This window comes from Lethenteron reissneri, chromosome 18 (assembly GCF_015708825.2).
Source record: "Lethenteron reissneri isolate LAM-NWPU_2019-01 chromosome 18, ASM1570882v1, whole genome shotgun sequence".
Classification (NCBI taxonomy): Eukaryota; Metazoa; Chordata; class Hyperoartia; order Petromyzontiformes; family Petromyzontidae; genus Lethenteron; species Lethenteron reissneri.
The window spans coordinates 14,013,131-14,157,309 of NC_083796.1; the positions used below are offsets into that span (position 1 = coordinate 14,013,131).

At 46.2% G+C, this 144,179-nt stretch overlaps 1 long non-coding RNA gene across 1 annotated transcript; it reads left to right on the top strand.

The window, feature by feature from the left end:
- The first annotated feature begins 18,561 nt into the window (after positions 1-18,561).
- Positions 18,562-118,664, top strand: LOC133343601 (uncharacterized). Its single transcript, XR_009755272.1, has 3 exons — positions 18,562-18,668; positions 50,167-50,270; positions 118,578-118,664. It is a non-coding gene; the product is annotated as an uncharacterized LOC133343601 (long non-coding RNA).
- The last annotated feature ends 25,515 nt before the right edge of the window (positions 118,665-144,179 follow it).

Here is a 144,179-nt window from a genome sequence, read left to right on the forward strand (position 1 = left end):
TACCCTACTGTATGTTGAACTTCTTTTGCACCGTACGTAGACAACCGTGCTAATCGGAGGTTCGGGAGGGGGGGGGGACAACAAACTGTGCAGTGTTGGTATGCAGGAGAGTACGTGACTGTACGCAAATACAGACACGGCTGGGCGTGCTGTGGAGTGGGTCACCCTGGGGTGAGCGTCCATGACTCATTGTTGGAAGGGTTGAGATTTCACGTCCCAGGGAGTAGGCGGGCGGGCGGGTCAGCTCGACCTACGATCCCTGCGGGGGTGAATACAACGAGTAAGACCTTGTGCGCAGAGAGTGAGCGACGGTCATCGTAAGGAGAGACCGGCCACTGTCACCGAGATGCCGCCGTTTCACCACCGATTCCGCACCACGAGAGGAGGCGGCCGAGTGCTCTGGCGCTGTTCGTCTGAGCAGTGAAACGCGGGGGGGCTGATTTAGGCAGAGTTGTCTCTTCTTTTCTTCCTCCGTTGTTCCGTCTTGTTTCCGTGCAAAGTCGGGTTCCGTTCCGGGATTTGCAACTCACGCGTTGGGGCCTCGGCGGACTGCGTTCCGCCAATGATTTCCGCCTCTGAGGTACAAAAAAAAATAAGTAATGGAATAAGAATATCTCACAATAATTGAAAAGGTGAGAACTACACACAAATGCATCGTCTTGAGCGGCGTATTATCACACAAATGATCAAAACCGGGACTATGAATGTCCAGGGAAGACTTACAGATTTCCCAGGATAGCAGCTGCCTCAACGGGAACAAGCAGGACAGGTGGCAACCCGAGTTCTACCTCTCAGGCGAGCTCAGCTGTGGGGTGGCTCAAAGTGAGCAGGGTTTAGCGTGGATTTAACGCGGAGTCAAATAATTGCGGAAACCTTCAGCCTTCTGTGGAACACTTCTGCCAATGGCAGAATCACAGCAATCGATGTTTGACCAGCGTGGTGGAGAACGGTGAAGCAACCCCCACTGTGACAACACAGTGTGTCGAGGTCTTCATTCAGCAGTGGATTAACAAAGGGCTGTATATGAATTAACTTAGAATCATAATTGCTATTTTAATTCTCATGGACACCCACACATATTAACCAATTGTGGCATCTCACAGCGGCTTGCGTATTTGTAAATTGTCCTTCTTTGACAGCGACTGCATTGTGTTTAATGTCATTGTCCACAGGCGACTCTGCTGGACGTTGCATGCAACAGCCACCACATATCAATGAACTACCTTTCCTGTAGACTTTGCACTCACGATAACGGGGGGGGGGAGGGGGACGGCACTGGAATTATCATGCTGGAATCTCAGCACACTGATGGCCACGTTAGTATTTCCCATGCACACTCACCTCGACTACCGGCAACCCCACCTACCCCTCTCCACTAAAGACACAGAACTGAGAAGGCTTAAGAGACTAATAGGCCTGGGGCTGTCATGCAGATAGATGGACGTGAACGGCAAAGGCGTGGCCCTGCAGTTGCTTGCTAACACCGTTGCTGGCGAAAGGGCTTCCACCAGACTGGGCGTCGGCAACGAGAATACCAAGAAGGGCCGCAATGCACCGACTGCGTGGTGAGCACGAGACGGTGGTGCTGAATACATAACACCACGAGGCAGTTCCTTAAAGAGCCACGCGCGCGGCCCCGGACCCGCAGGTTGACAACCCCTGCTTGGTGACGGAGGTCTAGAGATGCCCTCCAAAGGATATTTGGCCTACTCTTCCATCCTGGCCAGACTCCTTCGAAGAGATGCCCACGCTTTACCCCACTCCACGTGACCTGGCCCTCGGGGTATTTAAGGAATCCTCCGCATTGTCCCAGCTGCCATCCGGTGGCGCGTCATTACATTTCTGGTCAACGGACGTTGACAATTTTGGCCACGCGTTGAGATGGCCGTGGGGCTCAGATGACCGATTCCGTGGCGGTGCGGGAACTGCCGGGACGTCGGGCTGTGAGTCCCAGGCTCCCGCCGGAGACATCATTGCTGCTACGCGTGGGGGAGCTTGATCGGATTGATCGACCAAAGTCTGAGGGGCTTATTTCAGCAGACAGGCTCGAAGTGTTCATCCTCTCGCTCGCCCTGCACAGCTGGAAGAGGCGATGGCCCAGCGCTTGTGGAATTTTGGCACTCGTAAGATATGAGGTGAAGGGCAGCGATGGTGCTCTCGGGGTGTTTTATAAAGTAGCGGGGGGGGGGGGGGGGGGGCTTTGGAACTGTTGTTGGGGGTTCTGGATCGAATACAAAAAATACTTCACTCTGTGTGCCGATGCCAATAGCATGATCGGAACGAGGGCATTTCCACAATTTTGGTGGACGTACGCTCTGGGCACCTTAAAGAAGTGGGTAATTGTGAGCAGGATCATGAAGTGTTTTTTTTTTACTCGGGTCATCGCACGGCAACCAATTAGTCCTGCAGTTCAGACAGAAATATAAATTGTTCGCCCTCCTTGATGAGAGAGAAATGTTCATGAAATAGCGCGGTGCCGGACGTACTCACACAAACTCACGTCTTCTTCTTCTACTCTTGTATGGTGGTGGGTGAATTCAGTTTTGTGCGTGTGACCCACTCCATAAATAAACAATATTTTCAAACCTACAGATAATTACTTTCCAAATTATACCCCCCTTACATATTAATGCACCAAACGGGACAGGACCCTCCTGAAAACAAGTACCAAGACTCGGGGAGCCCCTCCTGACCAAACCAAATAAGCACGTATGCGTAAAAAAATACGTACAAACACAATAAATACGTTAAAAATAAGAATAGGTTTTACCCTTTCTGACAATAAAACAGGTGTCATACTCTAATACTGGCAAAAAGGTGAGAGAGCTGCTCACTCCGAGCTACAAAACACATTGTCCTGCGGAGGTAGCTGGTAGGAACGTTGGGTTGCTCGGTCAATGGCCAGGGTCAACGGCGGCGTGGTGTATTCCGCAAATATGTCCAACTGTGAGGGCGGGCACAAGCCGGCGTGAGTAGGTTAAACGTTGCGTTTTATAAGGGCACCACGGGGTGACCAGCCCCTCCCCACCCAGCCCCACCCCTCCCACCCTTTACCCAGCCCCACCCTCCCCACCCAGCCCCTCCCCACCCAGCCCCTCCCCACCCTCCCCACCCAGCCCCTCCCCACCCTCCACTCTCCACCCAGCCCCACCCCTCCCATTTTTGGATGCACGACGGACGGACGGACAGACACAATAATCCCCTGTGGGCTGGTGTAACCAGGAGGTTCCTACCAGTATCAGAGCATGTTTGATTGCATGTTCACCACAAGTACTGTGAGTGGGCAGACCTGATTCCTTGTAAAAGGCGTTTGAACATCTTAACACCTGTTTTATTGCCAGAAAGGGTAAAATCTATTCTTATTTTTCATACTTTGATACTGGCAAAAATGTTCCACAATGAATGCACATCTAACAAACACACACGTTTTGAACTTTTCACCGCAAGGTTGACCAAAGCCGGAACAAAGACGGAGGCGGGGAAAGTGTCTCGCTGTAAACGCGTCCATAAACACGGGAGCGTTAAAGCACCTGCATTACCAGCGCGCGAGACCCGTGATTAAACGATAGTCCGAGCGCATGCATCTGCTTAAAATGGGGACTTAATGAATAACTTTGCACACTGCCGCGGAGGATCGCCGCTGCAGCGCCTTTTAATGTCAGCGGCGAACGAGCGTTATTTATTGCGGACGATTAATCAGGGAGCACGCGACCGCGCTGAGTGAAGTGCGCTCCGCATCTCTTCCGGACCGTTCCCGGGAATTGCGGACAGACGAACGGCCGTGCGCTTTAGCCTACGTGGATACAAAAATAAATAAATACAGGCAGCGTGCGAAACACGGTTACGACGTCGCATATCCGAACATCACGTATCCCTCCTCCCCCAACTCGACCAATGAATCGCCCACACGCACTGCTGTCGACGTGCATGTTGGCGTCACTGTCAGTTGATCCACGGATGTTCACGAAGCCGTCCTTTTCACGCATTTGCCTCGACCCGAGGAAGTCAAACACGCGACGTCGGTACTGCACAAACGTCGTATTTTGCTGCATTTCTTTTCATCACTTAGATCCATTTTTATTCCTTAGAAATCCGTGCGCAAGAGATAAAGTGCTGCCCCTCTGGCAGTAGTCACGTGTCTCGTGGTGGAAATGCCCTTCAAGTGATTTCAAAGTGCGCTGCACCCCCGCCGTCCTTCAACGTCCCCGTCCTGCACAAGCAGCCGATTTGCGCTCCGTGCAGCGACGCCGATTTATCTGCCGAATGAGACCCCGAAGTCGGCATGGGACGATTCAAGCACCGGGCACCCGGTGTTTAATTACGAGAACTCGTTTGCGGCCAAGGGATGGGGGGGGGGGGTCGTCTCGTGAGTGGGACACCGAGATTTGGATTGCTTGACCCCCTGTGCCTCTACTGGACATGTGTGGGGAAAAATCGCTTCGTAGCTCATCGGATTCCTCCTCCTGCAGTCGAAATAAAGATTCTGATGACTGCGATTTTGGGTGCGACCGAGGCATGAGCCCCCGTGAGCCGCACAGCCACCAACCTCCATTTCTGGAAAATGGAAATTGATGACACATCAGTGAACCGTTTCATGCTGTTTAAAATTAGATTCAATTTTGTACGCGCACACACAAAGACAAAGATCCCCCATGTGAGCCTTTGCGAGCACCTATGAAGGATGGCACTGCGCACGAGGGGGTGGGGTGGCCAGTGCCACGCCCGGCCGCCTTTGTCTCCCCTGTGGCGATGTTTACACACCGCACCAGGCACTCATTTGAGGCACAGTCGACCTAGGGAAAGAGGCCCAGGACCGGTTCAGATCATCATCACTGGTGTTGGCCGTGAGTGGGAATTGAACTCGGGTCACCGGGTTCGAAGTGCAGTGCGCTAACAGCTACACTACCGCTCTCCACAGTACACACAGAAAAAGATCCCCCATATAGCTTTAACAGACTGTCGGGGCAAGTGCTGTTTGCGAGTGCGCAGAGACACACACAGACACACACAGACACACACAGACACAGACACACAGACACACAGACACACAGACACACAGACACAAGACAACCTGCGGGTTGTCTCACAGGTCACGAGGGCAGCTGCTGTTGGCAAGCTCCCTCCAAGCCCAGAACGGCGCAACGCGCGAGGCGACGATGTTGCCAGAACAGGGCCGGTCACTCGCCACTGACGTTAGCCGCGGCCGGGAGTCGAACTCGGGGCGTCGGGTTCGTGGCGCGGCGCACGAACCACTGCGCTACGCTCCACCCCCCAACAACACAGAAATGCATTTTAATGTTTGAATATGAACACAACGCACGGAGCTCATCACACGTGCTTTGTGCAACTCGCACACAGCGTACAACTACTGTCCCGCATTAACACCTTCTAAAACAATTACAGTCACGATCGCCGCCGGTCAGTGATTCAATCTGTGAAATGTGAAATGAAACTCGATCTAAATGGTGGTAGATGACACACGAAGCACACACACACAATATCGTTCCGTGGAGCAAAAGCGTGCTACTTAAAAGCTTTTTAACCGCATTTTGTCTTTGCTTTTGGGACGGGCGCAAAAAGAAATGTTTATCCGCATCTCAAGTGGCACGTGTTACCAAACAGACAAATCCTCCGTGAACCCCACATCCGAAGAGTCAATTATTAACGCAATGTGAACATTAATAGATAATTACACCACAGTGTATATTTTCTTCACGTAAGGCAACTGAAACGCATTCAAATGTCCTAGATTTTAAAGTGAAGGTAAAGGCGCAGCCCTGAAACTGCACGGTGACGCCACCACCTGCAGAGAAGTCTCTCTTGGTGGTGTTGGGGTTGGTGGTGGTGGTGGGGTTGTTGGTGGTGGGGTTGGTGGTGGTGGGGTTGGTGGTGGTGGTGGGGTTGGTGGTGGGGTTGGTGGTGGTGTTGGTGGTGTTGGTGGTGGTGGCCCACAGGGGGCCCTGTGCTGAAATTATATTCGGTGTCTTCCCCACCCTCTCACCCCCCTCCTTCGATGTAAAAACCGCAAATGTGATGACAGAAGAGATACAGGCAATAGAGACGGAGGTGGAGTGAGACGAGAGATGTGCAGACGAGAGGAGTGAGGTGAGGCAAGAGATGAGGCAGAGATGTAGTGCAGCGAGAGACGACGTAGACACGTATGGGAGTTCGATGAGAGCAGAGCAATACAGAGAAGATAGGGATGGGAGGTTAATTCACGTTTCATGTTATTTTGTTTTGAATCCTGATGAAGATTTGAATTCAAGCTAGGATTTGCTTCACTCGTATATTTTTTTAGTCAATCGGGGCCCCTTTAGCCCATTGGGGCCCCCATGCCTTTGCCTTTGGGCCAAGCGCCTGCCGCCAGTCACCGCTCACTGTGCTCGGAGCGGAGCGGCGGCGACGCCGGGGGAAAGAAAAAAAAATCAGCAGTTAGCAACTTCAAAAGGCTCGAGCGAAATAATGACACTGTAAACGTGTCCGGAGAGTGGCTGATGAACGAGGTCTGCCCCCTAACAACTCTCCGCCGAGTATCCGAGCGCACGGTGAGCGCGTGAGCGGTGAGGCGGCCTCGTGGGTGAGCGCGCTCGCCAGTGAGCTGGCGTGCACAGGGTGCTACGGTGAACATTTGCAGATATTTCTTGAAGTGTCGCTGTCGTTTGTAAATTTGATGCGGAAGAGATGATGAATTTGAGGCTGTGTTGGATAAAAACTCCGCTCGCTGTCATCGGCCAAATATATGTTGTAGTCGTTTGTATCGTAATTGTCAGCGATTTTTTCAAGCCACTGCTGGATGCAGGCCTCCTCACGTCACGGTCACGGGGGTTTGACCATACTTCACCATGCTGGTCAGGGTAGGTTGGTAAAGGTGAGGTCCAGGGCCGGTTCAGACATCGCTTGCCCCTGATGTTAATCGTGGACAGGAATTGAACTCAGGTCCATAGCTCAGCACGAGTAACACTGTCCCTCTATTCCTCATGGCCTGAATACATTAGGTGAATTTCACATCCGTGCATACTTCCACCCAACCAACCATCCACTCACTCACCTACCCACCCATCCACGTACCCACCTACTCATCCACCCACCTACCTCCCAGCCAATCCTTAGTCCAGTTGTGGATTGACACAAGGCTGTGAATTATTATTATCAAGTAAAACCGCGACCTTGTAGAGGATGAAAGTTCCAGTGAAGCAAGACAAGGCTGTGCAATCTTTTCCAGCGAGCATTTACGAGGTTGAAGTGCGGAGACATCACTCTTCATTTCGGGTGCCAGCACCAACGAGTTCAGCGCCAACGAGTTCAGCCCCAACGCAGCTCTCGGTCGAATTGCGACCAAAGCGTGGGGGCACAGTCCCGCTGGCATCGTGCGGTGGCCCCCACGTGCCCAACCGCCACTGAGGACAGACAGCCGGAGTGGAGGTCCACTGCCTGGCAGCTACCCGCAGCTCCGATTAGCACGATCGGCTACGTACAGCGCAAAAGAAGTTCAACATAGGCCATACATTAGTAATAAGCCTTCAGTTCCCCATCAACCTGCCATCGTTGTAATCGCCCGACGTGATCACTCCACCGATGGACGAAGGAATCCCCCAAGGCGTTGCGACATCTCTCTGTCCATTTACCGGATCGGGCGCCACTCCACGTTTATTCTCGCCCACCGGCGATCCGTCCGTTCGAGCGAGGCGTCCTGCCCGGCCCGCTGGCTGTCCACGACGATCAACGTAATACCCCTTTGATTTGCGCGCCTTCTTGGATCAGCACGCTCCCCTTTCTCATTCCCCCGGTGTCACGTTCCCAGTCACGATGACCGGAAACAGAACGGAACGGGCATTGATAACGACCGGCACGCTGTGCACCGTTTTCATTCGTCACCAGGCCGCGATGAACCCACTGCTGGTACAAAGGCCCCCCGAAGCCCCACCTGCGAGCTGATCAACTCCGTCGTACAAATATTGGCCAGGTGGATTATTATATCGCGGGATCGATAGCGATGGCGACGAATTTCATAATTTTCATTTGTTCGGGAGGAAGGAAGACCCCGAGAGGCATGATGTCATTTAATTAAGCGGCATCCGTGGCCTATTTGTAATGCTGAAAGTGGCCCCGATCAAGGTTTTTTTTTAGAAAGCAAACTGCCAATAACAATAGTCATGGGCAGATGCATGCGCAACTCCCCGTGTGCAGCTTAGCGGCAAGTCAGGAGGATGACGGATGATGATAAATTCTGATTGTGATGAATCACCGCAGCGGAGCGTAATGATAGAACTTACTTTGAAACCCGAAACGAGCCGCTCACCACGGGCTTAGTCATAGCCTGGCTGAGCAGGGCCCGCGAGTCAAAGGTAGCCAGGTGGCTCATGAAACCGCAGGCAGGTGAGAAGGCACAACTATTGTGTCATTGCTACGAGTCGCAGCAGAAGTAGTGCGAGTAGTGTACTGTTAAGAGCGCGTACATGAATGATGACGTTGTCGACGGATAAGTGGAGCGCGTTCGAGGGAACGTCCGCCGAGGAGATGGAGTGATGAAATCAACTCGAGCATTATTGCATCACAAAATTGTTGCGGCTTGGGAGGCATTCATTCAGCAGTGGATAGATCAGTGGCCGATGATGATCACGCTGAACAGCATACGTTCCTTCTGGGCGCCATGTATGTCAACATAAATACAATTTACTTGATAATCCACAGGCAGTAATTGGAAGCAACCTCTGATATTGCACAAAGTGCAGCGCAGTGGACTTCTATCTCAGGATGCAAAATGCATTAATTTAATGTAATATACAAGTCATTGCTTGCAATCATGTTACATCTACACAGTTGTAGCTGACTTGATGTGTTGTGTAGAGCACTGTATTTACATTTTGTTACAGCCCTTTGCCAATCCACTGCTGTATGAATGCCTCCCCACGTCGTGCGGGGCATGAGGGCTGTTTGACCATACTTCACCACGCTGGTCAATGAGGGTTGGTGAAGGGGAGAGGCGCCCTAGGACGCAATGCGCGAACCACTGCGCCACTGCTCCACCCCCCAGTGTTTACTCTATAATTACCCACTTATAAATGTACTCGTATTTCACGAATTTTTATTTGGGAAAAAATAATATTTATTAAAAATTACCTGCAACAAACCCACGTGGCAAGATCTGACCGTGTCCGTCCGGTGCTAGCCGAGCTGCAATGACTTCCGGTTGCTGAACGAGTTACACACACAGCGCGCTAGCCACAGACCAACCACAGATGAACCACAATACCTCGCTGGTCTCGTCAAGGAGCATACACCATCACACGAACTCCGGTCATCCGCGCAGCAGCTTTTGGCTGGCCATCGTGCAAAGACGACGGTCACCGCATCGCACCCTTCACAGATGCGCTTCTGCAGCCATCCTGGAATGCTCTTCAGATACAAGCAAGCCACTGCAGCTATGCATTGTTAAATCATCTGGACTGAAAATTAATTTAGATTAGAACTGCTTTAAGTGTTTAGTTTGTTGTCCTTCCCGCGCAACTCCGATTAGCATTGTTGGCTACGTACGGTGCGAAAGAAGTTCAATATACATGATAGCACAACGAGCAGACTGAATGCAAGGTTGGGTTGGGTCATGGTACAGACCATGATTCCATTTATTCCGTCAAGAATATGTTTTTAGTAACGGACACAGGATGTGCATGTTATTTAAATCAATTTGTATATGCGTACACATTATTAGCGATGCTGTTTTATATCAAAATGTGTTGTGTTATTGCCAATAATCCATTACGCCAATAGTCGATGCAGCTGTCGTCTTCAAATGTATCGGACAAGTCCTGTCCAGGGACAGCAGTTGTTTGTGATGGTTAACATTCAATTGCAACCAATTGATGTTTGTGGTACCACATTGGTAGTGGTGGGGAGCGGTAGTGTAGCGGTTAGCGCGCTGCGCTACGGATCCGGCGACCCAAGATCGATACCCGCTCACGGCCAGCACCGGTGACGATTACCCAAACCGGTCCTGGGCCACTCCGAGATCGACTCAGCCTCAAATGAGTGCTCGGTGCGGTGTGTAAACATCGCCACTGGGGAGACAAAGGCGGTGTGCTGCTGCCCACCCCACCCCCTCGTGTGCCGTGACGGCGTTCACAGGTGCTCGCTAACAGCACTTGCCCCGAGAGTCTGTTCAGGCTATAGGGGGGATCTTTGCCTTTGCAGTGGTGCAAAAGTACAAATAACAACACACTGCCCTGAAAACACACAATAGTTCAAACATTGCCGCCGGGAGAAAATTCTTCCACGTGTTTTTTTTGCAGCATTGGAGATAAACTCCATTGCAAATAATGGTGGTGATGGGTGGGGGTAGAGGGGTTGAGGTGTGGAGACCTTGTATGCAGCCAGGAACGGGGCGTACACACGTTGACGGTGCTTGTATCAGTCATCCCTATGCATGTTTATTGTCCTTCTCTGTCAGCCGATTAACTGCATGATTAATGGCATTATCAGCCTCACGTGTCATGTATATCCACACATTGCGTTTGCCTTTCATGCTCCAGCCAGGTGTTCTCAGCGGCAGAGGCTCTCAATGTGGAAGGTTTGCGAGTTTGAATCCTGGTTGGAGGTTGACACAGCCCATCATCCCTAACCGGGATGATAAAATAGGTACTACTTTGTGAGGAAGTCGAGTGGTTCGTCCTATAGATTGCCTCGCCCCCGTCAAAGAAATGTAGAATTGCCACCCTTGGCCCAGGGTTGTAAATTTCAGCTGGTTGTGGTTTAAGCCCGTGTAGGCTGCGATGTTTTGAATCCAAGTGTTTAAGTTCACACTGGGATTTAGTTTTTGAGATGATGAAGATGATAATCATAACGGTGCCGGTTACATTAGTTACCGGGAGTTTCTCGTTCAGTTTCAAGGAACCCTATTCGGAGTGTCTCGCATTGGGATATTGGGCCCCGCAATATACGAGATGGGGTGCATTCAGGATGATAGTGTGAACTTGTCCCTACTCACTTACTTAATTCTCCCTTGCAAAAGATATACAGATTATTAAAAGTCGTAGCCGAACCAGAATGTGTATTCACGCTGGAGGAATCCAATGAGCTATACATCTCTTTTTCGCAGATGTCCAGGAGTAGAATGAAGTCACGAGTGTTTGGCTTCAAATGGGAATAAGCCAGCGTCGTCATAGAAAATCCACCGTGCTTTTCAGTGGATAGTGCTCAGCGCACCATACGGATTGATTCAACTCTTTCCTGTGGCTCAGGCTTAAAAAAATGAAATGTTCAATGAATTACAAAAAATGCGCTGGTCCATCATCTCTGTTGACAGGCCAATGTCTGTGGTGAAAATTCCACGTTACCATAGCGGAGCCCAGTCTTTCCAATAGGGGGCTGACCACTCTTGACTTCTCACAAAGTGGTAGTCATGTATCTTCAAATGGCACGTACTCTCAAGCACACGATGCATTATGAATGTGCATTAAGTAATGCTTTCACATCAGCTATGGGGTCATTTTTTATGAAATGTCTCTTCAAGCGGTCTTAAAATACAGTTGCGTTTCAAACAAACGCAGGTTACACCGATCAATACCTTTTTTACTTCCCAATTAAGGGTACAGTAAAAAAAACAGGTACACACCAGTAATTACATTTGCAACATTCGCGATTGGCGTGCAAATGCAACCGGTACACAGAAATTGGGAGGAGAGGCAAAAAAAACCCACATAAAATACTCGTGCGGCAGATCATACGGAAAACCAAACTGGAGTCCATATATCAGGTCCCGCTGCCGGGTGTGGCGGATGATGATTGGAGCGCAGTCGGGCCCCCCCCCCCTCGCTCCAGCTAGGAGCGCCGTAACGATCGACAATAAAGGCCAACGCTGCAAAAGTGTCAACCGGGCGAGACGTTTCGAAGCGGCCGTTAAGGGTTGCCGCGGCATTGTGTGGCAGCAGCAGAGGAGCGGCACAAGCCACGGGAGAAATCTGATTATCCGAAACGAGGAGTCGGCGGCGGCGGCGTCGTCGGCGTCGTCTCGGACTCGGCTCTCTCGGTTCGGCGTCCGTTCAGGCGGGGGGAGGGGGGGTGGGAGCCGTCGCTGCAGGGCGCGACGGCTCACGGGCGAAACGGCACGCGGCGGGGTCAGCTGCGTGACCTTCGCCTCGTGGCCTCCGTCGTCCGAAAAAAAATTACGTTCGGTGCCGGCCGCATTGAAACCCCCCCCCCCCCCCCCCCCGGGCTGCGGGCTCGGGGTGCGCAGTTCATTTCCGACTCGATGCCCCGGCTGTCAAGCGCGCCACTCATTTTTCACGCTCTCAAACGGGAGGCGATTGCTCCCCGCGCCTTTGTTTGCCCAACGCATTAACTTCCAATTTGCTTGAAAAGAAAAACACGTCTGAAAATGCCCTAATGGATCCCGTTCTCCATCTCTATCGGCCACCTATTTTTTTATGCCGCAACCCCCACCGAAATACAATGGAGAATACATAAATAAATAAATGAGGGTGTAGCCGGTGTTTACGAACACGAGTGGATTTGTTCGATGTTTATTCTCAGATTGAATTCACTGTGATGGCGATCGTCATTGTGAACATTTTCACCACGACATCTGCAACACGCTTTTCACGAGCACACACACGCGGGACGGCTAGAACCCCCCCCCCCCCCAAAAAAAAAAAAAACACTGCAGTGAAAATTCATGATAGGCAAAACAAGTGCTTGCGAATTATAAGATATTGACAGTCGGGTCTGCCTGGTTGTGGAACAGTGCTCAACTCGAAACTGGAAGATCGCAGCAAGTTCACGTCTACATCGAGAATTGACTCGGCTCATCATCATCATCATCATCCCTCTGTGATTAAGGTTGTCTTCTGTGCTCGGTGACGCCTGCCATGAGAATGTGGAATTATTATCACCGGCGCTTGACACTCATTTGAGCAGATCATTTAACCCGCTCTGGCGCTCAGCACCAATAAATTCGCCACTCAAACACAACGGACGACAGATAAAGGCATTCCCATCTGAGTAAATTTCAATCTGTGTTTTAAAGTCTGCGACGCAACTCGGGACAGCTTGGCAGTGCGTGGATTGAGATTCACGAGCGAACGTCCCGACACGGTGGCGGAGGCTTCTGCGTGGCGCGCACGACGGATCCGTTTCACTGTCGTGCTGCTTCGCGCCTGAGCAAGGCTGCCGCCCCCCCCACCCCGCCCCCCCCCCTTGTGCGGCCTGCAACTCAAAGATCCGTCGCCTCATTCCACACTATCCCAGCAGAGGTGTCGTTTGCGAGCACGTATGAAGGCCGACGCGGCAACATCTGTCGAACATTTATCTGATATTCTCCCCCAGCACGTTTTTTTTTTACTTACTACGTCAGGTGCTCATTTAAAGTCTTAGTCGATCTAGAGAAGTCCCAGAACAAGTTCAACTACAGGCAGCATTGGAGGTGGTGGTGTATGGCCACAATTAAAACTGTCGTTTTCGTGACCATAGCAAAAGTGGACTAGCCCCGACAACGATCCCCTAAGCAGCCTTTAGCAGACGGTTTGCATTGAGCAGTGTGGTGAAGTATGATCAAACAACTGACATGACCGAAACGGTACGGGGAGCCCTCGATTCATCAGTGGGCTGATAAAGGGCTGGGATTATTGTGTTACTTTACATTTACACATCGTATCAACTGTATAGGGAAATAATGATAATGCCACTTTTAGTGTTTCAACTGATGACAAAATGGAATCCGCTGATGGATTTCGGTGCTTGGATGATACTGGCGGTAGCTCGCAAAGTACCACATCCACTGTCGCGTGCTCACCTCGATCACTGGACATCTGTGAAGAAGAGCTTTATAGCTCATCGGATTCCTCCAGTAAAAATGCATTTTCTGATTTTGACATCTGTCCAGTCGAAACGTTTCCTACCAAAAACGACTAATGGGATGGCCCTTCTCTATCGGCCGTCCTGACCCATTTGTGCGAATTCCACATTGCCATGGTGTGTGGAGCCAGTTTCACCATAATACGACTCTCACAAAACGGTACTTATTTTATTCACCCTGGTTGGTTGAGCAAAGTGAATGCCACCGAATGGGATTCGAGCTCACATCCTCCAGATGGTCACTCGAGCACTGGGCAACAGCACCATCCGGGTAGGATGCAAACCAAAATTGCAAATCAAAACCCAAAATTAAATCAAGAATTTGCCACATTTGGATTAAAACTAGTGGAATCATTTGCATACGAGTGTGGATTCCGTAGCGATTGGATTTGCCCTATTCCGAAACTCATGCCCCATGAGAGTTTGGAGTGGCCTAATTTGGTTTTAAAGCACGGGGCTATAATCAAGACCGTCCACCTGGGCTACGCGAGAACAACAGCTGGGATTGTAGTAACCGAGCCCAGGGCACAGGGGGGGATAAACCAACAATAGTGCCCGGGGCAAGCCCGCAGCCAGTGGCGTGATTGTGATTGGCATGGTCAGTGCAACGGTATGGAATTGGCTCAGAGAGCCTAAGCCTCGGACTCCATGTGGCCTTTGAGTAATTGCCCCAATCACAGCTGCTGTTCGGGTAAAGCACGGCTGAAGTTTCACGACTTGTGTCCGTGGCCACAGTTTTATTAATTTTAACAGAAACGTCCGGCGGAGACGGAGCGGCGTTTTCCTTCTCCCCACCCTACCGCCGGTCGAAATAACAGAACGGAGTGAGCCGTTGATTGATTGATTGGTTGCTCTTTTAGTGAATCAAATAAATGGCGGGGCGCAAGTGAAAAGAAGGAAAGTTTGTTCCCTGAAGCAATGCCAATAACAAACCTTGTTTTGATAGGCAGGCCTTCAAGGTCTATATTTGATATTGACAATGGTAGATCGCAGTTGACTCACACCGGAGCCGTGCTCTCCGAACGAGGCTTCTGCACCTCCACTCCCCCGCGACCCACCTTGGCATGCCTTCCCAGCGGAGTGAGCGATGGCCCAGTGATAAAACACTGCACACTGGACTGGTGAGTTGATATCTGTGCAGGTCATGGGGTACTCTCTCCTTCACCACCGACCCACAATGCCCAGCGTGGTGAAGTACAGTAAAACAATCCCCATCATCAACACAGCATGGGGAGCCCTTGATCTCGCACCGGATTTATAGAGATCAGATTTTTTAAATTGACTATTATAATTGATATATATTGCTTTACTTATATATTTTTTTTCATAAAAGTATTTTTGGGAAAGGTTCTACTCTAACAGATATGAGCAAATATTGACAAATGACGTTTTACTGGAACAACAATCACCAGCGGAAAGTTACAGGAACTTACGAAGGGGTGGTGTAGCGAGGCCCGCAGCCCTGAATCGTACGCACTGCAGCAGGTTTCTCAATTCTTGACAAATGCGTTGAGGTTAACCTTTGGGGCTCATTTTCATCCGAGAGTGGGGGGGGGGGGGGGCTAAGGACGGGTTCCGATCACTCACGACCGACGTTAGCCACCGTGGCTGGGAGTTAAACTCGGGCCCGCCGTGACGTGCACACGCACGCACGCGCGCACAGCAAGCGACAGCGTCACGGCGGGCAGGAGCTCGTGGTGGCGTTGGCATCCGCGACCGTGAAGGAGAATGAAGCCCGAAGAGGGGGGGGGGGGGGGAGACGTGGTGCAAATTAGGCAACATCTCAAGCCGCTGGGCATTTATCAGGACCAGGGCTTTACGAGAACATGTCGGATAAAATGATAGCTTCATTAAACAAAAACTGCAGCCGTACATTCTAACAGGGAGCACGAAAGTTAGTTTGATGCCTCCGGGTGAGATGTGCAAACACTCGAACTATGTCAGCGTGAGGTTCAAACGGGCAATTATGTAGGAATACTTGGTGCCATGAGCACACTTGCATTCACACGTCAAGCACACTGTTGTGTGGGAGTGTGTGTGCGGGGAGCGGCAGTGTCGCGGGGAGCGCTCTGTGCTACGAACCCGGCAACCTGAGTTTGATTCCCGCTCACAGCCAACAACAGTGACGAATATTTGAATTCAGCCTCAAATGAGTACCTGGTTAGATGTGTAAACATCACTATTTAGGAGGCAAAGGCGGCCAGGCGTGGTGCAAGCCACCCACCCCCTCGTGTGCTGTGCCGGACTTCAAAGGTGCTACTCGCTAACAGCACTTGCCCCAACAGTCCTGCTGAGGCTATGCGGGTGGACCTTTGCATTTTCGTGTAAAGCACACGCTGCCATCACAACACGTGATGCGACGACGGTGCAATGCAAGCGAGTGAGTCGTGAGGACCGCTCGGCGGGATGAGTGTCGTCCAATTAAGCAAAGGGGTCTTTAGTTCAAACCTCAGCACGTGTCTCAGCTCTCCCTCGCAGGAGAGGCACGTGGCCCAATGTTGTCACCGTGAATGGCGGGTTTTTTTATGTTTTGCGTGATTTTATTTGAAAGAGTGCATCCAATTTAGCGCTTTTTTTTGGTTCCAGAATTACCAGAGCAGAGAAAACCCACGTTGCCATGACGGGTACCAAGGCCATTTGGTTTCAGGGGTTTTGCCCCATGTGCCCAACTGACTGCCCTCTACTCTATTAAGTGCTTCTATGCCATCAGGAAATGAGAGGCGGGTATATATAGTCATCATCAGCAGCCATTGTCTATCCACTGCTGGATGAGGGCCTCCCCGTGCCGTCGCCACCCCACGTGGTCCAGTGTAGTTGCCGCGGTTGAGGCGAGCCATCCATATATGAAAAACAAAGATCCCCCGTGTAGCCTTAACAGACGTGGGGACAAGTGCTGTTAGCGAGCGCATATGCAGGCCGGCACAGCACATGAGGGGGTGGGTGGCCAACACCACGCCCGGCCACCTTTGTCTCCCCAGTGGTGATACTTACACATCGCACAATGTACTCGTTTGAGGCTGAGTTGACCTGCGAGAGGCCCAGGACCGGTTCACATAATCATCACTGGTGTTGTTGGCCATGAGCAGGAATCGAACCCTGGTTTTCCTGGTTTATAGCTCAGCGTGCTAACGTCCGCACGAGCTCTCCCCACATCCTTGTAACGCACACGCACATGCACACGCGCGCGCGCTATGTAGCTCAAAATTCGGGCTGCTTTGCATGAGTCGATGCTCCAGCGGAGCTTTGCACTTTTGTAGGGATGTCACGTATATAATAAATATAAAATAATTTAACAAGACTACATTAGCTTTTCATATGTAGCACATAAATCATGCTGCTGCTGCGTGTTTATTGCACTCTGGTGGGGCTTGCAGTGAAGTGTGGATTCCTCCCATGATGCCATGCAACCTAAATATTTCACCTCGTCATGCATTATTTGACGAGCTGTGTCTTCACTCGAAATGAGATATACATTTCCCAACGTTGTCATAAGGTCAGGCGATAAAAAATTAATTCCGCACAACCTTAGGCGAAATGATTGCTGGGGAGAATGGGGGGGGGGGGGGGGTCTTCATGGCTCTCGTCGGAGCGGACACGAACACCGACCGCCGCGAGAGGGAAACCAGCCAGGGGATTTGGGACTTTGGCCCCCGAAACCGAGAGATGTTGCTGCTGCTTCCCAAAATTTGTCCTCAATGAGTTGCTCATTTCACTTGTTTTCATTTTGTCACTTCCCTCCCCTTTCCCGGCCTTAATGAGCTCCAAACCACCTCCTATTGATTGACGGAAGGGCGGGTTAAATATATACAACAACTCCAGCCAATGTGTTTGCCCTGAAGTGATCATCGCTTAATCCTTGCTCCAGTGTCGCGTACAGGGGCGGCTCCCTCCCTCCGCCAACGCCGCCACCAAAGTGCAGTCTTGTTCGGCTCCGAGCAAAAATTCCGACAAACGCCGGTGCCTTCACTGACCACGCACGCACGCGTGTGAGCTTAGAGCTGGAAACCACATTGATTATGAATTATGGAAGATAAGTAAACTAACTCTGTGCAGGAATAGGTGAACGAAAGCAGGCGCACCCCTTCGCCCCCGATGTGCAGTGAGCTCTTCGCCAACATAGAGACGACGAGCGAGTGATGTCAGCGACGAAAACGCTGAAATTCATTGAAAAGGTTGTTTTGGGTTTTGTTCATCATCAGTGCACTGAATCGCTTACATGTCACTATTACTACGGTGATCACCATAATAAGAGAGCGCCCCTCCCCAATAAAAGAGACCCGAACGCCGGTGTCACGGGAGCAGCGGTGTCACCGGTGTCACGGGAGCACCGGCGAGCGCCAGCGCTGCGGCTGGCGCCACGTGGGTAGTAACGAGACGCTGACGAGAAGAGGGCCGAGGCGACTCGTGCCGCTCCGGCTCGGTGCCTCTCGTTCCGCGCAGCGCGGCAGAGGTCCCAACCCCTGCAAGGACCGAGCGCGGCTGCTGCGCCTGGCCGGCCATTACAAACCGCTGCCCCGCATCGATCGCTATTACCCCGCCTCTCCCCCCCCCAGAGTGCGAGCACGTATGTGCGTGCACGCGCACGTCCGCCTGCGCGTGCACGCGCTGGCGCGGGCGCACGCGCGCGGAGTCGTGCGCCAGCGTGTGGAGTCGCGCGGCTATGGGGATGCACCAATTCTGCGGCGCTGTCATAAAAAAAAAATCCCGAGTGCAAGAGGAGGACAAGGAAGCGGCCATTCTTCAGCTGGGCCGGGGACATAAATTTGCCCGGTGCTGACAGCTGCTGACCACTCTGCTGACGGGCGGGCAGATGGGCCGTAAACGTGAGTGATGGGGCCGGGTTTGCCTGGCCACCACGCCGTGACCTGTCAGCTCAAGGGGCAAACGACTCCCCCCCCACCTTTCACTCCGACCCAAACCCTCCCAGCCCTGCCGTGTCCTTCGCTGTCCACTGATACTTCTCTTCTCTCCGTCTCTCTCTCTCTCCTTCTGTCTCTCTGCCTCCTCCCCTTTTTTCTCTCCGGATTTTTCTTGAATTCCATTGTGAATTAGTATTGTTGTTGTTGTTATTCGCATGCCCATATTCGCGATATCTCTAATGCATAAGAGGTATTTTTAGTAAACGTTAGCCTGCGAAATATTTTGTCTGCTATGGGGTAGTGTTAATTACAATGGTGGTGAGCTGTAATGGATTTATAAGTCATTTTCAGTCTACCTACGGTAGGCCTTGTCACGACTGCTGGACAAGATTTCCACGGAATACTTTACACTTACGGAGCGAGAGGGCATTTCAGTGGGAGTCAAGCCATTAATTTCATTTATATATTTATATTAAATTACACGAACCCTCCCCCGCTGCCAACCAGAATATTAATCCTCACAGTACTACAACACCCACCGCAGAGCTGCATTATGCATTACACTGCTTAATATTGTAATGATTTCAGAGAAATTGGTTTACGGTCTTCAGAGAAACATGTTTGAGGGGTTATTAATGCATGCCAACATTCGGGGAGAAGTGCTTTTTCTCTGAAAAACTAAAAATTATACGAGGAAACCCACCCCCCCCCCCACGTTAAATGAGATGCCAGTCTGTTGGCTCCCCTTTGCTTTAACAACAGAAGGCACCATAAGGGTTTTGTTTCTCTGCTTGGCAACTAGGGACCGTCAACTCCCCAGCCGCGTGACCCCCATCGCTGACCAGGCAATCTCTCACCTTTAACCCCTGCCCATGTGACCCGCGGTGACAAAGGGGAGGAGGCGTGGGCTTCGGGGGAGGGGGTCACGTGACGGCCGCCCTCCTGCCACCGAGCCCCGTCGAGGTCCTTGAGGACCGCACCGGGCCGTTTGTTTTGTGACCTCGCCGCCGATTGGCCGAGCGCCCCGGTCATCGCTCAGTAACGCTGCGCTTCATTGGCGAACTAGGGCCGCCGTGTCACGCTCTTCTTCTTCACTGATGGATGAAGGTCAGCGGTATCTGGGGTTGAGTGGCCCTGTCGGGGTACCTTTTTTCCGTGACCTCTCAAGGCTTTTTTTGCTGAGCAAAAAGCTCGCGCCGCGCGCAAAGGTCAACATCTCCGTGCCTTGTGCCCAGAGGCTCTGAGATAAGTTCCCCCGTTGAGCAGGTGCTCTGGGTCATGGCAAATGTTTGGGGCCACGGGGAGACCCATTTGGTCAGCGCGTGTTCCCGTGTGTGTGTGTATTTGACGCGCGCGCAGCGCCCCGTGTTTTTCGCGCGCGTGCACATATCTCGGAAATAACAGGGGGTCCAACTTCAAAGTCAAGAGGGCCTGGCACTCCAGGGAGGCTTTCTGAGAGATTCCGCTGTTGCACACAAGACAGCTCCCAGCATGCACTTGTGCCGAGCAATTGATTTGGCTCAGCCACTGCGGTTTGAGTCGCGCATCGCGCAGCTGTGAGAGCACCAATACGCCCCCCCGATTCTCGGCGTGAAGCTTCCGCAATCGCGCGGCACTGCCCCAATTATTGCAGACAACCGCACGCTGATAATTCCACAACTGCACGTTGATAACCCGCCCCCGAGTTACGCGCACGCCCACAAAGTCCACCACGCGTCCCGACTAATGGCACCGCAGCCCAGCGCGGCAGAAACGGGAGGGCGGCGTTGATGAATGCTTGCAGGATCTCGCCGATGCACGTTCAGACACGGCGTCTTCTCTCAGTCTTATGGAAAAGTGAGGGCAGCAGTAAGGAGGAGAAGGGGCAGGGTGAGGTGGGGCAGAGAAGAGAGGAGGGTGTGCGCGTGTGGGAGGGCGGGGGGGGGGGCACTTTCCGTTTTTTAAAAAGCGAACTGACATCACGGCCACGCGGCACAATGCGGACAGGCTTAAACGATAAAGAGAGAAAAGGGGTCGCGACCTTCCTTTCAGCCGAGACGGCTGTGTTAGGACGGGCTGGAGCCTATCTGCACACACAGGCACGTCCAGCTATACATCAGAACCTTGGCCAAAGCACTTAGTAGGAAGGCCACCTCTAAACGCTGCACATCCCCTCTCTCTTACCCCCCCCCCCGCGTCCAAAAAATCCGCGCGTCACGTAGCGTTATTTTCCGGGCGATTTTTTTCTCCATCTGACGCGACGCATTTCCCGTGTGTGTGTGTGGGGGGGGGGAAATTTTATTTTGGCGCCCTAATTTTGTTTCCCCACCCACCCCACCACCTTAGCGTCGTAAACAAAACGCCGTGAGATTAAATGCGCAAAATTTGGTTACGGGCTGGGTGAACAGGCACGCACGTGTGGGGGGGGGGGGGGGGGTGAGGGGCTGCCTAACCACCCAGCCTCGGATTGATCGACTTTTACGTTTTCGGTGAATATCCCCCCCCCCCACACGCCGGCCGTGTTCGCCCACTCGAGAGACGACGGCAACGAAGCGGTCGCCTTTGAAGTCGGCCTCCTCCGGGTGCAGCCACCCTCAAGCAGCACGGCACTGCGCGGCTGTTGTGGTTTGCAGCCCGGCGGCAGCGGAGACAACGCGAGACGCTTCTCTTCGCACCACCGGTGGTTATGCATCGCTGTGGACGCGCGCGATAGTTAGATTTTTCTCGATGCCACTGAGCGTGCTCAGCGTCCCACCGCTACCGGACGACGCGCCGGGTTTTGATGGCTACCGAGCGGAAATCTCACAGCGTCCACGAGGGAAGAAACGCCCCTACGAGATGTTGAAATCTGTTCCTCTTTGCATTGTTGATATTAGCGAGAAGCCCAATACGAGCATGGGACAGGTTCGATCACGATGCAAACTTCATCGTAAAAGAAAAGTGCATTTGAATATGCCGTCTGGTGCAAAAGGCATCGTGTAATATTTAAAGCTGGGGTCCATCCATACATCAATGGGCCGTCAATGATGTCGCTTGTACAACGAGGCCCTGTGACATTACGAGGTTATAACATAGGCTCTCCGTGCGCAGGGGCTGATCGGAAAGGTCACTGTGTACGCACAAATGGTCTTCACGCACGGGCCCACAGAGGCCGTCTGCAGGTACACAGAGACTTCTCTCTGCGTTCAGGGTCCGCCATCTGTGTACACGTGGCCATATTCAGCTTCAGAGGGTCCTCTCCAGACGTTCTCATCACAATGAGGTTTCTCTAGGTCCATCAACCACCCCAAGATACAAATACACACTCTCTCTATCCAGAGAGTCTTTGTATAGTGGCATGATATAACGTAAGGCGCAGAGACGTTGTCGTCAACAACAAGAAAAAACGTAACAAAAACATTGAACAAAAACTGAAAAGTGTAACAGAAGTGTGGAGAGATGCATTGGCATTGCGCTGAGGGACAGATAAGAAGAAGCCGCTCATGAGAGAACCTACACTGGCACGCAGTGAACTTGCGTCCACGAAATATCGTGCACGTTACAAGTTGCATCATGATTATGAAATTGGCAACCGTTGAAAGCGTTAAGAAAATCAAACGGGCGTGGTCAGGGCACGCCGCGTGTACGGACGATGGCCGACGATCAATGATAGTGACAGATTGACAGCCGAGGGATGGCACGCGTCGGGCGGAATGTCCTGCGGAGAGACGGAGCAATGAAATCAGCTCGTGCGCAGGTGCTGGGTGGATTGTTAACATGCTAGGATCGTGAGAGATGGCGACGGCTAGGGGAGCCATTCATCTCGCATGGCTGACGATGTGTATACACTCGGTGAAGAGACTCAATTCAGGTGCAGAGAACTTCCCAGCTATGGATGCATTCCCTGATTGTAGAGAGCAGCTCCTGGCACGAATACAAGTCTTTGCACAGAAGCTCTTCTTACCACTTAGAGAAGTCATCTCGAGTTTTAGAGCCTAAGACTCAAAGTGTGTCTCTGACTCGAAGCCAGAAAGAGTTCAAGTCCCTGCCACGGGCTGACTTTGCCCATCTTCTCACCGGGGCTCCATCCGGGTGTCTCAGTGGTACAGCGAGCGGCTCGCAATCGGAAGGTTGCGAGTTCAAATTTTAGTACGGGGTCGACTCAGCCAATCATCCCCTTAGGGTCGATAAAAATGAGTACCGCTTTCTAGGGGAATTCAACAATGTTTATCCTCTTGAAAGACTTGCCCTCCGCCATAGGAATGGGGAATTTCCACCTCTGGCTCAGGGCTCCGAGCAGGATATGACTACTGCCAGAGTGCTCGAGTTGAGTAGGAAACCCCTTTTTGACTTTTGGCTCTTTATTGCGAGCAGCTGCTGCTGCAAACGGGCCCAGCGGTGAGCGCACCGAGCGCGAGGCGTTGCTGCTCCCTCCCCACGTCGCTGAGTGGGGGGGGGGGGGGGTCAGGGTGGCACCCGGCACGGATTGCCCCCCGGTATGCGTCAGCACCGGGGCGAGAGCAGCGGCACAGCGCCGGCCGCCCGGATACCGAATCGTCGCCGTGGACGCGGGAGGGAATTCCCTGACTGAGTGGCAACAGCAGAATCTCAGGGACTTAATTGTTCGTTTGCCGGCGACGTTGTCGCGACACCGGCAACGTGGGTGCAATGGGCGCGCCGCCGTTACCCAGCTGGGCGAGCGGGGCTGGGACGAAAACAATTCTCCCTCTCAGGGAGGAAGGAGTCACCGTTAGGCTCTTGCAAATACGTCGATTATATCGCGTGCGGAGGCAGCCTGCATTGCCGCCCGCGCTGTAAATTTAAGTGACAGGCCTCTCTCGCCTCGGTATAAATGCGAGGTAACGATATAATTTGCACGTATACATATACATGAGTCGATCTCCCGAGTCAATCTTCATCTGCCAAGATTGATCAGACTTGCTGCACCGCCCTGACCCTCTATTGAAATGGCATTAGCCACGGTTTAATCAGGGGCACCGTGAAGAAAAATAAAAAAAAAACTGTTGCGCAATGTTTGTATTTTCTTTTAGGAAAGCCTGGTATTGGTTTACGCGATCAGCTCGCTGGTTTGTAAACAGCCGCCATAGCGGGCAGCTGACGAGGAGAAGACTGCCCTTCTCCCATTGACTCATTTACTGTCACCCCAAAGATTTACGGAATTCAGATGAGGAGCTCGTTTACATAAGCGCCCTGTCACCAAATATTGACAGTGAACATCAACCGCTTCGTTCAAGTGGCTTGCACAGCAGCTCGGCCTGCAGAGCAGAGGGCTCGTGACTACCAAAGTGAGAGAGTTTGGATCCCGCCAGGATCGAGATAGAATGGGCGCCGTATGGTTGAGGGTACGCTACAGTGTCCTCGCACGAACACACCTGTCCCTGCCATAGGAACGTGCCATTTCCATCGCTGGCTCAGGACCATCAAAGAAGGAGGATAGGTGCGGCCTCATGCTCACTTGGACGTTTCTCTGACGCTAAACGTTCATAAATTTCAGGCCCAAAAATGTGTGCTTCAGACGCTCTGAACAAAAAAAGACACAAAGCGAAGATGTACGGCTGCAGCTCCGCGTACAAAATGTTAGTACAATATTAAAGCAATAGCAGAAAAAAAACATATCAGTGGAATCATTAATTAATGTCAGAACAGGCAAGGGTTCTTTTCTCCGTGAAACTGCTGAGCGGCTGAATTTTGGATTTTCTGGCAGATTGTAGACCCAGCAGGCATTGTCGCTCGCTGGCTGAGCTCCCTATCTCCATGCACACGTGCGTACGTACAACCGTACACGTGCACACGTACACACGTACACTCGTACAACCATACACGTGTACACATTTGCATGTACACACGGGCGTACGTGCAACCCGTACACATGTACACATTCACACATACTGTATACAGCGATCCCCCATATATCCTGTTGGGGTAAGTGCTGTTGGCGAGAACTTATGAAGGCCGGTACGGTACACGGAGGAATGGGTGGCCAGCACCACGCCCGATCGCCTTTGTCTCTCCAGTGGCGATGTTTACATACCGCACCAGGTGCTCATTTGAGATTGAATCGACCTAGGGGAGGAGGCCCAGGACCGGTTCACATAATCGTCACTGGTGTTGGCCGTGAGCGGGAATCGAACTGGGGTGGCCGGGTTCGTAGAGCGGCGCGCTAACCATTGCGCCACCACTCCCCACGTGTACACAAAGACACAGATCCTCCTTTGCAGCCTTAACAGACTTTTGGGGCAAGTTGCTGTCGGCGAGCACATGTCCACACAGACTCGCACACACAGTTTATGAGCTTGTGGACGTTATCGGGAGAGCCAAGAGTTCTGCAGTCACAAGCAGAGCCACTGGAACAGCACAAAAGAGCTGATCCAATGGGAAGTCCTTTATCAACGAACCCATTACTAATTACTGACAAGGTCAGCAGATGACCTCTGCTCACGTGAGCATCATTGTGTGAGTTGGTAAGTCTCAGTGTGTGCATTGTACTTGTGCTTGTTGGGTCATTATAAGGAGTGGTTGTGCTGTGAACCTGGCAACTTGAGTTTCATCCCTGGTTCTGGCTGAGACCAGTGGAGGGTGATAACTGAACAAGTTCTGGGCCTCCCCTAGGTCGACTCAGACTTAAATTAGTACCGTGACCTCGTGTGGTGTGTGTAAGGTAGAGGTCAGAGTGCGAGGGGTGGAGGGGGGTATATAGAAAAAATACCATTTCACAACATGTCACGTAGTGAGCGGGTAGGTTAGACGAGCGAAATTATATAACTTAGCAATTATTTCACGCCACGCATTGTAAACACTTTGTCGTTTGCGCACTTAATCTGTACGAAGTCCAACTCTGAGAATTAATTGTACGGTGTCAGTTTGATGAACACGCGTCTCACAGCAGAGTGAGGAAGCGGGCGCCCGGCTGTGTGCTGTGGAACATCTCCACCGCAGCCGCCCTCGGGACAAGCACCGACCGCTTACGCGAGATCTCCAAACGGGTTCTCTCTTGTGTGGCATGATGCCCGACGGCGCAAATCGAAATAAAATTACAATTTCGGGGGGCAACCTCTCCATAAGATAACCGGCGCTGAACTCCTGACAAAATGTGACTTATTGTATTGTTCTCAGGCGAATCATGCCCAAGAGCTGAACTTGGCATTCTTTGGATTCCGAGCTGAGTGTTTGGCCCCAGTGCCACCTGGCTGGCTTCTGTAATTCATCTGTAGGCGATGATCAACATCACGCTTGAACGTTTCTGTGTGACAGCCCAACTTTCGTGAATGACATCACGATGCATTTAACATCAATGCGTTACTGAAGACAGAAATGCTTTGGCCATTACCTGATAAAACAACAGAAAACTTGCAGAGGTCTATAATAAAGTTTTTTTTTTAGTTAGATCGCGTAAATATAAATGAGCCGTTAACACGCCACCACCCGACACAGCCAACTAGTAAGGTTTGTCAAGTAAACAAAATGTGACAGTTACTACTTCAGCACACCGGCGTGTTTGAGGGTAAACCCACAACATTTACAATTTGAGTTAGGTGTTTCGCTGGTGATTACAACCAGCTTCATCAGGAGATTTTCCACAATGTTCAGAATTAATTGCCACGTTTTGTTCACGTGACAAACCTTACTAATTGGCTGTGTCGGGTGGTGGCTGGTTTAACGACACATTCACATTAATGCGATCCAACCCAAATAAAACTGTAACTATGCATAACATGGGTTGCGAAAGCTTGCACGTTAAACGTCCAGAGGTCTGCAGTAATTTAAGCAATACTGCCATGAAAAGCGGCTCAGTGGTGAACTTTCCAGACTGCCAGCCGCCAACCAATCTATCCATCTACCGGGGAGGCCAAATGCCTCACGCGAGGCTCTGAAGCCGTCACTTTGTAAAGTTACTGTCCAATACCGTTTGCGCTCATCAGCACTCTCCGCATTCGGCATTACATCACTTGCACAAGAGGCACGGTGCGGTCATTGGCTGTGCATAACGGACTGAGCTCATCCCTGAAATTAAGAGTGCGGTTGTTCCTGCCAAGGCTTGATTACACTTTGCGTGTAAGGAAATACCCAGATAATACGAGTGACGCTCAGGGGTCTGGCTGCCCTGCGTTGGCTCTCATCAACTGGCTCACCGGTTCACTCACTGACGAGGTCTCCCATTCGCTGGTCGAATGGCTGGTTGACTGCCCCGACCCCCCCCCCCCCCCCCCATTTGACGAGGTTGATTAACCGAGCGGTTGCCTGCACGATGAATTGTGTTATTTTGTTGCCTGGCCGGGTTTTTTGGCTGCCTCGATGAAGGCTTCTGACTGTATTTGGCAACGTAGTGCATTGTGACGGGCGGGGGGGATGGAGGGGGGAAGAGCTTAATGGATGGTATTGGATGGCAGTATAATGTAGTGGCCAGCATGTTTAATAACAAGCCATATTACAGGGGGGGTCAACTATTTAATTCCCATTGCCACTCGGCAATTTGTATGGAAGTGTTATCAAAGCTCACCCTCTGATGTGGAGTGGATGTCGAACCCCTTGTAACGTCGATCGCGCGAGAAGGTCACTTGGTGATTGACGCTGGTCCCGTGTAACAAATTCAAACTGGGCCCTGCAGGCAGGATGATCGTGGAGGGCAGGTTAACAAGACAGTGGCACCCAGAGGAAATATGGACACTCAAGAGCGGACGATGGAGGTCCGACTTCTACTCCTCAACAGCTGCGGGATCTGGCAGAAGGAAGGAAGTGATGGTAAGATGTGGTGGTGGTGGTGCCAACAGTTTTGGCTGTGAAGACATCTCAACTTGGACGGTTTTTTTAAGTACTTGCTGAATACGTTTTCACAAAAAAACTATGGTTATCCAAGTCTTTCTTGCAAAAGACACAGCAGATTTTAAGGTGCGATAAACCGGTGAAATAAATTAGTCCCTCCTGACGCCTGTAACCAGATCACCCGCAATGCTGGCCGATCTCCTCAGATCTCAGAAGCTAAGCAGGCTTTGGGCCTAGAACGTGCTTGGAATGGCAACCACCGTCCATGGCAGGTGTTATGTCTGCTGCAGAGGACAATGCCAAATAATATATTATCGTACCGCACTTCTCTACTCCCATGACTAAGCCCTCTGCCTTCCCCAACCAACAATGACCAGTGCAGTCAAATAACCCCCAAGACCCCTCAGCCAGCAGTGGAGCGACTGACAAGGGGCTGCACACATACATGTGGTCACGCCCGAGTGGCCGGCAAGCCGAGTTATTAGAAACAAGCCCACAGGTTCATAGTCACCACCCGTCTATCCGGCCTGCTGCTGCTGCATCAGCGCTCAGACTGCCTGGCTCGTTAGTGCTGGCAGATCTCATTTCAGCACTGCAGGGTTTTTTTCCCCCAACAGGTTCCGGAACTCATTAGCTCGGCATTACTCGAGCCGTGAGCCACCCACAGCACACGCCCTCTCATCATCATCATTTACTCAGACGATGGCGCTTACTCTGCTGAGTGGACTTGGAGGTGAGTTAAAGAAAAAAAAGCAACTATCCGGTGTTCAATTAGAGAGCATAGCTCATCCTTATGAATCACATACTTCACTATCAAACGCACAAATAATTATAATTATTGAATAAATAACTTTTTTTTACCAATAAATGACACAATATATCCACCACAATACTGTCCTTGTCATCGTTACCATCAATCGTGCTCAATCCACTGCTGGATAAAGGCATCTCATGATCCTGCAATGTAACAATCCACCGAGCATCTGCACGCCATCTGATTTCATTGCTCCATCCTCTGAAGCGTTCCATTCCTTGGCTGCCGTTCCTTCACAATTCTTCTTCTGGTAACAAACACCTATTGAACTTTGCTCGCACCGTACGTAGCCAACCGTGATAATCGGAGGTGCGGGAAATCATACCTTGTGGGAATGTCCAAACATTTATAATTTTATGGTTCAAGGATATAACGAATGTGATCTATTATTTAAAGAGACAGGAGTTGAGTTAAAATAATTATTAATTTTAGATGTTTCTTTGGCTGATCCTCTCTTTGGCAAAAAAAGTGGTTCTCAACTATCGCCAGTTGGGACTGTGCTCTGGTAAACCACTACATATCTGTTGGTTCAATGTATGTGTCCCTTTTTTTACAAATGTATTCTAATTGTGCAATCTCGGTCACGTTATGAGATGGTGAATTCATTCGGAAATTTCACTGAGAGACACGCCCTGGGCATCAGGGAACAGCCACCTCCACAGGTCCTCTCCTGAACATGTTTCCAAGTGGACCTCTAAATCCCGTACACCGTCCTTGTCACACTCTCCAATAATACACTTCTACTCCGAGACTGTTTATCCCATGAGATCTCAAACCAATATTTTTTGAGTCTCAGGGCTGGAATTTAGTCAAACTTAAGTGCAAAACTCAATTTCAAACGACAGCTTTTTTTGTACAGTTATTGGTGACCAGGCTTAGACCATCAACTCACTATCTTATCTTATATCGATTTATATAGCGTCTTAGTCCAAGGCGCTTTACAATAATTACAAATTTGTACATTGGATGGTAGTGGTTAAAATAAAAGAGTGGCGTTATTGAAAAGTGGTGATGCAGCTATAATTTGAGGAGCCAGTTTAATTGTGGCTGGCTGAAATTCAGATGTGATCCGAGGGTCGCAGTGACACAGGCTCAGCACTCTGACCCATCTGAGCCGTTTAGCCACATCATGTTGGTTTTATTTTTGCAAACCAGAGGAAAACCATTTTTGCTGTTTCTCTCAATCCCCGTCGTGTGACACGTTTAACAGTGAAGCGGTCAGGAACTTACTGGAAATCTGTGAAAAAAGAGCTTTGTAGTTCATCGGATTCCTCCAGTATAAATAAACATTTTCTTATTCTGATAGGACCAACGAAGACCTCACCACATGAGCAGCAGCCCTCGGACCTCATCCGAACCAGGATGTAGTTCTGGGCGAGGAATTGCGGCCTACTCGAGCCATGGGTAAAAATCAAGGCCTTCGTGTCTCTCGGTTATCGACTGACAACACTGTAAAATAAAACCCAATTTTTGTTTTAATAACCAAGCACTGATGTTTATGTAACTCCAGCAGGAATGTATACTTCTGTTTATTGAATACTTCTCTGTGGAGTGAAAGTAAAATGCTTTTGGTAAGAACCATTAAATGCAGTTATGCTAATGCACAATAAGCACAAATGCCATTAATTATTTACGCGCGCATATAGAATCGTGCGGCTATGCAGATTCTGCGCTGCTGTGCATGTGAGCCTGCACGCTGCCTGCATTCTACAGTGGATAGCTTTAAAGTTATACATTTAGGACGGCACATGTTGACCGTTTTCCAATTGAAACTGTTTTTAATACAGTGATAGATTCGGAGCCAAACTAGTGCGTAAATGCATCCCATCGCTAACGGGGCAAAAATAAATATCGAACCGAGCCACGCATACCAACACCGCTGTTGGAAATCGACAAAAATAGACAATGAATTATACATTTGTTACAAATTTAATTAAGAGTCCCAGACTGAAATGCATTGCTTTTGCAATATCGGCGGGGAATCATGCATCTCAAGATGAGGGTTATCAATATGAAATTATTAACTATTTATGCCAACGATTCGTGGCACATTTGCATGTAAGAAAGCGCGGCGGTTAATTAACAGCCGCGGAGCGACATTAACGGTGAAACCGCGGCTCGCAAAAAGGGCCTTTGGTCCATTATTAACCTTTTAGAAAAAAAATACAAAGTGTTACATCCTGGCTTTGAAGTCCAAAGCTTCCCGTGAAACTACATTGATGTTTTTTTTTTAAGTAAACCCTTCAAAAGGTAAATAAGTGCATTGTTCCCAACAGGCAAACGATCACTAATTTTCTTTCAATGTTTTAGTTTTTTTTAAAGCCGCGTATTTCTCGGCTATAACGCAGCCTCCTCCTCCTCCTTGTCTTCTTCACACTGCCAAGACGGTGGGGGGACGCGCACAAACTCGCACACACCGTGCACTCGCACGCACACACGGACCGCTCTCTCCACAGTTTTAGCGAGTTGCAGCCACGGCACACTTGGGGTGATGAACAAAGAAGGAGCCTGGCCACTCTTGAATGTGACATTACGATCCCCAGCTCCCTGGCTCACTCGCCTCCCTTCCTCCCTCCGTCCCTCCACACGTTCACAAGCACAGGGGGGGCCTTGCGCTCTCGTGAAGGTCACTTCCGTTATGAGAGTCAGGTTCGAGGGGGCCAGCGCTCGGACGCGGCAACTACCTCAATTACCTCCCGACTGGCGCAGACAGGATGTCCTGGCCACTGTCTGCTCGTAATTGAGTTGTCTGCAAGAAGGCGCAGGATAAGGAGCAGGGGGGAGGGAGAGGTGGTGTGGAGGGTGGGGGGAGGAGAGGAAGAGGTGGAGGGGTAGGGCAGGGAGTGTGTGTGTGTGTGGTAGTGGGGGGGGGATCCTTTATTGGTTCTGAGTCAAGGACGCGCGTCTGTGCTCAGGACAGGAATCTCATCGTGTGCGAGTGCCGCTCTGCCGCCGCTGCCGCCGGGGCAAACGCAGGGAGAGGAGGAGGAGGAGGAAGGTGGGAGGGCAGAGAAGTGGTGGGGGGGGGGGGTGTAGTTGGAGGGGGCGAAGAGGTGCGGGGCTGGTGGGGGACAGTGGCAGGAGAGGGGTCAGCCAGATGGGACTAAATGCACAACGGGGTCAGCGGGACAGGTTCCAGGATTAGCTAATGGGAAAAAATGGGTTGTTTAAATGGCCTATCAAAAAAAGTGGAGAGCAGGTTTCTTAAAAGCCTTGCCATGTGGCTTCTTTTTTTTCCCCCCAGCCGAGATTAGCCAAGAAGATGGCCACTTGGCAATCTCGTGTCAGTGGCTGCCGGCAGCAGCAAGACGATGAGACGGAGAAGGTCGGGGAGGGGTTGGAGCCTTCAACGATGGAACAAATCACTGCGTGCTGAGTTCTTGGCGGAAGTAAGAGATGCAACAATCAGATTGCCCGTTCATTTTTTTTTTAAGTGCAGTATTAACGCGCGCACAAAACTGTCTTGACGGCTTCCTTGTATTGTGCAGTGCGTGCGTGACGGGGGAGAGTGATGGCACCGAGCTTAGTGCATTGCGCTTCCATTTGACGAGACGTGGATTCAATACTTGGTCATTCACACCGCTGCATATTGGTGTACAGCCGAAAACAATCAGCCTCAAGTGATACCTGTTGCAGTGTGTCCAGATCAGCACGTGTAGTGCTGGTCACACCGTGTGTGTGTGTGCGTGTGGTGTCACGTCGCGGGGAGTGGTGGCACGGTGGTTAGCGCAAGTTCGGTTCCCACTCACGGCCAAAATCAGCGATGAATATCTGAACCAATCCTGGGCCTCCCCTAGCTCGACTCAGAATTATATGGTGTGGTGGGTAAACATCGTCATTGGAGAGACAAAGGCGGCCGGGCACGGAGCAAGCTACGCCACCCCTCTCATGTGCCATGCCGGCCTTCGTAGGTGCTCGCTAAAAGCACTTTTGCCAACAGTCTGTGAAGGCTAAACGGGGGATCTTTGTTCTGCCGTTATTGTCTGTGAGACTCAGTGGGGATCTTTTTGTGTGTGGAGAGCCACGGTAGTTTATATACTGTGCTTTGATCCGAGTGACCTGGGTTCAATACCCAGTCATGGATAACATCAGTGGAATATGATATTTCAACCTGCTCAAAGCCTCTTCTCAGTTGACTGTGTTTAGGAGCGGTGGTGCAGTGGTTTGCGCCCTGTGCTACGAACCCGGAGACCTGAGTTCAATTCCCGCTCACGGCCAACACCAGTGACGATTATCTAAATCGGTTCTGGGCCTTCCCGAGGTCGACTCGGCCTCAAATGAGTACCTGGTGCAGTGTGTAAACATCGTCGCAAGAGAAACAAAGGCGGCCGGGCGTAGTACTGGCCACCCCACCCCCTCGTGTGCCACGCCGGCCTTCATAGGTGCTGCTCGCTAACAGCACTTGCCCCAACCGTCTGTTAAGGCTATAGGGTGGATCTTTGTCTTTTTATCATAAAATACACACTCTTCATTAATCATCTATATTACTTGCAGCAATTTGGAAAAGGGGAACCTTCCTCACCCAGAACAGGGACTAATTAACCCGCTGAGGCACCATTATTGACATTTTGTAATTTAATTCCGAGACTGTGGGTGATTTTCACATTTGCTTAGGTCTGACCATGACACCAGTACCGTACACACCGCGGCTGTACTCGTCAGAATGACACGACAGGGGTCTTTAAACGTCCACTCGAGAGCGGCCAGGCCCCTTCGGCGGCGTTCGCAAGCTCAAAAACGATTAATAATTGATTTAACTAAATAATGATTGTGGTATTGTATTTGCCCAGAAAATATTCAGTGAGGCTGTGACACTTATTTTCAACAAGTGTCCATCTTGGGAAGCTTGGCCAGTATGTGCTTGCGTGGCCTTTTTTCTTCTTCTGTATGTGGGGAATACAATGAAAACGATCTCCACGGACAGGTCAACAACCTGCTTGCTGTACTGCCTACGACTGCCCACGTAGTCTCATGTGAGCCCACACCCACCACCATCGCTACAGTTCTGCGCGGCCATGCCAAGCACACCCGCAACACGCGGTGCAGAAACGGATATTACGTCGTCACAAACAATATGTATACAAGAGCTTTGTTAACAATGATCATCGCAGTTACATTGTCTGGGACGATATTCTTAAAAAAAAATGCGTAAAATTTGTAAAAAGTTATTTTCCGCACTGCTGTTGTTGACTAAAATAACTTTCCATATAACCGCAAACAGCACTACTGTGATCATCAATCAGGTGATGTCCTTGTATTTAACCAGGTGACCACCAACTGCTATTCAAGTTATTTGATTTACAAGAGCATGATAGGTAGGAATACTAGCTCGGAGAGGTTTGTCATCCCTGACCAGAACCCGTAAATTCACACAAACCAGGGTAGTGATAAATGTATTTTGGGTTTGAGCACGTAAATATAAATGTGTCGTTAACCCACCACCACCACCGACACAGCAAATTGGTAAGGTTTGTCACGTAAACAAAACGTGTCAATTAGTTACGACTTCAGCAGACCGGTGTGTTGCAAAGTAAATCCACACCATTTACCATATGAGTACGACGTTTTGCCGGTGATTACAACCAGCTTCATCGGGCGAATCTTCCAGAATTGTGAATAAGTCTTTATTTCAATCTTGATTTGAAACTTCAGTTTTTCTTGCTGTGGTTGTCCCACCTGATCACGATTGCTTGTGTTGCGATTGAAACGTCGTGATCTATTATTTTTCTACCTACGTGACTTTACCGAAAGAACCAAAGAGTAAATCTTCCTTTCGTGAAAGCCTACGTGTTAAACAAACCTGAGCAGAGTGACGATGTTCGACACTCACGCCCAGGGACGCTCACGAAATGCAAGATTAATGACCAAGTTACCCAAGGACTTGGGAATGGGGGGGCAGAGCCATTCAAGTGGCATGTGAATGCCGCAACAATGGGGGTTGTCAATCAACGGCTCATGCTTACAACCTGCCAGCATTGTTTCTTCACATGCTGAGGCAGGTAAGACTCACGGTGAGGTAACTCTAGACTCTAAAGTTGAATTTCGATTTAAAGCTTTCGTGACTGCAGGGATTCAACTTCTTGGTTCTTTCGGTAAAGTCACGTAAAATAATATAATAATATTAGTACGTTTTATTTTTATTATTTTATTACTTCCCTTCTACGTGACTTTACCGAAAGAACCAAGAAGACTCTAAAGTTGGTCAAAGTAATAGAGACGTATCAAGACAGAGACAAAAGTCCCCAGGATAACATTGTAAGCCCATGAGCGAAGTTATGATAATCTTACACTTCTTCTCACTTAAACCCAATCTATGTCTCTTCTCTCCCCGCGATGAACTTCTCAACATTTGACACCATGCCGAGAGGTGCAGTTGCCTGTAGAGACGAAACACTCTGTACTACGAATTGAAAATTACTTTAGATTTACATTGTCCATCGAAGAGAGAGTTAGAGTGATCTTGTTTAACTAATCGCCTGTCTTGTCATCATGCTCGACAAGCTTATTGCTGTAGATAATATTACTTGTACAGGCTTCGTAATTGATCTGCTCAGCAACACTGCACTTTCCATTCACAAGTAGTGCACAGAAAACCTAAAACATATCTAATCAATTTCTCTTATTGAGAAGGAGGTGTTGAGATATAATGTCCCTGTTGTGACGTGCTTTGGAATTGATATTTTGTATTTTTAATCAAGGTTGCTGAGCAGAGGGCCCAAAGACCCAAAGGCCTGAAACGCCCAAGCGGCCAGCAACACGCATTACGATTGAAGCTGCAATGGATAATAGTCAATGCGTTCATTTCATTGGCAAAGGTTACATGGCCATGGGAAAATAAACAATTCGACGGCATTTTAAAGTATACAAGTGAAGAAGACAGAGGAGTGCTGTGACCTGCAGTGCGGTGGCTAAACTAAACTATTTTATTTTACCAGGTAAGGCCCACTGAGCTATCCAGTTATTTTTCACAAGTGACCTGGCCACAAATTATAGCCCAACGAAGTGGCTTATGTGGAAATGTATAATAGCAGCCAAATACTCGAAAAGCATGTTTCTAAATGTGTAGGGAACAACCGGAGGACCTGGAGAAGAATCCACGCGACCACGGGGAGAACACACAAACTCCAAATATACAGGCGTCAGGGTCAGGATCGAACTCATGCTTTTCTGTATACCAGGCGAGGTAGTTAACATTTGGCCACCGCGGCCCCTCAAACACCGTGTGGGATGACACAAAGCAATCAGTCTGGTAGACCGAGACCTCAATGTGCGTGTCTATTGTTGTTAACATTTCAAATCATTTTCAAAGTTTACTCATGCTTACATAACCATCGGGCACTTACCTGTTGGTGGCCCCCAGCAACTGCCAGAAATAACACATTCCCACGGTGGTGGCTGAGATATCTAAACTTTAGTTTGACCACGAGTTTTTCTTCCCACGAAGTGGTGCTCACTTTAATGATGCCCGGCGGAGACGGTGGGTTTCGTCAACCCCCCAAAAACTAAGATTTTAACTCGGAAGCTCTCAACTGGGAGCCGAGCAATCTGACACGCAGCACAAGACTGGGTGTATATGTATTTATACGCATTATAAAACAAGTCATTTGGTGAGGACGCGTTGGCAGTGGTACACAAGCACGGTTAACAAAATACAAATTAGTCAGTTCACAGCACTGCCATTGCCCTGCAGGCAATGGCCCTGCAAGGCATTGAAGGAGGAAGGGCTATTGCCTGACACAAATGTGGTGATGAAATAAAGTTGGTATTTTTTCAAAAATTTTTATTCAGTGTCAGTGGCCCATATGGGGGTTTACATTACCTGATGGAAACAAGTGCCGGTTAAAGACATCGTAGTGAGTGGTGGGAAAAGTAGGCTCAGGATTGCCGGTGGCTGAGACGAATGATGGAGTGGCAGCCAAAGGAGGGAACAGGCCCGGGAAGACATCCCTCGCGGAGACACAGCGATAATAGCAGCTCGTGGGCAGGTGCTCAATGGATTGTTGCAATGCAAGACGACGAGGGCTGGAGATGGCTTGGGGATGCCTTCATCCAGCAGTGGGTAAAACGTGGCTGACGATTACCACGGCTATGGGCCGCTGCCATCAATGAAGCCATTTAATGACAACTGTGCTGTTAACAATCTAGCACTAAAGCCACTTGTCAGGCAATCACTGCTCTTTGGGCTGCGAGCAGAGCATTAAAAATGCATTTGAAACACACATACAAACCCAGACACAAACACAAGCAAACACAAAGAGCCCCCTGTAGCTATCCAGGCCGTTGGGGCAAGTGCTGTTAGTGAGCGGCTGTTGAGGCCGCCACGGTGCACGAGGGATGGTGTGGCCGGGAACCACGTCGGGTTACCTTTGTCTCCCCAGCACTGACGTTTTAACACACCGCACCAGGTGCTCGTTTAAGGCTGGGTCTACCTAGGGGGAGCACAGGAGAGGGGCAGTTTGACAATCACCCGTGGCTGGGAGTCGAGCTGAGGTCACTGCGCAATGAACGCAGTGACCCTAACCACGAACCAAGCACACCGACACACGCACACACAAAGATCCCCCGTATAGCCTTCACAGACTGTAGGGGCAAGTGCTGTTAGCGAGCACCTATGAAGACCGGAACGGTACACGAGGGGGTGGGTGGCAAGCACCACGCCCGACCGCCTTTGTCTCCCCAGTGGCGATATATACACACTGCACCAGGTACTCATTTGAGGCTGAGTCGACCTAGTGGAGGCCCGGGACCGGTTGAGACAATCGTCACCGGTGTTGGCCGTGAGCGGGAAGCGAACCGGTATCGCCGGGTTCATAGCGCAGCGCGCTAACCGCTACACTACCGCTCCCCACACACACACACTGACTACACATACACACACGCGTACACACTCCTTCACACACATGCTCATGCGCACAAAAGGCACTTATTAATACAATTACATTTCTAATCAAGATAGCAGCAGTAGCACCTGCCAGGCAAGGCTAGCGGCGGAGATAAAAAGGGGCTCCAACGTTCTGACACCGAACCGGTCATCAGATTTTTCTCCGCAGAGTTTAGGTGGCGTCCACCATATGCCACGCGCAGCCACGGGCAGGAGGGGTGAGCTGGCGGCACCTGCCCACTGGCTCCCCACGCCAGATGCAAAGAGGAATTTCCACGTCTGCCAAATCTCGGCGTGTCGGGCGACCGGGGGTGAGAGCGTGCGCGGGGGAGTTCTTGCGGGGCAGGCGCGCGCTCGCTCGCTGCCACTACTCGACCAGGTTTCTTTCCTCCCCGTGCTCCCCCTGGGTAGGACCCAGCCTTAAAGCGGGCACCTGGCACATTGTGTAACGACACCGCTGCGCTGGGGAGACAAAAGCGGCGGGCCGGACATTGGCGTAGACCCCCGCGGTCCGTGGCTGGGTTCGCTCGGCGGTGGGCTTGCTCGGCGGTGGGCTTGCTTGCGTTAGAGCGACCGTTCTGGACCCTGCAGCCACTCGGGTCACTTCTGCGGGGATTTGTTGTAATTTGGGAAAGTTTGCAATCTACCGTGACCTGGGATTAACTTCTCACTCGATATTTCGTGGAACGCTGCCACGCTGGCCCATCGGCGTGCGGCGCTACCATTAGAGTAAAAAGATACACCTATCCATAATCATATCGTATTTATTGTATCCTACTTTCCCTATACTATAAACCTATGAATAGATATATGAAAAATGTAATGCACGGACTCACCGTTGTTGGATGTGATGTGGCCAAAATAATTCCCGGAACAGCGTTCTGGGCTGTTCCGGCTGAAATCAAGCGCTGGCCGCGACATCATCTTGCGAGAGCAGGGCATCGTGTGCCAGTACCATCATCTAAATACCAAACAACAAAACACGTGTTTACCTGCACAGGAGTTGCAATCAGAGCCGTCCCTCGGGTATGGCTGATCGGGGCGACCGCCCCGGGCCCCGCGGTTTTGGGGTTCCCACGCTTCGACGTCATGGAGTTATACTTCCGGTTTAGTTCGAAGGCCTCGGAGGGGCCCACAATCTGATTTTCCCCGTGTCCCTCAATCCCCTATGGACTGCGATAGTTGCAATAACTGAATCCAGCCAAGTAACGCTGTAGTAGAGGGAGCTTGTCTCACCACTATCTCTGCATCGCCGATGGGCACCATCTCGCGCCCATTCAGGCGCGGAGACATTTTTACATTGCCTTTGGCTTCGTCCCATTCTACGGTTACAAGGACCTCCAACGTAAAACCGAACAAAAGTCGTGAGCCTTGCCCATTGACCAAGTCTCTTGGAATACACCCGATGTCGCCCCAAATAATGAAAGCTTAGCAGGCTTGAGCCTGGAAAGTGCTTGGATGGGCGACCATCTAGCATACAACAGGTGTTGTATACGCTGCTCTCGGCAGAGGAAAGCGCACAAAAAGAAATGTCGTACTACGCTCCCAACGCCTTCACCAACCCGCACCGACCGGCGAGAAGTTCGGTCGAATTAAACCCCCTGAAAACCTACACGGCGCGTGGAGAGGCCCTCATCCAGCAGCGAATAGACCAGAGGGTAACAATGTTGCAGCGGTTCTCAGCGGGCATCCTGCCAGGGTTAAAATAAAGGACGGTGTCAAAGCCGTATGAAGGGGGATGTCAAGATGACTGCTGGGGGGCCCACATGAGCACGCAACGCCCGTTCGCCGGGGCCACGCTGTCACAGGCACTGCAGTGGCCCCCCGTGATTCACTCGCACGCAATAAGTGATAAATCCCCGATGCTTAACAAACGGATGCTCTTAGAGTGAGTGCTCTGCCGCTGTGCAATGCACGTCAGCATCGGGGAGGGCGCAGAGTAAATAAAAGCCGGTGCTGCGTACCCCACTCTACCCCCCACACCCATGGCCCTGGTGCCAGCAGGGTTACCACCTGTCCTGGTTTTCACAGGCTCATCCGCTTTTCCAGGTAGCTGTCCTGGATACCTGTAAGTCTTCCCAAGATGTGATCAGTTGTGTGATAATACACCACTGAAAACAATGCACTTACATGTAGAATTGAGGGATGTTCTTCTTCTCATGACATGTCCTGGTTCTATTTGCACACCAGTCCAAGGTGGCATGTGTGTAAGGGATGGCATGGTGTTCCAATGCTAATGGTCCAGTCGGTGTGAAATTGCACTAAATGTCCAGTAGTCAGCAGTTTCACTTCTACAATGGTATACGTGAACTCTTTGATGAACCAATTTATAACAATAAAACACGTCAATTATTTACGGCCAATTGTTAGGGTTAGGCCAAGTAGTAACGACGTTGCCTAACCCAAAAAACAAGAATGGATAATTATTTGCGACCTTTTATCAATACACTGCGAGATGAAGCCCTCAATTGTGGGGGGGGGGGGGGACGTCTGTGTGACCATACTTCACCATGCGGGTCATTGTGGGTGCGTAAAAAGGTCGGGGCCTAGTACTGGTTCAGATATCACTTTTCCGCTGATGTTTGCCTTGTTTGGGAATCAAATACTGGTGCTGTGTTCACAGAACAGCGTGCTATCCACTAAGCCACCACTTACACTTTATTCATAACAATTGCCTTTTACTGTCCTGGAAAGTGTTCCTGAGGCTCAAGACTCTTTTACAGGAGAGTGTTCCATCGCGGGTATGTGGCCAATTAAGTTTGAATTATCTTTTTGTTTCCATGCGGGAGGAAACCAGAAGTACCTGGAGAAAACCCAGAATATGAGGGGATAGCGATTTCATAAAATTCGCAGAGATGGATCATCAACCCAGTTTCTGACCTGGCATCTCCTGGCTATTGACTCCACCCAAACCAATGAACTGCGGGTCGCGTGCTGCCATGCCCAGCACGTGAAGTTGGACAGCTGGGTGTGCCAGGATGACTTCTCATTGAGCCAGTTTGCAATGTCCAAGGTGCACTCAATCCCATATTTAACTGACGTCCGAAAGGAGTTTTTACACAGGCGCACTGCCTGTTGTCGAGTGGACGGCAAGTCTGCCAACTCGGCGGCGAGTTGAAATTCTGGCCGGAAGTCAACATAGCCCATCATTCCTCTGGGGTAAAAAAAGAAATATTGGAACATATATCCTAATTTTAGAACTTTCGTGACTGCAGGAATTATTATTTGGTTCTTTCGGTTAAGTCACGTCTAAAGATAAAATAATAAATTAAATAATAGCTATTATTTTATTTGGTTCTTTCGGTTAAGTCACGTCTAAAGATAAAATAATAAATTAAGTAATAGCTATTATTTTATTTATTATTTTATCTTTAGACGTGACTTAACCGCAAGAACCAAATAATAATTGGAACATATACTTGTGGGTTGACGTCGACAGCAGTGTATTCTTTGGGTAGACTCCGCCCTGCCATAAGAACGTGGGAGTTTCCACCACCGGTTGTGCAGTGTTGCCACCTTTTACGCAGGTCAAACCCAGACGTGTATCTCAGTCAGCCGAGGTCTAACGAGACCGTGCGGTCTACGGTATTAAAGTTTAACGCAGCAATAACAGTACCAGATCTCGGTGCAAATCAATTCCCGCCGCCCAAACAGAGACACCAATTCCCAGACTGTGCGGGTCAAACTGGGCCACGTGGCGACCCTGCACTAAAGCCAGAAGACTCTCTGATTTTGCTTCACTTGCGCTGATGCACCATTGTTCAAAATCTGAGTCCACGTGTGTGCGCAAGGTCCGCTACCATGGCACCAAAAAAAACCACATTTTATGAGTACGCGCAATTACCTATTAATGCCTTTAGAACAATAATATTGGGTTAAGGTGACCTTTTTTGGTATATCCTTAATGTACAGTGTGTGTATGCGTATGTATATAATTAAATATTTCTGCACTAGATTGTGTGCTCTAACCCCGCTGGCAGATTGACTTGCCTTGTCTTCACACACTCCCATGAGAGGATGTAGTTCATATTAAAGCTCCGCTGCTCTCACTGGGCATGCCCTAATGCTTCTGCTAAACAAAATGAACTAATAAATAAACAAGGGCAAATAAATGTGAGTAGTATGCACAGAATTGCTCTGATTTTGGCTTTCATAAATTATGATTATTTATTGCACTTATTTACCAAGGAAAGCCTCGCTGAGTCTCAAGACACCTTTTTCAGGAGGATCCTGTCTTCCACCAATCCAAGACACCACGAATATCGACTTTTTTGCCAGGTTCTCTTGAATGGTAGGAGACACGCAATAAAGGTGTTGAACCTACCTACAACAAGTGGAGATGAGGCATCACAGCGACACACTGCGCTACTCCTGACCCGGTTATCTGGCTTCCCCACCCGAATGTGAAACTGTAGTTGTTTGCTCTGCATTTACATCAGTCATACGAAAGAAGGAGACACGTGGAAATTCTGGAACGAATCTGTAAGACTTCGAACTGGACAGAGGTGAGAGCCTAGAATGACAAAATTAAGCGGGCAGTGGTGAGGTCGTCTTTTAAGGCTGAGTCGACCCCAGGTCCCCAGGTCGACTCAGGTTCTGATACCGGAGTTTGTTTCTGTGGAAACTGGATTCACTGGCTGGGTTCACAGTGCAGCGTGCGAACCACGACACCACTGCTGATACAAAAGATAAAGATACCTCATTTTGTCTTCACAGACTGTTTGGAGGAAATTATCCTTATGGCGGTACCCCGGGTACCAAATAATACAAAATGGCCGAGGCAATTAAATATTTTATTTCTGGGACACTATTTTTTCCAGGGGTGTACTTCACTCCGCGACTGGGGTACCAATCCGAAATCAGTGCTACTCCGCGATGTTGAAACCCAGCGAGGACGATTGCGCTGAAACCCTGAACGCTCGTATGCACCGTAGTGCATCGTGTACAGCTCGTTGAGATGAGTCGATTGCCGCATCGCCGACCGTCAACAGACTAAAAATGACTGCATCACGGACATTGTACGAGAGCCGGGGTACTGTGGTACCCCGGGGTACCGCCATAAGGTTCAAATGCTGTTAAGCAAGCAGCTATGATGGCCGTCCCGGCACACACCTTTGTCTCCCTCGTGGTGATGTTTATGCATGGCATCAGGTACTCAGGATTGGGTTCAGATAACCACCATTGCTGTTGGCAGTGAGCGGGAATCAGACTCGGTTCAAAGTGCAGGGCGCTAACCACTACACTACACGCACACATGCAAGCAATTGCACATTCACGTACACACACACACAAATGACCGTGGGAAATGCATTCATAACAAAACCTGTGACACAAAGTCCCTCTCTTAACTGAAAATTCCAGCAATAAATTTGACGATGAACATTCATCTCAATGTAATATTCAAACAGATAAATTCACCGCACTATTTAAGCTGGCACTTGTTCTTGTGGAAAACACAAAAATGTAGGTAAATCTTGGGACGTTATTGCGACGAATGACAACGATGCACTGCAGGGTAAGTAAAATACAAATGGATGCTATGAGGTTTTCATGTCGGCCGTGTATCCCAGCAGATTCCAAAATATATGCTACAATTACTTTTTTTCTGTTTTTATTATCGCCAAATTGACAGGTGACATATTGAAAGGTGACAAACGATAATGAGTAATATACGAGGTGATGAATTGCATATAACCGCGTGAAATATACATGTCCTGAGACGGAAATATGTATTGTCCAATCGTAGTAGTGCATTGACGTACCATGCTGTTTTATTGAAAAAAAAATAAAAAAGGAAAAATCTCACAAGGAAACAATTTAACTATTGTAACTACACTATTGTACGTAGAAATTAAGCGCGAGCCGAGACATTCCCAACTGAATTGGGCTTGCAATTTGATTGAAAAATTAAATTTTATTTGCATCGTATTTCATTGTTCTGTATTGTACTGCTTCTCACTTTTCTCGTCTCGTCCACACGATTCGCCTACATGTTAACTTTCGCATGTATAACGTATAATTTGTATACGTTGCAAATACATTGATTCTTGCGCAGACGATTCGGTGCACGTAACGCGAGCATAAAATTCAGTCTCAATCGATGTGCTTAACATAAACCAATGGAATGCTGCAAATAAACATCATTCCGTAGACGTAAAAATATATCCATTTAATGCACAGCACAGAGCTACGCGTCAACCACGCCATGCAATGACGAAATATATTGTGCGACAAAATGCACCAAGCGGAGCGATTTTACTCCACGCGTGCATCTGCGCTGATACGGAGCGAGCGATTGAGCCGTCCAGACGCGAATCACCGAGCCCATCTACGCGAAAATCGCCGGCAAAGCCGCGCAACCTTCCGCGGTCACTTCTGCTCGTGTGGATAGGCAAATGTTTTGAGTGTCGCATGCGGACCCAAAACCGTACGTCGAAGGGAATAGGGGAACGGGTTGACGGTGGAGGAGGGAGCGAGGCAGCTGTTGCCATGGATGCAGTGCTAAAGGTCAGGGGTCATGGACGGAGTCTCTCGGCCAGGTCAATAAGCGCCTGCTCAGATAAGGTGCGGCAAACATGGCTGCGTCGTCGTCGTGGCTGTGAGAGACGGAGCATACAGCGGCGCGCTGCAGATATAGAGCGGGGAGCTGAGTATTACAACCCGAGTATTACAACCTGTTACACGGGGAGACCGCCACGGCCTCGTCACGGGCAAATATTTTGAACGGTGAAGTTACATTGCGCAACACACAGCATGGTGTTATGCCCGGCTATGCATCGCACTTTATTTATTTTCTTGGCGCATTTGTGATTTTGTTTTTTGCTGTTTTACATATGTGGCAGGCATGTGGTCACGTAAAATTTTACGTGATTCAATTATCGGTTTATTTGTACATTTCAATATTTTTCTCATCTTTACAAAAGCAAATCAAATGCTTTGCCTGTATACGTCAGTGTGATCATTACAAAAAAAAATTGTAATTGTAAAAGCCTCCATTTAATGTATATTCTGCAACATAAGTACCTCAGTGTTTTTAAAATAAAAAATGCACATCGTACTTGGCATAACACAACATCATTATTTCACACGCTGAAATGTTACGCAAAAATAAGCTATTCATGAAAAAAATTCGATTTTGTATGCATAAGTACAGGTGAGTTTACTCCAAAAATCCCATTGCAGGAATTGAGATTCGGTAAACTTGCGGATATAATTAAATCAATATAATTATTACAGGAAAGGCAGACCTACGCCACGTTCAATATTTTCGCAACCGTTCATCTCTTTTACGGAAAAATATCAGAAAATGCACGAGGGGGTTAAAGGTAGCGAGTGCCATTTGCGGTACTTACTCTGAGACACATTATGTTTCTGTGGGTCACTAAGCCCAGGCCCTCTCTCAGCATGTAATATTCAGGGCCTAATGCTTCCCCTAAGGTCGAACACGGACGGCCGGATACGGCCAAGGACACGGGCGAAAGCCGTCAACGGGAGCGCTCGCTCCGTCCGGCGCTGGAGAGAGTGGCGGCCATCGTGAGCGTTGCATGGGGCACCGCGGCGGCCGTGCCGCTATGCCCACGGAAAAGAGAGAGAAAAAAACCGAGAAATCCTCCCCACCCCCCCCTATCCTGTCCAAAGAGATTCCTGAGCATCAGCTCAGTTGCATTTGGAAATGCCTGTCGATAATCATAAACTTGTCCGACGCGCGCAGCATGTTGGATCACTATTGCTGCATCGATACAGGAAAGCTATGCTGGTCGTGTATTCAAATCAAAGCGTCGATCGCACTGCCGATCAAGTGGCTGCTCCAAGTGAGCCGCATTCAGACAATTTATTTGCGGCTATAAAAGCCTTCAATCAATTTCTATAAATAAAATAAGAGCGCTGCCAAACACCCTTAATTTTAAGAAATCCTAAGCAGATATGGTAATAATAATATGACGGGTATTGGTTTGAAATGCTTAAGTTGCTAATTATTGATCTGTTTTTTTTCGTGTGTCGCGTTATTGGAATGAATGGGATGCACGTGCTGCATGAGGTAATACTGTATACTCTATAGGGAGGAATTTAAAAAGATCATTTTAGATGAAATTAAATCTAATTGAATTATTTTGACTCAACATCAGTGGTTAAAAAATGTAAGTTGTTTGAAAAACAGAGTACCTTCCATTCCTATGCAATAACCATTACGACAAATAGTATACATGGCTTAAAAAAAGTGTCTTGTCGAAGTGAATATAATAAAGAAGGTTCCAATGGTGTAAGTGAATATATATAAGCACAGAACAAATACAAACATAAATACATAGCGTACACATTGAATGACATCGCACATTTTAACTGTAAATATAAATTATAGTATAATAAAAGATATTTTAGAAAATGTATAATACTAGTAATCTTAGCGAAAGATCTTACAAAATTGGGGCAAATATACGTACAGAAAATACACAATCGTTCAGTGTACAGTGTATGTGGTTTGTGAGTGCTGGTATGTGATAGTGGCCAAACATCGACACACACAGAGCTTGTGAATGTGCCAAAGTATAACCCCACCAATAAACTGATTATTAAATGCCAGGGACATTTGTGGGGGCATTTTACTTGCTGTCTACAAGATGTGAGCTGTTAAAATAATTAAAGTGGCTCGGGGAAAAAAAAAATCAACTTTTTACCGCTAAAGTTAATCTGTATAAAAATTGATTAAGCGGTGCACTTGTAATTACACGCCCTAACACTCTATAACTCGTGGTCTCCCCCACTCTTCCTCCACGACCGTAACGGGGGAGGGGGGCGCAATTGGCGGCCTTCGCTCGTCTTGGGCCAACAAAAACGGGCATCGGTTTTTGTTGTTGTTGTTGATTGTTTTTGTTGTTGTTGTTGGAACCGCGGTTCGCTGTGGGCCGCCGGCTCTGGCGGGGGGTGGCGGCGGCGGTGGGTGGCAGCAGCAGCAGCAGCGCCGATCGGCGTGCCGACGGATCCTCGCCGGCCCGGCCCGCGTATCGCACTCCACGGAGGAACGCGAGCGAGTCCCCGGGCCCACCGTGCGCGCGCGTGTGTGTGTGGGGGTCGTTATCTTGGCGGATTTCGCCTGGTGTGGCCTGGGGATAGCTTTACATGTGCACGGTCAATATTTGTCCGGGTCTGGCGACAGGGATAAGGCGAAGCTTGGCTCTCGCTTTGCGTCGTTTAAACATTAACAGCGGTGCCCGGCTCTGCAGTGTCACTGGGAATGCAGAGCGTACACGTATATATTTGACGCTCAGACTCTGTATATGTATATAAAGGAATGCGTTTAGAATATATATGTAAATAATAAAAAAAACGTGATTTAGAACATAATTTTGGTTCGTTGGATGTAAAGAGTGCAAATGTTTAATTGTTAAACATTGCAAATGTGAAAATGAACGTATTGGGCCCACACACTCCTGCTTGAGATCTGTATATATCTTGCTATGGGGCAGGCCACATTGAATTCCAAAACTGCCCTTATACAAATACTTGGTTTAAAAACAGCTAAGTCATACGTTCTTTTAAATAGCTGCAAGTAAAATATTTGTCGTATTTATATCCCATGATCTACATCAAATATCTAAGACTTTAACTTAATTCAATCGACAAAGGACAGTACATTAAGTATGGCAACTGGATAACTCCCATAACAGGTCAGCACAGACTGGCATTTGTTTGCATAAAAAAAGGTTTTGCAATGAACATATTTAAATATCAAATTTTTTTCAGGAACGTATGTAACCCAGTAAAATATGTATCCGCATTTTTTTTATTTTCTACAACAACAAAAAAAATGTAGAATACAGGAAAAATGTATAGTAATACAAATATGCTTGTATATATTTTTGTAATCTCATTTTTACCCATCGAGTGCCTGTCTTTGACACTAAATTGTCATATTTGCTTACACCATAATTACAAACAAAATATTAATCACTGTGCGCGCACGCAAGACATGCACAAACACACTTATACGTACAACAAAGACCTCATATTTTGCCTTTAACAGACTGTTGGGGCAAGTGCTGTTAGCGTGCACTTATGAAGGCCAGCACAGCACACGAAGGGGTAGGTGGCCACAGCACCACGCCCGGCCACAGATGCACACGCACACATAAACACTGCAACATATGCGCGTACACATAAAGACAAAGACCCCCGTATAGCCTGGAGCTTTTGTCTCCCTCGTAGCGATGTTTACACACTGCACCAGTTACTCATTTGAGGCTGAGTCGACCTAGGGGAGGCCCAGGACTGGTTTAGATAATCGTTACTGGTGTTGGTCGTGAGCGGGAACCGAACTCGGGTCTCCAGGTTCGTAGCGCAGCGCGCTAACCACTGCACCACCGCTCCCCAATATTCGCACTTACACACATGAACATGAGCATGCTCACTAGCAAACAAACAAACAGGAACGTGCACACGCATACACCAACAATTCCAGAGACTCACAGTACACAAAACATAAACATGCACACACCTGAACGCACACTGCATTTGCAATGCTACTTTTGGTGCACAATTACAGTTAACCTTCATGTTATTAAAATGTTAATACATTAAAGACGAGTGTAGGAAAATGATGACTTCCCCTAAACGTTGCATATCGTATGGTCTCACTGCCACCGAGAACCAGTCTACACGGTGCCCAGCCCGTCCACGTCTATCTGTAAATCTACACGCACAAGCAATTGCCAAGCAGCTTGCATCTACCGCCGTGGTGTAACGTTTGGCACATTGGACTTGCAATCCAGAGTTTGCCAGTCGCAATCCATCTCTGCACGACAGTTTAACCGAGAGTGCAGGTTTATTGAATCCCAGCCCCCTGCCTCCGCCTCTCTCCAGCCAGCAGGTCGCGTGTGGTGTGTTAAAGTGTGGGCAACGCCAACCTCTCCCGAGCGTGGAAGATCAGGACAACTGCCGTCGTCTCAGAGGGGTTCTCTTAAGCCACCTCGAGTTGAGGCCCTTCCCGCTGGCAGTTGCGTGAGCGAGCGATTGCATGCCTGGCGACTTTTGACTTTCTTTCATGTATCCGCTCGAGCACAGCCCCTCCTACCCACCGCATCCCACTACATGCGTAAATATTTGATTAAAAATTTTTGATGGCTATCTTGTCGGTGTACACTCCACCGCTGGATGAGGGCCTCGCCACGCCGAGCGGGTCACGGGAAGTTACTTGTCCAAACTTGAGGTTGGTCAGCGAGGGCTGGTGAAGGTTCAAACCGTAGGTCACAGAGCATGGTGCAAGGCAACAAATGGATTTTGCTGCACTGCCATCTGCTGGCAACGTGACCACACATCAGCCTACAACACCTGGTTTTACATGTGATGGTCGCGCATGTAGCTAGCATGAGCCAGGCTTTAACCAGCTTAGCTTCCGGGATTTGACGGAATATATTTCATTGCAAACATCAATTCTCAGACAATTGCTCTTTGCTTACATTCAAACGCCTTTAACATACACAACATATGTTAGTGTGCGGTGTCGTCAAACAAAGCAACATTGACTTTTCAAAAAGGAATATAAAGTGAACACATTTTCTGTGCAGATTTGGGGATTCGAGGTCTCTGGATTTAAAACTGATTACTTTCATATAAAATACTCCTGTAAAACATTATCCAATGCGGGTGTGTATAGAAAGAAGTCTACATTACCAATACGATAATAAATATATGAATTATGATCGTCACCAGCCATGTTTAATCCACTGCTGGATGAATGCCTTGCCAAGCTGTCACCATCTGTCGTGGTCTCACGATGTAACGATGAGGCTAGATCCTGCGAAAGGGTTGATTACATCGCTCCATCTCCGTGGCCGACGTCCGCTGGGTCGTGTCATATCCTTTGGCTGCCATTCCGCCATTAGTCTCGACCACTGGCCGCCATTCCTTCTTGTGTGACGTGTCCTGCCAAGGCTGTATTTTATAAACCACGTCTTTCTCACGCTGCCTCTCCGTTTCCTCCCACGTGTGCACCTGTTCATGCTCCTTTGCGCACTTTTTAGCTTTTGCGTTCCAGTACATTAACCACCGTGACTGAAAATAGAGGGAATTACTCGTACAAGTGCTTGCACCATTATGAATTCTGATATTACGTGAACAATTTATACTTAAAAAATTTAATCAAAATAACGATTGCTCAACACTGATAATTAAACGTGTTGTGTTTTAAAACCAGCCGCCAACTGGTTCATATCCACGTACATGCTCAGGGGAGGGGGCTGGCTTGTGCTGCTATATCGCAGCTCTCTGCGGGCTTGACAGGGGTCAGGCTGGAGGGATGGGGCCTGGTCCACGGAGCGAAGCTTAAGGACAATACCCAAAGGCACACTGGACCCTTCCAGGAACAGCCTGGTTTCTCATCGTCTTGGGAATGTAGCATCAGTGCCGAGCGTGCTAACAACCAGGGTCCACCAGCGCTCAGATGTGTACAAATCCCAATTCTGTATCGAGAGGAAGGCACCGCACCTGTAGCATTCCCTCATTATGTGCCAACTTCGTTATCCACATTTTAGACCTTGAGCGAAGGAGCGTTTACCCTTCCGGAAACTGTTAGTTAGGAAACAGAAATATGATCCGATCACGAGCTTGATACGTGATGAGCTGCACTGGATACCTATTAAATAACGGATTGTGTATAAATCATGCCTACTCCTCTTCAAGAGTCTCCATCAATCTGCTCCGTCCTATCTTGCCGATGAGTGCGTACCAACTTCAACGGATCCAAATCGACCCCCGACTACGATCCGCGGCTCGCGGTGACCTGCTGCCGTACCCGGCGCGCGATGCGATACGGCCAGCGCAGTTTCGGGGTCTCTGGCCCAAATAACTGGAACACCGCTATCAGCTCATTCGGGATCCATCCCTGAGTCTGAGCCAGTTCTGCAAGAGACTCAAAGCGGTGCTTCGGAGAGCCCACTTTAACGTGTGATCAATGCGCATTCGAGATGGACTGGACTCATGAGAGTGCGCAATAACAAATGTGCTTACTTACTTCTTACTTACTACATTTACAGACCCATCAACGAGCCAGAAGTGACCGCACACGCCTCGCCCAAAACAATCCCTCAAGGCCCTGTTCTACCACACAACCAACCTGCTCTCTGCTGCTGCTGCGCAGGTGAGTGGTCGTGTGTGCACCTGCCGAGCGAATCAGCCAGGAGATGCCAACATCATTCAGCACTGACTGGGCATAGACCACCAAATTGGGGCGCCACAGTGGCGAGATGTCAATTATCACGCCTGGTATACAGGAGGTCGTGGGTTCGATCCTCAACCCTGACGCCTGCTGCTGTATATTTGGAGTTTGTACGTTCTCCCCCCGTGGTCGCATTAATTTTTCTCTGGGTCCTCCGGTTTTCCCCTTTACATTGAGAACCAACATCATGCGTTCTCGAGTATTTGGCTGCTATACATGTCCATGTGATAAGCCACTTCCGTTGAGCTATAATTTGGAGCCAGGTCACATCTGAAAAAGCTGTATAGCTCAGTGGGCCTATAACATTTTTGTAAATAGTTCAGTTTTAACTTTCTATGTGTGGGAATCAGATTCATCCTGGGTGGTTGATACAAACCTCGCAGCTCATGGCGCTGACTCAGTGCTACCAATTGTGACACGGTAAAGTATCACAAAACCAAATTCTAAGAGATCATAAAGTGATGTAATTGGTTATTTATCGAATATATTCAATCAATGAGCAAAAAAAATACGCAATGAACGCTTTACATTGTGTTGTATATTACAGCACTGTACAAGTATACGCATATACACGCATACACATGGAGATGTGAGTTTAAAGACACGTGCGTTCTGCAGCATCGATAGATTAGCATAATGCACCCGGTAACACATAATGAGCACTGTATCACAATTTCAAAATGCAATTCTACAATACCAAATATTTCCATGTATATATATCGGACTGCCATAGATGGCTATGCTAAGTAGTCTTATGCAGTATCACGTTATCATATGATACACAATACCAGCGGAATTGCATTTGGAATGGCAGTTCAGAGTCATGGCACTTACACACACATACCAACACAGGCCGCTGACGGGCAATATCATCTGACTGATAATTATGGAATGTCTAATTTACTACTCTGGTGAACGAGGCATCAAAGGCGTATTGCACCTATGCGTATAATAACCTCGCACCTCCGATTAGGACGGTTTGCTACGTATGGCGCGAATGAAGTTCAACATACGTGCATACATATACACAGCAATAATTCACAGTTTTAATAGGTTTATAATGTGGGGTGGAGCACTCAGTTCCTACCTCATTGCACTTGATAAAATTCAACATAGAGTGATCAGGTTGATTGATGATTCAGAACTCACTCTTTCATTTCAATCACTCGCTCATTAGCAGGCAGTCGCATCCTTATCACTCTTGTATTGCTACTACCATTGATACATATTTTATATGAAGTTATAAAAACGACTTGACTTCCCGTCTAATATTTGTGTGGATATGTATTTGAAGAGTAAACCGTGGGAAAAAATACATTCGTTATATCGGTGGGTGATTCCAAAACCCCAAGGTCACTGTGAGGTTGTAAACTCACGTGCCAAGGAGGAGGAGACACGTGGCGACTGAGTAATGTTTGCAGAGCATTCGAAAATGTTCCATTAAAAAAGTCAGTGCTGCAAACTGTGACGTCATGGAATGTAATATTAAAATATTTTTTATGTTTCACATAATGAATGAAGTATCAATTTCCATGGAGTCAAATGCCATTTTATAGTCTACACAGTCTAGGCACGGCGGTATTGGGAATCCATTAAGTCTTTTTCAAAGCTCTTACAAAGCAAGGCCTAAATAAAACAATATTTATAAATGATGAAAAACAATTTACAGCCACATTGAGGCTGCATAAAAGATTACATATATAGAAAGGGGAGTCAGGTACGTTGATGTCCTATTGCGAAGTTATTCACAGCGAGAGTTGAAGATTTTTTTCCATAGGCTGGATTGGATAAACCAGGGGAAAATGTAGATTGGGACAACAGTGGCACATCTCAAACTTGGCGGCAATGGAGTCAGCGTGACATCCGACGGGAATGAACGGCGGCAAATGTGAGAAGAACCTAATTGAGAGGGCCGCGAAGTTGGACTGAAGATAAATATAATTTTTTAAAAACGGCAATTACATAAAATAATTTTGATTTAAAGCTTTCGTGACTGCAGGGATTCATATTCTTGGTTCTTTCGGTAAAGTCACGTAGAAGGGAAACAATAAAATAAAAATATAAAACAATTGTTTTACCGAAAGAACCAAGAATACATAAAAGAAGTTTGCTAAACAATCAGATATATCTTTCGCAGACAAATGGAAAAAAATAGCAAAATCTATATCTCTTGGATAAAAGTGTTTTCGATGTCGAGTATAGTTTCTATATTTTTGCGTGTGTTAATATTTTTGATAAATTCAGAAAGTGTAAATTACCGACAAACATATATTTAAAATCTCCTTATTTTATCCAATATTGCTCAAGAGGCAATTTTCTAAAGATATACAACACACCTTTACTACGTGTTCCCAATAGGTAAAAATAGTCACGTAACATTTAGAAATTTTAATATTAAGCTTACAAAAGCTACAACGGAGACTTTGTAAAATCCCGTCGTGCAACATCCTGATTTTACAAGATGTGCAGAGGAGGTGATGTGTAATTAGAGTGAAAATAAACCACGAGAAAATGGAATACTGCCTAATAGATTGTATGAAGATGCAGATTGCATTAAGCAAACCGCATTATTGATGACAAATCCATTTGAGGAAGCGGGTACTCCACAGCATATATATTAGCTGGGCGTATAAAATATTAAAGTGTAAACATCTTTGAGCTCAAAGATATGACGAACAAGATGCTGGATGGAGTGTTCCAGGTATCGTGCCGAGTCCGCTGGCGCGATGCAGACAGCTCGTCGAACTTGCACAAAGCAGAATTATTCCGTGTACATATATATTTTACAAATCGATCTCATGCCTGTAACCAAATTATGTGCATTACCTAGCGACGGGAAGAAACACGCAATACTCTTTCCACGTAAAGAAAATGAAACAGTTTAAGTAGATTAACTCCGCCTCCCCACGTTCTTGTCAGCGTTGGGCGATTGCTAATCTCCACCGGTGGTGCCGAGACAATTCCACATTGCTACGCCAGGAACTAATCTATCCATAAAATAACGACTGTTGACTTTCGATCTAGAGCAGTCGTGCTCAAAAGCCGGTATTCATTTGAATATCTCCAGAGTATTGGTGTGTCGCAGGGTTAAGTCCCAATTACACTCACAATGTCTTGGTCCGTGAGACTATTGGCTTAATCTGGCCGTTCTAATAAGGATATCAACGATGACCAGGTAATGTTACAAACTAAACGAGTGTCGTGTTAGGCATGTAGTTGCGGTAAAAGCAAACTTTTGTTTTCATCTTAAACAGCGGTAATTCTAACGGAATCAGAAGATGTATAATTAACGAATAATATAATGCACAATGGCATTATGGGTTCAACTTGTCAGCGGAACGTTTGTTGATAGGCACAGTGTTTTATGCATTCTTTATACACCTTGCAAACACTGGCTGCATCATTGTTTCTGTAAGATGTAGATACAAGAAATGTAGTTGAAAAATAAATGTATATATAATACAGTTTGTAAAAATACCGTTGTACTGTATATGGAAATTTAAATGCAAGGATCCTTTGATTACGGTACATCGTTTTGACGACAAGCGCTACACAGGCGTACGGCGCATGGTAGACTGTGTGTGCATGCATATGTGTGTGTGCATCTTGATAATACAGTATATATCGTAGGTCTCAAGTCAAAAATTCCATCGTTAAAGACAGCCGGATCCATCGGGCCGCTTTATACAAAAGAATAAAACGTACGTGCGCCGCATTTGCTTGCGCTAAATTGTTCACTAAAGCACAACGTAACAATGCAAACAATGCATTTGTGCGATAATGGCCGAAACCAGCTTAACGATAAATTAATACCAAGCAATTAATTACTTTGTTCACCAACACGCTCCGTTGAGTACAGTGCACATTTTATTAGTTTTTAAGCTAAATTAGTTTTATTTCTTTTTTGTAAATCCACTCGTTATCCTTTCATTCTTTTTGCCTAATCCAGAATATGCATCGCGAGGGGGGTGGGGGTCACGTTTGTTTTGGGTTTATTTTTTATGCACGAACCACGTTCTGATTTCTCTAATTCCATGTCTGAGGAAGGCACAGCTGTAGGAGTGTAAGCCCCGATTTGGGGCCGTCTGATCCAGGAATCCTTGTTTGGCGGCCGCGGTACAATCAGAAATCTGCACCTAATCTTATAAAGCAAAAACTTGTAGACTGGGCTTTACATTCGTGTGGGCAGGATAATCTCAAAGCCCAAATCTGGCTTCTTACCATGCAATCACAACCTGAGGGCTATACTTTGCTTCTGGAGGTTTCATTTTAGAGAAAATTAACGTGCCTTAAAATGTCATCTTATTAAAAAAAAAGAATACAACTTTTGCTCTATGTTTCACACGTGAATTTTAAAACTGTGTTATATAAACATTTCCTGACGTGTATGTACTAAGGTATGCACACTTCTCAATGTTTTAATGGAAGAGTACTAGAATATATTGGCAGCATTATGAATGCGCGGTTTTTTATTTACTAATTCCATGGTCCAACATCTCCGATGACAAACAAATCCAGCAGTTGATTGCAAAAAGAAACTGGAACTTAATAATACCTGCTTACTGATAATAAAAAAAGCGTGGCTGCTGATTGTTCACGTGCATCTTTTTACCGTGGCTTGTAACATTATTATTCTTTCGTACCAATAAAGTTGAAATTTAAACCGCAACATTTATAAACAAACACATGCTCTGAACACAGAATACACGCTGTCATGTAAATTATATACTGTTGAACACAACGAGCAGCAATTGGGGCAAAAATATATACAAAAAATGTAAGTGATGTGCCCCAACAGTAAACGTTTGTCCTTCTAAGGCACAGGTGCATCACACTGGTTTGCTGGTAATAATCACTTGGGCCCCCAGCAATTATATTGATTTCTTTAACAAAGAAAAAAATATCAAAAACACCAGTGCCTAACTTATACATTATTTACAGTTGTTATTATGAACATTATTCTCCTGCTCACAGAGGCATTCTATCACACTTGCTATGATTATTGGACGCGCAGCAATGAGCCTTATTGTAAAATGGCAATGTTTAACGTTCATCAGCAGATGTCTTCCGAACGGTGACCACTGAAAGGGCAATTCAACTCCCGGCGCCCTTTACGCCACTGCCGTTAGAAATTAACATCTCCGAGTGAATCTTCTCGTTCGTTAATGAAAACAAGGGGGGTTTAATTAAGGCGGACGTGAGATGCGAGAGACTCGAAACGCGCGACACCGCGCGAGAGTTATGAGCAAAGGAGAGAGGCTTGCCTGGGATTATGCGCACGCAGCCCCACTGCATCTCGGAGGGAGCAGCAGGAGGAGCGCGGGAGGGAGGTCGTGCATCCTGTGAACCCAGGAGGAGGGAGGGCAGACAGAGGAGGAGGGAGGGAGGGAGGGAAGGAGAGGGAGGCAGGAGAAACGCAGGGGGTCTGGCAGGGTTTTTGGGGCTAACGTGTGGGTAACGTGCTTGGCCGAGCGTACCCTCAGACCCACACGTGCCATCTGTTCACGATCTGCTGCACAATGGGCCAAGTGACTCGGAAAAAGGAGAGGCTTCAAACACCCCCGCAACCGCGGGCATCAATAGCTGTCGTTTCACTGTTATGTTTGAAAGTACACACTCCCATTCTTTTTTTCCACCCTCCACAAAATTGTTAATGCGGTAATTACAAGCAGCTGTGCTTTATTACAGATTTTTAAAAAAATAAAAATGACCTTTAAAAAAATATACCGTACATATAGTATTATTTTACATGGACAATAACCCAACACTTTTGCCGCGTTATTTGATACTCTACGGTAAGCCTATGATCAATCATGGGACCGAAGCTCTATTGAAGTGCTTACTTATATTAGTTTTGGTGAGAGTCGTTTTGGTCATTTCAAGATTTCTAGGATCCTAAATTGGTATCGATGTATTGCATGTTTATTTATTTATTTCCTAAGAAGCAATAGCGAGGGAGTTGGTACACGACAATACGTTTCCCGCACAAAAGTCTTGACGGGAGCCTTAACATTTACGGCACAAACACAAAACTCTCCCGTAGACCTTGAACAGACTGTTGGGGCAAGTGCTGTTCGCGAGAAGCACCGATGAAAGCGAGCATGGCACACGAGGGGATGGGTGGCCAACACCACGCCCGGCCGCCTTTGTCTTCCCAGTGTCGATGCTTACACACCGCACAGGTTTAAATAATAGTCCCCGGTGTTCGGTGGCCGTGAGCGGGAGTCGAACTCGGGTCGACGGGTTCGTAAGCGCAGCGCGCTAACCTCTTAACTACCGCTACCCCCCCCCACAAACACTCACAAAGATCCCCCATGTCGCCTTTAACAGATTGTTGGGGAAAATGCTGTTAGCGAGCACCTATGGGTGACCAGCACCACGCCCGACCACCTTTGTCTCCCTAGTGGAAATGTTTACACACCGCACTAGGTACTCATTTGAGGCTGAGTCGACCTAGGGGAGGCCCAGGACCGGTTCAAATAATCGTTACTGATGTTGGCCGTGAGCGGGAATCGAACCCGAGGTCGCCACTCCCCAAACACACACAGACAGATACATACACACAGAAGACACACATACAGACACACACAGAAGACACACACAGACAGACACACACAGACAGACGCACACAGACGTACACAGACGCGCATGATAGACGAACACAGATAGACACAGACAGACACAGACAGAAGACACACACAGACAGACGCACATAGACGCGCATGATAGACGCACACAGATACACGCAGACAAACACACAGACGCACACAGATAGACACAGACAGGTACACACAGACACAGACAGACACACACATACAGACACACACACAGACGTACACAGACGCACACAGACAAACACACAGACGCACACAGACAGACACACACAGATAGACACACAGACAGACGGACGCGCACCCGACACACAACGGGCGGACTTGCTTCCAGCAAGCCGCGGCTGGACGGCTTCGCTTTGCGGCAGGCGTTGAGACGTTGGGTCAGGGCAGCAGTAGCAGCAGCAGTGGTGGTGGCAGCAGCAGCATCAGTGGTGGTGGCAGCAGCATCAGTGGTGGTGGCAGCAGCAGCATCAGTGGCAGATGCCGCGTCAGCAGAAGCGGCAGCAGCCTCCTGCGAGTCGGTGGCGAGCGTGGGGGGGGGGGGGAATCGATAGGCGCGGTGCAAAACGAAAACGAGGACCCCGTCAACGATTTGGCCAACAGGTCCAGATGAAGGCCTGCTGGCTGAAAAGTTAAACTCGCCTCTTTTTTTTTCCTTCCTTCCCCCAGCATCACACTCCCTGCTCTATTGATTTCTCAATTCGTTTGTTAAACAAAAGGCGAGTTCGCTCTTCCCCCCCCCTCTCTCTACAATTCACTGCGCGCTTTTGAGATTCACGGAAACCGCATGTGCTGCTCTTAAAATAAACAAAGAAGCCAAATGTTAACAATGTCGAATGCACCTTTTTGTCTCTCTCCAGGTAATAATTGCTTTCGTAAATGCACTAACCGTCAAGGCTTTAGAACACGAGTTTGTGCAATATATCGCTGCGCATATAAACTGGGATGTACGTGTGACGCGTGCCTACTAGTTTGTACGGACGTATTCATAAGGCAATGTACAAAAGTAAACACAAACCCATGCAAATATTTATGTAAGTACAGCAAGGCCGTAGCCATGGAGTCAACATTGGGGGGACCAAACCAGAAAAATATCTAAATTTGAAAACTAATTTCCTGCCTAAAATATAAAAAAATTCACTAACACATGGGATGGACTTTTTATTTATTTTTTACAATAATGTCTAATAGTGTATTGTATTGCATTGCTCTGTTTTTACTTTTTTTTACCATTTCTTGTTTCATTGTATGTAATGGCAGAGATTAGGGATTAATAAAGTACAACCATAACCACAATCATAAAAACATCTATGCATTGTTAGATGAAGAGAAGTCCTGATATTGTGGCCAAGGTTTAGCAAATTGTTGTTTTTATTTACATAGCATATCAACATTTTTTATAGCAATATATTCGGGGGGGGGGGGCATTTTGAGCATATTTGAATATTGGGGGCATGTGTCTCCCCCAATATATATTATAATTACAGCCTTGAAGTACAGGATATAATGTCAATTATTTATACAGGTAATACACGTCATTGTATTGCTTTACTTGTTGCAATTACTTGTGTTGGTACTTTTATCGAATACGTGTTAAACATACAAATATTCCGTAAACATTAAATAAATACGAGAAGCAACTGACACCATTGTCAATCAATAAGAAACTTTTTATTTTATTTAGACCTATCCATGTTGATCGTATTGTACCGACGGTAGTATAGTTCAGAATTGGGGTGTTATTACTACTGTGCAAAAGAACAAGGTCATTTTGAGTGTATACATTATCGTAGGATTTTTTTATGTTAAAAGTAACTCACTACATGGTTTTAATTGTTATTGTTGCTGTCTCATACAAACGAGTCAACATATCTGATAAGGAAAATATGGGTAACATCTACCGAATACCGACTTCATCAAACATACTGGATTTAGTAATAAAAACCCAATTATATTACGAACAAAAAACTGGCGGTGTTAATATTAACTATGTAAATATTATAATAAGAACATAGAATGTATGTTATCTGTATCACTACATTCAGCGGTATACAACAAAGTTACATTTGAACTATAAGCACGTACACAGAATGATGTTTTAGAAATATGTCTCTTGGAAACGAATATGTAAATAAAGGTTAAGTTACTGTTGTCTATTCAATGAAATTACTGAAAACTAAAACGTAAAATAACATAATGCAATGTAACATTTTTTTCTAATTCATTTCAGTCAAAACATATCGATTGATATGTCTATGCTTCCCACAATAGGTGAGTACAGGTAAACACATTTTGTAATGTTTTAGTAGTTAGAAGCATGTACCAGCAATACAGTTGTGGGATAATATACTTTGAATTCCTTTCATCATATGTTCGTATCAATAAATACATTTCATGCATATATACATTCTCAAACAGTTAAATCATTGTAGCATACACTTGTAGACTTTACACAGTACACGTATCACGACTGAAGAACTATACCCGTCATGTAATTTTGAACTGTATGACAACGCAACATTAAAAATTATTGATCCCAAAATATCAACTGTGATATTGGGAAAACGTTGATAATAATAGTGCAGCGACAACCTATGCGTTTCATTACGCAGCATAACAAGCCCAGACTCATTGCGATAGCCACCAAAATTCTTCCTTGAAATGAGCACGATAACTCGCCGCGATTTTTACAGTCATTAACCACGCCACTCCATTGATATCAACTTACAAAATCAGTCAAAATATTATAATGCACTTCAGCACTTTAACAGAGCCTATAATCTGTAATTAATTAGAGGCAAAGCATCAATAATTATAACGAGGGTGGTTCGCGCGGCGACGCTGCTCTCAAAACGCTCTCCGTGAGCGTCGGGGCGTTCACATCGAGAGCGAAGAATCCTAAAGGTGCCTTAGTCTGGCTCCCTAAGAATCCCAAGGGTGCCTTAGTCTGGCTCCCTAAGAATCCCAAGGGTGCCTTAGTCTGGCTCCCTAAGAATCCTAAGGGTGCCTGAGTCTGGCTCCCTAAGAATCCCAAGGGTGCCTTAGTCTGGCTCCCTAAGAATTCTAAGGGTGCCTGAGTCTGTCTCTCTAAGAATCCTAAGGGTGCCTGAGTCTGGCTCCCTAAGAATCCCAAGGGTGCCTTAGTCTGTCTCTCTAAGAATCCTAAGGGTGCCTGAGTCTGGCTCCCTAAGAATCCAAAGGGTGCCTGAGTCTGGCTCTCTAAGAATCCTAAGGGTGTCTTAGTCTGGCTCCCTAAGAATTCTAAGGGTGCCTGAGTCTGGCTCCCTAAGAATCCTAAAGGTGTCTTAGTCTGGCTCTCTAAGAATCCTAAGGGTGTCTTAGTCTGGCTCTCTAAGAATCCTAAGGGTGCCTGAGTCTGGCTCTCTAAGAATCCTAAGGGTGCCTGAGTCTGGCTCCCTAAGAATCCTAAGGGTGTCTTAGTCTGGCTCCCTAAAAATCCTAAGGGTGTCTTAGTCTGTCTCCCTAAGAATCCTAAGGGTGCCTGAGTCTGGCTCCCTAAGAATCCTAAGGGTGTCTTAGTCTGGCTCCCTAAGAATCCTAAGGGTGTCTTAGTCTGTCTCCCTAAGAATCCTAAGGGTGTCTTAGTCTGGCTCCCTAAGAATCCTAAAGGTGCCTTAGTCTGGCTCCCTAAGAATCCTAAGGGTGTCTTAGTCTGGCTCCCTAAGAATCCTAAGGGTGCCTGAGTCTGGCTCCCTAAGAATCCAAAGGGTGCCTGAGTCTGGCTCCCTAAGAATCCTAAAGGTGCCTTAGTCTGGCTCCCTAAGAATCCTAAGGGTGCCTGAGTCTGGCTCCCTAAGAATCCTAAGGGTGTCTTAGTCTGGCTCCCTAAGAATCTGAAAGGTGCCTTAGTCTGGCTCTCTAATAATCTAAAAGGTGTCTTAGTCTGGCTCACTAAGAATCTTAAAGGTGCCTTAGTGTGGCTCTCTAAGAATCTAAAAGGTGTCTTAGTCTGGCTCCCTAAGAATTCTAAGGGTGCCTTAGTTTGGCTCCCTAAGATCTCTATATGATCTTAAATCACTGAGTCACTCATTTTAAATACATTGGCCAAACTTCGCAATACATGGCCCTCATGGAAAAGGGGTACTGATGCTCAATGGGGCTCTCCTGGGTACATAAATGGAACGACTATTGCAGTGTTTTCATCACCATGTACAGTATTTTTTGTCAATAATTGTATATTGTCACATCATATATACAGTACATATACTCCTTTATATTCGGAAATATGGGAAATTAAAAAAGTTCCACCATAATATTAACTGTGACATCACAAAATACCACTTTTAATTACTGGTGACAACGAGAATTTGACAATTTAGATAATAATATTTACCATTACAATGGTAACTGTCGCAACCACCATTGTTAATTATCATAAAGGTAACGATTAGACTGCAAAGGAAACACAAGGTTAAAGCACAGACGTGAAATTCACGATACAACATTTAATTTCAGCAACAAATAAAATCCAGTGTTTCCAAAAAAAAAGTATTTGTGTAAAAAGTAACTTAAAATGTGGTGAATCATAACAACACCCCAGAGATTAATAAAAAAACAAATCACTCGGCATATCTGATTGTATTAAATAACCAGGGTTGCGAAGTAGAATTTTTCACAATACGAAATGATATCAAGTGTCACGATTATCACAATATCAGCTTCCTTTAACTTTGCAATTGTATTTCACAATTGTATTATTTAATTTCATTTTTTTGCTGTATTTATAAAATGAATAAAGATCACTTACACATTTTCCAACTGCACCTAGCCTAACATTAGCCTGTCGAAAGTCTTGCGATCATTGCAATTTTACTTTCTACAATGCTTCTAACGTATATGCTGTCAGTTACACAACAAATGTATTGATAATTTAATGAACTGTGAATGTAATAACATCATATTACCACCATGCCGTCAATTACTCACCAAAATATTTAGCAAAGTAATAGTTTCATTAACATTGGCCGTTTATTTAGAACTTCATTGCTTGAGTTTGTAATTTCAGAAAAATATTCCTTCAACAAATGCAATATTTTACAAAATAAAAACGGTAATGATAATCACGTTAGCATTTTGCAAAATGAACGATATGCACATCATGAATCTAATATCGTACGATGTATCGCTGTAATGCACGGACCCTATCAATAACAGCAATTGTCACGTGCAAGGCAAAAAAATCGCTAAAACCAAGTAATGATAATCAATTTAAACACATTTTTTGTATTATGTTTAAACATATTTGAAGTACAGTATCTTATAATTTCATACCTTGTAATGAAATGCTAATTTGAATCGGATTGCAGCAGTAGAGATTTTCAAAGTCAAGACAATTTCATTTCTTTCCTTGTAAATTGCATATTGAATTTAAACATTCTGGACAAATTCATTTAATTACTTTTGTAAACTCGTGACAACAAGGCCATTTGTTGTGACAACAATGACATTTGCTGTCAAATTTTAGGGTGTCATATTTTACGTTACGTTACAAAAAGGCACGTTAAAAATGCACCTAAGAAATGACCAGTGCTACTGATCACACACACTGTGAGAGAAAAATCAGTGCTCATATTATCTAACATGTTATCTTCCGAACGAAATTCACGTTAAAACTTTACCAACGTAAACACAGGCAGAAGACTCTCGTCAGTGCAGTCATGCAAAAGGCATCGAACCCCTGAAATGATGGAGAGGCCCCTTAACGAGGTGGAATATTCTGAAAGAAAAATAAATAATATGTGGCTTTGTGCCACTATGAGAAAATAAGGGATAAGGCCAAGCAAGAGGTAAAGCTGGCAAAATCAAAGACAAATGATGTAATTAGAGGGTTGTGCAATGCAATTAACATGAACAACACGATATAAAACTGAAATTATGTTAACAACCAGATAAGGTGTCAAAGAAGAGGTAAGGGAAAGCGATGCAGCTGCATAGGGAAGTAGAGCGCCGTGGCCTCGTCTCGAGAAGAAGGATATTGCATCTGGACTACGTTTATTATCTCTGCCATCTCAATCAAATGCGGTGTCACAGATTGAATTAGTTATCGCCATTCAATAGAGAACAGAACCTTAATGGTTTTGGAGGTTGATCATTCAGGCAATCACGAAAGGTATGTTACATATAGCAATCATAACAGGTATGTTACATTTAAGAATCTTACATTTAAAACACTCCTTTTTTTGTCGGCTAGCGTTCGCAGTTTATGCCTGCCATTTTTTGACGCTTTTCTGCACTCGTTTTTCTAAATTCGCTGTTTTTATCACGAAACACTTCAGAGGCGTCATCTCCCATGTTCCACACCCTTTGCAGCCAGACCTACATTCCTGCATACATGAGCTTGTACCTGACAAAATAAGGAGCCTTTAACTTACACTTTTGGTAATAAGACGATCATAGTAGTGAGTTAGACCTGTTTAAGCCCTGTCTTGAAAAGTCACCCCTTTAAATTGGCTTCACCCCCCTAGATCTGTCCCTGTACCTTGGGCGAGGCGGCAGCGAGGTGTTACCTCACTCGCCTGGTATGCAGGAGGTCGTGGATTCGGTCCCGACCCTGACGCCTTTATATTTGTAGTTTCTACGTTCTTTGGGCTGCATTAAATTTCCACGTGATAAGCCACTTTATTGAGGTATCATTTGAGGCCAAGTCGCTTCTGAAAAAGAGCTAATAAATAGCTCAGTGGGCTTAGCTGCTAAAATAAAAAATAGTTTAAATGGTTAAAAACGTCCTGCTTTCCATACATGGCACAATGGGATCTACGGATGAAATAACAATTATAATGTACTGTTATAGATTTCCTAATAGCTACTGCAGTATATTAAGTTTAAAAAAGCACAACATGACAACATTCTTTTCTGACATGACCTGGTTCCTCTTAGACTGAGCTGTGATTTTAAAGAGGTCGTTCCAATGTGTGTTTCTTAACATTTGCTCTCCTCAATTGACTAAACAATCCAAATTGTATTGTATTCTACACGGTGATTAAACACGCGCTGTCCATTCACGCAAAGCACGACGGTTGGAGAGAATGTATTCTTCACGCAGTCACTCCCCTCGTAGGCAAACCCGTCATTACAAACGCCTGTGCAACTCTTTCCTGAATCCCATCGATCATTTAAGTCTCACACATATTATTTGTACCAATTATAGCCTCCTTTTTTCTGCATATGTTGTGCTTGCATGCGTGTTAGTAATTTTCCACGTTTCTGATCCGTATGGCACAGCAGGTAATGATCAACAATTAAACGCTTTCATCTGAAGACAATGGCATGCTACTTTTCCACACCGTGCTATATATTACATTAACAAATGAATATTACCGTATGTTATTTCAGGTTTGCTTTGGTATATTTCCATTTTTTGTAGTTTCTCAATTTTTGGTTGCAAAACTATGACAATCCAAGCAGACACCACTGCAGCTACAATAATTCATCTGTTACACTGACGAAGCAGTTTTTTCATAGATTGTAAACTGCACTTACATCCAACGTGGTTGCTGCAGCCTCCCTGCTAAATTCTGCGTGCGGCATCGCTGATGCACGAGGATGAATGTTCTTGGCCGTGCTGAGTCATGAAATATCGCGTAGATTGTCCCAAAAAGAGGCCTTTTAATCGTAGCTGCGTCGTCATCGCAATGTTGATCAGGGGCCCACCGCTAAACACATATCGAGAGCGACCATCACCTGCAAAGACACGGTAAATGTAACGAGCCGGCCCCAAGTAGATCAGCCCCACGGAAGTTCTATAAAATGGGGACGCCCCGCTCACATTTACTAACGACGCGCCTATGTCATCGTGCACTTGTGACGTGGTCGCATTACGGTATTAACATTCGCGTGACCTCGTGCGAGTCTACAGATGTGAACTTCACACACGAGCCAGCTCCCCGTCCCCCCCCCAGAGCACGCAGACGCATGTGCTGTGATGACTCTCAGCTGTCACGTATTAAGCGCTCGTAAAGGTCAATGTCAAATAGTCAAAATGTCTCTCTTCAAACAAGCACTGGGGAGGCGCTAATCACCATCAGTGGCCTTGAACCAGTGGTGGAAATTCCACCTTTCAATGGAAAGGGGCTAGTCTCTCCAAACGATGACTAATGTTGCCCTGGACAAGTGGTGCTCACTTTATAGTCATCACGGGGATAATGGGCCGAGGTTTTTATTTTACTCTTTCTTGAGATGCGGTCGCATGTGCACACTGTAAACTTATAAATAGTTTTTGTTGCTATTGTTAAGATTTGAACACAACGAGGCTCAGTCGTTTGTACTGCACCATCCATGCAGATAATCATACGAGTAACGTTTTAGAATTACTGTTTTGATTCCACATTAATTATGCTGGACGCTTGAGTATACAAATAGAACTGCTGTAGTCATTATTTTAGCTATAAATACACTTTCACTCCTATTAACATCAATGATAACAAATAAACACACAGTTGAGGGGATTTGTCTAATTGTCAAAATTAAATACGAGTCAATCTACAGATCACTGCAAATTAATGTATCCCAGCAAAATAACATTTTCAATCGAATCAAACTCTTGACGGTTTTAGCTTCACTGAGAATCATCAGCAGTAAAAAATTAACCCGTAAAAACAAAGTTTTTCACTATAAATCCTTTATATGCGTGGCGGCTAGAGTCCTCTCGTCCTCTGGCTTGAGATGGCTGCCACCTATGGGTCAGATGATTGCCTGCCACCATTAAGCAATTGGTAATTAAATATAATTAATTTTTTCCTAAAAAGTGTAAAATTTTGGAAAAAAATTTCACGAAAATAAATTGTCACGCACAACGAGTCTGTGTGCAAAATGTCAGCTCGATTGGATCACGGGAAGTGGGTTAAAAAAGACCGAAAGATTTGCACGGTCGTAAGCGCGCAAGCAAGCAAGCAAGTGAACTTAATATAAAGGATTTAAAAATACATACCACAGTACTGGCTAAGGCAAGCCGTCCACAAACGCCATGCGGCCAGTATTATTGTGACGACGTACAGCAAAGCACTCAAAATAATTGGGATTTTTTGTTGTCAAATGCTACAACTCAATTATTTTTAAACAGACATGGATATGATGATCGCCATTGATTGGCGCGCATTAATGTAAATGCCTTGGAAACTTGTGTGGCGAACAATACAAACTGCTTGATGGTCATGCACAACGATAACTGTTACTTTTAAATGGCACAAAAATTGAGAAGACAGCCGAGCACAAATGTTTATCTTCTAATTTTTCCTGTCCAATTAATTAATTATTAAATGATAACATTTATGTTTCATGGAATTCGTCACAGTTAATAATACAATTACGAGTGAATAAATTAACACATTTTAAGCAGTAATCGCTTTGATTTGTAACGAGTTATTGTACAAGGAGTCACAGATTGACGGTGTTATTGTTGTTATATATCCAGCAAGTACAATGTCTTGCTCTTATTTTGTGCAAATATTTTCATCCAGATGCATCATTGCCTCCTCATGTGACCCACACAACATGTTACCAGGGTTCCCTTTATCCCTTTGGCAAATTTCATGGCTTTAAGGAAAATTAATTTGAGTCTAGCTATATAATGAACACAATTTGATGTCTCAGCGGATCAATTAAATTAAGTACAAAAATACTAAAACATATTCGTTGATGGTCACAAGAAGGAATCTATCTCCAGTAATGGTTAACAAGACTCCAAGGTCACGGTTTTCTTGCAGTAAATAAATTTCCCTTCCACCGTTTGTGCTGCATCTATCTATCCATCTTACAATAGTGGGCTGAAATCAAGATCAATAGTTTAAAATTGGTCACTGTACAGCTCAAAGAAGCTGCTCTGGTTTCATGTCCTTAACACTCATCAGTAAGTCATTGCCATTCGACTGCATAGCCATGTGATACGAAGCAAAAACCCAAATATAGAGCTTTAGAACTGCAATAGTTGGCAAAAAAAATTGGAAGTGGAATATATAATGCAAATATATATTTTTAATGAATAACGATAACTTCACGTTTATGCAAACGTCACATGGGATAAAAGCATTCGTCTGGCTAACTCCACACACACCGACAAGATGAGCCGAATTCTGAGACCTCGGGGAAGTTTCACCGTGGCCTGATGCACACTGCCCACAAATGTAAACCTTGTTTCCTGCTAAAACACGCCAACACCAGCACACCGACTGCAACTGACACATCCCTTTATTCAACGCGAAACAAATACAAATTATACTCGCGCATCAATGCCAACTGCAGCTGTGCCGGTATTGTCCGAGCGGTGACTTAAGGAACACAGTCTGCTCGGACACTGACTACATCATTCTATTGGGCTTAAAACAATACAATTTTGTGACGTGCAGTGCAATGTTCTTTAACTACATTCGGAAAAAAAAATAACATTGTTCGCTCAGCGTTGTTTCACAAACATTTGTGAATCTCATGATGATACAATAATGTATTTACCAATGATCATTGCTCCTTCACATCAATATGCTCGTTAGCCTCTTAACTTTGGCTACAAACTCCTTTCCCTTATTCTCTCATCTCTCACTTGCTGACAGCTGACGGCTTAATCAGCTGAACAGGCTCAGTAACTCATGGCAACCCATTGCCATGGCAACCGCTGCCTGCAAGTCAACCGCTTAAGACAAAAAAAAGCCACACCGAACCAATCAACCAAGTAAACTATGTTATAGCACTCGGCCATCAAAAAGAAGAAGGCACGTGGGTGAATAATAATGTACGACATATGCAAACTACATTTGCACACGCGCTAATAAGCGAGTGTCTAACGCAAGGAGTGAGCAGACAGGAGGATTGACAAGCTCTTCCTACACTGGCTTATATATATATGCAGCAACGCACGCGGAATACCCTTGCTAAGGCAGTTTGTTGCATCTACGCAGATATGCAAAAAAACTTGCCATTGCGTCAAGCCCACGGCCCGCAGGGAAGGGAGTGGCGGTCCAAAGTCGTTAGCGTGTACAGCGGATTAATAAAACATGCATCGCACAATCGAGGCAGAGTCAGGGTCGCCGTCTCCGCACAAAGCTATGAATAAGAAAAATTACTGAACCCGATTGGAGGCCTCCGTTTGTGTTTCCCTCGCCTTGACCCCGGCTTTATGCTGGGAGGGTTAATCGTTCACCACTTTTAACGGCACGCGCCTTGCTTATGCATGCAAGAATCAGGGGGGGCCGGGCGCCTAAAAACACGCTCGCCTCCGCTGACCCCGCTTCAGAGCTGGGGTTAAGCTGTGTATAATTTGTCCTTTCAGCGCCAGCAGCCCCAAGTTTTTGTTTGTGGGGTCGTGGGCGGCTCGCGAGCACGGGAAGCGGTGGGTGGCTGCGTGAGACGGAGGCGTTTTGGAGGGGGCCCATCTCATCTTGGTCGCAGCCGCACAAAGCGTGGCTCGGGCTTGGCGTCTTTGGGTCTGGGCGGCACCGCACACTCTGATGGGACGCCTCGACCACACCACCACCTCCCCGTCTCATTATGGAGTCATCAGCTGCAGGGACGGCCCACTTCCTGGCCTGCGCCACTGCTCGATCGATTTCTTCCTTTTATGATTAGACGAGCACGGGGCCCGAATTACCACCGCGAGGACCCGCGCCGCGCCATAAATTAGGGGCTGTGCTTCTCCGCCCTGTAGCCCGATGGGCTACGGCGAAAACCGCTCTCCGCCTCTCTCTCCCTTAACTGTGGGCAATGAAAAAAACACGTGGCCGTGTGATTTCCAAAGATCATGAATCATAGCAATTCGAGGCACGGTCAAGCTGCGTGAAGGTTTCTTTTTCCTATTTTTTCACTATTTGTATTCTAATTAAAAAAAAAAATTGGTTCAAAGCATGAGAATCGCAATCGAAAAGGTTGCAAGTTCAAATCCTGTCAGGAGTTAGCTCAGCCTATCATCCTACAATGGTTGATAAAATTAGTACTGATTTCTTGGGAGCCAAAGTGATATAACATTCGTGACGCTGCATGACAATGTTGTACGACAACCAATGATCTAAGATGCTGCGTATTACTCTATGCAACATGATTTTTGGCATCATGGCCCGTACTTATAATTACATCAATAGGTACCTGTTTAATAGCATCTTAAGGGTGAAAAGTTCATGGGACGACAATATTGGTGTGAATTAAAATACAAGTGCATTGCGTACACAACCGTGTGACATTTGTTTACTAAAAACTGAAAACAATGCCCGCTTGAGCTAACCGCAGAGCTACAATATTACACTTGTAAGCGATTAAGTCGTATAGAAAAAATACGTATTTAATTGCTGCTCATACCCCAACCAGTTGATTAAGATAGTGCGATATATCACAATACAAAAATAAAGCGGCCTTTTATGCCGCTTCCACAAAAAAAATCCGTTAAATCTTCTGCGTTGTTTGTGTGTGTTTTGTCACTTTTAAATCTCGCTTGGGGGCTGTCACTTTAAGGGCAGGAAAAAGGGCAAGCCCAGTGTCACGCGCGCAGGCAGAGGCCTTGGTAACGCGGGTCCATTGTCGCTGACCTGCTGTGGCACCGGCGCCGCTAGGGTGGCGCTGTGTGTGACAGGGTGTGGCTCGGGTCACAAGCCACCGCGCGCCTCCACCGTGCACCGCACTGCCGCCGAGGTCTAAACCGTGCACTACCGTCATGGACGTCAATGCGGCAGTTAGCCAAAGGCCCGGGCTTCTCTCTGCAGGCACGTGGCCACGATTCTGACCCCGTGCACGCCTGCAGCGGTGGATGTAGCCGCACGTCACAAAGCACTCGTACGTACGTACAATGCGTTTTCATAGCCGATGTTTCCTGCAAATAAAATTTAAACGGTTGTATTTTTCTAGCAGAGGATTTCAAGCTTATAGCCTCTTACTGATGCTAATTGTAAAATAAAAACAATGCGAGTGTGAAAGATGAGCTTCTGTAATTTACATTCCCAGAAGACGTTGCTTATGAGCCTTTGAGGATTAGGAGCACACTGCTTGCAATACCAGAATTGCATTTGCATCAAATAAAAATGACTGACAAAAATAATGTACATCCCTTTGTCAATCCACTGTTGGATGAAGGCCTCCCGATGGAGTGTTAGTCGTTGGAGGTTGTTTGCCCGTACTTAATCACACTCGCTACTGCCGGTTGGTGAGGTTGAGGGAGGGGCCCACTCACCACAGATGATAGCCATGGCCAGAACTCGAGCTCAGGTCACCAGTTTTGTAGTGCAGTGCGCCTACCACTGCGCCACGGCAACATCTATTTTATTATTTTATTTTACTTTTATTAATTTAAATTTTTTTACCTACGTGACTTTACCGAAAAAAACCTAAGAATATTAATCCTTGCAGTCACGAAAGCTTCAAATCTAGAATCTACGTTATTATGTTCCTGTCACGGCAGTGTTAGCAAAATGGCCCATGTACGGCAGAGCAGCAACACGGGGTCCCCGTAGAAAAAAAAAATCTTACTAAAAATAGAAACAAAGAACAAACGAAACCCCCTATTAAGTTAATCAATTCATAACCTGCTCTCCAGTTATTTGCCTCAAGTCCGTTTGACCAAGGGAGACCCCTTGCAGCCGACACAGGGACATCTTCTCCCACAAGGAAGGCATCACTGTAATGATTCATTTATTCAATTTCGAAATCATGGGTTATTTTGAAATTCAAACATTTCAGGCTGCAACAATGAAGCACAATGGTTTACTATTGTGAATGATGTCATGAGGTCACTAACAGCCACATTATTACAATCAATGAAGGTGTCAGCTGAAGTAAAATTGGTTTGATTTCATGTGCTGGAAAAATGGCAGTTTTCACCGTTTGCTTGGGCGGAAAAATTACCAAATCGGTGAGATCGCACTGAATTGATAATTTTACTATGAACCACTGGTGGAAACTCCTTTATAGAAATACACACAATAATAAACAGCGTTATATCTCCAGAAAAGCTATCCTTTAAGAGTAAAGGTGCATGTCCAATTTATAAAAAAAATACTTAGCATGAATTAGATCTAAGATATGCCTTTATGCGAAAATACTATTCTATTCTCGACTAAATAATGATCATTGCCTGAAACGTCGCCTGTTATATATTTCTTCTGCTTAGGGCAGTGCTATTGACACGTGTGTTGAGTTTTTGTTGCGCTTGTGACGTACTGTAAATGGAGTATCGCAAAAACAAATGTATACACTGTTAATGAAATCATGAAGGGGCTCTTTTACTGTAATATATTGCTTTGTAATTCAATTAAAGGTCATTTTCAATGCTGAAAATTTGGCTTAAGGAAATGACACTCTTTTGTGAAAAGTGTGAATACTACAATATGCTACACTTGAGTAGGTCACTTCACACAAGACTGCCCTTCGATATTGCTGGGGTGTGTGGCGGGGGTGTGTGGGGGGGGGGGGCGGAAATCGAAACGTCCACCCCGCGTAAACGTGTCTCATTGGGAAGCGTGCTAACCATCAGGTCTGCCATTCAAACACCGAGATATAAAAAAAAAAATATTCCAACAGTGGCCCTTGACAGTACGTCACGCTGTATTCCACCGTGGTGCGATGCTTGCAGCTTGCGGTGCAGGGCGGCGTGCAATGCGACGTGGGAGCTGACCTCTTGGCTGATGGCAGAGAGGGATTCTTGGGGTCTTGGCGCAGCGATGAGCGACGGGAATGCCGAGCATGGCCTGTCGCATGTCCCTTCATGATGACCACCGGGGCCCTTTGTCACCTGCTGTCAAGGCCGGCCGTGCCAGCAATATGCACGTGCATCAATATCAGACAGCTTCCCCTTTTAGACGTTCTTGTAACTTTATAATAAACTCACGCTCGACAACACAACCCCCTCCCAGGCTTAATGTGGACTGCAAACATTATATAACAAACATGCAAGAATGGCTAAACATTTCTTTGCAATTCGGTTTATATTAACGGCCCTAATTAGAAAATATTATTTAAGAAATTGTTATTTGCCGTTTTTTACTATTTCATTGGTATCCAGGTCGTTGATTTGATCCCGACCCTGATGACTGTATATTTGGAGTTTGCGTGTCTCTCTCCCCGTGGTCGCGTGGATTTTTCTCGGGTCCTCCGGTTTTTCCATCCACATTCATGAATCATGCATGTCGGATATTTGGCTCCTATACATTTCCACATGATATGCCATTTCGTTGAGCTATCATTTGTGGCTAGGTTGCTTCTAAAAAATAGCTACATAGCTCAGTGGTTTTTACCTGGTAAAATAAAAACAGTTTCGGGTTTTTTTTGTATTGCTCATTCGAACAAGAGACACCTTCTCTCGACTTGACAATACTCGTGCGCGCGCGCACACACACAGAAGCGTTCAGCCACTCACTTAATGTTTCGGAGCCAATACAATGATCCGTATTTGTTTTTGGGTTAGGCTACGTGGTGGTAGTTTTATGCACTCGGTTTCCAAGCTCATTACCTGATGAAGCTCGACATGACGAGCCACTTAATTTGTGGCCGGATCGCTCCTGAAAATACGCTAATAGGTCAGTGGGCTTTCCCAGTTTCATTTGTAGAATTTTTTTTGCCATTTGTTTCCCTTTCCTATACTTGGCATTTTATCGTGGTTTTGTATTGTTTGTTGTTGTAACGTTCTGACCTACAGCTACTGGACATCGGTGAAACAGAGCTTTATAGCTCATCGGATTCCTCCAGTATAAATACATATTCTGATTCCGATTCAGTTTTAGCGAAACGCCGTCGTACGTCAATGAGGAATTCAGTCGTGAATTCCGTTTTCTTGAAGGCCTTTGTTGCTGAACCATTGTGAGGTTATTATTTTAATATGCATTGTTTTATAGGTAAGATAGAGGCCGGGTTAAAACTCCAATTGCCATGTTTGGCCAGGAATCAAATATCGCTTTTTAAATTAGTGTATCCAAGATTGTAGCCCATAGCTGTACAACACCACCACTCCTATTAAACACACATTTACACATACACATGTATTGACGAATGTGCACACACGTTCATACCCGTACACATTTTCAAAATGTGCACAATGAGGTATGTACAGCCCAGATACACGAACACACACACAACGTACATACGCACGTACGCGCATGCATGCGTGCACACACCTGCATATTGACGCACGCGCAAACGCACACATTGCGCCTGCCGCTACTGTTTGGCAGCTGTCGCTGACCCCAGCAGACCAGGAGTAATCCCTTTCACCACACCCCACAGCTCACCCCCCCCACCAACACCACCACCCCCCCCCCCTTTTTTCCAGGCTGTGTGTAAACAAAGGGAGTGGGGCCGATTATAAACACCCCCCAGGACTGTGCAATCAGAGGTGGCCGGGCAGCTCAGCTGACCCCCCTGTCACCAGCTGGACAGCCTGGCCAGCATTAATGGAGATGAATTAGGGCATGGCACGGTTCTGCATTGGGGGCTATGCTCTGACCACACCGCTGCGTTGGAAATTCATATATCGTTTCGGCCGTGGCAGCAGAGCTCGGCCCGGATGCTGCAAGCCGCCGCCGCCTTTCTCAAGTCGGCGGGACGTGTTCGGTGGTTTTCCGAGACCGAGGCAGCGAGGGTAGCCCCTTGCGGAGCGGCAGGGAGCCGGTGGACATCACAGAGCGTGCCGTCCCGCGCGCGGGGACGTTAAGCCGTGTCGGCGTGTGTCCGCTAATCTGATCACTCTTAATTCAGGAGTAGGGCATTGTGCGCTGTCATGGTTGCGTTAACCAGAATAATTTATACGCGCTTCACTGCTTAAAAGTCGGTGTTACGTAAACGCTTTGTCTGCCACCATGCACTGTTATACGAATGTGTAAACATAACAATACGTGTAACCAAATGTTTGCTTTGACACATGCCATGGGTTAGGACTCGCGTGATTTAGCTGTCAGTTATTTTCAAATTGCTATTTTGTACATTCTTTCACAACGGCTCACAGCAGTGTATTTTGATCAAACGTATATCATTGCACCATTGATCAAGGCAGTTCAGCTCATTGATGAACGTGCCGACCACTAAGCTAGCCAGCTTCCTGAATTTGATGACATCATCGACAATAACAGGGTACTATCGGCAATAACAGGGTACTTATGAAGGCTTTCCACCAAGTTAAAACGAGTAATGAATCTATAACCTACGTCAGTGCAATGCATGTATAAATTGTATGGTGATTGGGGCATGACCATCGGACTGATATGCAACATATTTTTCTTAAGATTTGTCTGCTACATGGCAGATGTATCACGTGGTCAAAGATAGAGTGCCCTTGCACAACTGCACATAAGCAGGGCGCTTGTTTTATTGTTCTGTGAGGGTGTGAAGACGTGACATTTATTTAAGAGTGAATCTGCAATATGGTGAGAACTGTCAACATCAAAACAATGCTCAAGCAAATGGGAAGAATATCCACATGCAGGATGCAGGCAAGTTTATCACAAACAGAATCTTTAATTAGACCGATGATGATGATGGCTGTAATAATACACCAAGTGTGTTTCAACTCCAGCCAATGTGGCCCATGTTCATCGTTGTCTTTGGTTGACGAGTGAGTTGGATTAAGCACATATCAGTTGTCACATGGATAAGTGTGGGAACAGCCTATTTAATAATCCATGACTGAGTTGAATTGTTTAAAGGTGTGTGAACTGGGTGTCAAAAAAGTGAGCGGAATACCTAAAACAAGATGTGTGTTTTTCCTATCTTATTGGCCAGATTCCTCCTTTAGGACATTTTCATTTGTCTCAAACCATCACTACTGATCATTCCAGGATTCATAGTTAAAATTCAGAGAGTACGTTCTAGAGGACTGCATGTAAAATACTTCAGATCTCTAGCAAAGTTTGAACCTCTTGCAGGTTAGGTACTGATGAGTTTTTTAGACATGCAGTTCAACAGAAGCTGTATTCCATAAAAAAAGAAATAAATACCTATGCTTCATTTTGACTTGTTGGGAGAAAATATTTGGATCTGTCGTTCATTGTAGAACTGGTGAACTGTTGAGAAAGGGAGTGGGTGTTTCAGCATGACAACACACAGCCATACTCTCATGATGGAAACGTTCAGAAAGCGTGGATTAGATGTTCTGGAACATCTGACACACAGCCCAGATCTTAGCCCCTTTGGACTTCCATCTGTTCAGACCTTTGAAAGAAGCTCTATGTGGAAGGCGGTTCGACAGTTGACGACACTGACAGCAGAGGTGCAGTCATGACTGGCTTAAAGACTCGGCAAACGCCGTCTGTGCTGCTGGAGTAAAGGAGGCTTGCAGGCCACTGGGACAAATGTAATCTCGTCGAGGTGACTGTGGAAAGAAAAGAGTATTTTGGTATGTTGATGCGAACGCATGAAATATAACGGTTGTCTCTTCACTTAGTGAAATGCCTCTATATGAGCAAAGCAATCAAGTGTAACAATCTTAAAATATAAACACTACTTTTCCAAAGAGGTCAGTAACAACATGTCAAAATGCATTACACAGTAATGGTAGAATTATAATTTATTTGCCAAAACAACAACTATTAAAAACCCCTTTGCTATTTAAAACGTGTTATTTGTACGTTTTTTTATCTTAGCCATAGACAACATGCCGCATGTGTTTCTAGTTTTTTCACAACTAATTTCAAGGCTTTTAGTATCCCCAGTTCCAATGTACCGTTGTATATATATTAAACATCACTTTCAATAAAACGGAAACAAAACCAATTTCCTTTGAAGAGAAAAAAACAAATGTGCCCGCAATGTGCGCAGAAGAGACTTTGTCAGATTCCTTGCTCCCCGATGTGCCATTTCTATTGTTACGAGACTCCACCGCAACATGGGCTTGCATTTGGGGGGGGGGGGGACAAAAAAAAAAGCGCTTTCCGGCAGATGGCTTAAAAGAGCACGGCCCAAAAGGGAGACGCAGGGTGGCAGCACGCCGATTATGTTAACATGCCACAAGCTGGCACACGGCGGAAAGAGAAAAGAGAAACCTCCATTGACCATCGACGCTGGCGGCCCACAAAGAACGTCCCTCTCCACGGGGGCCCCCACGACGCCCCCATTTGGACGCGCACGCGCCTCTTTCTTTGCGCAAAAAAAAAGGGTGCCTGTGATCAGTGCGGCGAAGACGAGTGCATATGGCCCGCGTGACATCATGTACTGAGCGGGGAGATAATCTTCTGAATCAAAGTTACCCACGACTTGGGACGCGCTCGATAAATGCAAATCGGCGAATGAAATTCCGCGTCCGACACGCGTCTCGCCGCGCACACACTCCACGCTCGCTCGCTCCCTCTCCATCCATCCCATATCCCCTCCCGCATCATTCCCCCACCGCCTTCCACCTCTCCTCACCCCGACCCACCCAGCCCCCTTTCTGCTCCCTACCCCCGGGACGAAAAAAGCATGCGTGATGCGTGAGAAAAATTGCGTTGACAAGACAGTAGAGGAAAGGGCCTTGAATGACAGCACTATAAAACATTGGCGGGGCCGGTCTATTCATTAACATCAGAAGGTTGCGAGGGTGGGAGGTGTGAGGAGTGCATGGCCATCCCGTAATGGCACAAGCGAGTAGATGGTAAACTTTATTGTTCCTCAGGTCAATATTTACTCACTGGGATTTGAGAGGATCAATTAGTTAGTGTAGTGTATCAGTTTTTTACACAACGTGTACTCAATGAACTTGTGAGATTATGAAATGGGATATGCTGGTTTTTGTTTATTTTTTTTGCATGATTTTTCATATAACATTTATTTAAATGCTGGAGAAAAGCAGAAATTAAACTTTGGTGGTATAAAAACACTCGATGTGATTTTAAATTGTGGTACAAAATGTAATTATTGCGGCTTGCTGGACATACGTAAGCAAGTCTGGCTATATTCAGCACGCTCATTTCATTGATGCACCACCAGAACGTATGATTTGTGGTTTGTGTAACAGGGTGATAATCCAGCCAGCTACCTCTAGACGTGTTAATGTATATAAATCAGACGCTGAACAAAAAAAATGAGGCATGATGAACCTGTCCATTTAATATCAACAAATATTTCTACAATAATGCCATTATTTAGTTATCTACCCAAAACAAGAGAGAGTATTTAATGTGTTTTAAACACGTATTACATGACACACGTAGAATACGTATGCATTTAATGTTTCTTTAGTTAAAACACACGACGCACGACGGTGACGCCAGGCCAAGTGTGAGAAGGGGGAGGCAGAACGTGGCCATGCCGTGGTCACCTACGGGGACGACGACACAGAGAGAGAGAGAGAAGAGAGAGGAAAACGCTCGCGATTTCGCCTTCCTATCGCCCGCCCGCACTCGACGGCCGCCATCGCACTTTCAATCATTTGGGCGGCTCGTGGGCCATCACCCGAAGGAGCGTCGAGTGGCAAGCGCGCATGTTTCATGCAAAATCAATAACGTCGATTGTTATGGCGCAGGCTGGCCAGGCGATTGCAGGGTTGCGAGGTTACAGAGGGAGGCTGGGTGTGCGAGCACGGGCGAGTGAGCGGGAGGGCGGCTAAATCACGGCAGCCATGACGCTTGCACCACAAAATGGCGGCTTGCACAGTGAAACGGGTTCAGTGTTGAGCCTCGTCTGTAGGAGAAACACAAAAAAAAATTGGACCGCAAAATAGTTTTTTTTGGTAGAGGAGGAAATGTTAATGAAAGTAAACGAAAAAAATATGCGCATAGGTATCTTAATTGGTAAGGTAAATACCATGACTAAACAAACAAGCACAGTATATCAAGAAATAAACCACTTTTTTTTTAAATATCACTATTGACACTTGCAATGAGTCATAGGCTCACTGGAGCAGCAAAGCAAGTCCAAATGGCAGCTGCCTCGAGTGCAGAGCATTTTCTGTGCTCAAGCCTAGGCTTATGGTTTTGGGAAAATGAATAGCTGATCCTAAATATTTTTTTGCGCGTGATTCGTGTTTTGTTTATTTAAAGCATCTGATTTTTCAGCGGTGTTATCCTGATAGCGGTCTCTAACAATTCATTTGTAATTGAGTGAATAGACTCCTGATTAAAATATATTTTTTAAACAAATATCATAAACGAGGGGGTGCGGTGTTGGTGCAGCGTTTAGCGCACCGTGCTGTGAATTGGGCCACCCGAGTTCGATTCATGGCCACGGTTAACGTCATCAAATCCCACAGTGAAGTACGGTCAACTTACCCCCCAGGATTCACATGGTGTGGGGAGACCGTCCAGTAGTGGACTGATAAAGGGTCGTAAAAATGTTTGTATAAAAACAGGACATTCATTTGATTGTGTATTGAATCTGCGTATTACCTTTCTAAAATGCAATAATGCAATACGACATAACGGATCACTTTTAGGAAAAGATATACAAGTGTTTTGTAGAGTGTGGACACTACCAAAAATATGTTTGTGCATGCTTTTAATTATCACTTCGTGCCGCGTGCATATTTAAAACTCCAACAAAATCACTGTTAGAGACTGCTATCAGGATAACACCGCTGAAAAATCAAATGCGTTAAATGAACAAAACAGACACAAATTATCAATGTTATTAAATAAGCAAATGCTGTTTTGTCGAGAAATATCCCTGAAAAATATATAGTTATGCCTGAATACTTTAAAAAAATCAACTAATAATTACAATCTATAGCATTTATTTAACCATCTAAAAGATTGTTGAGATGCATTACCTCCTTTGCAAGTGGTACCACGAGCAATCTATAGTTAAGCAGGGACATTTATATATTTTTTGCAATTTAGTCGAGGGAAAAGTTCAAACTGTGGCTGTGGACTAATTCCAACATACAGGGGGCATTCTCATACTTAATTGAGGCCATGTCATCTTTAATGTCTTATCGGCCAAACGCGGTGTCCTTACGATTGTCATGCGTGTAACGTTATAGTGAGTGGTAACCGTGATGTGTGCCATAAACAAACACAACACTATCCAACCCAAAAAGAAATCATGGTTTTAAAAATGTCTGGGTTTGGCATCCGACATCTTTGATGATTTAAGCACACATCTGCCCTCAGGGCAGATGACAGTAAATCTATACGGTCCAGATGACAGTAAATCTATATCATTTCCCAGAGGGCTGTCTGCCATCTTTAAAACTAGGGCACCTATGCCAATCGGGCCTAGTGGGATCCAGCTCAGCTAAGCATCTGCTTGATGGGTGGGAAACTCTAAACGCCCTCATGTGTGTTTTGCTATGTTTCACTCCCAGAAATACGTAAATTACGGCCACTAACATTGAGCCAGTACTTTAAATCACGATAAACATGACATGTGTGTGCTAATTGAGATTAAATGAGTCAAGTCTCTGTGCCCCAATTACATAGACTGTTGATACCATATTAAGCAGTGCTTTTAGAGAAAAATATAGGCAATTTAACATTGTGTTAAACATCCTCAAATAATATAACTTTCATAATAATCAGATGATCAATATGTACTACTGCAGTCTAGTTTAATTAATCGAAATGTTCATCAAATAAATTACATCTGAAAACATCATACATTGCTGACAATATTATTTTACAGCCCACTAGTCAAACTACTACTGAACCAAGACGTCTTCGTTCTGTATTGGTCATGTAAATTGTTTCACTCTACTTCACTGTGCACGTCAGTCCGGGGTGGTAAAATGGCCCATGACCTTTTCAGATATCACTGCTGATAACATCCGCTGCGGTCAGGATTCAAACTCGGGTAGCCGGGTGCATAATGCAGCGTATGCAAGCCACTGCGCCAACGCTTCCCCCACATTGTTTCCACTTTAATACGTATACTCATAAATCTTCTTTAAAGGCACATAAAATATAGACATATAATTTTGATATATGTTCTTAAAGGGCCAACAATTACTAATGTATCTTGCTTATCACGTTCACCGTGTTGTCACGCCATAAACACATTCAACGATGCATTTAATTTCAGAGAGAATAAATAGCACACATGTAAAATGCTACCCACAAGCTCGTGTCAAGAGCATGGTTGCCTCACAGTTAAAGGGTCAATCTACGACAACCTTCATGCCCCCAGCGGATGAACCCTGTTACACCAAGCTACGTGGCAGTCGGAGCCATCAATGTACCGCATGAGCAGCCTCTGTGTAGCCCCGTGTAATGTAGCGACCTACAGATGTAGTGTGTCCCAACCGCAGAAAGCTTCAAGTTTCTAGCGTATGAAAACCCCGACTCAAAGAATACAGAAAGGATGTGACGTCCCAGCTCATTAAAATATATTTCAATTATTGTAAGCAGCCATAGCTTAGGAAGATTGCAAAGTCTTTTGTTTAATGTAGCACCTTAACAAATAATAAAAACATGCCAAATATCACACAACAATTAAGGTTACCTCGACTTTGTTATAATTTCAGCACGGAATTTCTTTACTTAAAGATTATTTTAAATGTATCTGATTGAATTAGAGAAGAAACCATGATCTGCATGTAGTTTGCAGAAAATCAGCCAGTGAGTCACTCACATTTTTTAAAAGTAAAAAGCAAATAAGTTGCAAAACTACGACACTTCCTGTGCAGTTTTTGTTATATGAGGTCTCTAACCTTGAATGTGTGGCCAAACAAATATAAAATAAAAACAAGAAACCCCTTCCAGGTTCAACAGACTACTGGGACAAGCACTGTAAAAACTGTGTCAGGTCATGAAGGGTTCTTAATGACACAGATTTGGTCAGAACATGAGGTAAGCCTAACCCAAATATCAATTATGTATCAGCACATACTGGTCTACAAAGAGGGAGTTGGCGTTATTATCACAACATGCCACCTTTGTCTCTCGTGCAGATATTGGCACATCTCCGGCCGCTAATTTTAGGCTGAGTCGACTTAAGGGAAGCCCAGACTGGTTTCCTATTTCAATTTCCCACTGGAGTGCTTGACAAGGAATTAAACCTGAGTCACAGGGATCAAAGTGGGTCCAGGGCACTACTCACCACCATGCCACACACTCCGAGTAAACACAACGCATATATACATTTACATTCACGGCATATATTCATCATGAGCAATTCGTACGCAATGGTCAAAATTAAAAGGAAAAACTGAGAGAGAATACGTCTGTCAGCCTGACTCATTTGGGGAAGCCTCAGCTAAACTGCACTCAGCCAACCAGGGTCAGCTTCCTTGGAAATTTTATCCAAACTGCTACCCTCTCCATCGATAAGGATTAATAGGATTGTTGACCGATATTGACTTCCGATCGCCCATCCTGGGCCAAGCATGACATGTTGCACATACAGATTAGATGGGGATGTCATATTCTAGATGGTGGATTTTATATATAAACGATTTTCAAGCTTTCATTCATTGGACAATTTGATTTTTTAAGACGGAAAATATAGACGTATCGAGGAAGCATTTTAGCTAACTGCTACTTATTTATTTTCAGTTATTATTTCCCCTGCATGCTGTGGTTTCAAAATTCTGTTCACCACCGCCGTAAAAAAAACACACAGCTAGAGCACAATGGTCAGGGTAGTAGCTCTACGATAACATTAAAGACGAGGTCCAAAGAATATTTTTTTAAGTCTGAGCTATCAGTCAGAAACATCTGGAAAGCAGTGCTATGAAGGTCCAAAGAAGGCAAGAAATACACTTTAAAACACAACAGAGATATAGTCTAGAGTTTTTTTACAGAGGTGTGTTTTATTTCTATGATTTTTTTTGCTGCTGCTGCTGTTGTCAGGATTGCATGTCACTCTCCGAGACGGGCTATACAGGACTCCTGTCTCATTCCCAGGCTGTTTATACAAGATACACTATGGTGATCAGTCATAAAAGGGGAGCAATATATAAACACCCATGTCTCAGGGAAAATTAAAAACACCTATATGTACACCTCCACTCCTGTCCATTCCTCTTATAAAAATTTAAATAGTTTTGCTAAATCCCCAACTTGTAAATTATTACAAAAAATATTTCTCTAAGCTAGTTCTATCGAGAGCCATTCTCTCCCTGAGGGTTTTGGTGTTCATGACATACGCTCTCCATCTTTTGCAATCGTCCGCGTCTCTCATCGAGTCCTGTCTAACGTCTTGCATCATTCCGCCGACTGAGCTGTTCCCTTCCTCCTCTATTCCCTTTCATTTTTCCTTCTCTAGAATTGATGCATTCATCTGACTTTGAATCCAAAGAATTTGCAATACATTTTAATATATCCGACAACCATACAGGGAAATATATTTGTTAAAATTTACTGTAAGCAACCAGATTGTTTAATGTAAAAGTAATTTTATTTATTTATTAAAAGGCTCATTGGCCCTTGATAATGAGTCGCACGCACCAGAAAACAGACAGAGCTGCTTCAAATTCTATCCAATCTCTCTGTCAGCAATAAGTGGCAGCCCCAAGGAGGAGTGGCACAACGAGAAGCCCCAAGACCATTGTGTCGTCAATGCCCCTCAACGTTTGTATCAGCAAGACGTGGGATCTGTACTGGAGACCATTGACTTCTCAGAGCCCACACGTTTACCGTGTTCTACCTTTAGATAACAATGGGGGCCAAGATGAGAACGTGGGGGTGAGAGCCACTTGGGTTTGTGCCTCACTCTCGAATTTTATTTGAAGAAATGTGCATATGCTTTCCGGCTCCTACTAGAACATCATTAAAATGTACAACAGTCACTCACGACCGGCTACATTCGTGGTATGTGATCACAAACGTCCGCTTATGTAAATCACACACACGGTAAATTTCAGTAGGAAAATGGGTACATTGAAAGGTACATAATGTCCTGTCTGGTTGGTTCCAAGGTCAACAGCGACACAACAACCTTGGAATGGTTTCATGCTCTCAGCATTCATTGCTTACATAATTTCCGGCCCATTTGCCTGACGTTTAGAAAAGCAGTGTGAACATTATACGTCCACTTTTTGATATAAAGAACGTTATAGCCGTTATCCATGCAGCATTATCTGTGCACATAATTAACATAAACTTTTCATGAGCATAAAAAGTAAAGAAGACAAACATCCCAAACAGGACCCTGATAAAATATATATTGGGACGTAAAAATTTCCCACATAAACATAGAAATAATGACTTCAAGACATATTTTATTCTGCCTATGACTATGAAATAAAGACTTAGTTTCTGTTCAGCGCCTTGAGACGCAGTTACATCCTACACGTTATACAAATCTAATCGTGTTGTGTATTTTTAAAGCATTCTGAGTGGTTTGTCCCTCGCCATTACAAGCTAAAACCCAGCGCCTCGTTACAAAGTCCCAGGCTTGACGGAAACGCATTTACGACATTTCGTGGTGCGTTCGCGATATCGCTGGGAAAGGTCACAAAATCTATTGCTAATCATGTCAACTCTTACCAGTTGAAGGTGCCTTTGTTGCTCTTTGGGTGTTCTGGCCTGTGAGTCACAGAGCATTTCCATTTTCCTCCACTATATACCACAATGACCCCTGAACATCGCAACATGCATACACGTGCAATAAGAAATACTAATTAGCAGCTCTTTGTCAATCCACTGCTGGATGAAGGCCTCCTCAAGAGATGTCAGCGTTGGGGTTTTTTTTTTTACCACATTTCACCACACGAGTCAGTACGGGTGGGGTATGGCCACAGTGAGCCCTGGCCGGTTCAGATGTCACTTGCCACTGACGTTAGCCACGGCTGGGAATCAAGCTCAGGTCACCAGGTTCATAGTGCACAACTTGCACTAACCGCAGCATCGCGGCTTTCTCACCACATATGTATTTGTGAACATTTTAAAAATCCTAAAGAGTTGGCCTAGATACGATATTTTCCGCGATCTAAACATTTTATTTTCGTTTCGGATGTTTCTGGAATTATGACGTCACCGGAAATGACATCACCAATAATAACGTCACTTTTGTCAGCAAGAAGACGCAGTCAATAAAGACTTCATCTACACGATTAGAACATTTCAACACATCCTAAATGATCAAATCTGAACCTTATAGTAGAATATATACAGTAAATACATGTGTATATGAAATATAATGTATTAATCCACTGCTGTATACACCTATGGCTTGTTAATGCTTGTACAATTGTCCAGCTGTGCATGTACAGCCACAATCTATCCCGAACTTGTACTCAGCTATGCTCAACCTTCATGCGCCTATTTACTCTCCTTGCTTATACAACTACATACCTGTACTTGCATACCATATATATTACAAAACAATCTTCAAAAATACATTGACGAAAATAATGTTCTATTATATTAGGCAGAGAGAAATTTGGTCAAACTTTCGTTTAAAATGTACACATTTTGTCTGTCTAAAAAGACTGCGAATAACTTGTATTAGTATTTATCCAGAGAGTAGAGCAGTTTGGGATTCCAGAGTAGCCATACATTTTTTGCTTCTTGTTATATTGCCATTTATGATAATTGTAACATTTGAGACTTCATGATGCTGGCACCCAATGATTTACTCTTACAAATGCTGCTACCCGTGTCTTTAATGTCCATGGGGCGGGCATGCCTAGGTAACGCTCAATAGTAATTTATGACAACCACAGGAATACAACCATTAACTAGACTGGCACAGTGGCGAGTGCACTAAGCAAGTCAGTTATTATTCTCATTGGTGTGCTACTTGTCATCTGCTAGGCTTCGAGTTAGAGTTTTATAATGACCAAGGTTATGAAAATATGCATTCATAATACAACAGTTGCAGACCAATACATATATGGTAGTTCGCCATAAAGAAGAATACCAAATACTCAACTGCACAAAACAATGCTACGTATTTGTGTATATCATATGCGCATAATATATGTTGCTCTTTCAAACGAGGGAGTTCGAAATTTTAGCAAAACGTAATCGAACGTTCTAAACTTCGACAAAGAAGCAGGCAAACGCATGCACGGTTAAAGCTATTAAATGGGGGCATTTGGACCGTGTTTTTCGTTGATGAATCCACAAGGCATTCTCCACTTTGAAGCAATGTTGCATGGTTTGTAATGTGGATGAATGGATTTTTTTTATTATTAATAACCTGAGGAAACCCCATTGAAGCGACATGCCCCTTTTGCAAGAGACTCGTGGTAAACATTAGAATCAACAATGTGCACAAAATATAATAAAATTATGTAAACAAAACAGACTTCATTTTTTTGTGTGCGTGTAGTTATCGGTAATGATAGTTCACGGACACGTTCGCACGATACAGACACACACCCTGTTCTATCCGTCACGATTTTCTCACATGGATATTGTCGCTGCCAAGCCTTACGGAATGGCACAATCTTTAGTATACTGGATGCGTCAGGCATTGGAGCGAGCCAATGAGAGATTGTCTTGCTGATGTTTAATTTGTCCGCATTGATTGCTGCCTAGCAACAGCCACACAGCCGTGAAGAGGTGTGTGTTTAATGTAGAGAAAGACTGATGCTGAATGTACTGTATACACAAGAATAATGGCAAAATATACGATGCAGTAAATACAACAGCAATATAGAGTTCATACTATTGTATACTACAAAGGTGTGTGTGGTGGTTAAGTGTAATTCCCGAAAGTATGTATACACCAAGGAATGCGCTGTACAATAAATACTTGTTTTTACAGTGTACCACATATACCAAACTACGCATGTAAAACAGACAAGGGAAATGAGTTAATTTGGTGCCTTCTCAGTACACGTGCCATCATTGGGATGTGGTTGAGATCGTTGGCTCAATGTTCTACGGTCACTGGGTTACTGGCCGAGTCGTTAGATCGCTTTCCACTGGGCCAAGATCTCGAGGCATTGGTTTGATCCCCACCAAATGTTAACATTACCCAAAATAAAAAAAGGAAGAACAATCTTGCATATGCATGATACATAACACGTTCAAACCTACGTTTTGTCTTCAGAAGTATGTAATGAGCGATAATAATGATGCATTCCAAGTAGAAGAGCCATTACATGGAACGCCAAGGGACGATGAGACGCGTGATGATGGCATTGCTAAAAGAGACGAGCACATGACGTGTGACATCACCACATCGGTTGAAAAGGTTTACCCGGGCAACCCTTTTATGAACGTGCACAATTTTCAATCAGGTAAATCCCAAATCCCAACACAACTTCAAATAAAAAAAATTGGTATTCAGGCTTTTGAAAGGGTTCAAATATCACAGCATAACTACAGTTATAGAGAATGCTAATCACTGGAAAATTAATGTGTCTTCTCTTGGTATACAAAGGACATTAATCCGTCATAAACATACTGTATACCCAACATGCAGAAGCTTTCAGGTAATATCTGTACGCAGTTGCGAGGTAGTGCACTCCACAATGAACCCAGCAAGCAGAACTAAATTCCAGGCCGAGGCAAACATTATTGATAATGTTGACTCAATGTTCCCGAGCATACCTCTACACCAACTCGCATTGATGATCAGCGTGGTCAAATATGGTCAAAACTTCCCACGGAGTGTGGAGAGCTCTATCCAGCAGTGGATTGACAAATGGCTGCGAATTATTATTTATTGAAATATTTGTTTTTACATCTCTATTTTCTAGCAGGCAGGAAACATGGAACAATGTCCTCTTCAAGGTAGTTATTTTCTCAATAAACTATTAACTATACAATGTTGTAATAATTTCCGAGGAATTCCAGTGGGCTAATTGTATAAATGTTTCCCTTTCAAAAGGAGAAAAAAAATGCTTTTATTTGTTCACTTGATTAATCTGCATGAGATCACTATCGTCACAAAAATTTTAATAAATGATAGGATTTACACAAGCAGACTGTGTTAATGTTACTGTAAAAACTGTGAACAAAATTGTCAGAATGCAATCAAAATCAATGTCTTGCCATTTAAATGCACAATTTAACACCATACAGTAGTAATACAATATTAAATGTACTGCATTCGACAGACATTATTCATAGTATCTTAGTCACAGCAGTCAATGATTAAATTATATCCACCGTATATTGTATACTAATAGCATATATTTTATAAAGTGTACAAACGTGTTATAGGCACTGTATATAAAGTTGGAGTATATAAAATACTGCGTTAGACAGAGTAACTGTTTAACTTAATACGTTTAACAGTTAATTGCAGGTCTAAAATACGCCTTAAATGCTTTATACACATCACATTTAACTGTTAAATGAGCTTTATAAAATGCGTCTTAAATGGCTTCATAATACGGGCACTCGAGGTGCCAAAATCCATCCATACAGCCACACACACACACGCGCGTCGGCAGCACTCCTCACACGGCTCAGGCCAGCAGTATTTATATTATGCGGCATACATACCGACAACGGATAGTAGCAGCACTCCTAAGCTAACACGCGCACCCAGATTAGTTCGTGCGCGTGCCGTGAGCGCGTGCGTGGTCGAGGCGTCTGGGTGGCTCTCTCCCTGCCCCCCCCCCCCTTCGTGACTTCTTGTCACCGGTGAGAGCCCGCACACTCTCAGGACTGGCGGTGATTCCTCGCTCGACGCGGGAGGGCCTCAATGTGCAATGATTGGGCGAGGAGGACTGGAAGAGTCTTTGTGTATAACTGATTGCAGTAATTAACATCGAGCACACACACACACCATATAGGCCAATCAATTGCCGTAAAACTGGCCCTGCATGCTGCCTGTTACAATTGTTCAATTTGCAACATTAAAGAGGCCTTACTTAAACATTTTTTTATATCCATTCATTCACTTCGAATGCTGGATAGTAATAATAGAAGCGTTTAAGTGGCAGAACTGCTTGTTAGTGCTTACTCCCTGGCAGAAACCCTTATCTGTAAAGAACGGCCACTGTTAACAGCGACAATGCTTTACTACGAGAAAGACACCAAACAGACCGGCCGTTCTTTGAGGACGTATGAAGAAGAATCCACTGCTTAGAATATCCTCTACTTCACATAATTAAACAACACTTTCCTAAAGCCATTGTTTTTTTTTTCTCTTTGTATGATACTGCCTAATATTATGAAAACTACGATGACAAACGTATGACATGTCAAGCAAATTTCACAGCCCAGGCTATCTGCTCACATATATGGCTGTTCTCATTATCACCATGATCTGTCCACTGCTAGACGAAAGCCTCCCCAAGCCAACATCATATCTCGGTCCTGCTGTTCTAGGTCAAGAATCAACTCCCCCGACATCCATGTCCATGCCCAAATAGCTCACAAAACCGGGAAAAAGGGCTCAGCAGACAATTAGAGCATGCTGCACCACTCGGTGTAAAAAATAACACAAAGGCAATGCAGAAAAACACATTCACCACCCTACAGGAAAATAACTAAGTCACTATATTTATATACTGTATATATAAATACCTTAAAAGATTATAGTGTTTTCACAATGAAAGTTATGTTATACCTTTCACTGATAAAAAATAACTATTGTTTCAAACAACAGCATTACCCTGACAATGATAACAACCCTAGATTTGAAATTCTAGATATGAAGCTCTTACGTGATACAGCAATCGTGCTGTGACGGTTCCACCTGAAGATGGAAAGCTTGTGTTGCCTCCGAAACGTCGTGATTTTTATTATATTTTTATTTTACTTTTATTAATTTTATTTTTTACCTACGTGACTTTACCGAAAAAACCTAAGCGTATGAACCCCAACCAACACACGGAGCTACAATACACGTGTCGCCTAACGGACACATTTGAGACATCAGCACTCGCCGTAGTGACAGACCGACTGCAAAATAAGCCATACAATTTTAAATAACCTTGCATGTATTTTCGACCACTACCTTACAAACTAGTATTATGACGTTTAAAGTACTGTGTCTCTCGAGATATTTTATTATCGACATAAATTAGCTACAAGATGAAATGTAAACTTTGAGGTGGCCGATAACGTTTTATACATTCTTACACCACCCTTCTCTTCGGAAGTACTTATTTGTTATTCACCTGGCAGAGGATCGAGGTAAACAAATCCATTTATTTTCACAACAAGCCACAACAGAGCACGAAATTATGGACTTTCAAAGGCCCTCATACCGTTACCGCGCACTTTAAACGCTTCATTGGTATGTATATTATTCTCAACATTCCACTGAAATACCATTTACTTGACGAAGTGTTCTTCTGTATTTAGCCTCTAAGATTCGAATTAATATACAGTATATCGATAAATATAAATACGACAATAATAATAATAATAACGAAGTTTCAGAAGAGATGGTGATGCAGTTATTCGACGACTAAAATACAAAATGTAACGCGATAAATGACATATACCATCTCAAAAGTAAACGCTTGAGCTTTTGCAACTTGAATTGGTGACTTTTAAACACTCACAATTGCGTTGTTAATCAGCTGTAAAAACGATATAAATTGTAAGAAAATCTGCAGACCCCCCACAATAAGCTGTCTATCATTGTACGTGAAGTTTGGAAGAATTAATAAAAAGCTTGTTTAATTTATTGTTGTTATTAAAATGTGGCTATCCTTTCTGTACCACTCATGTCAAACCGTAAACAACATCAAGACTAGTTAATTATTATTGCCCAAGGTCTCCGTTAGAAGCTAAGGCATCCTGCCCAATGTTGGTATCTGCCAAGCCAAACACTACACGGCGTTCGTGCAGACTTTGAGATGTAATTTACGGGATTGTGAAAACGATTGAGGCACAATAGAGGTTAATTAAACATTCACTGTCTCAGCAATTCAAAATGCCGATGTGAATGTCAACGTTTCACAGGATGTACCGTTTTGAATATATATCTCACAGTTGTTTCTGTAATATGTGATATACGACTGTGACATTTTTTGTTTCATTTTTTTTAAATAGGTCACATTCACTTTTGCAAATTTGACACTTCAGGTGACACAATTACCTGAATACGTTACATATGGATGTTGAGTCTTTTTGCAGGGAACTATACGATTTTGTGCTTGGGACGTGATAACAGCACACAATAGCTGACCGGTTAAAACAAGAATGGTATTACAAGGTGTTTAAGTCTCTATGGTAGCAACGTTGCCGCTTAAGTAATTCCCCTCGGCATCACTACGTTGGTGCGGCAATCAAACAATCACATAGCGAACTGGCTTATTGGGAGCACATTGACCACTAAGCTATCCATGCTAGGTTAATACAAAGGGATTCCAAGAGAAAACTCTTCATGTATGAAGTGTTTTCACTGTGTTAGTTTTATTGATGTAGGAATTATAAACACTGCAACTTGCAGCAACATTGTTATTTTAAGTTAGTGTCATTATGAGGCTACTCTTTTTAATTGACATTTAAAGAAAATGTAAAATTGTCTATAATGTAGTGGAGTGGTTGAGAATGTGTTAGGTCATCTTTATTCTGACAAGTAAGCTTATTTATACGGAACTGCCTTTAGTGTTTAGTTTGTTGTCCTTCCCCGCACCTCCGATTAACACGATTGTGCTACGTACGGTGCGAAAGAAGTTCAACACACACACTTACATATAGGTAAATGTTGTTATCATGATGTATTAATAGACACAGCCACAGACACGGTATTTAAAACGAGCTCCAAGCTGGTCAGCAATGCAGATGGCGGTGAGGAAATTTCTAACTTTGCTTTCTAACTTGTACACCATTAATAAAATAATCCCTCAAAATACCTTACGACAATTTATAAATATTCATAATAAAAACAATATTTTACATGCCAAATGCACTTTTTTTTTAATTAAAGTTGTTTAAACTTCGACTTGCCCTCAATAGTTGTTCCTTATTAAATCCTTTATATTAAGTTCACTTGCTTGCTTGCTTACGACCGTGCAAATCTTTCGGTCGTTTTTTAACCCACTTCCCGTGATCCAATCGAGCTGACATTTTGCACACAGACTCGTTGTGCGTGACAATTTATTTTCGTGAACATTTTTTTCTCCAAAATTTCCCACTTTTTAGGATTTTTTTTTCATATTTAATTTAAAATACCAATGTGATAAAAGTGAAACTCTTACTCAAGAAAAACAGAAATGAATAATAAAATAAAACCGATGCCACGCATATAAAGGATTTATAGTGAAAAACTTTGTTTTTACGGGTTAATTTTTTTAACTGCCCTTATTATACCAACAAACCTCATCTACCAGAGAGCCATTCTCAAGCATCTGTAACACAGAAGACACATGCCACGTGAGACAGGACAACAATACACTCGACTATGCAAATGCTACTTTTTTAACTTCTGATGTAGAAATAGGTGCAGTATTCTTAACATGACAGTGTATACCAAACTTTACAATGTTGCCAATAGTAAACTTGCAAATACGCCTTTTGGCGTCATCTGGTCCAACCCATGTGAGACTAGGCTCTAAGGAAAGCTGTCTCGGGTGTGGACCAATCAACTTCAAGGACAGTGCATATATTATCAGAGTTGTGTTTTTTGTTTGCATTATGGCTGCAGGTATTGTGGTCTATGCAAACATGACTCCTTGAAAAAAAAGGTGTCAGTTTTGTTGCCAGATAGAAGGGTAAAAAACAATTATCATATTTTTTACTGGCAAATGAGGTTCCAATGGTACTACATTACAGTTGTAGAAAAGTATTCTTTGGTTCAATCTGACAGAATAACAAATTGTGATTAAACATTTGCAAGATGACCTGAAATAATTTTAAACCCATTATTTTAAATCTGACAGCCAATTCAACTTAACCACGGCAATGCAAACAACATTATACACGCATCGTTTTCATTCCTGTACAGTTTTCCTTACAATTACTGGTCAACGAAATAAATAATTCGAGGTAATTACAAGCTTGACAATTCTCGTGTCATGCTTATGTAGCCCACATCTACACTCGTATTGAGTTGCTCAGTCGCATTGCCTAAATTATCCACGCTTTGCTGTTGGTCAAAATCATATTAGATGCATTTTAGTAACCGTTACTGTATTTTAATATCCAAGAGCTCCACGTTTTATTACCTTAATGCATTTTAATCCAGCTGGATTGTGCCTTAGCAGAGCGCCAAACTCAATTTGTAAAGAAAATAATTAAAGCCATTTAAAATCGAGTAGAAATTGAGAACCGACTCACCCCACCATCCCTCCAGGGTGACAAAGTTCCATTCCACTTGGCTGGGTTGCCAATATCATCTTAAACCACAATGCTACATACAGGTTTACATGGATATGGAAATTTCCAGAGCATGTCCTGCATTCTGGAGCGAATTAGTGATAATAATAAAAAAAATCTGGAATACACTGTAGACGTAGCTACCAGCTTGTGAAATCAGATGGACAAAAATATTCAAATGTAACCACGACCAACGCCTCCCATGGTGCTGTATTTAGTTATAACCTTGGAATCACTCATAAATACCGTGCACATCATACAAGAAATACAACATACAATTTTCGCGTTTGGATCCTTTACCAAGTGTACATATGTCTACAATACTGCTTTATCTTTTCTAATTAGTTTGTCAAACGTACGGACTTGTTTTTCATCCCCCCCCCCCCATATATTTTCATTATGCACACTTAGAACAATCGTACACTGCAATGGCAATTTACCCGGCATATACATCCTCAGAGGTTAATCTCTTTCAGGAGGCTTCCTACATTGGGATGATTGTGCTCACGATCGGGGTTAATGAGCGTCTGGGTTCACGTGGGAAGGCAACAGCAGAAACCCCATAAAGAGAGGGGGGTGACAACCAACACTGCCATCTCCTGGGCAAATCGCTCGCCCCCCACGCCTACAACACCTGGCAAGCACGACGCAATCGCCCATACAAGCATTAGCCAGGCACAGAGGCGGTTTAACTTAACAGATCTGATGAGCACGGGCGAACTTAGGCGAGGGTCGTGGACAATTTAGATTAAAACGCCGAGTTCGTGGTGAATTTGACTAAGTTTTGACTCGATGGCCATTTGCTAAAAACAGGACGGCAATGCGTAACCGAATCGGGTGATGTTATATATGCTTGCGAATACCATCACTTGATTCACTGCCGATATTGTAAATAAAGTTTGGGGGTGGGGGGGGAGCCAGGGTTCGCCTGTGAATCCGTGGGTAATTTGGCTCCAAGCAAGGAGTGAGGAGGAGGTCGTGTCGATTTGGATTGAGCTCGGCTCCCTCCATCATCACAGGGCAGTGTTCAAGAGTGAGCCCACCGCATTTCCACAACAAGAAGGGTTGGGACTTGATCGTGTTTCTGACATCGACAGCAAGCTCCCATGTTCTCCTTGGAGTCGCGGCTCTCTCGATTTTAAAATATATAAATCTCTATTTAAAGCTTTCGTGACTGCAGGGATTCATCTTCTTGGTTCTTTCGGTAAAGTCACGTAGAAGGGAAATAATAAAATAATAAAAAAGAATGTTAAAGATAATGTAGTATTATTTTATTATTTCCCTTCTACGTGACTTTACCGAAAGAACCAAGAAGATATATAAATCTCGTTTAACGAAGCTCCAACTTCGTATCGGACAGCCACGGGCCATCCGTGTTCAATCAACATCGGGGTGCACGGACACATTCACCCGACACTGCCGTGTCTTTTAAGCCGCATCTTTCTCTTAAAAAACGGACCATTTTGCAGTTTAATGTAGAGTGGTGGTTTTTACTCCTTCCCACCTTAGTTCCGAGCCATGTATGCGAAAGGATATAACGATTACTCTAAGATGAAACGAGGAGAGATTGAATGGGTGCGCTGTGGTGTGAGCTCCGTTGTCGACAGAATAGCACAGAACGGGGCCTATCAATGCCATCTACAGGGGGCATTAAGGATAAGCAACACAGATGTTTTTGTTTCTATACCACACATTTCAATGGTTTAGTGCTGCGACAGCGTTTCCAAATCCCACGACAGTCCTGTAGAACACGTCACCTCGGTGTTATTAACGACTGTGTTCAGTTGTTTTGCTATTTCCACCACGGTAATATTCAGTTCCTCTAATTAATGTATTGTCTGTACATTTGCAGTACTGTGCTCATGAATTTTAGTCGACTGGTCAACACTGAAAATCTGAATTTTTTTAATGGTATATATGATTAATCATATACATATACCATATATTTGTTGTGCAATCAAAGCTGTTTGCATTTCCCCCAATGTACTGCCATATAAAATATCGGTGCAATAGCGAATAATAATACATTGACTCGCCTTATCTTCCATCGTGTGAATAAAATGAGCGACACTTCGCGTGATGTCAAATATAATATCGTCCTGTCGCCCGTACCCTGTCATGGAAACGTGGAATTTACACCCAGCAGCACAGCTGTAGATGAGCAGCACAACTGTCGAGCACTTGGCCACACGCAGACTTCAGCGTTACGGGGGGGTTGCACTCACCACGCATCAAATTACGTCTGTGTGGAAATCCATGTTTTTCAATTCGTATATGTTGTATGAAATGATTCATCAATTGTATTTATATATATAGAATTGCAATGCATAGTCACAATTCATCGCATTGCCGTGGAAGAGTTGAGGGGTGGGGTAACTTGGGAATTGCCCACGTGTGTAACGTTGATATGTGGTTGGTACCGTTGCACCAGGTTGGCCCAACGTCCCATGTTTACTGGGCAGTGCCTTGCACCGATTTGCATGTTCACCACATGCTTATCATCTGTATATACCTGTAGACGTGCCGTATCTATGTCTATCACGCCTATTTTACCAAGGCTCTGAAATGTGACATTGTCGTGGTCATTGTCATGAGATAATGGTGACTTTTTATTTCGCTACAATGAACGTAATACAATGACCATCTATGCATTCAGTACGATGCTGAACATTCATTGTAAAAAAAAAAAGTGTAGTCTCAGTCGCCTCTCATCTCGCTCATACATAATTGATTTACTGTATATACAAAGTACAGTAGAGCTATGCAACAATTTGTCTCGCACCGACAAAAATCCACATCCTGGCGAGAATTGAGGAATACACAATACTGTACAATATGTATGAGGGAGAGATAGTAAAATATGCTAGCATTATTGATATCCGTATTGACTAACAATTCGATATCAATGTTGTATGTATTGGTATTGTAATGATGTTCTCCCTCAGCACACGTGCAATCATTTCGTGGCTAATTCAATGTTGCTCTTCAATAGATTGCATTCTCCCCCCCCCCCCCCGCAAATATTTGAGTTGGATAAAAGATAAACCGGAGCTGTGATCACACATTTTCACAATGGAGAAGAATGAAGCGACAAAACCAACAGTGGCAACGTCACTTGGCATCACTTTCTTGAGTTACATTTTGACTTAAAACTTTTCGAGACTGCAGGAACTCATATTCTTGGTTCTTTCGGTAAATTGACATAGATATAATTTAATTGTTATTTATTTATTTAAAATAATAAAAGCAAAAACCCCACGGCGTTTCGATCGCAACACAAGCAGTCTTCATCAGGCTAGCGTCAGGCAAGCAGCATGATTGTGCAATGTTCCTTTAGCAAAATGTACCCAGATTTTTATTGCGACCTCTTCACAAACGGCAAATGTTTATACCTTTAGTAAAATGTACCCAGATTTTTTATTGCAACCTCTTCACAAACGGTCTACGCCTGCATTGCGCGCGAGTTAATGCATCTGCATGTTTGTCAATTATACGAACCAGAGTGTGCATGTTCTACAAATACACGCTACAGCAACGTTTACTGATATTTTTAGAAAACAAGGTGTTTTTATTTTATGCAATAAAACCACTAAAACTGCAAATATTGCATTTGGCAGTACCATGAGGTGCTAATAAACTATTTCAGATCGACACGGGATAAATAAAAAAGACCATTCACCGTTTTAAACAAAACTTGGCCTTCCGCACGATTTCCCCGCTGCCACCATGGCCTCCGGTCAAACAACTTGTATTTCTCTCGCTCACACTGCGAGATTGCAATAAGCCCAAACTTGGCCATGGAGCAACTTTTCAAGGTTACTAGAATAAATAAATTAGCAAAAGGGGTGGTGGGTGGGGGGCGGTGTGAAAGAAAGCAAACGGCGGGAACAGGCATTGAGGGGCAGAATGGCCTTCTGCGTGCCTCTTGGGGACTCGGGCACGAACATTGCACGAGCATTGCATTGCAATGAGAGGTTCCGTGCGTTACAGCCATTCCCCCACCACCACCACCACCCCTCCATCCACGACTGTGAGAGGAATCAATCTTGGTATGTCAATAAACCGTACAGAAGGGAAGGAAACTCTCTTTGGGAAGCGGTCCATATTTCACATGGCCTCCCTGCCGTATGCTACCTACGCACCAGAGGCAGTCTTGCTGGGAAGCTTTAATTAATATCTGATGGAAGAAAAACTACTTTGGGGGAAAGTCATCTATCAGGAAGTATGGTCGGTGCCGGAGCGAGCAGGCTCTCCATAAATTAACAAATAATTTGTGGAGATAGTGGAGGAGGAGGAGGGCAGTAGTGGCTGTAGGTGCATTCAAAGGCACTGCAGTGCTATGCTGCCTGCACCACGAGCCAACTGCCAGGCCACCCTGCCCGTTTAAGGTGTTCATTTGTTATCCAGGCACCGCACATGCACATTATTGAGAGTGAACAACGTAGCTAGCGTCACATCGGTGATGAGACGATACATGGCGTGACTGGTAATGAGAAGTTTGCATGGAAACTTTACACTCACAAATATATACGGTGGCACAACTTGTACACGGTGTTTTAAATGGCACTGCTTTCTATATCATACGTGGACATCACATCCCACTTGCTGCTCTATAAGATGCTGTTTGTCATGAAGTATAATACATAACGATTCACAGTTCTTTGTCAATCCACTGCAGGATAGGGGTACCATGCCAGCCAGGGAAGGTGATAGCATTTGCCACCGATGTTAGCCGTGGACGGGAATAAAATGTAGGTAACAGGGGTTCATGGTGTAGCGTGCTAATCACTATGCCACCACTCCAACCCTCCTAAAGTATACGCAGTTACTTTATGGGAGTGATGCATCAAAGAGAAATATAACACTCAATGAAACGAAATTATAAAGTGGTGAAGAAGAGGGTTTAAGCTTTTCAGTTGTGAAACACAACAAACTAGGATTTGGGTTCTTAGCACTCATCAGCAAGCTACATTTAATAACGCAATTACCAAAAATAATGGTCGATGTGTAAGAACCAACATTAACAATGTGAAGGCTAATAAATATTAATTGAGCATATAATTAGTGTGCATCTAATTAACATAATCTAGATTTGAAGTTTTCGTGACTGCAGGGATCCATACTCTTTGGTTCTTTCGGTAAAGCCACGTAGGTATAAAACAAAATAAATAAAATCACGACGTTTCGGGCGCAACACAAGCCTCCGTCATCAGGTGGGACAACCACAGCAATTAACATATGTTGCTACTTAAGTAATCAATTGTAGGACGTAGAAGGGAAGTGATAAAATAATAAAAATAAAACATAATAAAATGAAATAATTCTCACGACGTTTCGGCTACAACGCAAGCAGCCGTCTTCAGGTGAAGAATGAGACACTGCCAAGCTAGGAGCTTATATATAAGCTGGGTAGGAGGTGGAAGAGGAGCGCCTTAACAAAATAATGTGCATATCAAGAGGAATTTAGCATATTCATAATTATGCGTGCACACACACAACTTATTTTTAAAATGTGCATGCATTAATGTAATACTGCACTGTAGTAGAGCACAGCTAAGAGTACATTTTTTTGTAAAGACATGTTTTTAACGTGAATATCTGTCGTTAAAACACTCCTTGTTACGCACAATCAAATTTCCACAAGTGTGATTCAAGTGGAAGGCAATTCTTCCCTTGAAACAACTGCACACCTATCACTCTTTTGCCACAAAAACACCCCAGCAAGGCCTGTAATAATAATAATCTCCCTGCCGTTCTGTTGTGAGTGGGGGCTGTGTTAGCCAAAATAAAGTGTGGTCATGTCCCTGCTGAGAGGAGGGAAAACTGTGTTGGCTGGAGAAAATCTGGGAACAACAGAGCTGCCTTTCAATTATTCATCCTGGGTCTGCCAGCCCTTTTAGATCACACAGCATGCAGCGTAATCACCATGTCGGCCAAGAGAGGAAATAAAGAAATGAAATAAATAAACATACTGAAAAAAAGAATTCAAGCCAATGTTTTGCACTGCAAAGCACTCCAGAATAACAAGGCTGCGGCCTAAAACAATCTTTATCATGCGGTCAGTAGATTACAGAGCCAAGCGGCGAGATTGGATGCGTCATGAGCTCCAATTTATCCGCAATTTGGGCTGCTTTCACGTGAAGCCATTGTGGGACAGTGCGGGAAAATGATGACCTGAAATCTTGGAGCTGACAGGTGTTGTGGCGTGTTGCATGTTGTGGGGAGACGCAGGGGTGTGGATTCGAGCAAAAGGGATCGTATTTCAAGTGTTGGAGGGGCTGGATTGGGTGAGGTGGTGGAGTCTAGAGATAGGGTGGGAGTGTGGTGGCTAGGGATGCTGGGGTGCTGGGGAGACGTAGCCCTTTAAAGATAATAACCACCAAGTGGCAACCAGAAATCCATAATGCAACGCTGAGGCCTAATCCCAAATGACTGTGAGGCATCAAAGTGATATAATGTTTTGTTGCAGGTGTGTTATGCAATAATGGTAAGCTGCTTGATATCAAATATACATGAGGCATAAAAGCTATGTAGGAATACATTTTATGAAAATCCATAAATATTGTATATACATATTTGTGCATTCACATATGTAGTACTATAAAGTTACGTAAATATTCATACTCCAAGCATAGCACAGTCGTGTATGTTATTAACGTCAAAAAAATCCTATACGTAATATTTGATCTATAAGCGTATTATCTTTAGCAAAAATAAAGTTTCTGTTATTTGGATGAAAGTTATAGTTATACATGTCAAGCACTTTGCTTCCCACAATTCCATTCATAATTTGTTCACTAACAAAAATACATGCGACAAAAAATAATACGGAAGAGACGACGTTTTTGCACAATTGACTTTCATCAAGCGTACAGAGGATAGCTTTTTTATTTTAACACACACATATACACACCTGTGTTTTCCAGGTGAAAAGTTGGGTGCAAGTCAGGCGAAAGCCTTCAAGTGATCAATCAGTCGCAATGGATCAGTTGCACAGATCTATTCCTAAAGCACTCAGGTACAGCCTTGGCCAACATGGCTGGAACACTGCCGTTGCAATTGCCACATTTATAATAGACTATTGATGTGGCAATTAAGGGAGCCTTCTCATATGAAGCGCAACACAGTGCTTCAAAAAGGCACCAATATGTTTCGTGTGATCACGGATTGATTTTCAATTTTGCTCTCTTGCCAATCCCTTCCTGCTCCCGAATTTTGGGCCTCCGTTGCATACAGCCGTGAACCAATGAGAACAAAATGTATCCTTGGCTCCCACGCACATCCGGTCACATGCAATCGCTCGCGATGTTTTATCGCTCTGGCCGTATCCACTCCTGTTTACACCTTGGGAAAGAAATTAACGCCTCGGCATTTAAACTAGATGTCAAAGGCTACACCTCTGACATCCACTTCAACATGACATCGAGTCATTTGAAAGAGGAGGCCACCATGCACCAGTGTCATGGCCCAAATTTGCCAAATCTGCCCAATGTGAAAATTACCTGCTATTACCAGCTATTACAGAATTACAAAAACAGGTTATAACTTGGCTGAGAAATGAGCTCCAGGTCTGAGCTAAGAGAGTCCATATCACTACCCACACTGCTGCACCATAAAAAGACGCAAATACGTGTGTACGTTTTTCGTAAGATTTGTGGAGACAATCAAATTATATTTTTAAAATACCAACACTTGCTGACCTGACATATATTACGCGATGTTATACTCACTCTACTTTTAAAAAGTGATCTGAAAGTCAATGCAGAATATGCACAAGTTTTTGTCAAGGGTGAATTGCGCACATGAAATGCGTTTTCCGTCTGAAAATAGGTTTTAAATTGCAAACGGAACTCCTCTTTTATCCTTGGCCATTTTATCAGAGGGCTGGATTAACCGCATGGCATCTCCAGCACGTGCCGGGGGGACCTGTGCATCTTTAATAGGGGACCCCAGGATGACAGTCATTCTCCCATCACCCTCGCCGGTCGCCAAATGGCTCTATATGCGTCACCGCGGAGCAGTTTGGCGCCGGCCGTTTGCCGCGAGAGCTCCTCGGAGACCAGGTGCCACAGGCGCCACCGTCCACGTCTTCATCTGTCCGCCGCTCGTATCCTCAACCCCTGCTATCTGTGGAGTCCAGACAATCCCACATTCGTTCTATTATCCGCCAAATCCGCTCTCTGAGAAAGACCACGGATGCAACTTCCTGCGGATAAGAGGCGTCGAGGGGGGAGGTTATGGGTTTGAGTGTAAAAAAAAAAAAACGACTCCCGGAGGTGTACACAGGCGCGGCGGGCACACTCCGGGGAGGCTCGTGAGCTCCGTGTGCATTGCCGCACCGGTTTATATGATGCAGCCGTGCCTGCTCGCAGGCAATGCATGCAAATATATGGAATGCATTTTTAATGATACCAAAGTAATGCCATTGTGTGGGCAAGTGCTCGTGATTACCAGCTCCACTGGTATAAAGGCACATCAGTGCCATTAGGAATTCAGGACCACAAAGCACATGTCTAGGTTTTCTACAGGAAACAATCTCGTGCATTTTATGGGCTACATTCTCTGCCAGAGAGTCATATTCCAGGATCACACACAACCTTTCAATATTTAGGATACATTTGAGAAAAATAAACAGCCTTAATATTGGAATTAAGAAAAACGGCTTAAATCATGGCAGATTCCTGAGGAAAAATGCGCATACTCTCTTTTATACCTTTTTATCATATTTCTCTTACAATAATTGATCAAAAATGTTATTAGCAATAGTGGTATCATGTTATAGTTCTGGACTTGGTGGAATGTGCATTTTCCCCCACAAAAAAAAACATGGGCATGAAGCTCGAAATGCCAACCGACCTTGCTCAAAAATGTTGCCCAATTCTGCACTTTGTAATTCATAAAGGGCTGCCTCTGCCATTAGAAGATTGCAGTCGGCCGCACCTCAGAGGGCATACGACGGGTTGGGTCAAAGTGGGCGGAGCTCGGGTTGCGGCTGGAGGTGGGGAGGGGGTCCCCAAAAGTGGTCGGGCGGCAGTGGATTTGGCGATGCTCCTCTCGTGAATGTCGCCCTGTTGGGTGCGCCTTTGCCAAATTGTACGTCCACTGCGCCGCGATGTGGCACGAGATCCACCTCAAGATCGCACCTGTCTCGCTCCACCAGGAAATGAGTCCTCTGTAGGAAAATTAGGAGAGACGGTGAGAAAATCCATCACAACATACGACCAAGAGCTTATGCACATGCAATGCGCATATCCGGGTGCTGTAAAATGACAGGAGAACACACGTGCAGACCACACCACACACACATGCGTCCAGTCTTTACGTGCTGATTCCGCCGTTGCGAGTCACGTGTGATTGGCGGACGCGTTGCCCCGAGGAGCTCAGCTGGCCTGGAGGCTCCCTGGAGGGACCTCCTCTTCCTCCCCGAGCTCCTACTCCTGACCCGGCCCTCGCGGCTCACGCCGGCCCTTGCCGGCTGAGCTCCCTCTTCATGACCCCGTGACCCCCCCCCGCCCCCCACCTTACTCCTGACCTTTGGCATGGAAATCGTGGAAAAGCTTGGGCTAAAAGGTAAGTGCTCGCTGGGATATTGCGGCATTTGCCTTAAGCCGGTTAGCATTAGCGGCACATGAAAAAAATAAAAATTATAATGTATTCATATATCGGCGATGGCACGGTGTCCTGGAATTGCGGCGCTGTGATTTTTTTTATTTCACAGCCAAGGCAAACGTTCCCGAAATGGTGTTTATATGGATTATAGATTACAAATGTACCAATCGAAAGGTTATACAATTTATAAAAATGTAGTGGCTATAAACAATGTCATGTTGTTGTGGCGTGCATTGATAGGAACGCATACTGTCCCGAGTATGGTATATTTTGCTAGGACTGTACTCTCCTGACAATATGTATTCAATTAAAGTACAGTACTAATTTTCATGTTTCCAAAACAAATGGAGAGCTCATCCTGTTAATGCACGCATTTTCAGGCTTTCAAAAACGCAAATGCTTTTAAGACAATTGTGGACGAAAACGTATTCACACCCTATAAAAAAAAACCGGATTAATGTCCTGAGCTTCTGTTGGCATCAACCTCGTGTGGTGCAAGGCGATTACAATGCCCACGGCACAGTCTCCTCTTGGCGGTGTTTGGTTTGTTCAGGGTGTAGCAGTTCCGCTTGTGAACAAACCACCGGGAACGCAACCAGACCTCGTCATACCTTTGAAGCCAAGCAGTATTGATTGAGTCTGGACAGTGCTTGGATAGGTGACGGCCACGCATAACCGGGTTGCCATAGGCCTGGCAGGGTTACGATTACGTGGCCGGTCGCAGAGGGCTTTGCAGGAAAGTAAATTATTGTACCGTACTTCTTTGCTTCCACCAGCTATGCACATCACCGTCAACCCGCACTGCCCCAAGTGGCTCAGCACAGTCCAAGAGCCTTCACGACCCTAACCGGTGTGGGCAGGGCCTCATCCAGCAGTGGATCGGAGTAGCACATACATGGTGCTGGCTGTTTAGAGTGTAATGGGCCGTCCGTAGTGGTGTCTGTCACGCAAGATGTCACGCAATTTTTCCGTATTTCTGCCATGTGACTTTCGGTGTATTCAGGCAAATACTGGGCTATGTTTATCGGCTGAAATGAACAGGGCATTACGAGACCAGTGTCTGGATCCCACATTGGGCAGTGGCACTTCTAGGCCGTATCACCTAGCATCATCGCAAGGCAGTGGAAGTATTTCCGTCCCAGAGGAGTTTCCACGAGAAAAATGATCATGCAATCCGCCCAGTAGAACATGAAATATGAAGCAGAGTAGAAACCATCTGCATGACTTGATGGACAGCATTTGATGGGTTTATGCCATCAACTTAATCCTACATTTCGTCAATCTTCCTCCAGATGTCACTGATTTGCTGCCACACCCGTGAATCGGAGCATATGTGCAGGCAATACTGCATACTCCAGGTATTACAACTCAAGTACAGAGTGAAGAAAAATAGGTGGTGGGCTTGCGCAGGACATGGCGCTAGAAGGAACGACGGCCGATGGTCTGGAATAATAACAGAGGTAGCCGAGGAGTGGAACGTGTGCTAGAGGAAGCACACAGGAAATGGAGCTAAAACCAATTGTGCACTTTCTAGGCGAAACAGTTGCATTTAAGGATCATGAGCGGTGGTGGCGGATTAGAGGCCTTCATGCAACAGTGGATTGACCATGGCTGACGATGGTATCACCCGTAAAATACATTACACGCTGCGTGCATCCTTAGGCTCCCTCCCGGTGCCGAGGCCTACTGCAGTCATGCTTTATCTCGGCGTGAGGCTGCTCTTAGACTGACACTAAGACATATTACATCTTTAGGAGGCGCGTGGGTTTTCTTATCGTAGATTGGGGGCATTTCTGTAAAGTAAAGGGGAAAAAAACCAACCCCGCGCTGATAAATGAATACTTGACCACTCAATTTCAATTGGAGAGCAGGAAGGGATGGCAGAATGAGTAATTTTACAAAGGATGGGAATGCATTACGAGGTGTCATTTGTGATTACTACTGAAGGCAGCCAAAGGACACCTAGATACAGTACATACATGCAAGATAGCGGCTGTAATTAATTTTAGTTTTTTTAAGACGCACATTTCATTGTTTGAATTTTAAAACTAGAGTTGCACACGTGTAGACCATCGATATCACACATTGTTGTAATGTGCACCGCTTCCACATTTAATTGCCGATTTGTATTTATTTTAGGTGGACCTTTTTAATTACAAAATGAATGTGGCATATGCTGGTTGGCTGAGTAATGCATCGGTTTTGTTTTTGTGTTGCACCAGCTAAGCAGCTGCGCTCCGAGCCCTGCCTGGCCGTTGTTTAACAGACAGGAGGGTCAATCTAATGATGTGACAGCATTTCAGGCCATGACAAATGGCACTGATTGCTGGTTGGAGATTGCACTTTAAACCTTTAATTCCGTTGCCTTATCGCAGCCTCCTACACGTGCACAAGCACCGCATGCGCCACAACGCGCGCACGCAGACACAACGTGGCGTGTACACAATGCTGCGACTATGCGTGAAGCAACTTGGGTGTAACCCCCCCACCGTGGGTGCATCAACTGAACACGCAGAGTCGTGTGTACAGCACCCTCGCGGTAAATTAATGTACACCGACTCTGCACCTTTGCATCACGGTGTAGAACCCAAGTTGCGGCTTCCATCTGACAGACAATTGCATGGGGGGGACCATTGACACGACAGCGACTGTTTGAGAAGTATTATTTGGACAACAACCAGAGCTAAGATTTTGCCGGGTGTGCGACGGCATTTGCCAATATTTATTCAGATAGCGGCAAATGTATGGACAGGCACTTCTATGTGGAACCTCTTACCAATCAATGCTCTCCAAGAAAAGCAGGAATAACCGTGAATACAGGGTACAGTCTTCAGGATTTATAAAGGAGGATTGGGCACCATATATTATAATTGTGCACTTGTAAAAATCACCACAGTTATTTCCATTATACAGTGATGTAATTGTAATATGCTCTGATCGTTTGAACGGAACACTTAGAACACACATCAAATACTCCAACACACATCTGCAGCGAAGAGCATTCAAACTTTTGCACGATAATGTGTAATTTACAGATTCGCCATGAATCACAATCTATCTACTGCTGGATGAAGGCCTCTCCATCCCGTCGCCATCCCTCACGTGCCACGCTCCGTATCATCCCTGCGTGTGGACTGATCCCGTTGCTGCTCCACTTCCACAGCGGTCAGAACATTCCCTCATTTGGCTGCCACTCTGTCGTTAGTCTCGGCCATCGGCCCGTGTAGCGACGTGTCCTTCCGTCTTCCCCAGCCCGCTTGACACCGGGTGCCACGGTGGCGAGAAGTTAGCCACCTCGCCTGGCATGACGGAAGTTGTGGGTTCGATCCCCACCCCTGATGCCTGTATATGCGGAGTTTGCTTGTTCTCCCCTTGGCCACGTGGAATTTTCTCCGAGTTCTTAGTTTTTTCCCCGCCTTATTTATAAACACGCGTTTAGAGGATTTGGCTGCTATAATATTCCACGTGATAAGCCACTTCGTTGAGCGATCGTTTGCGGCCATGTCAATTCTGAAAGAGAGTTATAGAGCTAAGCAAGCCTTACCTGGTAAAATAAAAAAAATGGTTTAATAGTTTTAAGAGCTAATTGCAAATGTCGAGGTCTGAACGCCACGAGAATTTGCGTCGCTTTGCTGTTGGTCCTCGGTTGAAGTAGTGCAGCCTACTAGTGTGGTCCACTCTGTGGTCCACAGTCAATTTAAAGTGTGTCATTTGCTTTCCTCCTTGATCTATGTGTTCATTCTTCTCTCAGTGCAATTCCAACTATGCACCTCGCCACGCTTCCGAGTGGCAGCTTTTGTTTCCGCTTTACCAGGTTAAAATATTACCGGAATCATGTACCGCATTGTGTGTTTGGACGTAACGGAAGTTATCAGTACCAGACTTTATAGTGGCGAGGAGGCAAATCAAAATGGTACTGTATACACAGTGCGCTGTGATAATACCATTTTACTATGCAATTCATTGCATTAGAGTATTAATGGAGTTCAAGTTATGTAATTAATGTATGGACATAGCGCGTGCTATAAAGGCCACAAGCAAAGAGTGGGGGTGTAGTGATGCACTGCCCCAGGTACTTGGTGATTTGTCGCAATTTGATACCGCAATCCGATTCAAGAAACAATTTTTTATTTTCACCACCTTGTTTGCACTTTTGTATTCAAAAGTTTTCCATCATTGGCCAAGTTTAGTTTGCTTCGTGAGCAGAAATCTAACAGTGGCATATGATTAATACACAGTAAATAAATAAAAAACATCAATTAATAAATGTAAACAGTAATTGATTCCTATACCCACATTTCAATGGCTGAATCTGGTTGTATTTAGAAACCAAACTAATCGATGGATCGATGCACCGTTACAACCCTGGTAAATAGGGCACCACCAAGTCTAATGTAATGGGACCCAACAACAACCCGTGGATAGCGGTCCAATGTGAAATAGAGTCGTATCACACGAGTCTTACACGTGGAGTTTCCTTGCATCTATCTCCAGTAGGCTCCCTTAACCAACTGGCTTGCCACATTGCTGTGACGATACTTTATAAGGACGTGAACATGAAACGCACAAAGCGGCAGTGAATATTAAAGCCACGCGTGGACCCACTCGGCCAGCGGAGGGGGTGAAGGCTGAGTATTGAACTGTCTCACACATCGTGCTCGAGTCCACGCATCAACAACCAAACACACACCTACGATTAGCACGGTTGGCGACGTACGGCGCGAAAGAAGTTGAACATACGTACAAGACCACAGGTGGAGACACACACACTGCGGAGTTCTGAAGCCCAACAGCTGTGACATTACGCTTCTTTTTCTTCTCGCATATGGCATCACGATTAGCAACTTATGGTACGCTGCCCAATAATTGTTTCTGTTTAACCTAGTACATTGCTTTAAGGTAGTCGCTGAAAAAGTTGACTTTTCGAAATAGCATGCTACATACTTCCCTCCAGCCCATTGTGTTTTAAAGTACTCGAGTTCCATTCAGAAAACAGCCCCATCTTGACGCATCTTACGCTGGAATTATACCAATAATTTACAGAACGTTGTCAATCCGCTGCTGGATGAACGCCTCTCCATGCCGTGTCAGTAGTCAGTGTTGTTTAACCATACTTCGCCATTAATTCTAGATTTGAAGCTTTCGTGACTGCAATGATTCATATTCTTAGGTTTTTTCAGTAAAGTCACGTAGGTAAAAAACATTAAAAAGTAAAATAAAATAAAAATCACGACGTTTTGGAGGCAACACAAGCTTCCGTCTTCAGGTGGTACCGTCACAGCCACGACAGCTGTATCAAGTAAATGAGAGATTGCAGAAGCTAATGGTTAGAGAAGGTGGTTTTTTACCTACGTGACTTTACCGAGAAAAAAACCTAAGAATATACTTCGCCATGCTGGTCAGTGTGGTTTGATGAAGCGGAGATCCAGGACTGGTTCCAATGTCACTAGCAACTGATGTTAGCTGTGGCCGGAAATTGAACTGTGGCTATCGGGTGTATGGTGAAGTACGCTAACCACTGTGCCACCACTCCGCACGTATGCTGGAATTACAGTTGCGATATTTCCCCTTAGATTTGTTCCACTCTCAAAAAAAGTTGCTTCTCAATGGATTTTTTTCTGATTAGAGGTGAAGGATTGATGTGCATGACTCAGCCAGTTAAGGCACGATGCTCTGAACAACATCGCCTGCTCCATCATTGCTATTGAAGATGCTGAAAGCCTCTGAAGATCCTCTCTTATGCCTTCCATCCACCACGGAAGTTCCACACCCAGGCTTCCTCACTGTATAAGTGTGGTCCATTGCCATTCCTTGAATGCTGTCGTTGGGATCTGAGATATGGGTGCATCGTGGATGAGTAAAGTCTCTGACGGATTACATTTGATATTGACAATACCTGATTAAAATACCGTATTCGATGTATAGCCGTTTGTGAAATCCAAGATTTTAAAGAGGGCCCTACATTCATAAAAAAAGAATTTAATGTATTTTTTCTGATAATTCTCAATAATAAATTAGGTCTTAAAGGAGGTGATGAGGGGGGGGGGACTATCTCCACCCCCCCCCCCCTTGTCTTCTCCACTGGCTGATGATAGAACTACCTTCTGCAACGATACCAGTAACAAAGACCCCCGTATAGCCTTAACATACTGTTGGGGCAAGTGCTGTTAGCGAGTAGCACCTACGGTAGGCCGGAACAGCACACGAGGGGGTGGGTGGCCAGCAACCACGCCCGACCACCTTTGTCTCCCGAGTGGCGATGTTTACACACTGCACCAGGTACTGATTTGAGGCTGAGTCGACCTAGGGGGAGGGCCCAGGACCGGTTCAAATAATCGTCACCGGTGTTGGCCGTGAGTGGGAATCGGACTCGGGCAGCCAGGTTCGTAGCGCAGCGCGCTAACCGCTACACCACCACTCCCCGCAACGATACCAGCACCCACTCTCTCACGAACACTGCACTGGGGCTTTTTTTGTAAAAGAGAAAATAAGTTACCGGAAGCCCTATTATGCAAAGTCCCACTGGCTGTGCCCTCTAAGTAACCTCCAGCAGCTAAACCCCTTCCAGGCTTTTCCAGGCTGCTCTTTACACCTTTCAGGATCTCCCTGGGCTCCACCCAGCCCTGACCTGAATTTAACCCTAATAAAAGCTTTAAGCCGCTCTTACACTCCCCTTCAACACGTACGTGTACTTCCCTGTATGCACGTATCAATCAATGTTCCTTAAACAAAGTGAGGGACACCCCCCCCCCAAACTCGCCCTCCCCGCCCCCCTGCCCTTGAGATTCATTATTGCTTCTGCAAGACATATCTGGGTTGTCGGTGGCTGTGTCGTGGTAGAGATAATGTGTTTGTATTTGTATGAGTAGTGGGGGGGGGGGGTACCCGGGCCACGCGATCACCCACGACTCTTGACTCTGCGTGTGTGTAGCAGCCTCGTGCAAGTGCTGCGGCACGCGTAGCATCGGGGCCACAGGTGCGCGTGAATATGCAACAAAGACGCCCGTTGACATGGGCAAGTGGTGACGCGCCGACCCATCAGTCCATCGCGGCTCTTGCGCTCAAGATACACGCATCGAATGGCGCGCGCTGAGTTGTGACAGGTGATGATATATAAACACAGACACAACTTCAACCGAGAGGATGGGTACAAACTGAACAATCATTGGAAGGACGTGATCAACCAGGTAAAGTCGTAACTGTCTGTGATGTTTCCATCCAACCTGCCTATGTCAGCTGTTATTTCCGACTCTCTGTCTCTCTCTCTCTATGCCTCTCTCTTATATATCTCATGCTCACATGTCCTTTGGATTGCACTCTCATGCCTTTGGATTGCACTCGCATGCTCACATGTCTTTTGGATTGCACTTTCATGCTCACAGGCCCTTTCGATTGCACCCGTTGGGTTGCACTCCCTCGTCGAGGAGGCCGCTCTCCTCCTATCTTACAGTTACATGCTAATTTCTCACATTAACATCACTAGCCCCGGCCACTTCTTCATGACCCTTGAGCTACATCCATTTCAAACCTGTTAAGACAGTCTGCCTCAACAGCAGACCATGCTTTCCCACCTGATGATGGACGATTGTGTTGCGCCCGAAACGTCGTGATTTATTTTATACCTACGTGACTTTACCGAAAGAACCAAAGAGTATGGGTGATGAAAAGCGCAGATGCCACTGGTGCTTCATGGTGCCGTGGGTGAGCGCGATACGCTGTGAACCTGGCCACCAAAGTTCGATACCTGCCCATGGCTAACGTCAGTGGCTAGTGGTGTCGGAACTGGTCTTGGGCCCCTCCTTCAACAACCCGCAGTGGCCAATGTGGTGAAGTATGGTCAAACGACAACCCCCACATGCGCGACGAGGCTTGTGGAACGCCTTCACCCAGCCGTGGATTGACATTCTTGTACAATCACCGGTAATTGTCACGACAGGTTCATGGTTACGCCGTCACAAGGATTAGCTACGGAATAAAATGAATCAGTTCAATATGAAAGGAAAGAGTGAAGGGCTGTGTAGCAGAAGCACCGGTCTCTTTGCTCTTTGAGCTAGGAGGTGCACCGGCTGGCAGATCTCGCCTGTTCATCGTCGCGCGCGCCACCTTGGATAAATGTGCATTGTGAGCGAGGCAGGCGCGTTTGTGTCCGCACGTGGTGTGGTGTTCGCGCGTGGTGTGGTGTTCGCGTGAGGTGTGAAGTTCCCACGTGGTTAGTGTGAGCGCGTGTGCGATCTGCATGCGGATGTTGTGCATGGGCGGCCTGCGTTGGTGTGTGAAGGGGGCTACGTTACGGGTCTCAAACGAGTCGGTTGTTGTGACCTGCAGTGTGGTGAGCGAGTGAGTGGGTGAGTGTGTTGCTGTGACCTGCAGTGTGGTGGGTGAGTGAGTTGGGACCTGTGCTGTGGCGAGTGAGTGAGTGGTTGAGAGAGTTGCCGTGACCTGCAGTGCGGTGGTTTAACACAGTATGGATGAGGCGAAGCAGTGTGGTAGACATGCCTCATTCTGATAGAAGTGCTCAGACCACTTTACCAAACTGCAGCTGATATTACCCTCTTTATATATTTTAATTGTTTTCATCACACATGCCAACCTGGTGTGCACGTTGATCACCCATAAAAGCACTATCCAGGTTCAAGAACTGATGATATGCATTCTGATTGATCTGGTAATGGACTAAGTGTGCGGCGTGCAATATACGCACTTCACTATTTGTCGTAGATGTGTACCGCGTGTTTCACACGGATAAACCATTCCTGCTCTCGCCGCTGCATTCAAACCGAATGTATATCGGTCATCTCCACCTGCCAGTGCATTTTTCAAGACATTTGCATTTAGCCTTTGTCAAAGGCTCACCTGCCCGTGAGGTGGGTGATGGATATTCGTTCCACTCAGAACCATGAATTCTGCGTGCCAGAGGCTGCCGAGACAGGTTCCTTTTTCACTTTCTGTTTATATATTTATGTAAGCTCGAAATTTACCTCATTGGCTCGAGTCATCTGGTAGCAATCCTGAACATAGCAATACCACATTACTGCTAACAGGCAATTTAACATGTTTTATAGATACCGGACTGTATTATGCAACCACGGTCATAAATCCAGGAATCTCAACATATTTGCTCAATCAAAACCAGTGAAACTCCTATTATTTGTGACCCTATTTTCCACAAATTATATTATCCGATGGTATGAATTGATCCGTTTTCTGTGGGTCAATAAGTCTTATCTGTAAAAGAAATGCAGATAAGGAGAGACGCCTGGCAGTGGTCATGGCAGGTACCAAGTTCATCCTATTATCCGTAGGGTCGGTGGATAAGAGGAGATTGGTCCATCATCCGCGGACAAAGGCACAGGACTGACGGGAACTTTCAATGCTTCCACAATGCTATGGGTCAACTGTGGAGATTACGAGGTATCCAATTTTTATCCCCCCCACCATGTAGATTTCGACGTGAGATAACATTTCCCACTAAATCCATTCGACTATCGGGCATTTACCATGAACAACAGGGTGACCACAGAGCTGCACCAGACACTGCCAGAAATTTCATTCCACAGTCAAACAAAAAATCAATGAAGATGTTGATGATATTAATAAAGATGCCAATAATTATGATGAAATCATCATGTGTTTTTCGCTGCTTACACTGCTGATGATGTGTAAGCATCATGCTGATGCTGCTGTTGATAATCATGTTGCTACTGTTTTTTTCCGCGAACAATGTTGCTGTTGCTGATGATGATAGTTGTATGCTTAATTATACAGGAAATCTGAATATATAAATTTGAGTCTCAACACATTTTTTTTATTGTTACTGAATGTTTGTCCGATTGCATTTTTAGATTTGGCACCTGGATAAAGCCTAGGCATATTAGGTGCTAAAACTCCAAAACTAAATACAATTGCATCCGTTAGCCTGGAGCTTGGATTCTTGGAACCTCATTCACGCGGAGTTTTTTGTTTGTTTTCTACCACGCAAAAAAAACCTCCTTAAAGAGGAATTGGCCAAATAATCGAATGCAGGACACTCCCATTTCAGTGTGGCTAAATGAATCACATCGTCGGTAGTAGTAGCATCATCAACAGCTTCAAGTGGCAGCAGCAGCCACAGTAACATGATGATAATCGTTATTATGAGCAGAATCATCATCGATGTTTGGCGGTGAAATGGAACATTTGACATAACCTATAAGTTCATCTCTACTGTCAGATTTTTATCCGTAAGAAATTACAACGAACAGTACTAATGTAGTGCCAAATTTGAACTCTCACAATGGGAGGCTGACCCCTCGGGGAAGTTCAGGGATGGCTCCCAACTGGTCACCCGCCAGTTGGGAGCCAACCGGCCACCCGCGTACGATGATGATTTGATAATAACTGCTCGCTGCCGCGTCCGAGTTGGCGTCTGCTGCTTAGCCTGGAGCTTGCCACGAAGAAGACGCGTGGCCTTCCTATCAGCCTCAACCAAAAAAAGGACACCCGAATGTATCCCGTCGTGCCATCAGCCACTAAACCCACCCAACTTTGCATAAACAATGGAATTTGTCCTTTGACCCCCTACGTTGGGCTCGAGGTGCACCCAGCCTGACACAATTGCTGTGGCGACATCCCCGCTGCCCAAGCGGTGAACGCGCAGTTGCCGCACGTGTGGGCGACGCTCTTGCTCCTGCACCAAGCGCTGTCGCAGCGCTGGCCTCGGTTGCGCAAGTCCTCCTCGGAATGTTACTGGGGGTGCAATCCGGCCCGAGTTGATCGCATTGTCACCGAGTGCCCTGAAATTGCGTCGTCCATCTATGGCTTCGAGATCAGCGGAAACTCCTCTTATCTGCACCGTGCTATAATCGCACCTCCGATTAGCACGGTTGGCTACGTATGGTGCGAAAGAAGTTCAACGTGCATACACATGAGGGAGGGTGGGGGGGGCGCTGATTGCGGACCATTTCATCCGCACTATTGTGAGTGTTTACACGTGTGAAGAAGTGCAGAAACACGCGAATAAACTTTGAATTTGCTGAAATGTCTGAGTTACTCCTCTTATCCACAACTGGGTGCACACAACAGGACGATCGGATGAATTTGGTGGGCACAGTTCAGAACAAAAATGTTAACCATGGCTGGGAGTCTCACTTAGGTTGCCAGGTTGTTAGTATATTGCCATGACTACTGCAACATCGCTTCACCCTACAAAACATATGCATTGAAATACAATTATGCTTCTATGCGCGAATTTATGCATAAATTTTGAGCTCAATATTGAATATCGGTTAATGAATGCCCCTAGTATGCACAAGTGTAATAACTGTGGTACACCATACATTTGCTGATCACGTGTGTACATCTGCATAACAGTTTAAATACTGTACCAGTATTGTCTAAGGATGATAAATACAATACTGTCATCATCATCACCTGTGGTCTATCCACTGATGGATGAAGACAATTCCATGTTCCTGCCATCGAGCAGAGTCCAGCAAAGCCACGATCAGTCTCGCTCCTGTACGTGAGCTCATCTTGTCACTCCATCTCCACGGGGGTCATCCTCTCAGGCTCGTTCTCTCCGTCGACTGCCATTCCCTCACCAGCCTCGCCTCTACACCATCCGCCCTTCTTTGGGACGTGTCCCACCAAAGCCCGCTTACGTTTCTTAACGGCCAATATGATGTCTCTCACTGGCATTTGTCTGTCCTCTTGGTGCACGCTAATGTCATTCACATGCGTTCACATCACCGTCGCAATGCTAATGTGGTGTACGAGGTACAAACTTCGTGTTTCGTTCCCGTCACACAGATATAGACCCGTATGGCATACGATAAAAGCGTGCACGGCACTGTTTTATACAGTGCCGAACATGGCACATTGCATTAATGCGGCACGTCGTTTATCATTCACATCAAATGAATGTCCTTCAATGTGGCACATACAGGGGATTCCAAATATACACTCTTACTGTACATAAGACCCTTCATTGTTTGCAGAAGCTAACCCCCGCTGTGTACAGAACAGATTGCAATTATAGCAGGTATGTAATATCGTGACCTGGGCTAAGAGGAAAGGAATGTAACAATTGCCATAAAGGATGAGGGCCGGCACGCGATCAGCTGATCGATAGCCAGGGTCATGACCCCCTGACTCTGATTTCCTCCCGGGCCCGGGGGCTCTTTTCTCCCTCCAAAAACTCTCTAATATGAAGATGAGATATTTGACGGAGTGGCTGCCATGGACAAGGCAGAACGCATTAACTCCACCCGCCTTCGCTGTCCCCCCGCTGGTGTGCGATATCAATCCAGCGACTGACCGGGTTAGCTTTGATCACATCACCGCGTACGATTAATAAAAGTGAGTGCTCCCAGGAACCTTTGCTAACCTTACGGGGGGCGATCCGGACGACTGCCGGTGAGAGTCGATGCGACCAACTGCTCCCAGCGCCGCTAGCGGCCAACGTCAATTAGCCAGGCCAATAACTGAGGTTGTACCACTACCCACTGCCAGCCTCACCACACCCAGCCAATACCCTCCCCCCACCCCCCACTTTGAGAAATACATAAACAAGAGCAGCACGTTAAGCGTGGAGGTGCATGTTAGCTTGGCTGTGTGCCCTATTGCTGACGTTCGCACGAGGTGACTACACAAATGTCATTCGTCATACCCTTGCGGTCGTCTCAACAGCAGTTTGGAGATGTAAACGTTTCGTGAGATTGGGTGTTTAATTTCACGTCGGCTCACGCTCGGTGATGGTTTGCAATATTCTTGGCATTAAAAAAAATAGGGCTCAGAGAGCCGTGCTACGTAATCACAAAAACACACAGATCTACATTACTGTACACGATACATCTCGCCTGCCTAATATGTTTAAGGTATTTTAATGTTCATAGAGGCGCACGAGGTTCCATTTATAGCACAGTATTCACCTGTACAACAATAATAGTGTGTGTAAATTATGTTGCACCGTACGTAGCCAACCGTGCTAATCGGAGGTGTGGGAAAGCCCACAATGACCTCATGATGACACGCTTATTCATGCTGATATGAGGGGGCAATATAGGAGGATGCTACTTTTTTATTATTTATCCACGAATGTTGATCATATAAACTACTCCACTCAAGTGCAAAAAACGTGGATATTAGGAAACATTTTCTCACACTTCCGGGTTACTGTCCTTATCTGCGCTAGTGCACAGACAATAGGTTGCATGAGATATTCAGACAGACCGCTTTCAGGTCAATTCAGATCAGGTCAACTCTATGGATATTAGGATGAATTTTCCACAAGTTCTGGGTTACTTCTCTTATCCACAGTTACCTGCATATTATAGGATGAATCACATAATTCCCAAACCACTTCTCGAGATAATGCAGATAATAGGATGGATTTACTGTGACCTCCGGATAACCTTGTCCATCCAAAGGTGCGATTAACAGGAAGATTGGATGCATAGATTAATGGAAGGTCCGCAGGTCAATGTTGGTGTGCGGATTAATAGGAATAGTGAGTAATATGAGAGCAGAGGGGAATATATATTTTTTTGTTGCCACAGTTGAGAGTCAAGTGAGACACTGAAAATTTTTTGCCGAGGGAGATTTGAGATTCCTGGTCGGATTAAAACTCAGCCGTCACCCGTCCACAGACTGGACGTGGCAGTTGCAACAGTCGGGGCAAGTTTCTTCAATCTCATCGACTCTGTCCACCCAGCAGTGTCAATGGATAGGCAAAGTTAGTCGATCGGCAGGTCGCGTGCTGTGCGGTAAAGTGTGGGTAACTCCCACCTCTTCCAAGACGTCTGGCCAACGTGGAAGAGTAGACCAAATACCCATGCCCTACCACCAGGAGTGGTCTGAGCGAGACATTGCAATTGGGCTGTATCTTTACGTTCAACTTGTAACTGATGTGCCTGTCCACTGAGTCAGCCTTCTGAACGAGATGCAGCCAAAAGAGCTTTTCTTTTGCACCGAGCGTTAACAAAGCGCACACTCTCTGCGCACCCTTTCGCGAACAAGCGTCCTGACTCCTCAAGTCCCCGCGTCAGTGAAAACGTGACCCGTGGCAGCTCGGGGGCTGTAATTTTTCTTCTTTAATCAACGGCGCGAATTTTTTTTTGAACGAGACTCACAACCTCTCACCACTCTTGTCTCTAGTGGTTGCCATTTTTTTGTGATTGGACCTTTTTGCGGGAAAAGGGCGCCTTTGTCAGGCAGCATTGCCCAGACAAAGAGCGGCGGTAAGTCCCACCCAGTCAGAGTGCGCGCGCACACACGCACGCCAGGAGTTAATATGGCCTCAGTACATGACAGGACATCCCCACTCGCTTATGTAGTCGGTCGGTTTGGTATTGCCATTTCTTTTTTGAGGCCTTCAGAGCCTCTGGCTCGTGGAGCGTCGTGCAAGTTTCCATTTGATTTTTATTCGAGTCCTCAGCAAGACCCATCTCTGCCTCCGGGACACGACAGATGAAGCAACTCTTTATAAGGCAGAAAATCTTGCCGCTTGTGAGAAACCCACGGCCAGTGATCACTTCTGGCAAGGCCTCGATCTGACCCCGCGACTTCGAATCAATCCCAGACTTTTCCAATGCCAAGATAATAAATAAATAAATAACGCCGAGGCACCGGGAAGCCTTCCACAGGGTCAGCCGATCACTCTTTTGTCTCCCGCCGGGGATTGACGGCTGCGCTGCCGTGGGGAAGCGAGATTGAGTGCTGCCAGGCAATTCTCATTATATATAGGAGGTGCTGATTTATCGGTGTGCACATCAAATGCTGTCTATACCTGCTGGCAGCGTTGCTTGCCCCGCTGGTCCTAAATAATGCACCAGCACGCTGCCCGGCAGCGTGTTGGTACATGCAAGCGGTTGTCTCCTTACAAAAAAAAAGAAATGGGGAGGGAAAAAAATCCACACACACAGACAGATGGGACAAAATGTTTTGCACCTGGCTGTGTGAGCTTGAAACGGCGAACAAAAAAAGCACTCGCACTGTTTGTGCCTCGGGTGGTGTGTGCACAAGAAATAGTGAAGCCGAGTATGTGTTGTTTAGAAAAATACAGTAAAACAAGTAGCATGACAACATTTCTCCAAGACTTATAGGCATCTCATGTAAAGTATTTGAAATGCACACATTTGAATTACTGTCCGCTGAAGAGAACATACAAACAAAGCGCTCAAACAGTTTTAAGGAGAAAATAAAGTACAACATTATTCCGCATGTCTAATGTAAGTACTGATCTCTGTTGTCTCTCTACATCACCAAGTGTTGGGGAGCAGTCCTCTGGGTGGTTCTGTGCCAATTGCTGAATTTCAACATTCCTATGACAGATTTTTTTTTGTATAGGATTTAAAAAAATGATTTCCCACAAAGTGCCACCATCTAGGCAGAACACAACAACTTCCATGCCACGACCTCCTTCGGACAGATACCAGTTTTTGCGGACTGTGGATTGACCAAGAAATGTATTAATTGTGCATCACGTGGCATCTTTAGGGGACGTACAATGCACAGCTCTGGACGTATTGTTCATTTGTTTACGCGAATGGTTATGCTCATACCCATTTGCCAAGTAAGGGGGGTCAAGCCGTGAGCTTGACCAAATTGCACATGGTGGCGATGATCACCATGGCGAGTCTCTCTACGCTACTGCGCAGGTCTTCGCGTTGTGCTGTTCAGCTCTCGCCCACGTGCTCTGGGGTTGCACCACGTGTCGATCCGTACGATGTCCGAAGTTTTGCTCCATGCGCTGGGAGCCTTCTTCAGTAATGGAAGAGGAAGGGAGCTGCTCAGTTCAGTTCCCGAAGAAGCTTCTGTGCTGCTTACAGCAGCCGCAGATGTTGATGTTTTTTTCCCACAGATATTCGGATGAAATATTTTCTTATCCGTAAATTAGCTGATTTGTGACAGGGTCCTGGCGACGGGGAATTTCACTGCGCTCAATTGTCATTATTGCATAATTATTCCCAGATTAAATAATGTCATTTCTGAAATATATTTAAAAAATAATTTTTCATCATGCTGTGACAAAGTGCTCGTCCATTATCCGTGTGGTTTTGATTAAACGGACACCACTTTGTGGGTGAGTCAGCAGCAGTTCTCCTGTGGAGGAGAGATCTGGCCTCGCCCATAGCACTGTGGAATTTACACCGCTTTATGGGGTGCCACCAAATAAATGATAGGCACCATCCCGGTAACGTATGTAAGAACAGAGATACGTTCGCCTCTTCAATATTGCTCAACGCATTCGATGTTGCTGAAAACGTTTCCTGTGAGAGAAGCAAAAGATTTGTTTCTTTAAAGTTTTCAGGTGGAACTAATTTTTGGACGAAAACGTGAACAACTAAAAAAAACACCAACCACACAAACCGCCTGGGTCATTTTGCTTTTTGGTTTTCACGGCAGAGCGGGAGGCCCACAGCAGGGTCCCGGAGAAGGGAGATTGACCGCTGCTATTGACACAGATTCACCGAGCAACTCGCTGTGAGGCGGAGAGTGAAAAAAAGAACACAACATGAGCCTTTTTCACATAATGGACAAAGTCTGGATTGAACCACGTGGAAGGGTTTACTTTCAATAGGCACGGATCATTTACAGCCCATTGTAAATCCACTGCTGGATGAAGGGCACCTCATGCCCTGCCCAGTCATGCCAGTCCCGTAGCGTGAGTGGGGGCTGGAGGGGGCTGACACCTCCCATGCTGAAGCCCCCCCCCCCCCGCCCCCTCTCATAATCTCTGCGAGCCCAGTCAAAGAGACGTTGGCATGATATTGACCACCAGTGGCAATCGAGCGATGGATGCCGCAGCCTCTCACCAAAGTACACGGCGAGGTGAGCGTCGGAGCAGATCGCACGATAGACAGAAGCAAATCGAACCGTGAGTCATTCTGATTGGCGTTTAACGTTTGTTTAAAGATGTTTCACATTGACTGTCTTCCCAATACCCCCCCAACCGCCCCCCCACCACCACCAACACCCACTTGAGTTTCTGTCTGCCCCCCCCCCCCCCCGCTTTGAACAAGGTCACGCTACAAGGCTGGCTCTTGGGAGATGGTTGACCATACTTCACCCCATCACCGCTAAATTTACGGAGCCCAAGACGGATGCAGGTATCAGTCAACGCGAACGCGAGGCACGGCCGCGAATCCAACTCAGGTCCCTGGGGTTCTGTGGCGCAGATCACCGCTCCACTCCACCAAACGTGAGACGCACGGTCAATTGTAAGTGGGGCAGCAGGCGTCCACTCCGGAGGTCGTGCGTTCAAATCAGGTCCGGTTTGACTTATTCCACATCCCCCAGGGGTCAGCAAATTGAGTTGCGTCCGGCGACCACCACTCGGCAGGGAGTCAACGACGGATTTTCTACCGCCTGGTCCTTGCCAGAGGAATGTGGATTGCCTGCCGCAGGTAACCGAGTTAAGAGCACCGCGGCCCAGTGCTCAAAAGGACATGGGTGAATGGTATATTTACACGATGATAATGCAATATCATTTGAAGATGTATAACACCAGCTTCACATGCTCAGCGACTTGCTGAAAATGCATCCCCGCGTGATCTGGTCCGTTTTGTTGATGATTGTAAAAACTTGTGAAGATGAAAACGTTAACTAATTATACAACACTTGTATCTATTCAAACGCCACAACGTGGACGTTCGCGATTGGTGCGTCGCAACATTCTGTGACGTGTTTTTGGCATCGACTGGGACTCTTTGGTGGTACTCAGAAGTTCCGCTCCATTTATCCACGGGAAAATAGTGGGATAGAATGTTGATTGCAGCAACCAATGCCCCATCTCACCGATGCAACTCTGCAAACGAGGGTTAATCTGAATATAACGGAGAGAACTTGAGATCCGTCAAACCCCATTGACAATAAGAGTCGCAGGGGAAGATGCCACCAATGAGTATTCATTTTGTACTTTGATCAAGATGTTCTTTGTTCCACAAAAAAACCTCTTTCACCACTAGCACCACCGCCACCACCACGCTCCTTCATTTCAGCCCTCGTCCCATCACGCGTGAGCACATCGGTTCCCATGCGGTGCCCTTAGCCTCACCTCTCACAACACCCTATCACCTTCCTCTCTGCTATCACAGCCCATCCAATCACTGTGCCCTTTCCCGCTTCCCCCCACTCATCATTTCTCTTGCTCTCTCCCTCCCTCCTTCCTTTCAACACCCCCACCCCCCACCCCCCTCCCCCCTCCCCCTCCCCCCACACGCTTCTGCACTTCCCGTTATTTCCCCGCTCTCAACAGCCCCCCCCCCTCCCCTTGCTTGTCTCTCCACTCCCACTGCACTCATGCATCCTCCCATCAGCCCTCGCCTCACCCTGCACTGCACCCTGCTACTCACCCTTCTACTCACTCGCTCGCTCACGCTACGTGTCCATGAACGATCAAGGTATCAGGCCAGCTCAGAGCCCGAGATCATCGGCCCCGGCCAGCAAATTCGCGCTTTCGTTGTCACCGCAGGTGCCAACGTTTAAGTCAGTTTATAAATGGTTGATAACCATCGACAATGTTTACGCGTGATAAGCATTGAGCGTTTATCAAATAACAATAACAACGATAATAATTCAATCATTGGCCTTATACCATCATTGATATAATTACAATTTTCCACATTAAAAGGTAAAGGTGCAGCCCTGCAACTGCTTGCCAGAAGGGCCTCCACTAGAGGGAGCTCTGAACAGCCCCTCCAAATGTGTTTGGCCTCCTCTTCCATGCCGACCAGACGTCACGGAAGAGGTGGGAGTTACACACACTCTCCAGCCCTCCACACACGGGCGCTGCACATCGACTCACTGCGGCGTACCCATTAATCCTGCGGGGTGCTACCAATGTCCGCTCCGTGCCGCGGAGTAAACAGCGGATGAGAGGCCGTCAGCACCGCGTCGCTGAGCCGTGGGGCATGGCGCGTACAGAGGCGACTTCCACATGCACGCGATGGGGATTCGTGATGGACTGTACTCACAAGAGTGTGCAACAACACCAACGACCTCTTTGGGCATTTCCCTCGCGACGTGGTACTGAGTGGTGTCGCAGTGGTTCGTGCGCTGCTCTGTGAACCTGGCGACGTGAGTTCGATGTATGGCCATGGAGAACCTCCGTGGTGAGATCGCAACCGACCTTCTGCCACCCATCACTCTTCACCAACCGGCTCGGTGGAGCAGTGGGCAATCAAGACCCCATGACTGCTTTCATCCAGCAGTGGAGTGACAAAGGGCTTAAAAAATGTATGTTGCATCAGTGCACACGCATGGCCGTACTTATGATTTGAAACCCTGTGATGTTCTTTGTTTCTTGCCATGTCGTGATATCACAGACTAATTCTCACAGTATACCCAGGGGGCTAGAGCCAACCATTTCCTCTCGGGGGTTTTTGAAGTCATCGAGTGATAAAAAAAAAAATGTCATGTCCGAAATTTCAACAGTGGCAAAAAAGGTCATATCCTAAAATTCAATAATGAGCGTGCAGCTTTGTTCTCGGCCTTCTTGTGATCGCTAAGTCCAATACAGTGACAACATTTGATTTTGACCTCATCTTCGGGGTAATAATACATGGTGGCCATTATCATATTTTTTCTTCATATAAGCAACATTTTACCCAGAGTCCTAATTGCCTCGAATTACTAAATATTGCACCATGGACTTTTTGTGGCCACTGAGTAAAAAAACACCCAAACCTGGGATGGCTACAGTCGCAAAAGTGGGATTCAGACACCCACAATATAAATATACAACAATGTGTGCACAATAATGCGTACGCGCACAGGAGCTCCGTACACACAGGCACTAAAAGACAAAGATCCCCACGTATGCGTATTGACTGCAGGGACAAGTGCTGCTGCTGGTACAATCGGCACTATGCTGAGCTGCCTCCGTCTACCCGAATCAAGTGTGTTGACACACCGCATCAGATGGACGTTTTAGGCAGAGTTGACCTTGGCAGGGAGGCTCAGGGCTCGTTTGGTGCGTACGCCCAGGACTTGAACATCGGCTGCCGTGATCACATTGTAGCGAGGCAGCCACCACACACATTGCTCGCCCACCATCTGGGGGACTCTTATGTACGCGCGCAGGCACGCGCTCACAGAGAGAGAGAGAACAAACAAAAAAACCACACACGCTACAAACGAACGGTGGCAGATGTAGCTTTGTTACCTTCAGAGTCGGCCAGCGCACAAAAGAAACACAGTGCCGCCTGCTCGGGAGAGAGAAAGGGGCGCTCGGCCTCCGCCGAGGGAGTCTACGAGCCGCAATTACGGCCGAGGCGTCGGGTCGTGCCGCCCGAACTCTCTTGTGGACGCGAGCAACGTTGGCGGGACCCATCGTCTCGTCACACCCCGGCCTGCAGCCAGCCGCCACCCCCACCCAGTCGAACCGAGAGCATTTGCAGGTGCTTGCTGCAAGCCAGCGGGCCGCGGAGATGAGAATGCGGGCGCACGGGACAATTAGAGCACAGAGCACAATTTGAGCAATTTGACGGATTGTCGTGGGCTACCCAGCACCGCCGTGGCATCGTCTCGGTGCCACTGCTACCTGCCCAGAGCGTCACCGCCGTATCGGGTTAAATTCGTGATTTGTCTCCATGCTTATTTTCGGGCTCGTGCGGCATTGGAGTGGAATCTGTGTCGGCACGTTGACGTGACGTGTTACATTCGCGCTGTGTCGCGGTGGAACACCAACGTGGCGCTGCATGTGTAGGTCGTGGCAGAACAAAGCACGTCTCGTTTCCCCCACAATCCCCTACAGACACACACACACACACTCCGTCGTGGAATGGCTTTCAAAGACACAGGAGGCCTACCGTCCTGTACATTTTACAAACCCGATATACATTACTGCACACTGTTATTCATAGGGCAAACGAGTGCTTCGCTCAGGTGAGATACGCTGAAGACACAGATTGCCAGACCTGACCGTGCACTCTGCGTAAGAGAGCTTTGGTTTTCAACCTTCCGTGGGAGCCGGAGATTTCCACACAAGATCTCAGTAGAATTTTCTCAGTGCTCGGTCACAGCCACCCACGTGGTCTTGCGAGGAGGCACCCAGCCCGCTTCGTCGGTCACTGCCATTCTCGAGGATTGTGTCCGCGTGCAGTTTGCCGTTCAGCACAGTGTGAACGCGCTGTGCTGTTCTTCTTCATGTTACGATGATCACGATTGATTACGCAGGGAAGCCTCAGAGTCTCAAGACTCCTTTTCCAGGATGGTCTTTCCGGGTTTTCCCAGTGAGGGGGGGGGGGGGGGGGCGATGTTGTTGCTGCTACTGCTGCGTGTGATCCCAATTGAGTAATTTGCAAGTAAAATTCCCAGCATTTGGGATGCTTGCCCAATATCAGAGAAAGTGCAAACACCACACAGTGAGGCGCTCGAGTCGGTAAACGAATCCAATCTGTGATTATAACACTTAGTAGTAGTAGGCTTTCGCGACCAATATTATCCATAACAGAGGTTTTTGGGTTAGATCGAGTACATATAAATGCGTCGTTAAACCCGCCGCCACGGACACAGCCAATTATTAAGGTTTGTCGTGTGAACAAAACACATCAATTAGTGACTCGTGCAGCACACCGGTGTGTGGGAGAGTGAACCCACCACAACAGTTACAATTCGAGCTCCGCAACGTTTCGGCGGTAATTACGACCAGCATCATCAGGCGACAGCCAGATTCTGAGACAACCCTCATGAAATGAGTGGGGTTTATCAAATTTCCCACCCGTTTTGAGCCTCTGCAAATTAAAAGCCGGTGCCACTTAACGAGGTTTGTACCAACCCTTGCTTCGGCCCACGGACTAGAGCACTCAAGGCCGAGTGGTTGCAAACTCAAGTAAACAACCGCCGCGCTTGTATTTGGCTGTGTTTTGTTGTTGTTGTTAGACACAGCATGCCGCAACAGCGGTCGCGAAGAGTGAACCGGGGGCTCATTAATGACGATCCATGAGCGACTTCGCTCATCCGCGAGTCGCAGCATTCACAGCCACGTCTGCCACCTCATTGCAGATTGAGAAAACGTCCGCAAGCTAAAGGCAAACAACACCCGACCATTCGGCCTGTGGGGACTGCACGGGCAAGGATTGTTCATGAGCACTTTCTTACACCGGCGTGATACACAGGGAGGTGGTGCAGTCAGCATTGCACCCAGCTGCCTTGGCAGATATTAAGCTTCAAGATATTAAAGATGAGTCAGCATCGAGGTACAGAACAACTTTAGATGCCTTTTACAGCTGGTATTGTTCGTGACCAGGAATCAAACCCAGAAATTTAGGGTTTTTGCAAAGAGCTCTATCCCATTACACCAATGTTGTGTTTAAACATGCACACACAGTACTATGTTTAGCGTCTAAGTAAGTCTATGACTAGAAGCAAAATTTCAGGAAGTGGTCATCAATTCAAATGCCGTCTCTTACGTACAACATCATTCACCGGTTATACGTTTGAAGGATGTGCAAATTTGAGAGAGCTTCACTTATCGGGCACTCGTTTTTCACGGCGCACACATCAATGCCTCGCCCTTAGTCGAACACCTCTTGTCCTCAGGAAATTGCAGATAGCAGGATGAATTTGTTGCTGACTCTTCTTATCTGGTGAGAAATGGGTTTCAGGAAGCCTCGCTGTTGCGTGTCCTGTTTACGTTATCTAATGTCCCACCACACGATTCATAACTAGCGTGACGCATTCACAATCCAGAAATGTGGGCGTCACTTTCATTGCTTATTAAGGGAATTCTATTGCCAAATTGCGTGGCTGCACTTCAAGTCTTCTTGCGCGTGATGGAAAGAGCTCACAATGGGACGCGTGGTTTGGCGATCCACTCGGTGGCTTCCTGAGATGCCAGGTGGAGAGAGAGCGAGAGAGGTGGAGCCCCTCACACACCGCCAGGTCCCAGTGGGCTGGCTGCTGTTGCGATGTCTTCCACGGTCTGGGACTCATGGCCACAGTCGCACTTGAAGTCACAATCCCTCACCTCCCTCACCTTCCTCACCTCCCGCTCGTGCTGCAGACAGCCACTGCGCCATCGCCTCCCCAGTGTCCCACCAGAGAGGTCGTAGCCAGGCACCTCTGCTGTTGGGTCAGCGATGAGGCGTTGGTTCTCTGTGTTGGATGCGTCCCACGATTCCATCCGTCTGGATAATGAGTCGGTGCCAGCTGCATGAATGATTTCATGCCAAACCGGCCTCCACCAACCCGACCTTCACCCACCCGGCCTTCACCAACACGAACTGACCATGGTGGTGAAGTATGATCAAGTAAACAACACGACCCGCACGGCATGGAGAGGTCCTCATCTAGCAGTGGATCGACAAAGAGTTGTTCATGTACACATGTGCATACTGTGTATACACGCACACGCGCACAGAATGTACAGTAATAAGTGTATAGCATGCATCGTATGCTATTCACACCAAGTTGCGGATAACAGGATGCATTTAAAAATCGGCTCCTTATTTTCCCCATTAAAATGCACACGAGCTGACAGGACGTCGTGGTGTCCTTTCTGTGTGCCCTGCAATCGTCGCAGTTGTGGATAGCGGCGGATCGCAGGTAGAGGCAATCTCCAGACAGTCGGATGAATCTTGTAGCGTCAGACACGGTAACTGCATTTCTAGGATCCAGCACTCTCCTGAGAGTGTCGGGAACATCCCTGCCTCGAACCTTCTCGAGGGCATATTTCACTTCATTTCTTCGCAAACTATAAACACTGTTTTTAAATCTCTGCGATGTGCTATGTATCTGTCACGTCGGTAATGTTTGCCTGCAACCCCCTCTCCCAACCCCCATGGCTTCTGTAGCATCTCAACGACAGTATTATTATTATACGACATCATCTTTGCTGTAAAAAAAATAAAAATAAACACCACGAAACTATTGCCTGCAGAGCATCCCTGTATATATATATTTGTGTGCGTGTGACATGAATCGCTTTGGGCCAAGGGATCTGTCTGCTGGCCCCAAAAGGGAAAAGCCAGCTCATCCACGTGCCTTCCTTCTGTCCCACAATTGCCTACGGTTAGATCCGTGCTACTATTTGTTATAAGCCACTGACAAGGCTTTAGCCAAAAAAAAATACATGCGCGCTCGGGCTCACACACACACACACACGTACGCGTGATCGTGCATGTGTGCGTGCGTGCGTGCGCGAGGTGGAGATGGCCACTGCGTTGCAAGGGTTGCGTCCGGCGTGCCCCCGTTCCCTGTAATGCACCGGCAGCGTGGCCGCATACGCAGCGGCCCAGGAGCATGGGCCGAGAGTGCGGGGGACACAGGACCGGTAATCAATCACATTCACCCCGGGCTAGAACGCAAGCGTTCGCCCGGCAATACACTCCCCAAGCATGCGCTAAACACTATACATACATCATTACCGCGATCGCCATCATCGTGGCACCGTGGCTCTTGGATATCAGTTCCCTGCTCGGCGCGAAAGGTTCATCTCTCCTGAAAGGTGCAATGCCGTAACATGTAATGACGGGCAAGCTGTTATAGCACGCTTGCCACCGAGACATTTTCGCAAATATTTGATTCTCATGCAGGTAGAATTTTTTGTAATAGTAATTACAAAAGCTGGTGGTCGGGTGAATCAGGGGTCAGAGCATTGACCCAGCACTGCTGAAATCCTGGGGTTCGAATTTTGGCAGCCACCCATGATTAAACCGGGTTATGAAGTCTCTGCCTGGTTGGTTTCCAATGACCACACAAAAAATTTCACATCACCCTTTTTTACATTTCAGCTCAGAGAATTAAAACAAAATCAGTTTTAACTGCCATGTTACAAACATCTTTATAGCAGGGGTCGATCTCACTGCTCTGGGAGAGTTTAGAATGGACAATTCTGCACCTCACGACAGCGTCTAAAGCACAATTGGAATAAAATAAATGTGTGTTAAAGCCGTGAAAATTAGTGTCTTTTATATAATGAAGATAATGCACAGCCCTTTGTCAATTCACTGCTCTGTCGGTCACGGGTGTTGTTTGACCATACTTCACCACCCTGGTCCGTGTAGCCTGGTGGAAGGTGTGGGCCGAGAACAGAATCAGATTTCACTCACCACTGGTTTGTTAGCTCTGGCCAGGAATCCAACTCACGCCACCAAGTTCAGAACGCAGTTGCGCTGAGAAAATAGCCTTAACGTTAGAAGAAAATGTAAATAGTCTCGTGTGTTTTGTGCCTCCAGACAGACACAGGCTCCGATTGCGCCAGAATGCCTCCGGTGTAGTCGACTCCAGCGCGGTAAGTGTCGTGGTCATTCACAGGCCCGGCCACGCGTCACCAGGCTGCGGCTGCTGACGCGTGGCCGTGGCCGCGTCAACAGAAGACAACATTCACACACCGCGGGCTCATGGCCCCAATGGCCCATTAGAGCAGGGAGACGTTGCAACGTGCACGGTTAAGGTATTGCCCGTCAAAATCACGTTGATATAAAAAAAAATAGCCTTCACGTCTCGTACCGTATCTTTTTTAAAAATACTGTCCTCTCTTAAGATTTTAATTGGAGTATCCGCAAGCCATTTAAACGGCAGTATTCGTCCACTTATTTTTTATTACGCCGTGTAAGTCGCCCATTGTTTTAAGTCACTGACAATGGTTGGTCATTGTGTGCAGAGAGAGAGAGAGAGCTCAATTTAGGAGGAGATACAGCGGCTTGATCTTATCCTGCCGGCTCTCCAGCCTGTGGACTCATTCACGTGTTGAGCAATAACTTTGACATATCGTTAAGTGGCACAGACTTGCAGAGCGACTGACAATTAATGCGGCAGTGCAAATGAATAGCTCGATTAGAGGGTAACGTGGCGACCATGCCCGCCGTTCGAGAGATTGATTTGCAGAAATTAATCGAGTGCACAGTCAGACCACCCCCACAAGATGGTATGAGTAAACATCCATGCCGCAGTGGCTTGCCTGTGCCCGTTACTCTGAAGAAGTGCCACTTTCCAAAATACTCTCCGAATTCGGGTTGAGTAACATTCTATACATTTGTTTTTATTATTATGATTTTTGAACGCAGTGTTGATGAAGACTGAGGTGATAATTATTGTTGCGTCTATTTGTGCACGTATAAAACATGCTTCAGAATCATAAGAGCGCACTCTCTGATTGGCATTTGTCGACTGCGGTGATTATCCACGTTCGAGAATCTGCAAGTGAGGTGCACATTCCGGTGCCTGCGAGGGAAACATTCGTGTGCATTACAATGGATACATTTCAGCAACAAATTGTCACTCAGACGAGAGGGAGTATTCATATTCCATATCTCGAGTGCAGCCTCGTTCAGTAGACGAGCTTGATAACGTGTGTACGTGTGTGTGTGTGTGCGTGTGTGTGTACGTGTGCGTGTGCGCGTGTGTGTGCGTGTGTGTGTTGCGTGTGTGTGTGTACGTGTGTGTGTGTGCGTGTGTGTGTACGTGTGTGTCTGTGTGTACGTGTGTGTGTCCGTGCGTGTGTACGTGCGTGTGTGTGTGCGTGTGTGCGCGTGTGTGTGTGCGTGCATGTGTGTGTGCGTGTGTGCGTGTGTGTGCGTGTGTGTGCGTGTGCGTGCATGTGTGTGTGCGTGTGTGTGTGCGTGTGTGTGTGCGTGTGTGTGCGTGTGTGTCGATTGTAGTGTAGCAGTTAGCGCGCTGCGCTATGAACCTCGCGACTCGAGTTCGATTCCCGCTCACAACCAACACCAGTGGCGATTATCTGAATCGGTCCTGGGCCTCCCCTAGGTCGACTCAACCTCAAATGAGTACCTGGTGCAATGTGTAAACATCGCCGCTAGGGAGACAAAGGCGCTCGGGCGTGGTGTTGGCCACCCACTCCCTCGTGTGCAGTGCCGGCCTTTCTCGGTGCTCGCTAACAGCACTTGCCCCGACAGTCGGTGAAGGCTACACGAGGATCATTGTCTTTGTTCTTTGTGGAGTGTGTGTGTGTACGTGTGTACGTGTGTGTACGTGTGCTTCCCCCCCCCCCCCCCCCCGCACGCAGTGATCCTTGCACGGATGGGAAATGTATGAAAAAAGGTTTGCCATGGAAGGCAGAGGGCACGAACGCTCTTTTTCGTTTCAACGCCGATGCTAAACACATGTCAGGAACACACGTGGGAGCGCGCAGCTTTTGAGAATAAGAGAAACACCAATTCGATATAATTCATCAGATTCCTCAAGAAGGAATCCCCCTGCCGTCACGGACCCACTGCATTGTAGTTTGTTTTACCTTCTCCCACAAAGCAAACAACCCGAGTTAATTTTAGGTAGAGCGTGCCTTTGCAGGACCGGCGGCCCAATTAGGAGGAGACAGCCGGAGGCGTGGACTTTAATCCACCTCATTCCTGGCATCAAACAGAGCCCGAGGCGAGCGGCTCAGCCATTCTTATAATGCACGTGCATTTATTCTGGGATTTTCAAACATCTCCCCGCATAATCAGCGCTTGACGGGCTATGATTGCATAGCTAATTTTGAGTTCGCTGGCAGTTTTATGCGCTGGGTTAACGTAATTGTTACAGCGTTTTAGCGCACGCCAATCTTTGTAAAGGTATACCGTCACGATATTTGGCAAAGAAATAATAAAAGGATTGATTTTTTCCCTTTCCATGCTGTCATTTTTTTCTGAATTTGTTGAGGAATGTGGCATTCAATGACAGCGCATTCAGACTTTGTAGATCAACTATGCCATTATAACGTTGACCGCACATTTTTCACGCTTTGATGTATTATTGTATTAGCAAGGTAGTATTAGCAGCCAGCAAAAAATATTTTCGTGAAAAACAACACCGACGTTTTCTACAACAACAACAACAAAACCCCCTTCTATCGCAAAAGGCGTTCGCAGCAAAAAAAGAATTAGCATGACCTTTCCCAGAAAATGACACTGGTAGAATACGAGATATACATGTGTACAGCGCATTACCACAGCCGAAGGGCATTCGCTGCTCTGCAAATCCCATGAGCAGCGCGAGCACAGATTGACACGCCACAAACGGTTTAGTGACCTGCGTTCGATCAAGAACGAGGAGGGACCTCAGGTTTATGGAACCGCCGCTCTCTCCCCACACCTTGTAATGGGCTAAAAAAAAAATCCGCACCGCACGCTGCAGATTGCATTCGCCAGCCATATAAGGTAGTGTGAAGGGCAAGAAATGGGTTGTACAGTGGCCGGGGCCTGCAAGCCCAACGAATGGACAGCCTCAGCAGATCTCCACGACGCCAGCGGTCGAACAAAGCAAAGCCGAATCGATATGTGCATGTGAAATGAGGCTGGTGGTGTGGCTGCACGCGTGGATTGCGCTTCCTTCTGTGGCACTCGCTGCCCAAGGTTTCATTCCTTGTCACGAATCATGTCTGGTTTCCGTACGCTTTGATCTTCGTGTAATATTGATGCCAGTGGAGCAGTTGAACGCGCAGCCGTGCCGCGCCGTGCGCCGATTGAAACGCGAGCTATTCTTTTTAATTTTATTTTTATGACTTTTCGTTTTTGAAAAATCCTCCGCCCGTGCGGGGCAAGCTCGCTCGGAGCTGCCACTTCCAACATTTGAAAGCACGACGATATGCCACACACATCAGTGCTGCCGACACGCCAATACGGCGGAGACGGGAATTATTTTGGCGCTTGAAATGCCAGCAGCGTACGCTATCAATAGTCGCACAACAAACCTGTGTCCATATATATACAGCACAAGCAAGCACCCTAATTTGAAGCAACATGGAATTGATCCATAATGGCCACAATGGAGTTAAAACGTCATGTCGCGATATGCAGCTCCTGGGTATACAGTAAAGACATAAATTCAGCAATCCATATTTGAAAGAACAATGCTGTCATTAAAGTTTCGAGAATTTACAAGCTGAAGTTGTTTTGTTGGGCCGTGTTAAATAATTTGAGATACAGAATCTGAAACCGTGCAGATATAAAGCGTGTCCTGTACAAGGCAGGCAAGCTAAGTCGTCTTCTTCTTTCCTTCTTGGCAAGCAAAATTATGCTTTTTTGAAATGTGCTTAATTTAAATTGCACGTATACTATCGGCGACACAGTATAATTATTGTAGTGTATATACTGTGTATATAAAATGCAAACCAATATGCATCCGAAATTACACATTTTATATGTTGAAATTGCTATGTTTGCATAATCTGCCTTCCAGACTAATGTTACTGAGTGTTGTCTTCCATGTTAGCATTGCGGTGGTTTTGACGATGTTTTGTTTCTTTCGCTCTGTGTTATTAAAGGCACATCAAAGTCAGCTATCAACTGTGGGTCTCGCAAACAGAGTAGTGAACAGATGCTTAACATTTCTTTGTTGATGTACAGAATTACATTACAGGCACTGTTTGTCAATGCATTTTATACAATGGCACACGACATTACATACGTGAATACAGAGATGTTGACATCTTTTGGAAGCTGAGTTCAAATCCCAAGCCCATCACATCTCAGAGGTGGTTAAAGTAAGTACCGCTTTGTGAGCGGTTTGACAGTGGTTATATTGCGGAGAGCCTGGCCTCCTGCAGCGCTGGCTCAAGGCCGCCAACAGAGATGAGCACTGCCCCATGCTGGTGTGAGTATTGAATACACTTCGGAATGGACTTGAATATAATAAACATGCAGCGTCAAGCCGATAAGAGCTCAGTTAAATTGGTGTAGCTTTCGTACTTAAACTAAAGCCCCGCGTGGATAGGAGTAATCACACGTTAACTGCTCTTGTTACAACTGCTACACTACGAAAAACTAAACATTTGCTTTAAATACACCATTGGGCCAGTGCGCAGATGATTACTGAGCAATATCAATTTCTGTATGGTGTCCTGAGCCACTGCTGGAAATTCCACAATACCATGACGAGGACCAGCCTTTGTAGAGGCTGACCACTGTTAATTTGCTAACAAGGCGGTATGATGGGGCTGTCTACCTCTGGCTGGGATTTGATCGCAACACCCGGATCAAGCACTCTGCAAATTGCATTGTTACATCACGCTGACAGAGGAGCGGTGGAGCAGTGGTTAGCACGCCGAGTTGTTAACCCCCAGACACCTGAGTTTGATTCCTGACCACGGTTAACACCAGCGGGGAATGACATCTCAACCCTTGCCTGGGCACCCCATCCGCACTCCCCTAGCATGAGGAAGTATAGTCGAACAACCTCCATGACCGCCACAATGTGTGGAGGCCTTCATCCAGCAGTGGATTGACAAACGGCTGCGTGCAACCTGGAAGTATTTCCCCGTGTGTGTAACTCGAAGCCACATCTGGACGATGACGCTTTAGAGGAGCTGTTCGGGGTCTGTTTGTTGTTATCTAAACCTGCACCGGGGGTGCTGTTTGTGTTAAAGCACTTGGAGTTTATAATCAATATATCAGCTGTAATAACAAGAATAACAATGATAAGACAAATGCAAGTTACACTTGGCTCCTGTAAATATTTACAAATCTGCACAAGGGGAAGTGTTGTTGTTGTTCTTGTGAGAAATCAAATTATGGCAACTTGAACTCACGTGTAACGATATATTTATCACTAACCTTTACTCAACATTAACGCACCCGAGCCTGTTCGATGTTAAAGATGTGTACAAGTGCGGCGACTTTGTCAATCCACTGTGAGATAAGAGCTCAGCCACGCCGTTCGGACTGTGGCGGGTATTTGACCATACTTCGCCACGCTGGTCAGTATGGGAGCACATAAGTACAGTACAGCAATATAATTCTCTACACTGCCCTCTGCTGCCCACCACATAGCTCCAAGGCCTATAACCTCTGTTATGCATGATATTGGCTCTTTCGAATAATGGCCAAGATCTTGTGAGATCAGATACTTTGCAGGCGATTTGGTTGTAGGCTTTTTATTTTTAAAGAGACGCTGCTGTAAATAAACATTCAGCGCACACTCACACATTTTGTTTGTTTGTACAATTTATCACGAAGAATAAACAAACCACTATCACGCAACTGGGACGGTACGCTGGTGCATTTGCAGCCTGAGCAGAAAACGCTGTTAAAAAAGAATCCGACATTGCAATAACAAAAAACCGCCAACCCCAGCATCTATATCTGTAGCCCACAATTAAATTTGACGAAGCTTTAGCATCCTTTGTTTACACACTCGGCTCAGCTGACATCCCCAAACGGAATGGAAGGTGTGTAGTCCGTGATTGCATGTCTTTCTCCTTTCAGGGCAATCATCGCACCGTCCCAACACGTCTTCTCGCAGGAATCATCCAATCCCATTACGTCCACAGGAGGGTAATGAAAAATGAAGTTCAGCAGGATTTTTTTTTGCTCCTTCTCCCACAGATGCACCTCGAGCGACATCTTCCCGGAAAAGGGGGGGGGGGGCTGATGGCTTAATCATGTCACGGCGGCGTTCGTGAGGTTGCTGAGATTATCCGTAATTCCCGAAGACAACTATGATCAGTCAAAACACACGGGGAAAAAATGCATCCAGCACGAGATTCTGGCGATGCTATCTGCGCGGGGTGGGTTTTCTGCGGCGCGGCCGCTGCAAAAAGGGAACCGCGGGCGTCTTTGCGACGTGAGCGCGATGCGTGAGTCTCTCCGTCTGCGCGCAGCGCGTGCGCGCGTGCGTGTGGGCCGCGCGCGTGCGTGTGATTCCGCGTGCGCGTGTGAGCGCGCGTGTGTGATTGCGCGTGCGTGTGGGCCGCGCGCGTGTGATTCCGCGTGCGCGTGTGAGCGCGCGCGCGTGTGATTCCGCGTGCGTGTGTGAGCGCGCGTGCGTTTGTGATTCCGCGTGCGTGTTTGAGCGCGTGCGCGTGTGTGAGCGCGTGCGTGTGTGAGCGCGTGCGTGTGTGAGCGCGTGCGTGTGTGAGCGCGCGTGCGTGTGTGAGCGCGCGTGTGTGTGTGAGCGCGCGTGCGTGTGTGAGCGCGTGCGTGTGTGATTGCGCGTGCGTGTGTGAGCGCGTGCGTGTGTGAGCGCGCGTGCGTGTGTGAGCGCGCGTGCGTGTGTGAGCGCGCGTGCGTGTGTGAGCGCGCGTGCGTGTGTGAGCGCGCGCGTGTGTCAGCGCGTGCGCGTGTGTGAGCGCGTGTGAGCGCGCGCGTGCGCAGAGCTCTAGGCAGCCAAATTACTTGCCTGATATTTGACCTCGCAGAAGCTGAGGTCTCACAAGGGGTCACGGGGAACGTGTGGCTGATAAATTGAAGGGTTTTATGTTTGAAATGAGCGCATTACAGAGAGCGAAAAAAATCATGTGACACTGCCACACAAAAGCATACATTTCTGATCAGCAATGTCCACCATCAAATAACTTTGCTTTTGATGTTTTCGTAAAAAAACGACATCACTAGAGTACAAAACAAACCGCGAACCAAACGCTTGTGTGTGCGTGTAGGTATATGAAACGCACGTACCAAAGGAAAGTGGATGGTGATATTTTAGCACCGTGTATCAAAATATCGTTTTGCTCTTTTAAAATGTAAAACACGAATATCGCTCTACATGAATGCCAAAAGCATTGCCCCACTTTTTGTACATTCAGAGAGTAAAATTGTATCGTTGCAGAACAACCACGGAGTCCATCGTCGGTCCTGAGGCAGCGGTGGAAATTCCACATTCCCTTATTGGGAATCAGTCCATTTAACAATTTTTGACTCCATTATAAATACAATGTTTCATGAAACTTAAATGAAGCACTATGCACCACACATGCTATTTTTATTCCATGACGTGAATTAGATTTATAGACGCTGTTATATATTATACTTATCAGCGGGGATATCGACGTTACATGAAATACTTTCAGGATATCTTAAAACCAAACAGTTCATTACATCACCGCAGAGTACACGGGGCATTTTCCCATTAAGAAGCAGGATGGGTCATATCTGTACACAAGCGTTAACCCGAAGTGCCTATAACATTTGGAAATTTTAGTGTAAATGGAATGGCAATCAAATTACACAGTAAACTGAGGTCAAGATGTCACCATGGGTAATGCCATTGATGCTGCCACACATCTCTACCAGAGCGTGATGAAGCCACGGTGTGCACCCTGCATCCAATAGGTGATGAACAATCACGCTTTGATTAATCGAATTAACACATAGTTACGCACGCGAGCATAATAACAATGAATATACGTTGCTTAATAACATCATTTACGGCCCTTTGCCATTCCTGCCTGCCAGATGAGGGCCTCTCCGTGCCACTCCAGTTAATGAGCGTGAGTCGCTTGAGCAAATGTCACCAGGCTCATCAGACGTGGGTCGGTGGAGGGGAAAGCCCGGGACCGGTTTAGAAGTTCGGATATCACTCGCCTCTCGCCTTCACTCGCCGTGGCTGGGAATCAAACACAGTTGCCCCGCGGCTCGAAGAGCAGCTGGCATCATTGGGCAAATTGGATTTAATTACCAGCGACACGTTGTACTAATTTTTTTTAAATGTTGTGGGTTCACTCTTCAACACACTGGTGGGCTAAAGTAGTGAACTATTTGTCTTTTGTCAACGTTACACATTTTTACTGATTGGCCGTGTCGGGTGGTGGAGGGTTGCCACACATTTATAAATAACGCGATCTAATCCAAAACATTATATTATGAATAATATTGGTCATGAAAGCCTACGTGTTAGAGAGACTTAAAACAAACACGGGGGAGGGGGGGGGATACCGCGTACGTGCTCATGGGTATTCATTTGCCAAAGCCCGTGGAGAGATTTTGAAGCGGCAATGTCGGGCATGTTTCCCTGGCCAATGCGGTAGCTCAAATAACACGTGGACGCGGCGTGGAGAGGGGGCAGCGTGCAGGAGTGTAAGTGAGATGGTGACTTTGGAAAGAAATATCCTTTGCCGGGTGGACACGCAGACACGTGCTGGCACACACTGCAAAGCACACATTCACTTTTTGTGGTCAATATCTGTTTCAGCCTCTACGAAAAGCACTTTACAGGGCAGAGCACATTTTCTTTTTGCTGCTACGGCCACTGGAGCAGTCAAAAAGCTCCACCGGTTACATTGTGTGTAGAGTAAACCGTGCGCGGACAAGAGTCGCATGCTGTCGTTTGCTCTCGGAACTATTTCTGAAATGTGACAGGATTCTGTCGTGTTCTCTTCAGAGGTCAGCGCGGCGGTATAGTCAAGCCGAAGGGAGGCCGGAGGAGCTACAATGACAGTTCTTGCAGAGTCCAATTGGGAGCCTGAGATTGGAACCAAGATGGGTGTGTGATGGCGCTAAACGGCAGAGAGAAACACCTACGTGTCGAATAATAGGAATACTGTCATATAGACCCAGTTCCAGCCTGCCCACACCCATATTGGCTGTGCCATTATAATGGATCAAACATGTTAAAGCATGTTGCCATTATGAAATGCCTTCAGCTAAACTTTTTTTATGCAACTGAGAGCTATAAATCAACGGGGGTTTTTTTTTTTTTAAGAACTAGAGCAAATATATAGTTTGTGTTTAAGTGACTGGATGAATGTGACTTGAACGTGTGTTGTATTGGTAAAGTTGTGGCCCGGAAAAGTAAAAAAAAAAACATTTCAAGGACACGTCAAGAGGTCATCACGTCGCACCATCGCTTCCTACTTTCAGAAGCTGTTACAAAATTAGCGCCCCACCTCCAAGCCCCGCTTCTCCTGTATCCCAGCATCTGGCTCCGACTCCTTCCTCTCGGTGTCTCATCTCTGGGTGTCACTGCAATGTTTGTGCCAGTAACCTGCCCTTCGCCACCCGTGCACGTGCGCCATCATCACAACATATCCTCTTCCTCATATCACCTGCAAATTTGTGTTTTCATATTCCATTGCAAACCTCTAAATGTACTATCCTGAAATGTATGCATGTTGAACTTCGATCGCACCATACGTAACCAACCGCGCTGATCGGAGGCGCGGGGGAAGGACAACGAACTAAATCATAGTGTCCTTCGCACCAACCTATATTTCACATTCATAAGCGCATTTCATATTTTGAATTGGTATCTTAAGTCCAGCTCTTTGATTCGTGCTCAAGCACAGACGTTGCATCATCCTCAAGTTACTCTTTTCTTTACACAAAAGGCTCAACTTCCAGGGGCAATTTGCTGTCGATTAAAAATCCGACTTACTCATGCAGTACTGTGCGTCACTTCCCATGAATTGAATGCACATACACGAACGGCGATTTGCTTGTGAACGTAAACATCTGACGGATGTCGCCACTGCTGTGGCCGGAAATCAAACTCAGCTTGTCAGCTTCATAACGCAGTTGCGCTGCGCCATCACCCCACCCAAGATTCGATTCAATAAAGTACCATTGATAAATTCAACACAACTGGAATTCGTTTTTAAAGTGACCCTGAGTACATGGTAAAACTAAGAAGGCTCTTACTGGTGTTGACTATTCTTCCACTTTGTTGAAATTTAGCATTTTGGGATTATAGAAAAATGCCAGACTGCCTTTCAAAATCCTTACTGTTGACCTTTAAGGGCTAAATCTATATACACAAAATGGCAGAGGGTTAAACAGGATTACTAACCTTCTAATCCTGCTTCCCCGTGCTCAGCTGCTCACATGTCACCCATACATTCTCTACAAGATTTCTTATTTCAACTCAGCAGGCAAATAAAAAACCCCCAACAACACAGGTTAGTTACTTGCACGTATGTAGATTTTTTCTCTCTCGTCTGGACTTAATGAAGTCGTTTTGGTGGCGCTTCTGTTGAACATATTTCACATTCCAGTTGTCCAACCACCTTTGCTGTTGCATGCGCCACACACACGGAAGACATGTTCCTTAATGACCGCAGGACATATCGCGTCTCTTTGCTTGAATTAACATGGGGCAGTGATCCAGTCCATTGGTAGCTCTGAGCCACGGATTGAAATGTTACTTTCTTGACCACTCTGCACTTCCCACAAAAGTTGTACTGGTTTTCATTCAACCCCCATCGTAGACATTTACGGGCCAATTTCACCCTTAACCAAGATTTGAACTTGCACGCTTCTCATTCCAAGCTGAATGATCCGTCACCGGTGCCTTTCGGATGACGATAATGATTTGATCACAATTAAACCAGACACGTGCATTTAAGATGGCAAAAAAATTATTTCAAGAATGTCGATCTGACAGCTATTAAAATCGTACATTCTTGGCCGTGCCCTGATTACAGTGGCACGGACGTCATCACTCACGGCTCGTTTCTTCCGCTCCTCTCCTTCCGCGCTTTATTTGACTGCTCCGTTGCTTTCCCACTCAGACCCCGGGGTTAGGGGATCACGCGCGGATCGCGAGTGCCTGCTGCCACGCAACTGCAGCACGGATCGATAAATAATGCGCGCAGGGCGCAGCACAGGCGGCGTTCTCCCCACCGCCCCCAACCTCCTTCTCCTCTTCCTCCATTACCCTCGCCATCACTCTCGCAACTTTTCACTTATTCTGCTGCGTCTCTCTCTCTCTGTCTCACGCCCGCCCGCTCTCTCCCTCTGCTGTCTCCCGCTCACAACTCGGGCGGCACGATCAGCAGAATGGATCGTGGCCCGATGCAGTCCTCGACTCGCGGTCCGCTGCTCCATCCTCGCCCTCGCTCGGTTTCTCTGCGGACTTTGTCCGATTGCAAACTCACCCGACTCCTCTCTCTTCCTCCGTGTCTCCATTGCGCCTGGTGCGTTTTTAAAATTCCCCTCTTTTGAACACGACGGTCGGCGACCGAAACAGCAAAAAGAGCCGTGGCTTGTTTTGTGTGTGTTCGAACTCGTTTACAAAAAAACTCGATATTTAAAGAGGCGCAATGCAATGTGAACGCGAGACGGTTGTGCATGCGGCTCGGACCCCCTGGCAGAACAGAATGTGTCACTATAATAGGATGCTCCTGTTGTGCGGACGCTTTTTGTGCTGCCGGGAAGGGAAGCCAAGCGTTGTGTGTGTCCTGGGGGGTCCGACGTTCCTCGACCCCCCCCTCCCAGCAAAGTGGAGTTTTATTGTCCAGCTCTGTGTTGTTGAAATCTCTGAAGGAAGCGGGGAAGCCGATTAGCACGGTTGGTTACGTACGGTGCGAAAGAAGTTCAACATACGCACATGCAAGTAGACGTGTCTGTCGAGCCCTCGTGGTGACGTGCAGGCAATAACAAAAACACACACGAATGTAAGGACAACGTAAATGTTTCCTTGCAAAATAACAACACAGAAACGTGATTTTGCAAAGTCACTGCAAATTATGTGATTCAGCATTTTCCTGGAACAATATGGAAATATGCGATGTTCAAGTGGAAGGAAAGAGATCAAGAGGAAGGCAGAAGAAGAGGGGGGGGTGGTGATGTGGTAGCCCCAGGAGAGGCAAGAGAGATTGGCGCAGGACAGGGCACGTGGAGCAGGTTGGGAAGGGCAGGGGAACAGCGCACGCGAGTGGGACACACGCGAGGAAGAAGCAGCAGCAGCAGCAGACGAGGAGGAGGATGTTCAATAATAAACGAAGGCACTGTTAGCAGTGGTACTGTACAAGAATATAAACCCACAAGACTCATCACATTCATCATTAGCACTGCCATATAACGGGGAAATGTAACGTGTAGGCTGACATTTCAGGCGATGCCCCTTCTTCCTTTGGAGGCTAACGCACACTTTAATTATTAATAATGCATAACCCCTTTCTCGATCCACGAGTGGATGACGACTGCCCCCCACGCTGTGTCGCCAACGGGGGGCTGCTTCACCATACTTTACCACTCCAGTGATGACGTCACGAGGAGCTGCTTCACCATACTTTACCACTGCAGTGATGACGTCACGGGGGGCTGCTTCACCATACTTTACCACTCCAGTGATGACGTCACGAGGAGCTGCTTCACCATACTTTACCACTGCAGTGATGACGTCACGGGGGGCTGCTTCACCATACTTTACCACTCCAGTGATGACGTCACGGGGGGCTGCTTCACCATACTTTACCACTCCAGTGATGACGTCACAAGGGGCTGCTTCACCATACTTTACCACGCCAGTGATGACGTCACGAGGAGCTGCTTCACCATACTTTACCACTCCAGTGATGACGTCACAGGGGGGCTGCTTCACCATACTTTACCACTCCAGTTATGACATCATGAGGGCTGCTTCACCATACTTTACCACTGCAGTGATGACGTCATAGGGGGGCTGCTTCACCATACTTTACCACTCCAGTGATGACGTCACAGGGGGGCTGCTTCACCATACTTTACCACTCCTGTGATGACGTCATAGGGGGGCTGCTTCACCATACTTTACCACTCCAGTGATGACGTCACAGGGGGGCTGCTTCACCATACTTTACCACTCTAGTGATGACGTCACAGGGGGGCTGCTTCACCATACTTTACCACTCCTGTGATGACGTCATAGGGGGGCTGCTTCACCATACTTTACCACTCTAGTGATGACGTCATAGGGGGGCTGCTTCACCATACTTTACCACTCCTGTGATGACGTCATAGGGGGGCTGCTTCACCATACTTTACCACTCCTGTGATGACGTCATAGGGGGGCTGCTTCACCATACTTTACCACTCTAGTGATGACGTCACACGGGGCTGCTTCACCATACTTTACCACTGCAGTGATGACGTCACGGGGGGCTGCTTCACCATACTTTACCACTGCAGTGATGACGTCACAGGGGGGCTGCTTCACCATACTTTACCACTGCAGTGATGACGTCACGGGGGGCTGCTTCACCATACTTTACCACTCCAGTGATGACGTCACGAGGGGCTGCTTCACCATACTTTACCACTCCAGTGATGACGTCACAAGGGGGCTGCTTCACCATACTTTACCACTCCAGTGATGACGTCACGAGGGGCTGCTTCACCATACTTTACCACTCCAGTGATGACGTCACGAGGGGCTGCTTCACCATACTTTACCACTCCAGTGATGACGTCACGAGGGGCTGCTTCACCATACTTTACCACTCCAGTGATGACGTCACGAGGGGCTGCTTCACCATACTTTACCACTCCAGTGATGACGGGTAGGTGAAGGGGCGGCCCAGGAATCGATGGTGCGAATGCCCAAGGAGGTGGTGAGCTTTGCGAGTCTAAATGTGCCGCTTGTGTTTCGCCCTGCAAGCAACGGTTAAATAACGCAGCGTATCTTCGAGCTGGCGCGTTTGGAGGGTGTGGATTTCTCCATTGTTTGGGTAGACATTGGGGCGCAAGCGACTTTATATCACTGCGTCCTGGGTCATTTCATTGCAGTGCAGTGCAAAGCTCCCTGCCCGTCCATGTTTGCTTCACTGAATCGAGACAACTGCACCTGCATGTATGCACGTTGCACTTCTTTCGCACCGTACGTAGCCAATCGTGTTAATCGTGTAAACACACGCAAGAGAGGTAAAGGCGCTGCGCTGCTATAATTTGCACGTGCCACTGCTGGCGGAAGGGCCTCCACTAGAGAGAGCCCTAGAACCACCCCCCCCCCCCTCCTCTAGAGGATATTGGCCTACTCTTCCACGATAAATACACATCTCGGAAGAGGTGGAAGCACGCGCACTTTAGCGCACTGCACACGCCCCTGGCAGTCGACTAAACTCGCACCTCCAATTAGCACGGTTAGCAACGTACGGCGCGAAAGAAATTCAACATGCATGCACACAAGCTGTGGTGGTGTCACCATTTCTACTGGTGGGTGGGCAAAGCCGGGGCGGACAGAGAGAGGATTTACGAACCTTGCACCGTCGCTTCAACTGCCGTGCGGCACGGGAGATCGAATTGGACCGGTGTGACCTCTGGATATTTTTTTCCTCAAGGCTCCTTCGAGTTTTCCCTCCACTTTTATAAACACACGTTTAGACTATTTAGATAATTTTGCTGCTAGAAATGCCCAAATGATAAGCCACTTTGTTGAGCCATCGTTTGTGGCCAGGTCGCCTTTGATCAACAAGTTAACACCTCAGTGGGCTTTGTCTGGTAGGATGGGGATGGCTTGATGTTGTATTTGCATGTGTTTGGGTGATTTGTTTACCTTTCTTGTGCGTTGCACTCCCATCGTGTTTTTGTTTTGTTTGTTGTAGCGTTCTTAGCCGCTACGATTGGACGTCTGTGAAAAAAGCTTGAGAGCTCATCGGATTCCTCCAGTATAAATACTGATTCTGGGTTGCAACGTCCAGTGTGCCGACCGTCACAACCATAGCAGCATCCCAAACACACACAAGATTCACACACATATATAGTAGAGTGGATATAATGTGCCAGGAGCATCAGTTTGTAAGAGGAATGCTTTTGAATGTCTATGATGTATCGCAGAGAGACACAAGTTAAATGTATCCATCAAAATGTGAAGGCCGGCAGAGCAGATTTGCACAGCATGGTTTCCCAAGCTCAGCCATCCGAAAGATTCAAACCTACGTCTTTGTTACACATCTCCAGGGCGATTTACAGTGTTTATCTTCATAGGGCCAAAGTGAGCAAAAGGAGCCCTTGGACACGGTTACATAATACCGTGGAGCAATGCGATAGCACTGACATAAATCCAAACGCATTGTTCAAATTACTTTCAACATGGCTGACTTCTTCATTTTTTTATTTCATTAAAGAAATATTCTTCGGATAACCACTCACAACTCAATATAACAGGGATGGCAACCTCGTTGGAATGATGCATCCCGGCATTATTGCAAAACGCCGCTACTTTCGTCCAACTTTCCATTTTATTTCCAAACGTAAGAAGTTATTTTTTCTCTCTCTCTCTCACTTGGACCGCGCCCAAGCAGGCCCTCATAAACACACGCGCAGTGCTCTGCCGTTGGGGTATAAGTGGCTCAAATGGATATTTATTGTGGTGGGAACGGACCGAATAACATCGCAGCCCCGGTCACCACACCCACGGAGGAGAGCAAAGATGGGGAAAAGAGAAATGACGATCGGTGCTCGTGGAGTGCAATAGGGAGACGATTAGCGAGTGGCTCTGCATCCGCCTTCTCGTCGATAGCAAAGGGTGGGATCGTCGTCGCTGCTGCTGCTGACTTCCTGAGTGCTGTTGGCCCATAGAAGCTGTTTCGTGTGCATGTCTGCGTCTTGAACTTTGCATGTGCAGCGTGCGTAGCTAACCGTGCTGATCGCAGGTGCGGGGGAAGGACAACAAACTAAACACAAAAAGCAGCTCTAACAAAAAATGAGTTTTAAATCTAGATTTACAAGTACATAGCTCCAGTGGGCTCCTAATATTTATATATTTGTGGAAATGCCCCTGCATATATTTGGTGGTGAGTCGATGATGTGAAATATAGATCTGTCAGTTGAATATTCTGTTGACATATCTCTCTGTAATCATTGTGGTCAATTGGGATTTTTTAGGAACTTAAAAAGAGGTAAGAGATGTGCCAAGAAACAAGAATCCGTAACATAATAATAATAAAAATAAGTAACCCATCGAGTCCAACAGAGATGTCTTATTATTTTTTATTGTTACCATCATCATCATCACGACACCTGTTTCCCCAGGAGTGCCTCGACCGAATCTCACGATTCTTATTCGATACGTTCCGGCTTCGCTTTCACAGTCAGTGGTGATGATTGCTTCGTATATGCCAAATCTAGTAATTCGCGGGTAATTTTCGAAGTCAATCAAATTTGGACCGTGGCGTCGATGCACAATGGCCTCCTCTCACAAAATGACATCAAGGCATCTTGAACATTGATTGAAAAGCATACAGCGCGTTGTACTCTCATGGTGAATGCCACGCCGCAGTATTAACCAGGGCAGCCACTGGAATTGAACCGCGAACCTCTGCGACGATCGGCGAATGCACTGCCGCTGAGCCGACGCACCACGTGTGACTCGATCGATAGGATCTGTTCAAATGAAACAATACAATGAATCAAACCTTCCCACAATTAGGAGATGTCACGCTGGGATGGAAGCCTTAGTCATGTAGTTAACGTAGACAAACTATTTCCTTTACCTCGAATGTAAGTTAGTTTGCGAGCTTATATCTGGCATGACTGTGAAATGGATAAACGCAATTTAAAAAAATATATAATTTGAGTAATCTCCAAAATTCTGAATTTAATGCAAACATTTATTCACATTCATAATAAAGGCTTTTGGGTTAGATCGCGTAAGTATAAATGTGTCGTAACCCTCCACAACCCGACACAGCCAATAAGTAAAGGATTTGTCACGTAAACAAAACGCCTAATAGTTACTACTTAAGCCCACCGGTATGTTGAGGAGTTAATCCACAACATTTACAATCTGAATACGACGTTTCGCTGGTAATTACATCCAGCATCATCGGGCGATTTGCCAAATATCCCTTACTGATTGGCCGTGTCGGGTGGTGGAGGGTTTCGACACATTTATACTTACTAACCCAGAAGCTTTTATTATGAATAATATTGGTCGGGAAAGCCTACGTATTAAACTGATCCTTCTCAGTGAATGTGCACTGCCTTCAACAGAATGTACACACGCTTGTCATGACATCATATACTGAACATGATGCAAAGTATTTCTCTATAGGTGCAACAACCTTCATTTGGATGCGTATTAGAAGAGGGCTTGACCAGGACACACACACATCCCGTTGCTCTATGCCTCTGCACCGTTCCCGTTCCGTTGTCATGTGCACTGATGCCTACTTTTATTGAGGACGATATTGGCACCTAAATTAAGCACTGATTGATTGATAATTATTACAACGGCTGATGGTCAAGGCTACCGACGGAGTGGCAGCTAAA